Genomic DNA, 111866 nt, shown 5'->3' with positions numbered 1-111866 from the left:
TTATCGGGGTGTAGTGCTGTGCCTATAGTCCCAGCTATTCAGGAAGGTGAGGCAGTAGAATCACCTGAGCCCAGAAGTCTGAGGTTGCTGTGAGCTATGACACCATGACACTGTAGCCTGGGTGATCAAGCAAGACTCTGTCTCCAAAAAAAAAAAAATAAAGTGTTCTTACCACAATAAAATGAATGTTTTTCTAAAAAAAAAAAAATGAATGATGGCCCGGCGTGGTAGCTCACACCTGTAATCCTAGCACTCTGGGAGGCAGAGGCCAAGGCTGGTGGATTGAGCTCAGGAGTTTGAGATCAACCTGAGCAACAGCGAGACCCTGTCTCTACTAAAAAAAAAAAAATAGAAATTAACTGGATAACTAAATATATATATAGTAAAAATTAGCCAGGCATAGTGGCGCATTCCTAAGGTCCCAGCTACTTGGGAGGCTGAGGCAGTAGGAATGCTTGAGCCCAGGAGTTTGAGGTTGCTGTGAGCTAGGCTGATGCCACAGCACTCTACTCCAGGCAACAGAGTGAGACTGTCTCAAAAAAAAAAAAAAAATGAATGAATGAGCAAAGACAAAGTTACATTTCCCTGGAACTGTGTGCTTTTAAATCTCTGCATTTCCTGCTAACTCAGGAGGTACTTCAGTTTCTAGGAGCCATGTGAAAGCCCAAGTTGTTTACCTTTAAACTTGCAAATTATCACATAGTTCTCACATTTTGGGTAATCCAAATCTGGTTTTTTTAAGACAAATACCAGGTGCTACCTGTAAAAGAGTAATGGGGTAAAAGGAGTGGAGTCAGCAAGGAAAAGCCTGTGCAAAGAAAGAGAGCAGGAGCAAACAGATATTGCTACACCCATATAACTTATTCACAATAGCCAAAAGCTGGAAACAACCCAAATGTCCATTGATGGCTGAATTAGTTTTTTAAATGTGGTATATACACACAATGGCATGAAAAGGTAAAGGAATGAAATTCTGATACATACTGCAACATGAATGAACATTGAAAACATGCCAAGTGAAAAACAAAATAAATGGACAAATTAGTATGATTCCTCTTGTATGAAGTACCTAGAATAGGCAAATACATAGAGACAGAAACTGGCGTAGTGGTTAATACAGGCTTGTGGGTAGAATGAAATGGAGAATGATCGTTGACAAAATTTCAATTTAAAATGAAAAAAGGCCGGGCCTGGTGGCTCACACCTGTAATCCTAGCACTCTGGGAGGCCAAGGTGGGTGGATAGTTTGAGCTCAGGAGTTCAAGACCAGCCTGAGCAAGAGTGAGACCCCATCTGTACTAAAAAAATTGAAAGAAATTAGCTGGACAGGCTGGGCGCGGTGGCTCACGCCTGTAATCCTAGCTCTTGGGAGGCCGAGGCGGGCGGATTGCTCAAGGTCAGGAGTTCGAAACCAGCCTGAGCAAGAGCAAGACCCCGTCTCTACTATAAATAGAAAGAAATTAATTGGCCAACTGATATATATATATACATAAAAAATTAGCCGGGCATGGTGGTGCATGCCTGTAGTCCCAGCTACTTGGGAGGCTGAGGCAGGAGGATCGCTCGAGCCCAGGAGTTTGAGGTTGCTGTGAGCTAGGCTGACGCCACGGCATTCACTCTAGCCTGGACAAAAAAGCGAGACTCTGTCTCAAAAAAAAAAAAAAAAAAAAAAAAAAAAAAAAAAGAAATTAGCTGGACAACTGAAAATATATAGAAAAAATTAGCCGGGCTTGGTGGAGCATGCATGTAGTCCCAGCTACTTGGGAGGCTGAGAAAGGAGGATTGCTTAAGCCCAGGAGTTTGAGGTTGCTGTGAGCTAGGCTGATGTCATGGCACTCTAGCCAGGCAACAGAGTGAGACTCTGTCTTAAAAAACTAATAATAATAAAATGATGAAAAAGATTTGGAGATGAATAATGGTGATGATTGCACAAAATGTGAATGTACTCAATAACTGATTTGGGCACTTAAAAATGATTAAACTGGTAACTTTTATGTATATTTTGCCACAATTTTTACAAGTTTAAAAGAAGTTAGGTTGAACTTGAAAATTCTTCCTCTGACTTCTACTTTTCTCCTACCTAGTGAGGATATCAATAACACCAAGGACAGTATTGATCTTAACTATGACATAGGGTCCTATATCCATCTGTTTGTCTGAGTTATTAAGCACTGGGCAGGCAGCCCAGGATGCCTAGGTCGAAGTGTCCAATCAACCTGAAAGATCACTTTGTCTAGGTTACTGTCTCTGCCTTCCTTCTTTTGGGAGGCCTCCCCAGCCTTTAGAAAAATTGGCAAAAAAGTACATCTATATCTTTTTTTCCTTCCTCTAAGTCCTACATCCATCTTGTATTTCCCCCAAGAATCCTGTATTGAGATCATACCTTACTATCTTCCAACTTCATACCTCAGCTGCCTTGTTTGCTTTGGTACTGCTTTCAGTTTAAAATACCACCAGCCCTATAACCTTTTTAACAATTTGTCCTTCTCAAAATAAAACATAACTAACATTAGTCACAGAGAGTACTCATCCTGCTATAAATAGTTTCCTGGATCATCAAACTTATAGCTCAAGAGGCTATTCTGGGATATTTAAATAAATGAAGTCAGAAAAAGTTATTTGAGAATTCCGAAGAATTTAAAGTGGCAAATTTCCAAGAATCACAATAGTAAACCAAGGAAGTTTCCAGAATTTTTAATGTTAGAGGCATTGTGTTTGGATCACAAGTTCTTTTCATTTAAGCAGAGCATCTTGAGTATTTTAGAATCTGGAAGTTGTTAAATGTCTTTCTGTGGTAAAATGATAAAATTTAGTTCCAAGTGATCACAAGGGGATATTTTTTTTAATCTGTCAAATCCATTTATTGTAGCTCAGAAATTGAAGGCTGGAGAAGATCAAATTGTAGGCAGTGAGCTCAGACACTGCTTGCTTTGGATAAGTCCATTGTGCATCGTGAAAGTCCTTTCTGTGGCTCAAGGGCACAGCTACTCAGGGACGGCAAACATCATTTGTGGATTGGGATTTATACCCTCTGAAGACTGGAGCACTATGTTTTATAGAGGGCATCTCAGGCAGTCTACTCTTGAGAAACTCAAAGGGCTGCCTTCAGGGGGCAGTCGGATAAGGATGAAGGCTGAAGTCAGAGATGAGAAGGAATGATGCCAGGAAGAAAGGACCCGTAACAGGCGGCTAGATGTTGGGCCCAGGGGAGAAAACATAAGCGTCAGGGTCAGACACTAAACACACGCTCTGATGTCAAGGACTATGATGGGCGATGACATCAGGAACAGACGGGGCTAAAACGTCAGACTCTTAAGGGATATGAGGCTAAAGGACTGCAGGGTGAAGGAGGTTGACATCAAAGGATGGCATTTATGTTGACAGGGACCTAGAGGAAGACAACTGCAGTGGTGAGGAAGGCATCAGATCCAATGGGGAAAGGAGGTTAACGAGGAGAGAGTGACGTCAGAGACTGAAAAGAGCACAACAGGGAGAAGGTCCCTATGCGGAAGGGATGAAGACGGCTCAGCCAGTGGAGGGGTGCTTGATATTAGAGTGCACAAGTCACCTCCATTCCACACCCTGTGTTAAAATATACAACATTTCAAAGGCTGCCCAGCAAGAAACAAAAGGTCCTCAGTTGGGGACACATCATTCTCCCTGCCAAATGTCTAATGGAATCCTGTGCTACAGGCAGGAGCAGCTTCTGCAACTTTTTGCTTCACAGGCAAGCTATGTGCTCAGATAGTGGTGCTTTTCTGGTCTCCCTGCCCCCACAGTGAGTGCACCAGTGCCTTTACCCGGCTAATTTTTTTTTTAGTTGTCCAGCTAATTTCTGTCAATTGTTTTAGTAGAGACGGGGGTCTCACTCTTGTTCAGGCTGGTTTCGAACTCCTGACCTCTAGCGATCCACCCACCTCGCCTCCCAGGGTGCTAGGATTACAGGCATGAGCCACCGCGGCCAGCCCCCACACAGCTTTTAAAATTCCAAGTTTGTCTGGTCTGAAGGTAGTGAGTTATCTCATTTGATTGTTCACAGTCAGATAAAGATCAATTGAAAAAAATAAAAAATATATAAAACTCCGACTTCAACACTAGTGTGCTACAATTACACCACTGCTTCTTTTAAGCTCATGTTCCTTGTACAGATTTATTAAAGTAAATATGAAAAAAAAATAAATATGGCAGGCTGGGCACAGCAGTGGCTTTCACATGTAATCCTAGCACTCTGGGAAGCTGAGGGGGGAGGATGGCTTGAGGCCAGGAGTTCAATACCAGCGTGAGCAAGAGTGAGACCCCATCTCTACAAAAAATAGAAACATTCCTTGTACGTGATGGTGAGTGCCTATAGTCCCAGCTATTCAGGAGGCTGAGGCAGGAGGAGCCCTTGGTACCAGGAGTTTGAGGGTGTACAGACACACAAAAAAAGTCAACTAGAGTCATTTACTGCTGACATTCTAGAATTTTTTTTTCAGTGCTTTCGTTATAAAAGTGTTGAATTTGCTTGAGCCTTTTAAAATAGTAGGTTAAACCACACTTTCTCAAACTGTTCCACAGGACAGTGTTCTAGGAGATATTAATAGGTTAAAATTACCATTTTAAAGACTCTGAGAAGTAGAAAACTTGTTTAACTTTGTGTAATCATAAATACAAATATAAAGGTAAGAAATACTGGGTTAAGATGTAGTAGAGCACAGTTTCATTTCCTACGTTTTCCACTCACAAACATCTTTCTTATTTATTTATCTTTCTTTCTTTTTTTTTTTTTTTTTTGAAACAGAGTCTCACTCTGTTGCCCCGGGTAGAGTGCCATGGCATCAGCCTAGCTCACAGCAACCTCAAATTCATGGTCTCAAGCGATCCTCCTGCCTCAGCCTCCCAAGTAGCTGAGACTACAGGCATGTGCCACCACACCTGGCTAGTTTTTTAAAATATATTTTTAGTTGCCTGGCTAATTTCTTTCTATTTTTAGTAGAGACGGGGTCTCGCTCTTTTTTTGAGGGGGAGGCAGAGAAGGAGAGGAAAGGAGGAGAGAATCAGGGATCTCGCTTTTGCTCAGGCTGGTCTTGGACTCTTGGGCTCAAGCAATTCTCCCGCCTCAGCCTCCCACAGTGCTAGGCTTATAAGCGTGAGCCACCATGCCCGGCTTATTTATCTTTCTTAAAATACCGAGTGAGCATTGCACAGATTTCTCCATGCTACACGAGCTGATATGATCATGAGAATTTAACCCCTTAATCTGGGCCCATTGATCAGCAGTGACTTCCTGGCATAACTCACAGTCTCTTCACCCACCTGCTCCACTCTCTCCTCAGCGAGCCCCACACTCCCATCTCTCCTGGTTTTCTGCCACCTCTAGCAGCTGACATTCCAGCCGTATCCCCAAGTCCTGCCTCTTGGCCTGGTCTGCTAACTGTCCTGTTCCCGAGTAAAGGGCCCCCTTCCTAGGAAGCCAACAGCTGCCATCTCATTCCTACAACTTACCAACTTACAAAACTTTCTACTTTTTTTTTAGACAGAGTCTCAATCTGTTGCCCGGGCTAGAGTGCCATGGTATCAGCCTAGCTCACAGCAACCTCAAACTCCTGGGCTCAAGCGATCCTACTGCCTCAGCCTCCCGAGTAGCTGGGACTACAGGCATGCGCCACCATGCCCGGCTAATTTTTTCTATATATTTCAGTTGGCCAATTAATTTGCTTTCTATTTTTAGTAGAGAGGGGGTCTTGCTCTTGCTCAGGCTGGTTTCCAACTCCTGACCTTGAGCTATCCTCCCGCCTCGGCCTCCCAGAGTGCTAGGATTACAGGCGTTACAAAACTTTCTTGACCATTTTTCATTTGGACAATCATATTCATCAGGATCCAGTATCCGGTGCTGGTTTCCCTTCAGCCAACTTCCAGCCCATTTGTCTCTGACAGAACACGCTTTGCTTCTTGCTCTAAGACCCAGAGACAGTGATTTTAAAGGCCCTCCGGACCCTGGTAATAATTTATTTTTCAGGTTTTCTCATTCAAGAGAAATCTGAAGAGCAAATGTTTATAATTTGATAAAAGATCAGCGTTACTATGAACAGCCTCAAGTTCATGTGGCATTCTGCCCACATGTCACTTCACAACCAAAGGAAGGCCATTAATTTTCTTGTTGACATGTAGTCAATGTTCAAATGCAACGTGAGTTCAAAACCTAAATATATCACAGAGGATTAGAGCTTGCCACTGAAACACCAGCAGTGCAAGCCCTAACTCAGAGGAGAGTTTTTTCCTGGGAGTGGCACAGGAACCCAACCCTGTGGCCAAAGGCCGCAGCAACAGCGACAGAAATGAGGAGTTGACTTGAGCTCATTTTCAGGAGTGAGCTCTCTTCCAGACAAGACAAAGGCCAAGACTGGCAAAGGTGACCTGGCATCATCCAGAAGAAGCTTCTACCTCGCAGATGTTGTGAGCCAGAAGCAGCATTCACTGTGGCAACATTGTGAAACAAAAAACATAAGAACTTTCTGTGTTCTTGAAATGCTTTGCAAGAATGAGCTACTCAGCACAGAGTAGAAATGTGGTAAAGTCATTTTCTTCAAAACTGGATGACTAGCCCTTTAGGAATTCTATTTAGTCTATTAAATATGGATATATTTTATGCTATTTCCACCAAAGGCAAAAGTTTATTTTTGAGGAAAGAGTAATGACCCTAAAAATTCCAACTGGTTTCCCTCACTGGGTTCAGCAGTCCAAGCAGAGCTTGGGATGACATTTTTGTTCTAATAGCATTAGCACATATTGTGAGTAGTGAGAAAGGAGTGACATATTTATCTTTGGCACATCTATAACACTGAATGAGATGCGGTCCAGACGCCTGTAAAGTTCCCCACCTATGCTAACAGATCTCATCCACTGGTTTAGAATAGTACCTGAAATGCCTCCATCAGGGCATGGTCTCTCCTTATGTTACCTGTGCAATTGTAAATTCATGTCCTTTCGCAATTTGGCTCGCAGCTTCCTAGTCAAAGTCCCTTTGAAGCTATTCCATGGTCCCCCTAAACACTGAGCTAAGTCTTGACCAAAGCAGACCCAAAAAAATGGAGAGTAATGACACATTTAGAAGAAAGGATTCTTGGGCCAGGAATCCTGTTTTCTATAGTCATTCTATGGTACTCAGAGTCCTGTCCATTTTTTTGGTTTCATCTTATCTTCTCCTAGTGGTTTTGAATTAAAACAGAGAATCCTGCCTTAGCCCATAGTAGGAGTTCTAGAGGGATTCAATATACTAACACGTAACTTTTCATTGCCTTAAAAAAGTTTCTGTTATTGATGTTAAATTATTATCAGCATTCTCTGAAACACAAGCGGAGCCTAACTGTATTGTGTAGAGCACAGTTGGCCTCTCAGCAAAATTGGAAAGTGAATGAGGATTGATTTTGCCCTCTTCCCTTCTCACTGGAGTCAGCCTTCTTGTGCTTGTGACGCAGTTATACTTTCTCTTCCTTCACAGGGAGAAGGCAGATGGTCACTTTGTCTCTCCACTTTGGAAGAGATTTTACTTTGAGACAAGATCCCATTGCAATGAAGACCAGTGATACCCAGTTGGTTTTGGAAGACTGCCCTGTATGTTTCTACAAGGCAGGTAAAACACCATAAACTCAAGCCTTAAACTTCTAGGAGACCCTTCCCAGAGACAGGCCATTCTTGTCCTGGTGTGAGGAGCAGGCAGCCACCTGCAGCCAGCATGCCTGTTGCTGGGACCTCACTGTAGTAGCAGGAGGAAGAGGAGGCAGGACAGCTTTAGCTCCAGGGGAATGGCCTAAGAAGAGGAAGAGTGAAAAATGGCAAGATAAAAAGTAAAAGTAAAAGAGAGAGCCAGGGTTTTGTTCTTTTTTTTTTCTTTTTCTTTTTCTTTTTTTTTTTTTGAGACAGAGTCTCAGTCAGTTGCCCAGGCTAGAGTGCCGTGGCATCAGCCTAGCTCACAGCAACCTCAAACTCCTGGGCTCAAGCAATCCTCCTGCCTCAGCCTCCTGAGTAGCTGGGACTATAGGCACGCAACACCATGCCCGGCTAATTTTTTCTATATATTTTCAGTTTTCCAGCTAATTTCTTTCTATTTTTCTTTTAGTAGAGACGGCATCTTCTTCTTGCTCAGGCTGGCCTTGAACTCCTGAACCCAAACGATCCTCCTACCTCGGCCTCCCAGAATGCTAGGATTACAGGCGTGAGCCACCGCCAGACCCAGGGGTCCTTTATTGAGTAACCTGAAGTTAAGGATTTTATGGATTTGCCCTGTCTGAGTTACACAAATTTGCTAATACTCTCCCCCAGCCACACCCCACCCTGCACACATACACAGCTCTCAGCATTTGCTTTCGGGTTCCTCAGGTTAGTGTCTTTTTCTAGGATATTTCAATGGAACTTCTTAAAGCATGCACTATATTTTCACTGCAGTGTTTGAGAGTTGCTGCTACCTGTGGAGCAAGGCTGGCCACTCCTTCTCTGTGAGGATCAGCGCTTCTCACTGAAGGTGTGCCCTCCGGCAGCAGAGACGTCCTGCCAGAGCTGCAAGAGAGAACACAGCGTGGTAGAGCAGTGATAATTAGAACTGTGATGCTGGCACCAGAAAAGACAAAAGCGAATAGAGCAGAAGAGAAATAAAAAGTCCAAAACCGAACCTGAGTATCAGAATCTAGCATATGATACATGGCATTTCAAGTTAGTGGGTGGGGGGGTGGGGGGGCATTGAGGGGACATTTTGTAAGGGGACATTAGCTAACCCCTTCAAAAAAATGTTAGATCCCTATCTCAAGCCGTATACAAGAACATATTCCTAATAAATAAAATATCTAATGGTTTAGAAATTAAATTTAAAAAATTAAATTATATAATTACCAGAAAATAAAGAGTAAGTATATACATAAGCCATATACGCTTAACAAACAAAACTCACATATAGTGAACTTGAGTTAGCATAACACCAATAGGCAAAAACAATAAAAGAAAAGATACAGAAGTTTACAAAAAAAGACCATAAACAAAAGACAATAAAAACAAAGTTAAGGCCGGGCGCTGTGGCTCACGCCTGTAATCCTAGCTCTTGGGAGGCCGAGGCTGGCGGATTGCTCAAGGTCAGGAGTTCAAAACCAGCCTGAGCAAGAGCGAGACCCCGTCTCTACTATAAATAGAAAGAAATTAATTGGCCAACTGATATATATATAAAAAATTAGCCGGGCATGGTGGCGCATGCCTGTAGTCCCAGCTACCTGGGAGGCTGAGGCAGAAGGATCGCTCGAGCCCAGGAGTTTGAGGTTGCTGTGAGCTAGGCTGACGCCACAGCACTCACTCTAGCCTGGGCAACAAAGCGAGACTCTGTCTCAAAAAAAAAAAAAAACAAAGTTAAGAAAAATTACTCAAAATTTGAAAATAAGGCAAAAAGTTTACTGCTTGCCCTTTCAATATCATACTAAAGCATTGTCTAACAAGCCCTTCTAATGGCGATATGATTTTCTAGGAAAATGTAATTTTGACTTGTCATTTTCGTTTCTTTTTTTTTTTGAGACAGAGTCTCACTCTGTTGCCCAGGTAGAGTGCCGTGGTGTCGTGGTGTCATCCCAGCTCACAGCAACCTCAAACTCCTGGGCTCAAGCGATCCTCCTGCCTCAGACTCTCGAGTACCTGGGACCATAGGCATATATCACCATGCCCCGATAATTTTTTCTATATATTTTTAGTTGGCCAGTTAATTTCTTTTCTATTTTTGGTAGAGACGGGGTGGGGGGGGAGTGGGGGGGTGGGGGGGTCCGCTCTTGCTGATTTTGAGCTCTTGACCTTGAGCCATCCGCTCCCCTCAGCCTCCCAGAGTGTTAGGATTACATGAGCCACCGGGCAGGCCTGATTTGTCATTTTCTATTGATCAGGTCCCTGACTCTGTAAAATTAAATGTTAACTTACAGAAGATTGATAAATTGCAAATGGTTTCTGTTTGGTAGGGATGTAAATTATTTCTGTCTAGTAGAAAAGATATTCCCAAAGATTATGCTTTTATTGCCCTTGTAGAATAGCCAAGTTTTTAAAATCTAATTTAGGAATCTAATTATTTCAGCATTCTTTCTTTCACATCGGTCTCTTGAATTATCTATCTAATCAGCTTTACTATCCTGCTGGCTCCCTCATGAATAAGTTAAATAAGTCACTGAAATACCTGCACTACATATTTACATGTTTTTAATTTTTTAAAAATTACACTCTGGGCCGGGCACAGTGGCTCATGCCTGTAATCCTAGCACTCTGGGAGGTCGAGGAGGGAGGATTGTTTGAGCTCAGGAGTTCAAGACCAGCTTGAGCAAGAGTGAGACCCTGTCTCAACTAAAAATAGAAAGAAATTAGCTGGACAACTAAAAATGTATAGAATAAATTAGCCAGGCATGGTGGCGCATGCCTGTAGTCCCAGCTACTCGGGAGGCTGAGGCAGAAGGATCGCTTGAGCCCAGGAGTTTGAGGTTGCTATGAGCCAGGCTGATGCCATGGCACTCTAGCCTGGGCAACAAAGTGATGCTCTGCTACAAGAAAAAAAAAAAAGGAGCAAATAAGAACAAATGAGAAGAAAATTGTAGAGAGCGGCTATAGGAAGGGATCAAGGGAGGAAAGTAGTCTGCTATGACAAGGGAATGTCCCGTTGACAAAAACCTTGGTATAATGGAATTGATATTAGAACCCTCCATTGTCCTTTTTTTTCTTTTTTTAATTTTTTTTTCCTCTCTGGAGACAAGGTCTCCCACTCTGCCATCCAGGCTGGAGTGCAGTGGTGAGATAATAGCTAAGTGTAACCTTGAACTCCTAGGTTCAAGCGATCCTCTTGCCTCAGCCTCCCAAGTAGGTGGGACTACAGGTGCACACCAACGCCCAGCTAATTTTTTGTTTCTATTTTTAGTTGGCTGGCTGATTTTTTCAATTTTTTTTTTTTTTTTTTTTTTTTTGAGACAGAGTCTCACTCTGTTGCCCCGGCTAGAGTGCCCTGGGGTCAGCCTACCTCACAGCAACCTCAAACTCCTGGCCTCAAGTGATCCTCCTGCCTCAGCCTCCTGGGTAGCTGGGACTACAGGCATGTGCCACCATGCCCGGATAATTTTTTTTTTAGTTGTCCAGCTAATTTCTATTTTTTTTTTTTAAATAGAAACAGTCTTGCTCTTGCTCAGCCTGGTCTGGAACTCCTGGGTTCAAAAGATCCGCCTGCCTTGGCCTCCCAGAGTGCTAGGATTACAGGCGTGAGCCACCACGCCTGGTCTAAATGCTGTAATTATTAACTTAAAACAAATATTCAGACAGATGAACTGTCCAACAAAGAAAAAAATAACAAAAAATAAAAATGGAAGCAAAGAAAAAAATTTTAATTGAAAAATAAAAAATATGGATGATGCAGAAACACACACATGCATTTTCAGGAAGTTGTATGTATTTCAAACAATGTGGATTTAAGAGAACAAAATTCTCCATGAGCTGATACTAAATGAAGACACAGCTAAAAAATCCTAAAATGTTTGTATATTCCTTTTCCAGTTGACAAAGCAGCTTTACTTCAAGATTCTCATTTGGTCCTGACAACATCACTAAAATCTGTGGACTACATAAAAAATAGAAACAATTAACATATGTTTGCACTTTATGGTTTGCTCAAGTCATTCTTTCAATTAATGATCTCAATCCTGGTCAGCTGATTCCTATTTTATTCTCCAGACTCTTAATTTTCTGAACACTGCAGAGTTTCTGCATGGCTCATTCCAGAATGTTCTACCTCCCTATCCTTCAAACAAAACCCTACTGGAGCCCCACAACCCCACACCCGCCCTGGAGACAACACAGTCCCCACCGCCTCCACGACGCCACCCCAGAAGCCCTTGAGGCCCGTCTGGCCCCGCCCACATCTACGGCCGTCAGCGTTTCGAAGTCCCCGCCCCCTCCGAGGAGTTTCCCAAAAGCCCGCGCGGCAGGCCGCGGCCGCGCTAAGATGGCGACTCCCATGCATCGGCTCATAGCTCGGAGACAAGCGTAAGTGAGGAAGGTCCGACGGGGGCCCGGGGTGGGCTGGAGGCGGGGAGACGCGCATCACAGGGCGGGTGTCGGATTCCTTGTGGGGACCCGCGGGGGATGGCCGTTTCTCAAACACGCTGGCAGCCCCCGACGGGCTCGGGCCCAGGAGATAAGTTTGGTCACCATAGGTTGGCGTTTCCGCGGAGGACAGTTGCGTGAGGCCCGCGGGGTGGGACAGATCGGGTCTGAAGAGAACCGCTCGTTTGCCTTTCCCGAGGGGAAGGTCCAGGGGTTGGTCACTCAGCGGTCGATGCCCCTCCGCCAGCCCCACGCGTGGGGGTGGGTAGCCTGAAGCGGTGGTCCGACGCCGTCAGTCCCACCGACGTGAACCTTCAGCTCCCGTCAGCTTCCAACCCACCTGGCTTTTTCCGTTCCCTTCTGGCGGCTTCTTGAGCCTACTCTTCTCCCAAGCTGTCGTCTCACTTTTTGGCACTCATGCATTCCCTCAATAAGTATTAATTGATTTAGTGTCTACTACTACTCTTAGCTCGAATTCGGGTATAAAGAAAAACGGATGCTCAAGACAAAAATCCCTGTTTTAAGGGAGTTTACGTTCTAACGGTGGAAACGATTAATAAACGAGTTAAGGCAATGCAGCCGGTTATAAGAGCTTTGACGGAGATAAGCCGTTGTGATGGAAGGAGGGAAAGGCCAGCTTCAGGTTGGTGGGACTGGAAAGGCATCTCTGAAGAAGTGGCATTGGAACAGGGATTCAGAGAGGGAGAAAGGAGGCAGTCATGAGAGGATTTGGGGAAAGAGCATCCAGACGGTGGCATAAATGCTTTGAGTCTGGGAGGAACTTAGGTTTTAAGAACTGGAAGATGGTCATTGTGCCTAATGAGCAAGAGAGAATGGCACAAGAGATTTACAGTGGACAGGTAATGCAAGGGGTTATCGCAGATGCCCCTTTCTTGTAAAGCCTTTCTTCTACCCACTTGCACATCCGAACAACATCTGCCAATTTTTCATTCAGCATTTCATACCATCACCATTTGTATGTCTATAATATATAGCTCACAGTCTGCTAACATGTTGTTTTGTTTATATTTCTTTTCATTTATTTATTTTTATTCAAAGAGCCCCTTCTCTCCATCCATTCTACCTCTTGGGCCTGATGAAAAGAGTTCCTTGCTTGTAGGATAAAGACTTAGGGAATCAGAGTAGTAGGCTTGATGGAGGAAAAAGGCTTTGAAATCAGTCACTTCTGAGATCAAGAATGGTGTAGCCGGTGGGCACCTGTAATCCTAGCATTCTGGGAGGCCAAGGCAGAAGGATCTAAATGATGTCACCAGGGTCCCATTTCTCTTTCTCTCTCTCTCTCAGGCTTGCTCTTTTGGTTGTTGGCTCCATACTTGGATAAGGTCTCTCCTTTGGTCCCTAGATGGCTAAAGTATTTAGGGTCCTTTATATCCTTTCAGCTTCAATTTGATTGTACTCCTTTGTTCTAGATTGGATTACACTCCCCACCCTGAACCATGGCCATGGGATTGTTAACCTTTGATTGATTTAGTCATTTCATTCTCCTCCCAGTACAATTGAATGGGTGATCATAAACCAATGATGAGCTGGATAGGTAGGTCAGAGGAGGTAAATGAATGCTAGATTGGCAAAACCAACCAATATCTACTGTAAATAAGAAGTGACAATAAGACTTATCGCATCTAAATAATATGACTATTTCTTAGGCCAGGCACTGTGGCTCACGCCTGTAATCCTAGCATTCTGGGAGGCTGAGACGGGCGGATTGCTTGAGGTCAGGAGTTAGGAACCAGCCTGAGCAAGAGCGAGACCCCATCTCTACTATAAATAGAAAGAAATTAATTGGCCAACTAATATATATAGGAAAAATTAGCAGGGCATGGTGGCGCATGCCTGCAGTCCCAGCTACTCGGGAGGCTGAGGCAGCAGAATAGCTTGAGCCCAGGAGTTAGAGGTTGCTGTGAGCTAGGCTGACGCCACCGCACTCACTCCAGCCTGAGCAACAAAGCGAGACTCTGTCTCTAAATAAATAAATAAATAAAATTACTATTTCTTGTTTCAGAAGTATCAGAAAGCTAAATGTTTCATTTATTTCTACAGTGAGCCTTATTTGGTACATGAACTACACAGAAGTAAAAGACAAATCTTACCTTTAGGAGTTTCTGGTCTTACTGGAAAGAAAACATGTGGTATATAATAAAAACTGTTGTGTATATAGACTATAAGTCCCCAAAGGATTCAGAGAAGGAAGGGCCGTTAGAGGCTAGGGAGTCCAGGAGACTTTTGAGGATATATTTGGGAGGAAAGCAAGAGAGGAACCTTTACTTTTTTTGAGACACAGTCTCACTCTGTTGCCTGGGCTAGAGTGAGTGCCGTGGCATCAGCCTAGCTCACAGCAACTCAAACTCCTGGCCTCAAGCAATCCTACTGCCTCAGCCTCCCGAGTAGCTGGGACTACAGGCATGCACCACCATGCCCGGCTAATTTTTTCTATATATTTTTAGCTGTCCAATTAATTTTTTTCTATTTATAATAGAGACAGGGTCTTGCTGTTGCTCAGGCTGGTTTTGAACTCTTGACCTTGAGCGATCCTCCCACCTCGGCCTCCCAGAGTGCTAGGATTACAGGCATGAGCCACCGTGCCCCGCCTACTTTTAATTTTATATTCATCAAAAATGTTTAATTTTATTTATAAGGAGCATATATTACTTCTATAGTAACAAGTTTAAAACTTTTTTTTTTTTTTTTTTTTTTTTTTGGAGACAGAGTCTTGCTTTGTTGTCCAGGCTAGAGTGAGTGCCGTGGCGTCAGTCTAGCTCACAGCAACCTCACACTCCTGGGCTCAAGCAATCCTGCTGCCTCAGCCTCCCGAGTAGCTGGGACTACAGGCATGAGCCACCATGCCCGGCTGATTTTATATATATATATCAGTTGGCCAATTAATTTCTTTCTATTTATAGTAGAGACGGGGTCTCGCTCTTGCTCAGGCTGGTTTTGAACTCCTGACCTTGAGCAATCCGCCCGCCTCGGCCTCCCAAGAGCTAGGATTACAGGCGTGAGCCACAGCGCCCGGCCAAGTTTAAAACTTTTTAAGCTAATTTTGTAAAGGGAGAAAGTACTTATGTCATTCTTTAATTTTAAAAAAAGTCTTTGGACCAGGCATGGTGGCTCATACTTATATTCCTAGCACTTTGAGGGGCCAAGGCTGGAGGATCACTTGAGGCCAGGAGTTTGAGACCAGCCTGAGCAATGAGACCAGCCTGAGCAACATAGCCAGACTACCCCTACATCCCCTTCAAAATGAGCTGAGCGTGGTGGTGCACACCTGTAGTCCCAGCTATTGGAGAGGTGTAAGCAGGAGGGTCACTTGAGCCCAGGAGTTGCAGGTTGCAGTGAGTTATGAGGATGTAGCTGCTGCACTCCTGCCTGGGTGACAGGGAGACCCTAGTTAAAAAAAGAAGGCTTTGGACTAATAGAAGCAAGGGGAGAAATAAAAAGGAAAAATGAAAAGAACCTAAATATGAGCTCTGCATTTAGTAGATTTTTCAGGGACTTAACTAATCAATCTACTTTAAATCAACTGGAATGAAGTTATATGTACCTTGTAAATGTAATTTCATCTACCTGTATTTAAGTAGATTGTAGACTCTTGGCATTATTTGAGTTCATTTCTTCTACTAAACCTTATACTAGAATCAACTGCTCTCCAGCATCCAAGGAGGTCTTCTAACTTGGCTTAAAGACCTCCAGTAATGATATACTCACCTCTCATAGTTGCCTGTTAACATTTTTCATATCTATCAAAAAGTTTATGTTGGGGCTGGGCACGGTGACTCAGGCTTATAATGTTAGCACTCTGGACGGCTGAGGTGGGAGGATTGCTTGAGGTCAGGAGTCCAAGACCAGCCTGAACAAGAGCAAGACCCCATCTGTACTATAATAAATATAGAAAAAATTAGCTGGGAACATGCCTGTAGTCCCAGCTACTCAGGAGGTTGAGGCAGGAGGATCACTGGATCCTAGGAGTTGGAGGTCACAGTGATGACCTGTGATGACGCCACTGCACTCTAGGGGGGCCAACAGAGCAAGACCCTCTCAAAAAAATAAAAAAAGTTGAGCCGAAAGGAAATTCATATTTATACTGTTAGATGTTGCTTCCTTCTGACTCGCCTGCTTTTGACCCAAGCTACAATTTCAGTCAGTTAAAAACCTTGTTTTTCACTTGAATTGCCATCAAGTGAGGCCTCCCTGTCTTGTATTCATTTCTGGACTTAAGTGCTTAAGTGTCGGACTTACCTTTTATCCTTGTTAAATTTCATCTTGTTAGATCCGGCACAGAGTTCCAGCCTGTCAAGACCCTTTGGATCCTGATTCGGTCATCCATCGTATTAGCTATCCCTGTCAGCTTTGTGTCAACTGCAGGTTTGATAAGTATGCACATTTGTGTCCTCATGCAAGTCATTTATAAATATGTTGAACAAGACCAACTCAGGACCAAACCGTGCAGGCCGTCACTGGATCTCTCTCTGTACATCTATGTGCCACATAACGCCTTTTCAGTGAAGGACAGACCATGTATGCTATGGTGGTCCCATAAGATTATAATGGGACAGAAAAATTCCTATTGTATATTGATGTCTTGATGATCCTTTCTTTTTTTTTTTTTTTTAATTTTATTTTGGCATATTATGGGGGTACAGATTTTAAGGTTTCAATAAATGCCCATTCCCCCCCTCCCCCCAAAAGTCTGAGTCTCCATCATGACCATCCCCCAGATGGTGCACATCTCACTCACTATGTATGTATATACCCGCCCCCCTCCCCCCTCCCACCTGCCCAATACCCTATTACTGTAGCACCTATGTGTCTACTTAGGTGCTACTCAGTTAATACCAGTTTGCTGGAGAATATATCTGGTGCTTGTTTTTCCATTCTTGGGATACTTCACTTAGTAGTATGGGTTCCAGCTCTAACCAGGAAAATATAAGGTGTGCTATATCACCATTGTTTCTTAGAGCTGAATAGTACTCCATGGTGTACATATACCACATTTTATTAATCCATTCTTGGATGGATGGGCACTTGGGCTGTTTCCACAGCCTTGCAATTATGAATTGTGCTGCTATAAACATTCGAGTGCAGGTGTCTTTTTTGTAGAGTGTCACTGGATCATTTGGGTAGATGCCCAGCAATGGGATTGCTGGATCAAATGGTAGATTCACTTGTATCGCTTTAAGGTATCTCCATATTGCTTTCCACAGAGGTTGAACTAGTTTGCAGTCCCACCAGCAGTGTAGGAGTGTTCAAAAATATGGAACGCTTCACGAATTTGCGTGTCATCCTTGCGCAGGGGCCATGCTAATCTTCTCTGTATCGTTCCAATTTTAGTATATGTGCTGCCGAAGCGAGCACTGATGATCCTTTCTGTATGTAGACCTAGACTGATGTTTGTGTCTTTATTTTTAACAAAAAAGTTTAAAAAGTTAAAAAAAAAACTTTTAAAAATAGAAAAAAGGCCGGTCCAAAGGTAGTGAGTTATCTCAATTGACTGTTCATAGTCACAGATCAAACTCCTTGTTCTCTTCTTTTCCCCTTGTCAATACTGCACTTGACTAGTCTTAAAAAAGATTATAGAATAAGCATATAAAGAAAATATTTTGGTCCAGCTATATCGTGTGTTTTAAGCTTTTGTAATAAGAAGTTATGACAAGAGTCAGAAAGTTAAACAATTTTTAAGGTTTATAAAGCAAGAAGTTACAGTAACCAAAGTTTAATTTATTATTGAACAAAGTACATTTTAAAAATAAATTTAGTATAGCCTAAGTTTTCAGTGTTTATAAAGTCCACAGTAATGTTCTAGGCCTTCACATTCACTCACCTCTCTCTCATTACTCATTGACTCACCCAAAGCAACTTTTGCAAGCTCCATTCATGGTAAGTGCCCTATACTGGTGTGGTGTACCATTTTTTTTTTTGGAGACAGAGTCTCGCTCTGTTGCCCAGGCTAGAGTGCTGTGGCATCAGCCTAGCTCACAGCAACCTCAAACTCCTGGGCTCAAGCAATCCTTCTGCCTTTGCCTCCTGAGTAGCTGGGACTAAAGGCTAGTAGCTGGGACTACTAGCCACCATGCCTGGCTAATTTTTTCTATGTATTTTTAGTTGTCCAGCTAATTTCTTTCTATTTTTATATTAGAGATGGGGTCTTGCTCTTGCTCAGGCTGTTCTCGACCCCCTGACCTCGAATGATCCTCCCACCTCGGCCTCCCAGAGTGCTAAGATTACAGGTGTGAGCCACTGCGCCCGGCCAGGAAAGGCAATATGAGGAACACTTGTCCACTACTGGTAAGAACACAAACTGGTACAACCATTTTGGGAAGATAGTCTCTCTCTGATGCCCAGGCTAGAGTGCCATAGCATCAGCCTAGCTTACAGCAACCTCAAACTCCTGGGCTCAAGTGATCCTTCTGCCTCAGCCTCCCAAGTAGCTGGGATTACAGGCATGCACCACCATGCCTGGCTAATTTTTTCTATATATTTTAGTTGACCAATTAATTTCTTTCTATTTTTAGTAGAGACGAGGTCTCACTCTTGCTCAGGCTGGTTTCGAATTCCTGACCTTGAGAGTGATCCTCCCGCCTCCGTCTCCCAGAGTGCTGGGATTACAGGCGTGAGCCACCTCGCTGGGCCAGGAAAGGCAATATTCTTATACATATTTTCAGGTATAGTTTTGTGTGGATTTCCACTGCTTAAATATGTATAAGGTGAATTGCTGGGCCATAGAATATGCATCTTTTCAACTATGATAAATGTTTTTTCCCAAAATGGTTGTACCGGTTTGTGTTCTTACCAGTAGTGGACAAGTGTTTCTCATACTACATATTCTTGCTGTTGCCTTTTTTTTTTTTTTTTTTTGAGACAGAGTCTCACTCTGTTGCCTGGGCTAGAGTGCCATGGCATCAGCATAGCTCATAGTAACCTCCAACTCTTGGGTTCAAGTGATCCTACTGCCTCAGCCTCCTGAGTAGCTGGGACTACAGGCATGCACCACCATACCCAGCTAATTTTTTTAATATATTTTTAGTTGGCCAATTACTTTCTTTCTATTTTTAGTAGAGACGGGGTCTCGATCTTAGCTCAGGCTGGTTTTGAACTCCTGACCTTGAGCGATCCTCCCACCTTGGCCTCCCAGAGTGCTAGGATTACAGGCGTGAGCCACCGTGCCCAGCCTGTGGCCAGTTTTTAATTTCAGACTTTCTGGTGGAAGTATAGTGGTATTTTATTGGGGTTTTAATTTGCTTTTCTTTGATACTACTGAGCACTTTTTTATGTTTATTCATTTGTGTTTCCCAGTCCCATTTTGTATTTCTTTCCATTGTCTATCTTTCCATTGTTCATCTTATTTTTCTGTTATCATTTTCTTCTTGAGTTCTAAGAGTTCTTTGTATTCTCTGGAGTTGAGGCCATTTGATATATATGTTGCAAAATCTTTTCCCACTTTTTAGCTTTCCTTTTGTTCTCTTCATAGTATATTTTGACAAGCAGAAATTGTTAATTTTAATGTAATCTATTTTTTTCTTTATGATAAATGCTTTTTGTGGTAGTTTTTTTTTCTTTCAGTAACATTGGGGTACCAATGTATTGTGTTTCACTGGCTTATTTTTATACCCTTGCTCTCATATTCTTACTATAGCTTCATAAGTTGAATGCCTTTTAATTCAAATCTTCCCTACTTGTTATTTTACAAAAGTATTTTGGCTATTCTTGGCCTTTTGTTTTATTTATTTATTTTATTTATTTTATTTATTTATTTATTTATTTATTTATTATTTATTTATTTATTTATTTATTTATTTTTATTTATTTTGAGACAGAGTCTCACTTTGTTGCCCAGGCTAGAGTGAGTGCCGTGGCGTCAGCCTAGCTCACAGCAACCTCAAACTCCTGGGCTCGAGTGATCCTTCTGCCTCAGCCTCCCAGGTAGCTGGGACTACAGGCATGCGCCACCATGCCCGGCTAATTTTTTATATATATATCAGTTGGCCAATTAGTTTCTTTCTATTTATAGTAGAGACGGGGTCTCGCTCTTGCTCAGGCTGGTTTTGAACTCCTGACCTTGAGCAATCCGCCCGCCTCGGCCTCCCAAGAGCTAGGATTACAGGCGTGAGCCACAGCGCCCGGCCTATTCTTGGCCTTTTGAATTTCCATAAACATTTTAGAATGAACTTAAGTTCCACACTCCCCCCCCCCCCAAAACTGTTGGGATTTTAATTGGCATTGCTTTGAATGTATAGATCAGTTTCTGGAGAATTGACATTTTTACAATATCAAGTCTTCCCATCTATGAATATGGTATATCCCTCTGTTTAGCTACTTATTTAGGTGTTTAGCATCTCTCAGTAATGTTGAAGTCTTGCATGTTTTTTTCCTTGATTTATTTCTAGGTATTTGGCATTTTTTAGGATATTATAAATATTACTCTTTTAATTGTTCATTTAAACATTGTTTAAATGTTTAGTTTAAACAACATTTAATTGTTTTTGTTATATCAAAACTCAATTGAGGCCGGGCGAGGTGGCTCACGCCTGTAATCCTAGCACTCTGGGAGGCCGAGGCGGGCGGATTGCTCGAGGTCAGGAGTTCAAAACCAGCCTGAGCGAGACCCCGTCTCTACCATAAAAATAGAAAGAAATTAATTGGCCAACTAATGTATATAATATAAAAATCAGCCGGGCATGGTGGCGCATGCCTGTAGTCCCAGCTACTCGGGAGGCTGAGGCAGGAGGATCGCTTGAGCCCAGGAGTTTGAGGTTGCTGTGAGCGAGGCTGACACCACGGCACTCACTCTAGCCTAGGCAAAAAAGCGAGACTCTCTCAAAAAAAAAAAAAAAACTCAATTGATTTTTATATATTGACATTATATCTAATCAAAGGTTCCACAAATCATGGTCACTGAATCCTGTTTTTAGAGGCTCATAAGCTAACAGTGTTTTTACAAATGTGTATATGTGATCATTTTGATGATGAGGAACACTAACTTTGAACCCCAAAAGAGTGAAATGTTAGCCTTCAAAAAAGATTTTCATTCTCTCATTAGTAGACTTCTATTGTATAAAATTGTTTTCATAAAATAATTTATGAAAATTTGTTTTCTCTCCTACTATATAAGTACCTATATAATATCCACAATTTCACCTCTTGTTTTACAAAGCCTAAGATATTTACTATGCGACCCTTTACAGAAAACATTTGCCAACCCCAATGTAAAACCTTGCTAAACTCGCTGAGTTCAAAATATTTTATGTTGATTGTTTTGGATTTGTGATGTATGTAATACCTCATTGATAAGGAATAACACAGTTTTATTTCTTCCTTTCTAATTCTTTCACCTATTTTTCTTCCCTTGCTATATCTCAATCAAATTTTAGGGATTGAGATTTTTCTCAGTCTTCTAGATAACTAGAAAGAAGTTGGGCTGCAGTCTGTAAAATGTCTGGTGTATTATTAGGGTATAGCTCTTCAGATCTTAACGCTGGAAACAAAGTTTATCTCCTGGGCTTGGAATAAGTGATGCTTACCATCTTGGGATGGGCACACACCTTCAGCACAAGAGTTGACTTAACTCTGGATTTCCATCTTCTTCCATATCTTGATTTGATTCTCTGATTCCTCTAGCAGATTGCTGAAAATATTTTTTGACATCTTTTCTATTTCTGAGCTAGAGAATCATCTGAGTTACTTAGTTTATCATTACTGGAATGGAATTGAGGAGCCAAGATTTGTATGCAACTCTACCTTAACTCTAAGGTCCATGCTTTCAACTTTATTGTACTGAATCCTATATAAACACTATAAAGTATAAAGTGATATTTTCATGAATTGGCCCTCAAACATTATTTTATACTTTATGTTGTTTATGCTTTTCAAAACAAAAAATGTCACAAGGCAGAATTGTAAGGCTTGTGTTCTATTTTTTGCTCTTTAGTGAAGCAAATAAGCAACACGTAAGATGTCAGAAATGCTTGGAGTTTGGACATTGGACTTATGAATGCACAGGAAAAAGAAAATACCTACATAGGCCTTCAAGAACAGCAGAACTAAAGAAAGCTTTAAAAGAAAAAGAAAACAGATTGTTATTACAACAAAGGTAGGTTTACATGTACCTAAGTGAATATATATATATATATATTTATAGAATTTATTAAGGGACTAAATGTTTCATGGTGGTTCTCCAGATCTTAATTATAATACTATCTAATGTTTAAGGAATGCTGACTGTGAGGCAGGCACTGTACTAAGCTCTTTATAACTATTTAAGAATTATTTAAGCCTCACATATATACTGTGAAGGCAGTTACTATTAGTGTCCTCATTTTACATATGAAGAAACTGAAGCACAGAGAAGTTCATTAACTTGCTCATTTTGACACAGCTACTAAATTGGAAAGTTAAGTGTTAAACCAACCAGCCCATCTTCAAAGTTCATGCTTTTAATCATTTTGCCTTGTTACCTCAAGTACAACAGAATACTAAGAGGTAGATTATATGAGCTGATATGGAAAGCTATCCAAAGTACCTGAAGTATATAAACTAGGTAGAGAACAGTATGTATAATATGCTATGATTTATGTAACTTTTTTAAAGAAATGGACATGATTGATAATAGTGGTTACTTCGTAGAAGGAGAATTAGATAGGAAGGAGACTGGAAAATTATTAACTCTTGGCCGGGCACTGTGGTTCACGCCTATAATCCTAGCTCTCTGGGAGGCCGAGGCACGCGGATCCTTTGAGCTCAGGAGTTCGAAACCAGCCTGAGCAAGAGCGAGACCCCGTCTCTACTATAAATAGAAAGAAATTAATTGGCCAACTAATATATATATAGAAAAAACTAGCCGGGCATGGTGGTGCATGCCTGTAGTCCCAGCTACTCAGGAGGCTGAGGCAGCAGGATCGCTTGAGCCCAGGAGTTTGAGGTTGCTGTGAGCTAGGCTGACGCCACGGCACTCACTCTAGCCTGGGCAACAAAGTGAGACTCTGTCTCAAAAAAAAAAAAATTAACTCTTTTCTGTCCTTTGAATAATGCATTTTATGTCCTTTAAATAATGTCTATTTATTCCTATGAAATAAGTAAGCATACATATTTTAGAGAAGCTGAAATAGGAAGGTGTTGGCTATATTTAGTGCTACAGATTAAAAACAGCACCTTCATAAGAACTGTTGGCTATATAACATCTTAACATCTGGACTTCCAAGGCAGCAGTCTTCCAGCTTGTAGATGTGAAAGGTCTTCAAGGGTCACGCAGGAATAGATAAATAACCCATTTCTAGATCATCAACATTCATATATACTATTTACAAAAACAAATGTGGATGAGAACTTGCTACTGGTTCTCCTTTTTCACTTCTCCTTTCCAACAGTCCTCTAATTTCACAAAAGAAAGGGTACCTCTTACCCATTTCTAAATCATACCTTAGCTGCAGTGTAGGGTATTCATGTGTAAAAATCAAGAGGGTTTTTCAGAATACTAGTGTTTCTACTGAGAAAGTGAATGGCCATAATTACTGGGAGTAGATTATTTTCTAAGGTATTTTCCCCCAACAAAATTGAAGGAGGGCCTAATTGAATTGTCAACTTAAAATATATTTGAATGACGTATCATTAATGACTTGTGGAATATAACATGGAAGGAATTCAAAGAATTGAGTGACATTGCTGTAACAAAACTTTCTATTCTGATCTATCTATTTAGGTTAACAAGGTTTCTAGGGTTAAATCTATAAAAATTAAAAATAGGGATTGAATTGATGCTGAACCTTGTCACTTTCTAGCAATAAGAAGTATTTATTCACAGCTTTATAAACTAGAAAAATCCATGTCATTAAGAAATGCATTTCCAATAGAGTTATTTTTATGTTATTAAATATTTATTAAAATTTATAACATATTATATACTTTAATCAATTTTATATTAATAATAATAGTAACTCAATTCAGAATTTTAAAAATTTTTTTTTTTTTTTTTGAGACAGAGTCTCACTCTGTTACCCAGGCTAGAGTGCTGTGGTGTCAGCCTAGCTTACAGCAACCTCAAACTCCTAGGCTCAAGCGATCCTCCTGCCTTAGCCTCCCAAGTAGCTGGGACTACAGGCATGCGCCACTGTGCTCAGCTAATTTTTTCTATATATTTTTAGTTGTCCAGCTAATTTCCTTCTATTTTTAGTAGAGACGGGGTCTCACTCTTGCTCAGGCTGGTCTCGAATTCCTGAGCTCAAACAATCCATCTGCCTCGGCCTCCCAGAGTACTAGGATTACAGGCATGAGCCACCATGCCTGGCCAAAATTTTTAAACACTTTTAAAGCCTATGATCACAGGTAATTAAAAGATACAATTTCAAGTTATGTCTGTATTTTATTACAGAGAAATATCATAAGTGATCACTAAAATTTTTAGGCATAAAAGTATGTTAGGATACATTCTATGGGGAAAGGAGAATAAAAGCACAAGTTCAAGAAAGAAGAGGAGAATATAAAAGTACCAATTGTTAAAGATAAACCTGTCCATATATTTTTCCAAGGGAATGGTGATAGTTATCTAAATATTGTAGCATTTAGTTTCCATAGGATACAGTTACAAAAGTGGTATGACAATTTCTTTTAAAATATCTATCTATATATAATACACCCTTTACAAATTATAAAACTTGGAATTAAAGAGAATATGGGTTTTCCAAAATTATTTTATTAGGAATGTAAGCAAAAAATATTTGAAGGACCCCTGTCGTAAAGAATAAAATATGAGGCTGGGCATAGTGGCTCATGCCTGTAATCCCAGTGCCTGGGGATGGTGAGGGAGGAAAATCACTTGAGTACAGGGTTGCAGTGAGCTATGATTGCACCACTGCACTCCAGCCTGGGAAACAGAGCCAGACTCTGTCTCTTAAAAAAGAAAAAAAAAAGTGAAATAAAAGAGTGCCAACATTTACTTTTGTTTTTGTATATCATACAAGTACCTTGATCTTAAAAATATGGAGAATGTCACCATTCCATAAATCCAGCAAGAAAAACAAATATATATATGGAACTACATGAATATTAGATCTGGCTTTATTACATAAAGACTGCTAGGTTTTTTTTTTTTTGTTTGTTTGTTTTTTTTTTGAGACAGAGTCTCGCTTGTTGCCCAGGCTAGAGTGAGTGCCGTGGCGTCAGCCTAGCTCACAGCAACCTCAAACTCCTGGGCTCAAGCAATCCTGCTGCCTCAGCCTCCCGAGTAGCTGGGACTACAGGCATGCGCCACCATGCCCGGCTAATTTTCTATATATATTAGTTGGCCAATTAATTTCTTTCTATTTATAGTAGAGACGGGGTTTCGCTCTTGCTCAGGCTGGTTTCGAACTCCTGACCTCGAGCAATCCGCCCGCCTCAGCCTCCCAGAGTGCTAGGATTACAGGCGTGAGCCACCGCGCCCGGCTGATTGCTAGGTTTTGATTCAGTTAAAAAAAGTAGATGTATGTGAATTTCAGTGATCATGAATTCTTACATTGTGACTTAATAAATGTACTTTCCTCATTTGTTTTATTCCCCAAATGATAATTCAGTAAATAATTCCATTGTGTAAAAAACTTGACATAAATACATTTTTATGTTTGGAGACTCAAGAATAAGGATATAAAGACATTAGGAAATATAGAGAAGTCAGAACATAGAAATGTTAAATTTACAGGACAGTGCTATAGTTATAGAAGTAATCCTGTAATTTGAAAATCTGATTTAGTATGCATGATATTTGGCAGAAATACAGCAGCAAGCCATCTGTACATTTTATTCAAATTCACCAGACTTTGTTCTTTACAGATAATATGAGGAAACATAGTCTTGAAGTTTTAATTTGCTGGTCTTTAAAGAGTAAATAACAACATTTGAAGGACATGCAGAAAAAGAGTTATTTTAAATTAAAAGATTGCTTTTTTAAAAAATATGAAATGGCCATTTATAATATTCTGGGAACTTAAAAATTATAGTTATTATTGCTATTATTTGCTTTGTTTTGTTGTTCAGTAAGTAGCTGATATAGCTACTATATCAACCTAATTTCCAAACTAAAAAGGAGTCAAATTTGTGCATTTAATATTCTTAACTACTAACTTACCTGGCTTTTAAGGTCCAGGTGATAAAACATGTCTTGCTTAAGTGCTGGTTAAGGTGACTTCATGTACCATACACAGCCTACAATAGGAAACTTTCCACTTGGCTATAACAAGAAATACTGTACTCTGGATACATGTTACAAAAGACAAAGCGTTTCTCCAGTGTAAAACAGTTTGGGGGCAGCAGAAGGGTTTGTCTGAGCTGTGTGTAATCACTCTATTAACAGGAGCTTTTTTCCCCCTCGTGTTTGTCAGCATTGGAGAAACTAATGTAGAAAAAAAGACCAAGAAAAAAAGGTATGTGTGGCTTCAGGAGTACTACATAGATTATATGTGATGCTAGTTGGAGGGATTGGAAGGGTGATTTTAAAATAATAGCTATGAGATTTAGATCTGAATCTCTTGTTTGCAATTCAAAATTAAATATCATCTTATTTTCTGATAAGTGCCTCCTTTTCTTACCTGTCTGGAATTTATTGTTTCCATTTCTTCTTTTTCTTCAACTTCCTAGAGTCCTTAGACCTGGAAATAGTAAATAATTGTCTCTCAGCTTAGAATAGGAAATGTTATTAGACTGGTAAGAAATTGTTGGCCAGCCTTATCTGGTCTGAAGTAGTTCAATAAAGATTATGAAACACTTAACCAGTCTGCATGAGGCTCAGATAGACCCAGTTGTTACACTGCAACTTTATTCTAACATTATTTGCCCTGAAGCATAATGTAGTAGAAATCTTGAACTCCGTCCAAGAGTGTTAAATTCCTGAAGTAACAAGAATAAACTTGTAAAGGGAGGGGGCCTGGTTTACAACAGTTAGGCAATCCCCAAAGCATCAAACCTAGGGATCACATGGTGGCAAAGCTTCAGTATATACCTATGTATGTATACATTGTACTGTATCCTAAGAAATTGCCTGTAAGCATTCTATTAAAGGTCAGCTTCCCATGTGTATAACTGTTTATTGTCTGATAGGTCTAAAAGTGTAACCAGTTCCAGTAGCAATAGCAGTGACAGTTCAGCCAGTGATTCTTCATCAGACAGTGAAGAAACGTCTACCTCATCCTCCTCAGAAGACAGTGACACTGATGAAAGTTCCTCCAGCTCATCCTCTTCGGCCTCCTCCACCACCTGCTCCTCCTCCTCTGACTCGGACTCGGATTCCAGCTCTTCTGGTAGCAGCAGCACCAGCACAGACAGCAGCTCTGAGGATGAACCGCCAAAGAAAAAGAAAAAGAAATAGAATTCTCCGTACATACTGGACTGGTGGACTGAAAACATTAATCTGATTCTCAAAAGGGAATTTAGAATATGTTAAGGCCAAATAGGTTAACTGGTCAAAATTTCTAGAATTCGAAAGTTTCTAAATGTTTTACATTCTAAGAGCAGAAAGAGTATTAATAATAATGGATTATATATAAAGACTTTCTTATTTTAAGGGTGAATCTTGTTCTTTTTTTATCTCTAAACTGTATCTCTAGAACTGAATCAAAGCTGAAATCTGTAAATCTGTTTTTGTGATTAAACTTATTTTTTCTCCCTGTGAAATAAATGCCATACTGTGTTACAGGTTAATAGTATGTATCAGACATGTTTTCAGGCCAGTGCATCAGAATATCTGGCAATGAATTTCTAATGCTCTTGGCTGTGTGTTATGTAAGTAAGGTTTAATACGTTGTTACTATATGCTTGGGAGTTTTCCTACTGTTAGTAAATGTGCTCTATTTTTATGTGGGAGTCTTCCTACTGTTAGTAAATGTGCTCTATTTTTATGTTTATGTTCAGAAAGTTATTCTGATTTTTTTGTCCTAAATATTAAGTTCAAGGAACCTATTAATATATTTATACCTTTGGAATGCTACAAGTTTCAAGTTGCTGTGTTATATCATTCGTTTTCTTCGGGTTCCTTAAGTTATCCTTTTCTGAGGAAAATCATTCTAGACGAACCTTAAAAGGGACAAAAAATCTGAAACTACTTAGGAGTCTAATCTCAGTGCCTTCTGATAAATTCAGTGTATCAGAAAAGAAAGAAGCCATGTAAAAGGCTAACTTAAGTAAAAGTACTATGTGTATTAACATGTTATAACATGTATTAACATGTTATAAAAGGTACCATTCAAAGGGGGGGAAGGTGGAGGAAGAGAGGTAATTTTTATAGAAAATTAGGGCAACGTTTGGCCACCTTTTATTAAAAGCTTATTTTAAGCTTTCATAAAGATTGCCTTTTGCCATTTTTGCAATTATGATATTACAGTTTATATGGTAACTGGTCATATATGACAGTCTACTGCATAAATATGAATGACTGGGATTAATCTGATGTGTTTACATAGCATATACACAGTTGATATCCAGAATGAAAGGTTAAAAAGAAAATACTGCACAATACTTCTTAGAAGTAACTTACTCTTATTGTGGTGAGATTGTTTGGTTTAACATCACATTATTCCGTGATGTCTTTTAAACTTTTTGGAAAGAGGTATCATTTGTAGAAAAATCTTGATTTGGGTTAAATATAAGTTTGTAAAACTATAAATGTTGTCTTTTTTATATTTTTATGAGAAAGCAGTAGAAAATTACTTTTGAAGAAAATGAGCTTTATTTAAATGTTAAAATACATGTCTATTGTGAGTTTAAGGAGCCTGTAATTACTTGCAATTTTTTCAGAACCATCTGCTTTCAGTAATTACAAATAAACTCTCAATACATCATTTCAAGGCTCCATATAGAATGGATCACTTGACAGGTAGATTTAATAAATTAATTCAACACAGTTTACAATGTTTGTCATCTCTGTAAGGGTCATTTTAGCAGTACCTGGAAGAGAAAAAAATGTGGTACATAGGTTGCATCACTTGCAATTAAATAAAACTCACAATTTGTGTTCACTAAGTGTAAACTTCTGTCATCTCTTTGCTATTAAACACTAGTTCTTATTCCATTTGGATGAATGGGCATTCAAACAAATTCTAATTTCAAATTGTTAACTATTACAACTGTTAAAAGTGTGCATGGGGAAGTACAGAGGGCAAGAACTCAATTCTTTTCTAGTGACATGTTTCACTCAAAAAAGCAGAGTCTATGGCAAAGTAGAGACTTACTTCCAAAGAGTTTCTCTCCATCTTGCCTAAAAACAGGACTCTGGAAGTCCTGGAGTCCTGGCAAATGTAGTGAGTATATAATTTCTCAACCACAACCCTATCAAAAGGAATCATTAGATCATAGGTTTCCATTCCACAAACATTTTGCTAGTGTAACTGTACAATATAGTAATTTTGTCCTAGAATCGAAACAGCATTAGCCATAAGTTAGCAGTGGAATTGAAAAAAGTACACAGTGTGTTTCATATTCATAGTTGTATTTATTCTTTTATTTTTTCCTTTGGAACTGACTGTAGGTTTACAGAAAAGTTGCAAACAATACAATTTCCTTATATACTTCATCTAGCTTTCCCTCCCTAATGTTAACATCTTATATAACTATAGTATTATACAATGATCAGAAGCAAGAAATTAACACGTAATAAAATAGTATTAAAATGAAAACTTTGTTCACATTTTACCAGTTTTCCCACCAAAGGCCTTTTCTGTTCCACTGTATTACCCAGAAAATGCATTTAGTTACTTCTGTCTCTCTCTTAAGTTTTCAGTCTTACCTTGTCTTTCATACTTTTGTCACTGTTGAAGAGTATTGATCAGTTATTTTGTCTAATGTCCCTCAATTTGGGTTTGGAGTTTCCTCATGGTTGAACTGAGGTTAAGCAATGAGACTCAGTCTCTAGACTCTAGAAAAAAAACCAAAAAAACTCCTGGCTTTAAGTGATCTTCCCATCTTGGCCTCATAAAGTGCTAGGATTACAGGCATGAGCCACAGTGCCCAGCCTCTTCTACATTTATTTATTTAAGACAGAGTCTCACTCTGTTGCCCAGGCTAGAGTGCTGTGGCATCAGCCTAGCTCACAGCAACCTCAGATTCCTGGGCTCAAGTAATGCTACTGCCTCAGCCTCCCAATTAGCTGGGACTACAGGCATGCGCCACCATGTCCTGCTAATTTTTTCTATATATATTTTCTATATTTTTAGTTGTCCAGCTAATTTCTATTTTTTTTTTTAGTAGAGATGGAGGTCTCGCTTTTGCTCAGGCTGGTCTCGAATTCCTGAGCTCAAACAATCTACCCGACTCAGCCTCCCAGAGTGCTAGGATTAACAGGCATGAGCCACTGTGCTTGGCCTGTTACACATTTTCAATTTGCATTTTAATACTTCTCTTTAATTGAAATTAGTATTGGGTAAAATGACAAATACTCTTTCCTTTGCCACTCTCCATGCCCCATGCCCCCATACAGCCTTATAAATCTTTCTAGGCAAAATGTGAAAGAAAGCAAATGAAATCAACACAATGTGTATGTAGGATAATTTGGCAATATCTATTAAAATTAAAAATACCTTTTGATCTGAAGATTCCAGTCTAACGATTTTTCATTCAGGTATAACTGCCATTGTACAAGGTTATTACTTACATCCTAGGGTGTAACAGCAATGGCTTGGCAACAACCTAAATAGCCAGCCACCTGTAGGGGACTGGTTAAATAAATTATGATATTTGCACACAATGGAAAATTATACTGCCCCAGAAAGAGGCAATTCTTTATGTACTGATATGGAAGGATGCACCATATATTTTAAGTGAGAAAAGGAAGGACTGAATATTGTAGATAGTGTGTTCTCTTTTGTGTAAAAAAGAAGTATCTAGCTGAGGAGGGTGGCTGGTGCCTGTTGTCTTAGTTACTGGGAGGCTGAAACGAGGATCCCTTGAGCCCAGGAGTTGGAGGCTGCAGTGAGCTATGACTGCACCACTGCACTCCAGCCTGGGGAACAGAGCAAGACGAAATGCAGTCTCTTAAAAAAAAAAGTATCCTTATATTTTAACATATAACTTATAACATATGTTATAAGTTATAACTTATAAGTAAGTGATTACTTATAACATATGTAGGGAAGGATACATTAGAAAATACTAAGTGGTTGCCTACAGGACTGGGTAGGTTAAGGGCAGAGATGTGATTGTCAGTTATTTTTTTATTCTGTCATAATACGTTTTGAGTTTTGCATTAATACATTTTCTAATTTACATAGCCATATAGAGAAAATGTATATAGATAAAAAGAGTGATATAGATTTTAAAAGCTTAAAAGAAATAGTAGGTAATCAGGTATTTTCAAAACGAAAAAATGTTGTATTTCTATTGATGCTGGTGAATTACCAGCTTTGGGGGCTGCTAAAAGCATTTTCATATGTACGTTGCTTTTAAGAGTTTATTACAAAGTTCCTCAAAACCTTTTTGTCTTATTGAAAACAATCTTTAAAATGACTGCTTCAAAATTAGAAGGTAAAAAACAAAACATAACAAAACCTTCATGAGGCTCCCTCACTGAAAGGAAACAGGTGATAGATACGAGATTATAACGTGTTTCTCAAAGATGAACAAGAGGTAGTCTTTGGACAGTTAACTGTACTGGGTTGGACGAGACCCTCTGAGAATTCTGTCTAGTCGATAACCATTATTTTACACTCAGTGAAATGATGGCTTGTCCTGACTGGCAAGGTGTTAAGAGGTGAAAGGAATGTTCAGCATGATATTCTGAAGAAGGGTGTTAGTGGCAGAGAATGTTTGGATGAGAAAGGCCGCTTTAGCCTCTCAGTACAAGTTCAAGGGCAATCCTAAATCGCCTCCTGCACAAAATCCCCTCTCACCCTTTTCCTTTCTGTGGGACTTGTTGAGGACGCAACACTCGAAGCTTCCACGCTGGGAAGCAAGTTTAGGTGGGTTAAGGAGATCGCCATAAGGGCAGAGGGCCTGAGCCCCTTCGCCAGAGCCCCAGAACCGGTGGATCCGGCCCGGCCCGGCGACGCCCTTCGGAACCTCACTAGCGGGCTCGTCGCAGCAGGGTGTGCGCGGCAGACGCAGTCCCGATCCCGCCCGCCGCGGCCGCTGGGCCCAGGGGGCTCAGGCCTAGACTCCTCCGGCTAGCCCTCGCCCTGCCCCGGGACGCCGGGCCCCACTGCCGCGCACGTCACCACCCGCGGGCGGCGCCTCGCGGCCCGGCAGGCCCACGGCCCCCGCGTTCCGGCGGGGCGGGGCGCGCGGCGTCACGTGACGGCCCGCAGCCGCCCGGCCCCGGTCACGTGGGTGGCGCGGCCGCTGCGTCAGTCGCAGTCCTGGCTGCGGGAGCCGAGCCGCCGTCGCCGCCCGCGGACGGGGCGGGGATCTCGGTGCCAGGTCTTCGTCAGCCCGCCCCCGCCGCCTCAGTCAGCCGCCCCGGCCCGGGCCCGGCCGTCATGGAGCGGGGCGGGCGCTCCGCCTGGGCCGTGTGAGGCGCGTCGCCGCCACTGCCGCCGTTCCAGGCCTGCGGAACCCCCGCCGCCGCCGCCGCCGCCGGAGCCCCTCGCCCCGGGCAGCCTGTCGCCGCCCCCGGTTAGGCTCGAAGGCGCGTCCGGTGAAGGTGCAGGCCGGGCGCCGCCGCTGCGCAGCCGGGAAATGGTTCGGGCCTAGCGGAGCCGGGACTGGAGGTGAGAAGCGCCGCCGGGCTGACGCGGGCCGGGCCGGGCCGCAGACACGGAGGGGGGCCGAGGGCCGCCGGCAGGCTCGGGGAGACCCTCCGGGCTAGGCCTGCGGAATTCGGCTTCTCCCCTCCTCTCGTCGTCGCTTTCCGCCTCCCATCCGCCCGCAAAAATAAGAAAAGCTAACCCAACCCTAACCAGCATTCCCAGAAATCCATCTTTTTACCATTTCGCCATCCCTCTTTCCTCGTTCCTTAATCCATTCCTTTCCTCGGACATTCCATCGGCTGGTTCGTTACTTTTTAATACCCTCCATTTCAAGTTATTTCTAGTTAAAGAGAAAATGCAGGCCCAGGTTCTGGCTAACATTACCCAACTAGTTCTCGCTTTCCTTCTCGCGATCCTGCGCACCTCCCCCACCTCCTCTGCAAAAAAAAAAAAAAAAAAAAAAGGAAAAATTTCCGCCTTCGACTAGGGAAGGGGGTTGACTAAAAATGGGAAGGCAGGGGTGTAATGCTCGAATATTCCCCCCAACCAGTGAGTCGGCCTGCCACCTGGTTATCCCGATGGCTCGTATTTGGATGCTGATGTGTAGGCCTTTCCACCAGCTGCCTGTGTTGGAGGTTAATCTCGTAATTGACGTCAGTGCTTTGTTCCTTCCACTTTGCTGTTCCTTCCACTCTTTGAGGATGGATCTGAGGTGTAGGACTTTGCGTTGTCTCGTTATTGCCTTTTCTTTCACAAATGACGTTGTAGGAAGTTGGAAGTACAAATCCGAAGTGCTTGTGTATGGAGTTCGAGAGGAGGAGTTCGATTTGGCGTTGTCGTAGTTGAGTCAGTTGCAATTGAGAATGGTGCTATCTCTTCCTTGCTGGCCATATGGAGATTTTCAACTAAGGCCAGGCCCTTTTCCAGTGGCCAGTGTTTTTCTTGATGGAATCTGAGCTCTAGGTGCCTCTGAATAGGCTGTTCGCAATTGTGACATATAAAATGCATGCTGTTTTTTAGGCCTTAGATGTGAAAAGCTCAAAGCTTTGTTTCAATATTGGATTTTGCAAAGCTTTACAAAGTGCTTTTTAAAATTTAACTGTCCTTTAACTTATCCAAATTGAAATATTTATGAGAATTTTCTTAATTTGGGATTTGATAAAGAGCCTTTGTGGCCTGTGAGTCTGCCTAGAATCATCTTTGGTCATATGTGCGTAAAGAAGTACTGGCAAGTGGCCACTTGGTTTTCAACAAAGCTGGCGTCTTTAAATTTCTCAGGGTCATTTTCCTTATTCATCACTGCATCTTTCAGCCTCTCAACATAAAAATGAGTCCCAAGGTGTTATTTTTAATTATCTTTCAGAGTTAACTTACTAAAAACCTGGAAGCAATTTTTTAAAATATATACCAGCAGTTTCATTCAGTTTGTGGTAGTTAGCAGGCTGATGATTTTGATTTTTGTTAGCTCTATAGGAACAGAAGGCAAATTTTACTTTAAATAAAATTTTGCTTCAAATGGGGAGCAGATAGGATGTCTGAATGACCAAGCCTTTACTGTTTGGTTGAAAAAAAAAACTTAGCTGTGTTAATTGGAACATGGCCTACAATTTGGGAGTGTAAAGGTGAAGCTGTGTAATAAGAATTCTTAAAGATAACCTATTTTTGTTCCAGTTCACTTTCTACTTGAAAAAGATTCTCACATTCAGATTCATACGTTCTCCTCTCTGTGCTCTTGAGTTATTATACCCCCTTTGTAACAGTTAACATATTCCACTTTGTATTGTAATTTTCTTATAGGTCTATCATAGTGTCTTAGAGCAAGTACCTTATTTATTCCTCTTTTTATCATTTCCAATGTTCTGTACAGTTACTAGATTGAATTTGAATGTGATACTTTTGAATTTGAAATTAATTGTTCTATCAAGTTATCTAATCTATATTTCACAAAAAGATTATCTAAAGAAAACTGTGGGCAAGTAATCAGTATTTCAAGGGTAAAACAGTATCAGCTTCAGAAGATGAGACAGAAGATGAAGCCTTCTAAAAGTTACATTTCTTACCTTTTTTGAAGAGGTAAGGTATATGTCATGATTTTATGTGTACCTGACAGGAACAAAGAAAACAGGTATTTCTTCTTTTGTGGCCATCTACTGGTTTAGAATGGAGTCCAAAATCTATGAGGATTTCTTTATTTTTTTCTTTTGGTAGTATTTTTCATAAAATCAAAGGGATGTTCTTAAATACTGAGGGCATACCTGGACAATGACCCCAAAATAGTGTGTATTATAAATATTGATAACTTAGATTTTATTTTTTACATTGCCTTTATTCTACTGATATTTTACTGTAAAAACTTTCCTATCTTTCCTATAATGTAAAGGTTCCCTGCCTTTTCCTCTATCTTCATTATATTTTACCCATTCTTTTTTTCATTTCCTTTGATAAGTTGGAAGAATTGTATTCGATTTCTGGGAGGGTGTTTGCAGGTCTCAGTTATTGTGAAATAAGGTGTAGTGAGTAAAGACTGCTTAAAGCTAACCTAACCTGTTACCTTGGTGCTTTTTTCCTTGGTTTAAGAAAAGCACCCCCACTTCTTGTAACTCCCTGTCCCCACCCCTCTTGGTTATTTGAAGTGATACTCCAGTAGATAGATGGAAGAGGACAGCAACACATTCTATTTACTGAGTTTTGGCTGATCATCTGCATTCCTATTTGTCTTGATGTTCATTTTTCCTGATGTCGGATTCTGAGAATTTTCATGGTACCGGACACAAAATATCAGGACCGCTGAATTCAGTTCCACAGTATTCTAAAATATTTTAGTATTGGGACTACTTATTCTATTTTTTGAAGAAAAAGAATCTTTTTTTTTTTTTTTTTTTTGAAACAGAGTCTCGCTTTGTTGCCCAGGCTAGAGTGAGTGCCATGGCGTCAGCCTAGCTTACAGCAACCTCAAACTCCTGGGCTTAAGCAATCCTCCTGCCTCAGCCTCCCGAGTAGCTAGGACTACAGGCATGCGCCACCATGCCTGGCTAATTTTTTCTCTATATATTAGTTAGCCAATTAATTTATTTCTATTTATAGTAGAGACGGGGTCTCGCTCTTGCTCAGGCTGGTTTCAAACTCCTGACCTCAAGCAATCCGCCCGCCTCAACCTCCCAGAGTGCTAGGATTACAGGGGTGAGCCACCGCGCCCGGCCAAGAAAAAGAATCTTATTTAAAATCTACCTGCTTACCTGCTGATTTTCTTCAGGAAAAAGAAAAAAATAAAAAAAAAATAAAATAAAATAAAATCTACCTGCTTCATCAGCTATACTTTAAAAAAATCTGTAACCTAAGGAATGTTTTGAGGGAAGGCATTTCATGTAACTTTATCTCTCTTGGAATGCCTAATGAACTGTGGTGTTGGCTTTTAGTCATGGAGATGTAGCTTATTAGCGGATGCTGTTTTAAACTAATTATTTTGAGAATCATTTCCTAGGAGAGGTAAAAGAACCTCATGTATTCTTTTCCAAAGGTGGTGTGGGGGTAAAATCAGGGACTGACATGAATAGATTGCCCTGGAAAGCCAGTATAGTTTGATTATCCATCCAGATGAGATAAAGTCCTGGGACTGCGCTCGCTGGGGTTGCTTCTATAGCTCTCCCAGGATTTTGTCAATTTGGAGTTGCCTAGTGAGTTATGACTTTTCCTTTTCATGTTATCATTAGGGAAGGGACAGTTTTATGGAGGGGTGACTATAGGTCAGCACTTTGCAGAGACTCGCCTTCTCACCTTTTTGCAGTTGCTTCCAAAATTTCTTCCAGGTGGAATATCATTTTCTTCTTGTTTCCTACCTGTTAAAATTTCCCCCTTTTTCTTTTTTTCTTTTGAGACAGAATCTCACTCTGTTGCCCAGGCTAGAGTGCCATGGCGTCAGCATAGCTCATAGCAACCTCAAACTCCTGGGCTCAGGCAATCCTCCTGCCTCAGCCTCCCTAGTAGCTGGGATTACAGGCATACGCCACCATGCCCGGCTAATTTTTTCTATATATTTTTAGTTGGCTGATTAATTTCCTTCTATTTTTAGTAGAGACGGGGTCTCACTGTTGCTCAGGCTGGTTTTGAACTCCTGACCTTGAGCAATCCGCCCGCCCCGGCCTCCCAGAGTGCTAGGATTACAGGTGTGAGCCACCGCGCCTAGCCCACAGCAGTGAAAATAAATGAACTATAGCAACATGGGTTAACCTCATAATGCTGAGAATTAAAAAGACTCAGTCTTAGAGTATCCTTTTTTAATAAAGTTGAAAAATACGCAAAACAATTCAGTGTCTTATTTAGGGATACACACAAAAATAGTAAAAGTGTAAAGAAATTCCTGAGAATGGTTAACACCAAAATCAAAATAGTGGGTACTTATAGAAAGACAGAGTACTGGAGATGTGATCCAGGAAGAGTATAAGTAGCCTTCAACTGTGTTGGGTAATGCCTTATTTCCCATGGTGGTTAGTTGGTGGGTAACACATGTGTTCACTGTATTGATCCTTACACCTTTTGGGGTCACTTTTTATAAAGTGAATGATTGCTGAGGAAGTGGGGAATCAAGAGTCCTTTTTGAGAAGCTTGGCCATGAAGAATAGAGAGAACAGATAAGGTGGTATTGTGGAGAGTTATGGGGTCAGTGAAGACTTTTTTTAAAAGTCTTTTTAAAAAATATGTTTGAATGCTTATGGAAAAGATTTGAAGGATTTGTTAGGGAGAAGTTGGGTGGGGGAACCTGTGACCTCAAGGCCACATGTGACCCTCCAGATCCCCAAGTGCAGCCCCCTCAACCACATCCAAACTTCATGGAACAAATCCCTTTATTAAAAGGATTTGTTCTGTAAAATTTGGATTAAGTCAAAAGGTTGCACTCAAGGATCCAGAACACCACATGTGGCCCCAAGGCCGCAGGTTCCCTACCCCTTCATCCTGGACATAGTTTGGTGTAATTCTGTTGGGACAGATCTTCCCTTTGAACATGCTCTTCTACTGACCGCCCAGTGGAGTCTGTTTGTCTTGCAGCAGTTTTTAAAACACTTTGCTGATCCCCATGTTGTAAGCAGGCAGGAGCCATCTTCAAATCCACAGATTCCAAGGAGAGAGTAACATTTCTCAGAAGAAAAACATCTTATATCTCAGAAGAGTGCATAAACATTTCGTGGAGTCAGCACAGTTTAGGTTAAGTAGGCACTTACTCTTCGAAGTGTAAAAAAAGGTGAAGGAAAAAATGTAGAATAAGATATTCAAATGTTATGTGAACATTTAAAGCAGCTGATGCCCAAAATAGGCAAGTCAAGGAGGATGGTCTGGGTTTGGAGTTGAATTTGCAACTAGAAGGAATTCTCTTTTTGCAACCTCAGTGACAAAGCACTGTTGAACATGACTTCTTCCTCAAGGCCAGTGATGCTTTAGGTACTAGATGGTTTCGTTTTTCAACTGGGGTCGAAAAAGAAAATTCAGATGGGTCAAAATTACAATCAGCCAAAAAAGTAACAGCAAACTAACTGAGTAGGTCAACAACTACTCAGTAATGATAACTCCCTTGTTGGGATTGTTAGGGATGAACCAGGTTACAAAGAAGCCAGCAAAACCCCACACACGCTCCTCACCATGAGAGGCACCGTGAGCCATGATGTGCTGGAGTTGCCTCTTTCTGATTTTTAATATTCTATTTTTTAATCTTGTCCCCTAAGATGAGGTCATTTGTGGAATTAAAGTTAGGATTAGGGGAAAGTCATAGGATTCTATGAAATACTTGTGAGGAATAGAAAAGAACACTCACCAGAGAAAGATAGTACAATTTCTGGGAATCTTTGAGGACCTAGTTGAGAGTGATTTATCGAACGAGATAATGGGAAATTCAGATAACACATAAAGATGGGATGTAGAAAGCAAAAATGTCCTAGCACTCTGGGCGGCCGGGGGCGGGTGGATTGCTCGAGGTCAGGAGTTCGAAACCAGCCTGAGCAAGAGCGAGACCCCGTCTCTACTATAAATAGAAAGAAATTAATTGACCAACTAATATATATAGAAAAAAACAAAATTAGCCGGGCATGGTGGCGCATGCCTGTAGTCCCAGCTACTCGGGAGGCAGAGGCAGCAGGATTGCTTGAGCCCAGGAGTTTGAGGTTGTTGTTAGCTAGGCTGATGCCAGGGCACTCTAGCCTGGGCAACAAAGTGAGACTGTCTCAAAAAAAAAAAAAAAAGGAAAGCAAAAATAGTATGAAGTTGTTATCTTTGCTTTCATGTTTTTTACTACAGTATTTTAAACCCGAATGCTACAAAAGCTGCTGACTAACTTTGGGACATGGGTCCTTCTGTGCTAATATTGTCTTGGGACCTGATGTTTTGTTAGTATTGGTTTTGATCTCCAAGTATACAACTGTTGTTTCCCTGCCTCGTAGGAAGTGACCTCTTCAGACTCTTTCATAGGTAGAGAAATACTACCAAATGAGGCCAAGAGGGATTTCTTTACTCATGAGGCTTTGTGCTTTAACATAGTAGATTATGGTGAAATTACAGTTTAATAGCAATTGTAATATACTGGGTTTGAAAGTAATTGAAATCTTAGCTCAAGTCTCACATTTTGACTTTTGGAGTTTAAATCACTCAATAGTCTGGTAGTTAGATGGCCCTGTTTTTCAGAAGGATAGTTGTTCTAAGATACTAACTAAAAAAGAAATCGTAACAGATATTGAGCTCTGCGTGAAAGGGGCAGGTTAAAGTACATATTTTACTCTTTAAAGTGTTTTAAAATTAAAAATTTAAAAAGTTATAGCCAGACACTGTGGTTTGTGCCAGTAATCCTAGCTACTTGGGAGGCTGAGATGGAAGGATTGCTTGAGCCCAGGAGTTGGAGGCTGCAGTGAAATACGATCATGCCACTGTGCTCCTACCTGGGTGACAGAACAAGAACAGCCTCTGAAAATAAAAAGAATAAATACATTACCTATACAACCTTGATAAAAATTTAAAATATAACTAATATGTATAAAATACCTGTGTTTATAAAAAATTATAGGGGATGAAATTCCGATTGATTGGAATGCACATTTAAATTTTTATATTTACTGTGTGCTCAATGTAATTTCTTTTTCTTTTCTTTTCTTTTTTTTTTTTTTTTTTTGAGTGCGGGTCTTACTCTGTCACCCAGGTTGGAATACAGTGGTGCCATCATAGCTCACTACAGACTCTAACTCCTGGGCCTAAGCAATTTCCACCTCAGCCTCCCAAGTAGCTGGGACTACAGGCGTGTGCCACCATGGTTGGCCAATTTTAAAATTTTTTTGTAGAGAAGAAGTCTTGTTATGTTGTCCAGGCTGGTCTGGAACTCCTGGCCTGAAGTGATCCTCCCACCTCTGCCTTTCAAAGCAGCACTGAGCCTGGTCATTTATTTCTACTTTGTCTATTTGAATTTGCCTATTCCAAGTGCCCCATATTAAGTAGAATCATACAATATGTCCTTTTGTGTCTGGCTTATTTCACATAGCATAATGTTTTCAAGGTTCATCCATGTTGTAGCATGTATCAGCATTTCATTCCTTCTTACAGCTAAGTAGTATTCCATTGTATATATACACTACATTTTTACCCAACATTTCATCTGTTACTGGACACTTGGGTTGTTTCCATCTTTTGGTTACTGTGAACAATTCTGCTATGGGCAGGTGTACAGGATATGCTTGAGTCTCTGCTTTTAGTTCTTTTGGCTATATACCTAGGAGTAAAATTGCTGGATCGTATAGTAATTCTGTGTTAAAGTATTTGAAGAACTGTCAAACTTGTTTTTCACAGTGGCTGCACCATTATACATTCCCACTAGCAGTGCAGGAGGGTTTCAGTTTTTCTAAATCCATATCCATTAATTTCTGTTCTTTTTTTTTTTTTCCTGTTTTTTTTTTTTTTTTTTTTTTGGTAATAGCTCTCCTAATGGATGGGGGGGAGTGTTAGCTCATTGTGATTTTGATTTGCATTTCTCTCATAACTAGTATTTGCTGTTTGTATGTCTTCTTTGGAGAAACGTTTATTCAGGTCCTTTGCTTTTTTTGAAATTGAGTTGTTTATCTTGGCACTCTTGTTGATAATCAATTGTAATGTGAGGTGTATTTCTGAACTCTCCATTCTATTTTATTAACCTATGTGTTTGTAGTGAGTTTTGAAACTGAGAAATGTATGGCTTCCAACTTTGTTCTTTTTTTTTTTGCAAGGTTGTTTTAGCTATCCTGAGTCTCTTGAATCTTCCTATGTATTTTAGGATTAGCTTGCCAATTTTGGCAAAGAAGTCAGTTTGCATTTTGATAGGGCTTATGTTGAATCTGTAGGTCAATATGAGGGAGTAGTGCTGTCTTAACAATATTAAATCTTCTGACCCATGAACATGAGATGTCTTTCTGTTTATTCAGGTCGTCTTTAATGTCTCTCAGTAATGTTTTGTAGTTTTCATAGTATAAATTTTGTACTTCTTTTGATACATTTATTTTATTCCTTTTGATGATACAGGTTGAGTATCTCTTATCCAAAGTGCTTGGCGCCAGATTCTGGATACAACCCAATTACCTATCAGAAGTTTCTAGTTAAATATTTAATAAATACTGTACAGTCAAAATAATGAGGTAGAATTCATATGTATTGGTGTGGGATTATATTCATTTATATATTCCATTTATTAAATGGAATTAAGATTATAGATATAATTATTTATATAGTGTCTGAAATACATGTGTATCATTATATGTTTCTCCTTAGAATGTTGATGTTAATTGTTTCTTTTGGGGAAATCAAATTATCGGTGACTTTTTTTTTTTTTTTTTTTTTTTGGTGGAGGATGCGGGCAACGATCCCGCTACCTCTCGCACTTTTTTTTTTTTTTGAGACAGAGTCTCGCTCAGTCACCCAGGCTAGACTGCCGTGGTGTCATCGTAGCTCACTGCAACCTCAAACTCCTGGGCCCAAGTGATCCTCCTGCCTCCCTCCCTAGTTCCTATGACTAAAAGCGCACAACCACCACACCTGGCTAATTTCTTCTATTTTTAGTAGAGAGGAGGATCTCTGTTTTGCTCAGCTTGCTCTTGGACTGCAGACCTCAAGCCATCTTCCCTCCTCGGCTTCCAGGAGTGTTAGGGTTACAGGCTCCCAGGACCGTTTTTTGTTTTTTTTTTCTGATCTCATGATATTGACATTTGTGAAGAGTCCAAGCCATTTTTGCAGACTCCTCCTCAATTTAGGTTTATATGTTTACTCATGATTCAGTTACGTATTTTTAGTAGGAAGACGACTTACGTGGTTACGTGTCAGGTGTCTTCATCGCATCACACCTGGAAACACGTGGTGGTGTCAGTTTGTTCCATTATTGACGTTAGGTTTGATCAACTGATTAAAGGTAGTGCTTACTGTATTTCTCTATTTTAAAGTTTTTTTTCCCTCTTTGTAATTAATAGTCTGTGGGGAGATACTGAACATGCATTCTCCTAAAATTTTTCACCCAATGGTTCTAGCATTCATTGATGATTCTTGCCCCAGTTATTACTTTAGTGGCTGCAAAAAGGTGACTTTCTAATTATTTTATTTCTTCTGCATTTATTAGTTGGCATTCTTCTGTTCTTTCCTCCCTGCTTCATTTCTCCTTATCTTATTTCTATTATAATTAGGGACTCAGATTCTTTTTTTATTGGTAATAGTACATTCTTGTCATTGTTCATTTTAATGCTCAGATGTTTTAAAATCTGACCAGTGAACCCCTTAAGGCTGGTTCCGGTACCCTTTTGATATGTATTGTTGATACATATTAATATTAATATGTTAATAAAGAAAAATTAATAAAGGTAGAGTTTATTTGGGCCAAGTTTGAGCATACATTGAAGTTGCCCTGAATATATGCTCCAATTAATAGCAGTTACAAATGGGTTTTTAAAGGAAAAGAAGTTCCTAACTTGTTTACCATTAATTTACATTAAAATAATATAATCTGTTGATTTGTTGTACATTGTTTTTTGTATGACAAGTTCTAGGAGCTTGAAGATAATGGGTAAGGCAGCTAGTCTAGGAAAAACGTGTTTGAAATAATTGCTGTGAGGCAAGGGTGCAAGGTAGGGGGACCATGATTGCAGTCCTTTACTTTTGTCTGTCTGGGTCTGGTATAACTTACATAAAATCTGAGTGCCAGGGGTGCTCCTTTCTTTTGGGGTACCACTACTCCTAGATTCTCTCAGAAGACAAACCTAGGGACCTTTTTTTTTTTTTTTTTTTTTTGAGGCAGAGTCTGGCTCTGATGCCCAAGGTACAGTGCTGTTGCTTCAGCCTAGCTCACAGCAACCTCAAACTCCTGGGCTCAAGTGATCCTGCTGCCTCAGCCTCCCAAGTAGCTGGGACTACAGGCATGCACCACCATGCCCGGCTAATTTTTTCTCTATAAATATTAGTTGGCCAATTAATTTATTTCTATTTATAGTAGAGATGGGGTCTCGCTCGTGCTCAGGCTGGTTTCGAACTCCTGACCTCAAGCAATCCACCTGCCTAGGCCTCCCAGAGTGCTAGGATTACAGGCGTGAGCCACCGTGCCCGGCCTAGGGACCTTATATATACACAGTATATACATATACACACACACCATATATATAATACATATACACACATATATATTTTTTAAACATGAGTTCATAGTACTACTTTTAATTTCTAACCTCCTATGTTGTTTTTCTCTTTAATCCATTCTATTAATATATTTGTATCTCTCATCTCCCATAGTAAGATGAATGATTACCCAAAAATCTCAATAAATTTGCTCAACTTGTTCAATTCATAGCAATGAAATTGCTACACCATTATCATTACTAGCACCAAACCTACCAAGTTGAAGATTTCTTTGCATTTCTTTTTGTCCATAGAATATTATTTATCGTTGATGTACCTAGGAATACATAGCCATTGAAAAATCAATTAAAAAACAAGTAATAAGACTAAAATAAAATAAAACATTTAAAAAATATAATTAACTCAATACAACTTACCTTAATTAAAATCTTTAGATCTTTAGAGAGCCCTCCTTTCTACTTGCTAATTTTCTTTTAGAAATTATTTAATCTAGTAGTCCACAGATTTTGTTGTGATGTAACAATTTGCTAGTTTTAACTGAATCCTATTTCAGTACAACAGTTGCAAATGTTCAGAGGGCTATGCTGTTGTGATATTATGATGTGTGTGTGTGTGTGTGTGTGTGTGTGTGTGTGTGTGTGTGTGTTTGGTTTTTGTCCATGGTTCCTGACTCACAGCTCCTATAACCTTTGTAATTTCCTAAGTGACTAGAGCAGTCAGAATATCTTTTGTTAACCTATTTGGCCTTTTATTCTTATTTTCTGAAACAGCTCTGGAACAGCTCCAGAGCAATAAAGGTGAAAGACGGTCTCTTGTTATTTGTAACAAACTACTCTCAACTACACCTGAGCTTATGTTAATGAAGTGGTTTTGGAAATTCCCAAGATAACCACGTAGTGGGGGGAATGGTTGCCAGGGAAACCAACCTAGTGCTCAGAGGATTGGAACTCATGGCCCCACCCCCCACCTTAGGGGGGGGATGGGCTGAAGGGTGAGCTGGCCACCAATGGCCAATGATTCAATCAGTCATTCTTATGTAGTGAAGTCTCCTTAAAAACCCTGAAAGGACTGTGCTCAGGTGGCTTCTGGGAGGGCAGCACACTCTAACTCCTTACAGAATGAAGCTGCTGCACTCAGGATCCTTCTACACCTCGTCCTCTATAACTCTCACTGTTTATTTATATCCTTTAAAATATCCTTTATAATAACCAGGTAAATGTGTTTCCCTGAGTCCTGTAAGCTGCTTTAGCGAACTGATCAAACCGAAGGAAGGGGTCATGGGAACCCCAATTTTTAGCCATCAGTCAGAAGCACAGGTAAAACAACCTGGGGCTTGCGATTGGCATTGGAAGTGGGGGGCAGTCTTGGGGACTGAGCCCTCAACCTGTGGGATCTGACTCTATCTCCATGTAGAGTTGGAATGGAATTGAATTGAATTGAATTAGAGGACACCCAGCTGGTGTTCATTGAAGAATTGCTAGATGTGGGGTGGGGAAGAACCCCACACATCTGCCACGAAGTCTGTTGCCTGAGAGAAACTGAGTTTATTTATTCCTGTATTCTCAGAGCTATGAAATAGTTTTTCACCTGTATGGCAAAGGTACACTTCAAATTGACTCATTTAATTTCATGTTAATTTTAGTGGAGCTGAGATTACTGGAATTACTGCTTTGGGGGCAAACTTTATTTCAGGTAGAGATATTGATGTTAAGAAACACAGGAGATAGCTGGGCATGGTGGCGCATGCCTGTAGTCCCAGCTACTCGGGAGGCTGAGGCAGGAGGATTGCTTGAGCCCAGGAGTTTGAGGTTGCTGTGAGCTAGGCTGACGCCACGGCACTCACTCTAGCCTGGGCAACAAAGCGAGACTCTGTCTCAAAACAAAACAAAACAAAAAACACAGGAGGAAAGAAATGGAACCCATAAATTAAATTTAAAAAAAAAAATAGGTCAGGAAAAAGAGAATAAGAGCTGTAACTGGGATATTAATTCTTACAAGCAGTGAGTTAATTTGGTAATGAGCTTCCTGGCAGCCTTTTTAAAAGGAAATATTCAGCTGGATCACTTTTATTAGAAAAAGTTTCTTTGCCATTGAATTATAGAAAAAATTTATTATAAGAATCATATCTGTTCTTACAACAAATGTTTCTTGGCTTTTAGTGCTATTGAATATATAAAATTAAATCTATATTTTGAAGAAGTTTTTGGTGGTTTTCTGATATTTCAGGACTTGCATTTAGGAAATTTAGACTCATATAAATAATTTTATATGTTGGCAATATCATAGCTTAGGAGGCCTATTTGAAACTTGTTAGTGATATAAAATTATTAGTTGGTTCAAATATCCTGGAGGATAATATGTTCTTTGGTTGTATTTTTTTTTCTTTACACAGTCTATAAATTCTATTTCTTTGGATATGTTCTTTGGTTTTATTCACTGAATACTTAAGTATAGATGTTTTGTGGTGTACATTAAAGAAAGATTAAAATATTTTGTGTGGTATAAGGTGCTAAGTGCTAGGGAAACCATAGAAATTGCACTGTTTCTGTACCTGGCAATAGCTTATATTGTTTAAGCTTATGAGAACATAGTACAAGTAAAAAACAACTTGAATACACATTCAAACACAACATTCTTTTGTTCCTAACATTAAATTGATTTATTTGTGAAATACTAAATTGTGTGAATCAGGAAGTTTTATTTTTGGATGTTTGCTTTCACTGTTCTAATAACTGATAAAAGGTCCTCAAGAATATAGTATTATAATTACAGTTTCCCCCAAAACTAATTAACTTTAATGTTCTGCCTTGATTTGTGAGTTACAGAATATATGTTTCACACGTATAATCTGATTTTTCCCTTTGAGCTCCAATAGGACTTTTAAAACTTTTGTTTCTTTAAACAAAATCATTGAAGGTTGTTACAGAGTCCCTGGTAATCAATCCCTTGTCCCAGGGTTTAACAACCTTTATCATCACTAACTATTTAACCAAGATCGTTTCTGCTAAAAATAAGCTATTTCCCTTGGTTTATTCCAGTGAAAATGTGAGATACCATCATGATTGTAGAGATGCCACTCTCGTTTTCCCTTCAAAGGCTTTTTCTTTTTCAATGTAATTTTAATTACTATTACTAATCCCAGTTAATTTTAGATTCTATTACTGAAAGCCTCAGTTTTGCCATTTATTGAGGTGTTAATTGAAATATTAATATATTTAGAGCAGAAATGTCGTTTTTTAGGGAATCTAGAGCAACAACAAAGCTGAGGTCAAACTGCCATAAGGATGGACACCAAGGAAGCTGTGTTTGGGACAAAAAGAAATCAAGATAAGGTAGATGCAAAGTAGAGAAAAGAACTGGACCCTGGGGGGGAAGGGGTGGTAGGTGGGAGTGGGTTATATGCTTTTGAAGGCCAAGAGTAGTTAGATATCTGAAGAGTAAGCCATGAAAGGCTTATAGGAAATATTGAGGATTTGGGTTTAAATACCACCTTCCCTCTGAATGTATAAGTTTTAGCTTTTCGCTAGCAGAGTATTTTAAAAATTGGTAACGTAAAGTCTTTGGATGGGGTGGGTTCTTATATTCTGGGCTAGTATCTCTTCTGTGGATAGTTGTGGAAAAACCATTGCCAAAACCCACCTTCAGCACTAATGCCTGTTATTACTTGATAATCAAAAGGGAATCTCCGATTGAAGTGTTAACCTGACAAAATCAGTACAGAAAATTTAATTTTTCCTTTTATTTTTGTGATGTAAAAATTTTATTTCTTTCTATAGCAACATGAACCGTGAAGACCGGAATGTGCTGCGTATGAAAGAACGGGAAAGGCGGAATCAGGAAATTCAGCAGGGTGAAGACGCCTTCCCACCTAGCTCTCCTCTCTTTGCTGAGCCGTACAAAGTGGTAAGTTGTCTTTTGAACTTTTTTTTTCCCATTAGCATGACATTTTTGCTTTTAAAATGTTTTAAATTCGAACTTTTATATTAGAATAGAATTATTATGAATACCACAGTTTTTTCCCGTCCTCTAAGTAGAACATACTTTTTTAGGGCAAACTTTCCATGGAATATGTGTGCACAGAAAAATACACAAAATAAGTATTATGAATTAAATAATTTTCACAATGTGAGCAACTTTATATAATCAGTACTCAGGTCAAGAAATTGAGCATTACCAGTGCCCTACACGTCCTCATCCAGCCCCCCTCCCATTGCTGTCCTGTACTCTGAAATGTGGTCAGAATTGGCCCAAATATTCATCTCTGTACTCCTAGCTGACCATGGGCAGGCATTTCATCTTTCTGAGTCTCGAATTAAATTAAAATTTTGTGACTCAGTTTGCATTGTCTGTTGTTTTCCAGGTGTTCTTTGAGTATAATGTCAATAAAAGATGGATATTTCATAGATACTTTTGTTTCTCCTTGTTTCTTGCCATGTGCTTGCTTAGTTTACTTAGTTTCAGAGACTATTGAGACTATTAATATGTTTGAATAAATGTGTCTTCAGTATCAAATTCTTTTTCTGTTATACTAGACAGTTGGTTATAACTTATTTCACTAAATTTTTGTTGTTGCTTCTAATTAACTATAACATTGAATTATAAGGAATATAATGTTTTCTTAGACTGACAAATTATTTGGCTGGCTATTCTGCTGGCCAGGGACTTAATTACATACAGACAGATTACTGGCTGGGCGCAGTGGCCCACGCCTGTAATCCTAGCACTCTGGGAGGCCAAGGCGGGTGGATCACTCAAGGTCAAGTGTTTGAAACCAGCCTGAGCAAGAGCAAGACCCCATCTCTACTAAAAATAGAAAGAAATTAATTGGACAACTAATATATATATATATATATATATATATATATATATATACATAAAGACAGATTACCCTTTTGTTCTTTAAAAGATTTTTACTGCTGTTTCAGTATGTTTGTTGGTGAAATTTGGTTTTTTCCCCCTCCTGGAAGCTATTGTATATATGTCCTATTGAATGTTTATATTTTAGCATGGCTATTTTTAGACACTTTTATTTTTTTAAATTTTTTTCAGACAGACTCTCACTTTGTTGCGCAGGCTAGAGTGAGTGCCGTGGCATCAGCCTAGCTCACATCAACCTCAAACTCCTAGCCTCAAGCAATCCTTCTGCCTCAGCCTCCCGAGTAGCTGGGACTACAGGCATGTACCACCATGTCCGGCTAATTTTTTTTATATATATTGGCTAATTAATTTCTTTCTGTTTATAGTAGAGACGGCATCTCGCCCTTGCTCAGGCTGGTCTCAAACTCCTGACCTTGGGCGATCCACTCGCCTTGGCCTCCCAGAGAGCTAGGATTACAGGCGTGAGCCACCGTACCTAGCCTTTTAGACACTTTTAAATGAATTTTTTCCACTATATATATATTTGGAGTTTGCTTCTAGGTGTTAACTTTAAAATATGAGGTGATGTTCTGCCTTTGAAAAGTCCCTTTCCATTTGAAATTTGGAAAATTCATGTAGAAGCATATTTTCTTTCTGATTATACTAATTGTATAATTTTATTTCACTTTTTTTTGTAGACTAGCAAAGAAGATAAGTTATCAAGTCGTATTCAGAGTATGCTTGGAAACTACGATGAAATGAAGGATTTCATAGGAGACAGAGCTATACCAAAGCTTGTTGCAATTCCCAAGCCTACAGTACCACCGACAGCAGATGAAAAATCTAACCCAAATTTCTTTGAACAGAGACATGGAGGCTCTCATCAGAGTAGCAAATGGACTCCAGTAGGACCTGCACCCAGTACTTCTCAGTCTCAGAAACGGTCCTCAGGCTTACAGAGTGGACATAGTAGCCAACGGACCAGTGCAGGTGGCAGTAGTGGCACTAACAGTAGTAGCCAGAGGCATGACCGCGACTCATATAGCAGTAGTGGGAGTAGTAGCCGTAAAAAAGGCCAGCATGGATCAGAATACTCCAAAGCACGCTCTTCCAGCCCTGGAAAACCCCAGGCTGTTTCTTCACTAAGTTCCAGTCATTCCAGGTCTCATGGGAATGATCACCATAGCAAGGAACACCAGCGTTCCAAGTCACCTCGGGACCCTGATGCAAACTGGGATTCTCCTTCCCGTGTACCCTTTTCCAGTGGGCAGCACTCAAGCCAGTCTTTCCCACCTTCGCTGATGTCGAAGTCCAGTTCGATGTTGCAGAAGCCCACTGCCTACGTGCGGCCCATGGATGGACAGGAGTCCATGGAACCAAAGCTGTCCTCTGAGCACTACAGTAGCCAATCCCATGGCAACAGCATGACTGAGCTGAAGCCCAGCACCAAGGCACATCTCACCAAGCTGAAAATACCTTCACAGCCACTGGATGTAAGTCACACTTAGCATTGTGATTGTGTGAAGCAGTAGACTGTGAAATTAGGATTGAACTCGAACCGCCCTTTGCCTTACTAGTAAAGAGTATAAAAGTTTAAAGATGAAAAAAAAGTTTAAAGACTTGTGAGTGACTCTCAAGTGGATCCATTGAGCTTTTAGCTTCCCCTCTTGGGAAATATGGCATTCATGATTTTAAATATTAAAATGACAAGTCAGTTATAGAATAAAAGCATAATCCAGCAGTACCTTACGTTTCCTCCTGTTGATTTTGTGAAATAACATATCTTTCTTTCGTTTAAAAAGCAAATCAACACCTCTGTTCTCATAGAGATTCTCGTGAATGAGATGTGGGCCATGGTTTATGGTGGTAAATGTTGGGACTTTCAGGTTCATGGAGGTAGTAATGTTTGATCATTTCCTCAGTCATATTTAAAGGATTGAAACAGCTGCTGCAGATTCATACTGATGGTTAGAAATTTACAGAGTTTATAATGCTGTTTTGAGAACATATAAAAGATTTTTCCTGTGGCCTTGGGAAACTCATTGTTACTGGCATTTGTCATCTGATTACTCCTCTCAAGAGAACAGTAAATTGGTAATTTGTTCATTCTTTAAACAACATGATCTTTAGAGTTAGACTTAAGTTCAGATCTCTAATTCATGTTTGTGCCTTAGAACTGTGGTCCCCAACCCCTTCCTTCCAAGTGTTTCCTGACCGAGCAAGCCGGCAGCGCACCTCTCCTGGTCGCAGGCATGGAGAGCAGCCTGGGCAGGACTGCCTCCTCGCCTCGGCCCTGCGCGTGTGGAGTCGGGGTTCACTTTGCAGGGGCCTCAACTCCACGGCTGGCATTGATGGGCAGGGACAGGTGCACTCAGAGGTTGAGTCCTTCCCCGACCAGGAACCATTCTGTCCCGCAGAAGCGTGAAAGCTGAGTGCTGCCTGGCCCTGGTCAAGTGCACCCAGGTCATTTGCCGGGTGAGAAAATGGGGCTCCACCCCAAGGCTGTGGAGACAGTCCTGCCCATCCCCTGGCGAGAGAAAATATGCAGACAGGTTACCCACAAGGCAGGTGGTGAGGACAAGGACAGATGAGTGAACGTGCTACATGCTGAGGACTAAAGTTACAGGCTCTTGATTTACGTTTGAGTAATAACAGTTTCTGTGTGCCAGTACCAAGAATATCCTTCCACTCAACTTTTGTCTCAGTGGTAATGAATTCAGCCTAATCACATGGATCTGATCATAAGGCCCGTCACTGAAACAAAACCTGAATGATCTTAACTTTGAAAAAGCTTTCTGAGGCCATGCGTGGTGGCTCATGCCTGTAATCCTAGCACTCTGGGAGATGGGAGGATTGCTCAAGGTCAGGAGTTCGAAACCAGCCTGAGCAAGAGTGAGACCTCGTCTGTACTAAAAATAGAAAGAAATTAGCTGGACAACTAAAAATGTATAGAAAATATTAGCCAGGCATGGTGGTGCATGCCTGTAGTCCCAGCTACTTGGGAGGCTGAGACAGAAGGATTGCTTAAGCCCAGGAGTTTGAGGTTGCCGTGAGCTATGCTGACGCCATGGCACTCTAGCCTGGGCAATAAAGTGAGACGAGACTCTGTCTTCAAAAAAAAAAAAAAAAAATTAAAGTAAATAAATTAAATAAAAAGCCATTTGACTTTTACAGGAGATCCAAGGTCCTACTTTTTAAATGTGGGGTTCCCCCCTCTGTCCCACCTGAGTGTGACATTGAGTCTTCATTGCTTTTAGAAAATCCTGCTGTTTTCATGAGCCAGAAAATTAGATTCGCTTCTACTCACATTCCATTGGCAAGGACTAGTCTCATGGTCTCCACCTGGTTGTCAGGTGGCTGGGAAACATAGCCTGGATGTGTTCACAGGAGGAGAACAGAGAGATGGCTGAGCACTAGCAACCTCTTACACAATCCGTTAATGCAGTGAATGACTTTACCATGAGATAGTTTTAATACACTTTTGGATTTGATTAGATAACATTTTATTTAGGAGTTTAGCATCCATGTTGATAAGAGAAACTGGCCTGTTTTTTCTTTATCTGTACATACAGTGCATATTCCACATTTCAAAATTAAGTAACCTTAAGTCAAGCAGTGTTTTCTCTTTTTTTCTATTTTCTGAAGCAGCTCATTTAAGGTAGAGATTGCTCCATGGAAGTTGGTAGAATACATTTGTAAAATTTGGGTCTGAGACTTTACGGGAAGAGATTCTAAAATCATTTCAGTTTCTTAATGGGTTTTCACATTTTCAGTCATTTTTGTGCCAATTTTGGCAATTTTTATTTTCTAGAAATGTATTCATTTCATCGGTATTTTCACATGTATTATCATATCATTATTTATATTACTCCTTTTTAAGTTCTTAAGTGTCTGTTCAGCCTCCCTAGAGCCCTGGGCTGAGGACCAGTACTGGTCCATGGCCTGTTAGGAACAAGGCCACTCAGCAAGAGGAGGTGAGCAGTGGTGAATGAACTTCACCTGTATTTACAGCCGCTCCCCATCGCCTGTATCACCACATAAGCTCCACCTCCTGTCAGATCAGCAGTAGATTCTCATAGAAGCAGGAACCCTACTGTAAACTGCACGTGGGAGGGATCTAGGTTACATGCTCCCAGTGAAAATCTAATGCCTGATGATCTGAGGCGGTGATGCTAGTGCTGGGAAGTGGCTGAAAATACAGATTATCATTAGCAGAGAGGTTCGACTGCACAATAAATGTAATGCGCTTGAATCATCCTGAAACCATCCCCCAGCCCCCACCCCCATCTGTGAAAAAACTGTCTTTAATGAAACAACCTGTCCCTGGTGCCAAAAAGGTTGAGGACTGCTGCCATAGAACAAGCGACTTAACCCTGTTAAGTGATTTAAGAAAGACTATGTAAAGTGTCCATGTTCTAGACAAGTAATCTTTCAATAATACTCTGTTAGTTTATGTGAATTGATGTATCTCAGTATCATGGTACATTTTGTATATAAATAAACTGCTCACCTGAAAAATTACATTTTAAAAATTATTCCCAATCTCTAAAGTATAAGAAAGATAAAAATTTTAAAACCTTTGAAAAATATAAAGTTCCTCAAGCTGTGTATAGTTCGGTAATTAAAATTTTTTGGTGCTTGAAATATTTGTATTTAGGGAAATTAGTCCAAAGATTCTAACTACTCTTTAGAGTAGTGGGATCATAAACACTTATTATGATATTTTTTTTTCCTGAGACAGAGTCTCACTTTGTTGCCCAGGCTAGAGTGAGTGCTGTGGCGTCAGCCTAGCTTGCAGCAACCTCAAACTCCTCCTGGGCTCAAGCAATCCTCCTGCCTCAGCCTCCCGAGTAGCTGGGACTACAGGCATGCGCCACCATGCCTGGCTAATTTTTTCTATATATATTAGTCGGCCAATTAATTTCTTTGTATTTATAGGAGAGACAGGGTCTCGCTCTTGCTCAGGCTGGTTTTGAACTCCTGACCTCAAGCAATCCGCCCGCCTCGGCCTCCCAGAGAGCTAGGATTACAGGTGTGAGCCACCACACCCAGCCTACAATATTTTTAAATCTGTGAAGCAAATACTAAAAATCTAGTATAAATTCCTCCAGATCTAATTAATGTGTGCTTCTTTTTGTCTTTCTTAAGGCATCAGCTTCTGGTGATGTGAGCTGTGTGGATGAAATTCTAAAAGTAAGTTTTTTTTTAATCATTTCAATTCTTTAAAAATTATGATCGTCTGCCATTCTCATACCCACCCTTCCATCTGTATTTCACAAAGGATCTGAAGCAACATATTGTGTATAACTTGATTGTGTCCGTCATAAATAATTGACTCTGTTCTGTTTATGCTTAGATTCTGAATCACGTGGTTTGTTTACTTTACTATTTGCCTTCAAAGAGTTGGAGGGTTTTTGATTTTAAGTGACACAAATCCCAGTCTTAAGAGTTTGTCTTGAAAAGAGGTAGAAACTAAATATAGCTGCACTTTCTCAGGCTTATCAGTTAATAATTAGAAGTGCTAAAAAAAATTTCAGTATTTAGAATGAAAACACCTTGCTTTGTAATTTGTGTGTACATACTACTCAAATACTACTACAGTAATAGACCTCCTATGGAGTGCTACATATTTTGGATGTTTAATGGAATATGTTTAAAATTAACACATAACCAAAAAGTACATTCCTCTATTGGAAAAAGTCCAGTAAATTATTGAGTACTGAGGACTGCTTTCTGTTTAGTAGAGAAAACTGTTAGTTACATATTCCTTGTACTACTTTGAATTTTTTGTGAGCCTCCTGAATTTGGTCTATACTCGGATTTCCTTGCATATTCTCTTGAAAGACTACCTGCCTTGGCTGCTCCAACTGTGTTCTCACCCATTCCTTCCTTTAGCCCACTCTAATCTCCCTTTTGCCTCCACCATTTTGCTGAATCTGTTCTCTAAGGTCATTGTCTTCCCCTCACTCAGGGACTTCATTTGGCTTCTTATTTTCTTGACTCCGCTGTTAATAGTCTTGTATTTTTTTCCTTCTAGAAAAATTCTTTTTTCCTTGGCTGTTATGCTTCATTGTTTTTATTTCCTATCCACCTTTCTTGGCTTTCTTTCTCTGCCTTTTTGGAGCCTTTGTGTCTTCTTTCTTAAGTATGGGCACATTCTTCTAGCATCCTCTTTTCTTTCTGCTCTGACTTGCCTTTCCACCCTTCTTGGCTTAAAAAGATACCTGTTCAGTCTCCTCTCCTGCTTTGGCCTCCTTTGTGTTTTGGTTTAAGTCTCTTAATTGTTTGTTTTTGTTTTTTTTTAAGCTGAATTTCCATTTAGATTTCTCTTTGCTTCAAATTCAGTAGGTCTGAAGTCATACTTCTCAGACTTCCTTCCATCAGTAATGCCACCATTCTCCCATGCTTGTAAGTGTGGAATCCTAATTATCTCTGACTTCTTTCTCCCATATTCTATTTAATCACAGAGCTGGATGTAGACTTTGAAATTTTGGGGGGAAGATATGTATTTCATTCTTTTCATTTCTGCCACCTGGAGCTTGAATCATTAGAACACAGTATCCTCACTGTGCCTCTCTGCCTCCAAAATCTCCCTGCTTATTTGTCTTCTGCATTGCTGCCAGATTCTTTACTTCAGTCCTTGGTCTTCATAAATTTTTTTCTTCGAGATTTTCAGTGGCTCCCTAAAGACTCATAGACAGAATACTGTCCAAAGTTGACATTCTTGACCTTCCACAGACCAGTCCTAACATTTTCCATTACTGATGGACTGCTTTTGTCAAATTTATTCCCCTAAGCCATATACTTCACCTCCTTAAAGTAAACTTTATTGGAATGGGTTTCCCCTTCTCTTTCAGTTATATATACATTCTATTTTTTCTTATTTATTTATGAATGATACTTACATCTGTTGCCCAGGCTGCAGTGCAGTGGTGCAGTTATAGCTCACTGCAACCTCAAATTCCTGTAGTGCCTCAGCCTCTGGAATAGCTAAGAGTGCAGGTGCATGCTACCATGTGTGGCTAATTTTTTGATTTTTTTTGTGGAGATAGGGTCTCACCTTTTGCCCAGGTTGGTCTCCAACTCCTGGCCTCAAATCCTCTTGCCCCGCCTTCCAATGCGTTGGGATTATAGGAATGAGCCGCTGTACCCCACCTCTGTTTTTTCTTAGAATCCCAATGAAATCCTTTTTTTCCCTGTATCAGAGTATCAGGCCACAGGGATGACTAGTTCCTTTGAATCTCACATAGCGTTCATTTTTGTAGTTGCCGTGTATATAAAAGGTTTAAGGGAACATATATCTTTTCCCCTGAATCTTAAACAGTGTATGAAATTTTAGTACCTGGAAGATTTTCTTACATTTAATTATCTCTTTGATGTTACTGACATCTACATTTTGTATATACAGGGGCTTGGCACATGGCCTTGAGTTAGTAGGTGCTTAGTCATTTAATGATAGTTGGAAAATTAAATAGATTTTCAATTGAGAGTATTTTGATATTTGAGATAGAAAATACCAGTGCTAAAAACCTGAGGTATATGAGTTTTTGTTTCACTTTCCACAGTATGTAGAGAACTTCCGGTCTGCATTCCCCTCATGTTTTCTTCATGTTTGTTAGTCGTACTGTTTGTTAGTCATCATGAACTTAAATTTTTAACCTAAAAGTACATTTATTGAAAGAAGTCATTTGCGAGTTGAAGGTGTGCTAATTGAGCACCTCTATGTGTCAAGTACTGTGGATACAGTGATAATAATGTTGTGCTTTTAAGCTGACATTCTAGAACAGGGTATAAGAAATAGTCACCTATATAGTATTAGGAGGCTAAATGCTATTAAAATTAAAGCATTGTAAGAGGTAAAGACCAATTTTGTGCAGATGACTGTTTTAAGAGGCTCAACTAGTAGAGACTGTATTAAATGTCCTTGTTTCTTTCTCCTTCTGTCTATTGCCCAAAGATAGTTATAAACATTTACTAGGACATAGACTATAATTTGTATGAACTTAACAAAATACTATGGACATCATTTCATATCAGTAGTTAAATTTCTCATTTTAATGTCTGCTGCTTGTTCCATTATATAGGTGTCTGATAATTTATTTAATCAGTACTGTGTTGTTGGTGTCAACCGAAGTAACTTCGACCATTCCTTCTAGAAGGATTGTTCTTTCCTTGACTGTTATGCTTCATTGTTTTTATCTCCCATCTACCTTTCTTGCTTCTCTTTCTCTGCCCCTTTGGAAACTTTGTGTCTTCTCTTCTATCTTAAGTATAGTTAAGTTCTTCAAGCTATGTATGGGAACTTAACTCAAGCTACACATAGCTTGAGGAACTTCACTATACTTATGAATCAAAAAAAAAAGATATTTATTTGGGAATAGAGTACTGCAATGGGAATATCTGTGCCATAGTAAACTATGTGCATATTCAGGAGTTAAATGAAGAGAAAGGTTTTTAAAGGAAAAATGAGGAGGACTACATAAATGTTATTGAAATAATTATCCTTGGCTGCAAAGATTAGTAATTAGGGTGATGCCAGTCCAAGGTTGGACAGTTGCTGGGCAGATGTCCTTGCAGAAGTATGTTTTTGTGTAATGTTTCAGTGGCCTTTGTACAAGGTTGTAGATTTTGTAGAGTCTTTTTTGTTTATCAGACTTACGAGCATGAGAACCTTCTCTACATGGCCTTTCCCAGCTCTATATGTCGGGGTTTTTTTTTTTCTTTAAACATTAGTGACTCTATTCTGATTCTGACAACTTTCCCATTGAATACCTAGGTCATTTCCATTTTTAAAGTGTGAGCCCCTTAAATGTGTATCATTACAAAGCTGTGTGGGTGTAGCTATAGGATAAATTCCTGGGCATTATACCACCTTTAATTTATGTATTTTCTCAATCCTACCTGGTGGCTTACTTTTGTTTCTTTTTTTTCCGCTGCCTGGAATCATCTGTATGATGGCTTACTTTGAACTAAATGCCAGAAATAAAATTCTCCCTCCTTATTCTGATACTGCTCTCTCTAGCTCCTCTAACATACACATTGTAATCTTACCTAAACCTCACTTGGACATATTTGACATATGATTAGACAGAAGGCATTGAATGAAATCAGACTTAGGGCCTTGCCTGTCTGTCTTCCTTTGCATGTGCTCTTGAAATATCTCTTCTGACTTTTTCACCTGACGAAATTTTCCTATTAGTGCATGGCCAGACTTCATAGGATGGAATTTTGTGTCCATTATTTACTAAGTATGTGACCTTGAATAAATAACTTAACCTTTGCTTCATTTTTATCCTAAACAGAGTTAGAATAATGATGGCATGTACCTCATAATGTCATTGTGAGTACTAAGTGAATAACAAACATGTAAAACACTTGGCAGTGTCTGGCCCAAAGAAGGTATACAGCACATGCCAGCCGTGTTCCTCGTCATTGTTCCCTGCTCTCACTCCCACAGCAGAGCTCCTCCTTAGTAGTGTCTTGTTATGTGCCTTATATTTGATTACAGGCTGATTTCTGTAATTATTCACAGGTCTCATCCTAACTATAAACTCCTTAAAGCCAGGAGTGTTTATTTATTTTCCTATTACCTACCCCATAGTGCCTGGCACACAGTTGTGCTTAATTAATATTTAATAACTAAATATGTAGAATTTTGGAGGAGCGATCATGAAACCAGTATTTATAAATACACATCTGGTTTTAGCTGTGTAATTTTTATCCTTGACCTGGTTGAAAACAAACTGTAATAATTACATTTCAGGAGATGACGCATTCATGGCCTCCCCCTCTAACGGCTATTCATACACCATGCAAAACAGAACCTTCCAAATTTCCTTTTCCAACTAAGGTAAGTAAATAAAATGTGTCTTTGATACTATAAGAAAATTCTAATAACATTCTAAATGGCTTGACTAAAATCTTATGAATTTAAAATTGTCTTGCCATTCCCAGTGTAGTGGGAGAGAGACAATAAATGAATAAGTAGATAAGTTCTGTAATGACATTTGCTATGAAGATAATTAAATAGGGTAAGGGAATTGAGAACATCTTGGATGGAGAGGTACTCAAGAAAGCTTTGAAGGCATTATGGGGGAGAGACTTACAAGACATGGATGTTTATTACCAACTATTACGGTATTCTGGGCTAGAGGTGGTGAGGGCCTCTCACACCACTGCTTGAAGAACCCCTTTCCACTAGCACATAGCAATCATACTGTGTCCTGTGGAAAGAAGTTCCTCAGACAACAGTTCCAAGCTCATCTAAAATCAGCCTTGATTTTTTAAAAAACATTAATTATTACTTATACAAATAATATAAAAATACATTCTGCTTGTGAAAGTTTGATCAGACCCCTAATAATAGCCTTTCCCCAGTTCTGCCTGCTCCATCTCACCAGAGCTCCATTCATATGTACTTTACAAGTCTCTCTATATGCATTTGTGTACTGATGTATGTGATCATCACATATAAGCATTTTCTCATTTATTTCTCCACACATGTCTGTTCTGTATCTCTAATCAGTCAGCCATAGGTCTTGGAGACCTTTACATGTTATCACATAGAAGTATTTCATTTCTTTTAAACTGCATCCATAGTATAAATGTACCCTATATATTTAGCCATTTCTCTTTGATATGGAAGTTGTTACCAAGTTATTTCTATAAACTTTTCTTTAGTGAGTGTCTTTGTTCATGCCTTCTTGTGTGCATATGATTTTCTTTAGGGTAAAAAGCAAAAAATAGAATTGCTGAGTATTGAGAGTATATATTTAATATATATTCTGACTACTGGAACAGTTAGATTATGAGATTTGCGCCAGCTAGTACTCCTGCTGGCATTACGTATTATTTCTGCATGCACACCACCATTTGATATCATTAAACAGCAACCTTTCGAGTGAAGAATGGCATTCCATTTCCTGGATTACTAGTGAAGTTCACTATCATTACACATTCGTCACCTGTATAATTTTTGTATGGATGAATTTGGCTATTCATGCTGCCCTACCCTACCCCATAGTTGGGGTTGCATCTTTTACCTAATGAGTTTTTGAGGGCTTTTTTTGTTTTGCTTTGTGTTGTTTTGTTTGCAGTCTAGATTCTAATAATTTCTTATACATGCTTGTTTTTTAAGTTTAATGGTTTAGAAGATTTTAATTTTGTCCTTCTCTTTCTTTGTATTTCTTGCTTTTTAATGTCTTGTTAAAGAAGACTTTTCTTTCTCCAGAATCATAGACGTACCCTCTTATTTTTCTTTTTCTTATTTTTGAGACAAAGGCCTGCTCTGTCACCCTGATTAGAGTACAATGGTGTCATCTTAGCTCACTGCAACCTCAGACTCCTGGGCTCAAGCGATCCTCCTGCCTCAGCCTCCCAAGTAACTGTGACTACAGGCACACACTATCAGGCCTGGCTAATTTTTCTAATTTTTGTAGAGATGGGGTCTTGCTCTTACAGAGGTGAACTCTTGGCCTCAAATGATCCTCTTCCCTCAGCCTCCCAGAGTGCTAGGAATACAGGCATGAGCCACCACACCTGGGCTTGTTTTTCTTTTAATGTGGTTTTAGTTTTTTTTTTTTTAATGTTAATTTTTTTTTAATGATATGAGGTAGAGATTTAACTTTTGTCTGTATGTGTGCCATATCACTGTTACTATTTAAATCAACTTTGTTTACATACACAAATACACCTGTATTTAATGTACAGTTAATAGTTTTGATAGATTTATATACTTGTGTAACCACCACCCTAAACAATTATTAAAGCACTTTCATGACCCCCAGATTCCTTCTCTGTTTTTTTTAGTCCTCTTGGCTTCCATTACTGTCCCCGTGCAGTTACTGACCTATTTTATGTTACTATAAATAAGTTTTACTTTTACTAGAATTTCAAGTAGATGAAATCCATTCATTGTGTACTTCTTTTGTATGTTTGCCTTCTTTTGCTCAGCATATGCTTTTGGAATTCTTCCATATTCTTGAATGTATCAGTAGTTCTTTTTTATTCCCAATTAGTATTCTATCATATGGAAATACCAAAATTTGTGTATCCATTCACTTAAAGATGAACATTTGGGTTGTTTCTAGATATGGCTGTTAACAAAAAAAAGCCTCTATAAAAGTTCATTTATGTCTTTGTATGGACTTAGGTTTTCTTTTATCTTGGGTAAATACTGGGTCATATGGTAAAAAGTAGAGTTGCTAGGTCATACAATAAGTGCATGTTAAATTTGTAATAAACTGAAAACTGTTTTCCAAAGTGGTTGTACCACATGCTCCTTCCTCCCCTCAACCTCATTCCCCCAGCAGTGTGTAATAGTTCCGGTTGTTCTGCATCCTTGCCTACATTTGGTGGTGTTAGTTCCATCTTACTGAGTATGTAGAGGTATAAGTTGAGCATCCCTAATCCAAAAGTCTGAAACCTGAACTATTCTAAAATTTGAAATGCTGACATGATGCCACAAATGGAAAATTCCTGACCCCTCATGTAATGGGTTGCAGTTAAAACTTTGTTTCATACACAAAATTATTAAAAATATTATGTAAAATTAATTACCTTCAGGCTATATGTTTAGACTTGAGTACCTTTCCCAAGATACCTCATTTAAAAAAATATATGTATATATTCATATATATGTATATGTATGTATGCAGATATTTCAAAATCCAAAATTTGAAACACTTCTGGTCCCAAGCATTTTAGATAAGGGATATTCAACCCATATTTTGTTTTGGTTTTAATTGGTATTTTCCTGAATATGACTGATGATGTTGAACTTCTTTTCCTGTGCTTATTGGCCATCCATGTGTCTTCTTTTTAAAGTGTCAGTTCAGAGTTTGCCTTTTTTTTTTTTTTTTTTTGGTCGAGGTGGGAGGAGCTTGTTTGACAGGTTTTTCTTCTCTTATGATGTATTTACTTGGTTTTGGTATCAGGCTGGTGCAGTCTCTTAAAAGGAGCAGGGAAGTATTTCCTTCATCTCTATTTTCTGAAATAGGTTGCTGAATAGTTGTATTAATTCTTCCTTGAATGTCTGTTAGAATTCACTAGTGAAGCTGTCTGGGCCTGTAGTGTTCTTTATTGGTAGATTCTCCCCACCCCCAGCCAATATTAAGGGGGTACAAATGTTTTTGGTACATGGATTGCTTTTGTAATGCTTAGTATTCGCCATACCCATTAGGTAGGTTTCTGCCCCTCCCCCATGGAAGTTTTTTGATTATAAAATTAAATTCAGGCCGGGCGTGGTGGCTCACGCCTGTAATCCTAGCACTTTGGGAGGCCGAGATGGGCGGATTGCTCAAGGTCAGGAGTTCGAAACCAGCCTGACCGAGACCCCGTCTCTACCAAAAGTTGAAAGAAATTAATTGACCAACTTAAAATATATATACAAAAAATTAGCCGGGCATGGTGGCGCATGCCTGTAGTCCCAGCTACTCGGGAGGCTGAGGCAGGAGGATTGCTTGAGCCCAGGAGTTTGAGGTTGCTGTGAGCCAGGCTGACGCCACGGCACTCACTCTAGCCTGGGCAACAAAGTGAGACTCTGTCTCAAAAAAAATAAATAAATAAAAAATAAAATTAAATTCAATTTCATTAATAGCTAGAGAGCTATTCAGATTTTTTATTTCTTCTTGTGGTAATTTGTTTATTTCATATTAGTAGTCAAATTTATGAGCATAGAGTTATTTATAATATATACTTAATATTTTAATGCCTGTAGGATCTCTAGTAAAGTCTTTTTTCCCCTGATATTGATGATTTGTGTTTTCTCTTTTTTTTCTTCCTTATTCAGTCTCACTAGAGGTTTATCAGTTGTATTGATCATTCCCAAGAACCATCTTTTGTTTTTCTTTTCCTGTTTTCTATTTCTTTGATTTTTGCTTTTATTATGATTATTTTCTTCTTTCTACTTATTTTGAGTTTCATTTGCTATTCTAATTACTGCTTCCTTTTTTTCTCGCTTGGTCACCCAGGCTGGAATACAGTGGTACAATCATAGCTCAAAATAACCTTGAACTCCTGGGCTCAAGCTAGCCTCCTGCCCAGCCTCCCAAATAACTAGGACTATAGGCCCATGCCACTACACCCAGCTAACTTTTAAATTTTTTGTAGAGATAGGGTCTCCCTAACTTGCAGAGGCTCTTCTTAAACTCCAGGCCTCATGTGTTCCTCCCACCTCGGCCTCCCAAAGTTCTAGGATTACAGGCATGTGCTAACGTGCCTAGCTCTTCTAACCTTTTAAGATGGAAGCTTAGATCTTTGATTATAAATGTTTCATGTGTTCCAATATAAATATTTAAGGCTATCATTTTCACTCCAAGCCCTCCTTTAGATATATCCCACAAATTTTGATATGTTCTGTTTTTATTATATTCAGTACAAAGGATTTTCTAATTTCCTATGTGACTTCTTTGATTCATGGGTTATTTAGAACCGCAGGCCCCGGTCCCTGGGCCGTGGTGTTGTGCCAGTCTGAGGCCTGTTAGGGACTGGGCTGTAAGGCAGGAGGGGAGTGGTGGGGGTGGAGGAGCAAAGCTTTATCTGTATTTATAGACACTCCCAATCATTTGCATCACCACCTGAGCTTCCCTCCCCCTCACCCCCGTTGGTGGAAAAATTGTGTTCTGTGAAACTGGTCCCTTGTGCCAAAAAGCTTGGAGAGCACTGATTTAGAAATATGTGGTTTCATTTTCAAATATTTGAGAATTTTCCAGATACTATTTTCTTATTGAATTCTAATGTATTTATATTCGTTTTTTTTTCTTTCTCTTTTTTTTCCTTTTTTAATTTTTTCCAGCATATTATGGGGGTACAAATGTTAAGGTTACATATATTTCCCTTGCCCCCCTCCCCCCTGTATTTGTATTCTTGCCAGAGAATATATACTGTATAATTTCAGTCTTTTTAAATTTGTTGAAATTTGTTTTACAGCTTTGTATATGATGTCTCTTGGTAACTATTTCGTGTTCACTAGACACAGTATGTTCTATATATCTCATATCAACTGGGTTGAGAGTGGTTAAGTCATCTCACTTTGTCATCCTAAGTGCAGTGGCATCATCATAGCTCACTGCAACCTCCCACTCCTGGGCTCAAGCAATCCTCTTGCCTCAGCCTTACTAGTAGTTGGGACTACAGGTACATGCCACCATGCCCAGCTAATTTTTCTATTTTTAGTAGAGACAGGGTCTTGCTCTTGCTCAGGCTGGTCTAGAACTGCTGACCTCAAGCAATCTTCCTCCTTTGCCTCCCAGAGTGCTAGGGTTACAGGCATGAGCCATGTACCCAGCCATGTCATCTATTACGTATTTTTACTGACTTTCTGTCTACTTATTCCATCAGTTACTGAGAGGAGTTTTGATATCTGCTTATGTATTAATGGATTTGTCTTATTTCTTCTTTCAGAAAGTTTTGTCAGTTTTTAGTTCATATACTTTGAAGCTGTGTCAGTAGGTAAATACACATTTAATATTCCTGTGTCTTTCTGATGAATTGATCCTTTTTTCGTTATGAGATATTCATCTTTATCTCTGCTGTTAATGCTTGTTCTGCTGCTGTTAAGTCTACTTTGTCTGATATTCATACTACTCCAGCCTTCTTTTAACTTATTAGTAGCCTCATTTATCATTTTCTTTTGTTTTACTTTTTGTCCATCTGTGCCTTTATATTTCAAGGGATCTTATAGGCAGCTTATAATTGGGTCTTGGTTTATTATTTAGTCTGCCAGTCTCTGGTATTAATCTTAGAGTGTTCAATTCTTTTTTTTTTTTAGTGTGGTTCTTGATATTAATATTATTTAGTTTAATGTACCATTTAAATGCACCATTTGTTTTAAAACTTTTTTGTAGAGACAGGGTGTCACTCTTGCCCAGGCTGGTCTGGAACTCCTGGGCTCAAGCGATCCTCCTGTCATAGCTTCTTGAGTAGCTGGGAATACAGGTGCTTGGCTTTCCCAGACTTTTTATGGTTTTAAGTTTTACATTTAGACCTACGATCTATTTTAAGGTAACTTTTGTATATTGTGATAAGATGTCAGTGAAGTTCATCTTTTTGTATGTGTGTATCTAATGATTACAGCATATTTATTTAAAAAGCTTTTCTCTCTGCATTGAGTTGCCTTTGAAATTGCAGCTGACTATTTATGTGTAGTGTATTTTTGACTTTGTTCTTTTTCATTAACATATTTGTCATGGTACCAATATGACCCTGTCTTAATTATCTGACTTTAGGACTTATTACTGCAACGTCAATCCTCCAATTACATTAATATTGTTCAGTGTTGCTTTGGTTTTTGTAGGCCCTTTGCATTTCCGTAAGAATCTTAATATGAATTTTATGATGAGCTTATCAATTTCAACCAAAGAAGTCTGGGATTTTGATGGGGATTGCACTGGGTCTACAGATCAATTTGGGAAAAATTGATATCGTAACAATATTGAGTCTTCTGATCTGTGAACCCCTATTTCTTTCTATTTAGGTCTAACTTAATTTCTTTCAGTAATGTTTTGTAGTTTTCAATATATAAATCTTACACATCTTTTGTCAGTTATATCTAAGTATGTGATTTTTCACTATTATAAATGAAATTTTATAAAAATTTTCAGATTCCTATTTTTACTTGCTATCTTATAGAAATACATTTGATGTATAATTTTATGTTTTATCTTGTAATCTTGCTATATTTACTTAATTTTAATAGCATTTTTGTAGATACCATAGAATTTAAATTTAGGTGGTTGTATCATCTATGAATAAAATGTTTAAAAACTGGATGCCTTATTTTATATTCTTGCTTTATTGCACTGGCTAGAACCTCTAGTAGAGTGTTGAACGGCAGTGGTGAAATAAGACATTCTTGCCTTATTTTTGATCATAGACGGGACAACATTCAGTTTTTTACCATTAAGCGTGATGTTCACTATGGGCTTTTTGTAGGTGTCATTTATTAAGTTGAAGAAATTTCCCTTCTATTCCTGTTTGCCAAAGAGTCATTACTGGGAATGAATTTTGGATTTTATTGAATATTTTCTTAAAAATCTACTGATACGATCAGGAGTGATCCTGAATATCTTTTACACTAACATAGAAGTTCACTGGTTATTTGTTTCATGATGTCAGAGTTACCTCGCTTAAAAATGAGTTAGATACCTCTCTCTCTCTCTCACTCTCTCTCACATACACACGTTGAAAATATGCCATATCTGTTCATTGCTTGCTTATTTATTTATTTTTGAGACAGAGTCTCACTCTGTTGCCCGGGCTAGAGTGCCATGGCATCAGCCTAGCTCACAGCAACCTCAAATTCCTGGGCTCAAGTGATCCTCCTGTCTCAGCCTCCCGGGTAGCTGGAACTACAGAAACGCACCACTGTGCCCAGTGAATTTTTTCTATTTTTAGTTGTTTGGCTAATTTCTTCCTATTTATAGTAGAGACAGGGTCTCGGTCTTGCTCAGACTGGTCTCGAACTCCTGAGCTCAAGCAATCCTCCCGCCTCGGCCTCTCAGAGTGCTAGGATTACAGGCGTGAGCTATTGCGCCCGGCCTTCATTGCATGTTTAAAAAAAATAATTAACTGCTCTTATTCCCTCAGAATAAAGGTGATTGTTTTATCAGTGAATGAAAAAGTAACTGCTTTCCTAAAAAATAAACTCATACTAGGAAACCAGCATTTAAAAAATAATAGTTTCTTCATTGTGTCATACATAAACTTTAAAGAGTTGGAAAAAGAATTTTCTATTCAGTTCGTTTGAACCTATTTGCTAAAAATACTAAAACACAGCTTTTTAATATCCTCTAGGTTCAACTTCAGTAGAAACTTTTGTGTAATTAAGGTACAGGATTGGAAGTTTGGTATGGTTTAGTAAGTGTAGGACCTCTTCCATTTGTGTAACTGTGTCTTTGTGACATCCAGTGAAACAAAACATCAAAATAAGCCAATCTTAGTGTCAGATATTTGAAGCACTATATTTTTGTGTGATAAGGAAAGCTTTTGTTGTTATTAATAAGTAAAATTTAAAAATTACTCTAAAATATTTAATTTTTATCTTATACAACACATATATTACTTAAGTAATAATATACATGTTTTGGAGATACAGATGGAAAAATTTCTTAGTAGTGGAGTCACATGATCAAAAAAACTTGGAGACCAACTCATTTCTCCTACTTGTACTACTGCAATAACTTCCTAATAGGTACTTTTACTTCTTTTCTCAAAACTGTTCTCCACTTAATAGCCAAAATGGTCTTCACAGCACGCAGGTGTGGTTGTATGACTCTTCTGTGTAGTAAGCTGCACACACGCATCTAATAGAGTCTATAAGGTGTATACGCTGTATGACCCAGCTTCTTAGGTGTCAGTCTCATTTCTCACCACTTTTCTCCCTGTGCTTTTTCTTTTACGCGGACTTCATTAAAGTCCCTTATACTATCTGTGCTCTTCCCTCCTGGCCTTTATCCACGTTTTTTCCCTCGCCTGAATTCTTACTACCTCCTCCTTTCCCAGTTCACTTCCTGCATACCTTCAAATCTTAATCTGAATGGTGCTTCCTCAGGGAAGCCTCTGCCCATCTTCCTCGCTAGCTCTCACGTACACAGTTATCAACTCTTACATAAAATTCTGCGTATGGATTTACCCTTCATTGTACTTACCACAGTTGCCATTTTGCCTTTATTTGTGTGTGTAGTTTCAAAGGTAGTCATTGATATTATTCAAATAAGTGTAAAGGTCCTAAGGGGCTGTTTTTGCTTATCATTTTGTTTTTTCTGTACTTGGACACATGAGTGAATGTTATGCCAAAGAGTTTGGGTTTCATCCCTAGGGAAAACAGAAGAGCCATTCTCCAATGAGAATGAAAAAAATAAGAGAGCGATGGTGACACATACTAAGACTTGAGCTTTGGAAGGGTAATCGGGAGGCTGTAGTTGAGGAGGAAAAAGACTAGAGCCAGGCCATTATAGATGAAAAAAATGAGAACCCAAAGTCTTCACAGTGTAGGTGGAGAATGAGAACCATGCTGTTGAAAAGAAATGAATGAGAAAGAAAGAAAGACCATTTAGGTAGCTTAATGCTTTTTGTATTAAGCTCTGGGAAAGTCCACAATGGACCATAAAATTGCTGAAGGTGATCCTGTGGGATCATTACATTTTCTTTCAAGTACTTGAAGCATTTTTACGTAGTTTGAAATATTTTTCACTAATGAACCTTTCTCTTTTCGTGTCACTTTGTATAACTTTATTTTTCTTTTTCTTAGGAATCCCAGCAATCCAATTTTGGCCCTGGAGAACAAAGTAAGTATTTCTTTTCCTCTTGGTTTTTAAGTTAAGCTATTTATTAAATATTTTATTCTCATGGTCACATCATATACATTGCTTCAATAATTCTTTTGTGTGTCTTCTAATTTTTGTGATCTGAAGAGTAGTGATGAGTTGAGCTGAATTTTGGTATGCTTAAAAATAATCAACTGTAGGCCATTGGAGATTAAAAAAAACCCACTTTTTATTGAATATTTAACTAATAGTTGAAAGTTCATGAGTTCAGTTTGATAGGTACCTCATAAGCTCAGTAGCCATTCTTCTGTCTTTTCACTTCCTTCATGAAGATACTTGTTTTTATGATGGTAAAACTCCAGGGAAGAAGAGCTCATTTTAACTGACCATTCCTCTTCTCTTCCTTATCTACACAACCCTTATTTATTGTTCCTTAGTCTTCTGGTCTGGATAGAAAGTCTGCTTCACTCCCCATCTCTTGACTTTTCAGAAGAACTTTTGAAGGGAAGATAGCCTTAGGGAATTCAAATATAGTCCCCCAAATTGGTGGCTGTGTAGATTGATGGTAGTCAGGAACCATTGCAAATGTCTGGGCTTCACCATATAGCGCTGTAACAAAAGAGATTCTCTTTTTGCCAAGAACAGTAACTTCCTAAATGAGATAGGTTTGTCCTGTTCATAAGGTTATTTTGGAAGATGAAAATGTGGAACTTTTTAATCCTTAGCTTGTTATCTTTAGTGACCTTAATGCAAAGAGCTTAAACTAGAAGAACATCTCTTTTAATGTTAAACTTTCTTTATTTGGATATCCATTTCTTAGTTCTTAAAGCTGTTGTTACAGGAAAAAGGGACCTGACATTGTTAATATGCAGAAAATGGCTAGCTATATAGGCTAGAAAGTTTACATTTTCTCTCTTCTTTTAAGGATGGTTCATCCTTACTTCTCCCTCTCCACCATTCTCTCCCCAAACCTGTTGGTGAATGGGATTATAAGTGGCATCTGCTCTGTTACCTTGCATTTTTTACATAGTTTATTTTAGAACTATTTATATCTGAATAAAGCCCCAGCTCATTCCTTTTAACATTAAAATTGTGTTATGTTGTATGAAAGTATCCTAACTTATTCAACTAGTCTCCTATTGATGGACATTTAATTGTTTAAAGTTTTTGCTGTTATAAACCATGCTAAAATAAACATTTGTGTGTGTGTGTGTGTTCCTCAAGATAAACCTGTAAAGAAAGTTTCTTTCATTGGAATTGCTAGGTCAGTAGCAGTACAGTTACAGTATTGATATTACCAGATTGCTCTCCAAACAGATTACATGAGTTTATAGTCCTTCCAGCAACGTGTGAGCATGCCTGTTTACTTTCCCTCTACTTACCAGTGTCTCTTATTGTTGTACTTGAAAATGTTGCTAATTTGATGGATGAAGAATCATATCTCATTGTTTTGATTTATATTTCTTTGAGGATAGATGTTTTACATAGATATTTTACAGTCTAACTAGCCATGTTAGTTGCTCATTTCTACATTCTTTTCATTCTAGAAAGATATAATCCTTCTAAAACTTCAAATGGGCACCAGTCTAAATCGTAAGTTTATTGCTTAATAAATTTAATTTTTTTTTTTTGCTAAAAGTTATGTGTAATATCTGGATATATTTTGAACAATACTTAAGATATACTTAATAGTAATAACACTTAAAAATACTTAATCTTTTAAGGCAGGAGTAAGTAAACTTTTATGTAAAGCACCAGATAGTGAAATATTTTAGGCTTTTGGAGCCACATGGTCTGTGTCCTGACTATTCAGCTCTGCCATTGTAGTATGAAATCAGCCATAGACCATAGTGTGGCTGTGTTCTAATAAAACTTTCTTTATAAAAGAAGAAGTGGGCTAGATTTGGCTTGTGGGCTATAGTTTGCCTATCCATGCTCTGAGATCTCAGTTTTTTCCTATCTCAGAGGTATGTATGTATATGTATGTATGTGTTTGTGTGTTCATTGATAATTTGAATTTAATTAAGAAGTCATAAGAAAAGACAGGATTCCCTTGGATAACATGGGTTTGAAGAAAAGATTAAAAAAATTTTTTTAAAGACAGGATTCTTAGTAAGCCCTTCATTTAACCACTAGATATAGTATATTAGAGGAACATAGTTTGTACTGTCCTTAGGTTTTCTTGTTTTTATTTTGTAGGCAGAACCAGAAATATATGTCAGTGTAATAGGGTCGTGTATTGGATAATAAATTCTACCTTAAAGGATGACGGCCTGAATTTCTAAGACTACAAATTAACTCAGTGATTAAAACACAATTCTAAAGAAACTGACCACAGTACCAGTTCTCTATACCATAGCTGTCGTTGTAACCTCAGCCTGGTAGCCACTTCAGCTGAACACAGGAAGAGCTAAGTGAGAATGAAAATACATGAATACGAGATGTCTCCCCTCACTGCTAAAGAACTCAAATTATAGTCCTGTTTATCATATTTATTTATATGCATAGAACTGATGTATGCCTACCATATATGTGCATATCATGTTGGTTGCTGAGGGAACAAAAGCATGCAGGGCCATGAGCAGTCTGGTAAAAGCTTTGACATACTCACATGTGTAAACAGGTTCATTGAACTGCCATTATTAAATCATAAGGGCTGAGAGAATTCAGAGTAAGTACATTTCCTTAGAGGAAATCAGTCATAGAGATGCACCAAGCCCTTGTCCAAAAGAAAACTTTTTCCCCATCCTGCTTAATAGGGCCAGTCTTAAAATACTTTTCATAATTCCATAGTCGTGTGGTTACTTTATTTTGAGGTGATCTTTTGTGTAATGCTTTGAACTTAGGATCAGATTTAGAAATGTAAGTTAGATTTTGAGAGGAAAGTAAAAGTAGTTATTGGAGTGAAAGAAGATTTCCTTCCCACTGATTGGAAACTGTCATGAAATTTTAAGAAGAAAGGTAACGAAACTGTTATTGGTAATTAGAAATTGAATATTTTTCTAGTTGCTGTTCTCCCTAAGCTTCATATTAATTTTACCTCTCCTGTAAAAAGACAATGTTTTATGGGTTGTTAAGTAGATTTTAAGTTCAATGGTTTTGATTTTATGGCATTAAGGAAAATTTAAATCTTTAATTTTATTTTCAAAACAAATTCCAGAAACTATGAGCTTAAAGTACTTGTCTGTGTTTTTTAATTGATTTGAATTTTGATCAAAGATTTGCAACCTGGAGTTTTAAAAATACATGCATGATCATTTCTGCTATATATCCAAGGCTCTTACCCAAATTTTTACTTCTACAGAGCACACTTATCTTTCGTAGCAAGGCATTTGTGAATTAGGCCTTTGGCTTAGGAAATTGTGTTCTGGTTTTCACAGTTAGCCAGTTGTCATTAGTTGTACAAAACTCTCTTTATGGAACATTCGGAACAAAAAAAGAGAATTGCTTGATGCTTTCATTTTATCTCTCTTTTTTGAATTTAATATCATTCTAGTGGATTATTGTCTATGACTATGTTAATTGTTTTGATGATAATGAATATGTGTGCATGCAATTAGAAAAAAGTTGGAGATACAGAGAAAGTGGCTTTCCTTTATTTAGAAAAGGTAAGTATTTTACTTGGGGAAAAGTTAGAGCTTATGAAATGGTTTCCTTTTTCAATTTTTGCTCTTATTATGAACCAAACCAGACAGAATAAGACTTAATGGGGTTTTTTTTGTTTTTCAATTAAATTTTTGGCTACGAAAGTGATTATTTCTAGAATTATTGGTAGATAATTAATAATTTGGCATACCATGAAAAAAATGTTCCAAAAATACTAATCCTTTGCCTTTTCCCTCTAGTATGTTAAAAGATGACTTAAAACTAAGCAGCAGTGAAGACAGTGATGGGGAACAGGTATGTCTACTGCTATATGATTTTGACAGTTTTGTAGTATGTGTTTTCATTATATTTTATAAAAATTATAATTGAATAATACATTTGTAATCTGGTTATTTAAAATAAGTTTCTTCCTATAAGCTTTCTGACACTGGAATGTTGTAGTTTTCTCCTGTCTTTAAATCTCCATTTTTTCTTATTTAAGAAATTGGCTTACCTTTAACATTTATCTTGGAGACTCATGAACATACTCATGAAGATGGAGATTATTGATAAAAAGAACTATTATCAATTTTTGACCTTTTCCCAGTAATTCAGTTATTCTTTAGGTAAAAACAGTATATGTGTTAAGTAAACATTGATGCATAGATTAGAGAAGCCAGTTTTTCTATTAAGAGTTCAGATATTATTCAGATTAAGCAAATAGAATGCTATTCATTCACAGATTTTCTTCTTATGCTTTAATTTTAGGATTGTGATAAGACAATGCCAAGGAGTACACCAGGAAGGTAGGGACCCTTTTATTTTTGTTTTATTTAGGGGGTGGGGTCAGCCTGATAACATTATAGGGGTATAATAAGTGGCCTTATAAAGTAAATACTGGCCAGGTATGGTGGCTCATTGCCTGTAATCCGAGCGTTCTAGGAGGCCAAGGCAGGAGGATTGCTTGAGCTCAGGAATTCAAGACCACCCTGAGCAAGAGCGAGACACCGTCTCTATAAAAAATAGAAAAATTAGTTGGGCATGGTGGCGCACACTGGTAGTCCCAGCTACTCGAGAGGCTAAGGCAGGAATATCACTTGAGCCCAGGAGTTTGAGGTTGCAGTGAGCTATGATATCACCACTGCACTCTATCTGGGGCACCAAAGTGAGAGTCTGTCTCAAAAAATAAAATAAAGTAAATATTATCAATTATGGTGGTGGTTGTACAACTCCATAGATTGACTGAAAGTCATCGAATTATACACTAAAAATGGGTGAATTTTATGGTATGTAAATTATACCTCAAACTATTTTTAAAAGGTGAGTATTGATAGCTGAGCAGCACATCAGAAACTTTTTAAAGGAAGTATTTACAATGAAGTCTGTATTCATAGAATTGTATCAGCTTAGCAAACTAAACATTTTAAATAAAATTGGATACCAGATTTTGATGTTTTCCAGTTGTCAGTTAAAAAAAAAAAACTTTGGTCATTTATATGTTTTATCTTTTCTAGTAACTCTGAACCTTCACACCATAATAGTGAAGGAGCAGATAACTCCAGGGATGACTCTAGTAGCCACAGTGGATCTGAAAGCAGCTCTGGATCTGACTCAGAGAGTGAAAGCAGCTCCAGCGACAGTGAGGCCAATGAGCCGTCCCAGAGTGCGTCCCCTGAGGTGAGGGAGCAGGGCTGCCGTCCCGGCCCTCACGGCCCTTGGTGATGTCCACTTAAGACTTGATTCAGATATGAAAGGAGAAATTTACGTATTCTGACAAAAAGAAATGACTGTATCTTAGAGGAAACCTAGATAATTTAGTTTCCTTGTTATTTGAACAAATTTGTCTAGATTAGGAATTGCTTGGGATCATGTTGCAGGTCACTAAAATACTGTATTTCTTTAGTTTGGTCTTTATTTTTGTGTCTCAACATGGTAATTGATATTATGTAGTGTTGTTGATAAAAAGTCTTGTATAATTTTATTGTAGCTTGATTAAATGCAGGTACAAGTGTCTCTTGGTACCTACATCATTTGTTTACTTTCTGGAATTAAATGTACCGTATGGTCATTTGTAATAATGCCTTTAAAGCTGGATTCCTAAGGGGAATATTTGCTACTTAAAAGCCATATGTAGCATTAAGCTCATCTTCTCATTCAAGTGGTTAGAGCCAATCAATAGTCGATACTCAGCCCTTTGCTTTTGTTGAGACAGAACCTTGCAAAGTAAATGCTTTGGGTGCATTAGGCATTGCATTTTTTCTTTTTCCTTGTGACCATGAAGGAAGGAGACGGAATTGATATAGAAAAAAGCAGACACATCTCTCTGTTTTTCAGCCTGAACCACCTCCAACAAACAAATGGCAACTTGATAACTGGTTGAATAAAGTGAACCCACATAAAGTGTCACCAGCTTCTTCAGTGGACAGTAACATCCCGTCATCTCAAGGCTACAAAAAGGAAGGCCGAGAGCAGGGTACTGGGAATAGTTACGTTGATCCAGGTGGACCTAAAGAAACGAGTTCTACTACTCCCGGACGAGACTCCAAAACCATCCAAAAGGGATCAGAAAGTGGGCGCGGGAGGCAGAAATCCCCTGCACAGAGTGACAGCACAACACAGAGGAGAACTGTAGGCAAAAAGCAACCCAAAAAGGCTGAGAAGGCAGCTGCCGATGAGCCTCGCGGAGGCCTGAAGATAGAGAGCGAAACTCCTGTAGACATAGCGACCAGCATGCCCTCCAGCAGACACAAAGCAGCCACCAAAGGCTCAAGGAAACCCAATATAAAGAAGGAGTCTAAGTCTTCACCTCGACCTACAGCAGAGAAAAAGAAATACAAGTCAACAAGTAAATCGTCCCAGAAATCAAGGGAAATCATAGAAACAGATACCTCATCCTCGGATTCGGATGAAAGCGAGAGCCTTCCTCCTTCCTCACAAACTCCTAAGTACCCTGAGAGCAATAGGACTCCTGTTAAACCCTCCTCCGTGGAGGAAGAAGATAGCTTTTTCCGGCAGCGAATGTTCTCTCCTATGGAAGAGAAGGAACTTCTTTCCCCCCTCAGCGAGCCTGATGATAGGTACCCACTTATCGTGAAGATTGACCTGAATCTCTTGACTCGAATACCAGGAAAGCCTTACAAAGAAGCAGAGCCACCCAAGGGGGAAAAGAAAAATGTGCCGGAAAAACACACAAGAGAAGCTCAGAAACCAGCCTCAGAAAAAGTTTCCAACAAAGGCAAGAGGAAGCATAAGGTTTGTAAAGGGTTTTTGTTATTATTGTCTCAAAACACCAGCATTTGAAATGCTGTGGAAATCTAAGCAAGCTGTAAAATAACAAGGTGGGTCATGCACCATGAGGGAAAATAGTGGGTAAACCCAAGGCCCCATAGGACCTCTGTCTGTCTCCTTCAGTAAAACAGGAGAGTTTCTAATGACATGAGAAATGGACCAGTGCTTCTGTTCAGAGCGTGTGCTGGCCGCGTAGAGGTGAGAGTGGAGCAGAGGCTGCAAACTGGCCTTTGCAACATTCTTGACATTTTGGTTGCAGGTATCTTTTGTTTGATATGTACTTCCCAAGGTCGTCCCGCCATACTCTTCTGTCTTTACACCTACTTTCAGTGTTAACTGATTTCCAGCTAAAAAAATTAACTCACCTATTTCGACGCATCCTTAAGAATTTCACCGATCTGATATATCCTGTTTCCTAGCTTCTTTCCCTTAATAAACCTCAAAACTAAAAACATTACTGGCACATAGCCAACTCTCAGCCGCTAAATACTTCCAGGGCAATTCAGATCTGGAGACAAAAGCTTCGTATACATTCAATGTCAGCATTTTTTAGATCCAGGAAACATAAAAACTCAAGGATGTCTGTGATCAGAGTATAATGGTCATATAATAAAAAGAGCTAAATAACTTATGTATATAGATGGAGACTGGGGCGAACAGCTTGATCTTTTTAGTTCTAGTGAGTAATTTTTAGAGGAAAGTAAATTTTTAAATAATCTGTATTGAAGAATACTGTAGTTTCTCCTAATAGGCATGTGTGAGTACGATTGAAAATATTGAAAGTGAAGCTTGAACTGGTGAACACAAATAGGCACCAGAATGACCTTATCAGGTGAACGTAGAACACAGACCGCAGTTTCAGTTGACCTGAGAGTCACACATAGGATAGGGAGGGTAGAGCATTTTCTTAAAATTAAGTGAGCCAGAGATATTTTCCTCTCTCCTTTTCTTAAAACCACAGTGCTATGTGCAGATGATATATATTCAGACTTATTAGAATAATACCTAACATTTTTTTTTTATCTTCAAAAATTGAAATGGTTCACATTATTTGAATTTCTAGAAAACTAAAGCTTACTACTTTCCATACTATATAGCTGGTAAGTTTCCATTATTGTAGTATAAGGATGCTTTACTTAACTCTAGTAAGCTGTTTAGGGCTGCCGGTACCTATAGCCCACAGCCTCAGATTGCTGGACTCAATTATGGGATTTAAGTCAGAGAATTATATGGATTAAGAGCTTGTATATGATAGACCCTGCTTTTTAGGAGACAAATGTTTCTTATGGAATAAAAAAAATCGTCCTTTCGTGTTTAAAAGAACTAAATTTTAAAAATAAGATATTTATGGGGTCCTTTAGTAGCTCAGTTGGTGGAGCAGAGGCCTGTAGGGGCATTTGAGGAAAAATAAGGTACTAAAACATTTAAAATATGGTAGAAAGTGAAAGTCCTTTTAAACAAAAGTCCTACTCTTTTGTTTAACATTTTTACTATATATATAATAACAAAAAATCCCCTTCATCCAAAAGAAGTACCCCGTATCTCATTGGCATATACTCCTCCAGAATTTTTAATATCAATACCTATAAGCTATCTACGGCCATACCACCCTGAACGCGCCCAATCTCGTCTGATCTCGGAAGCTAAGCAGGATCGGGCCTGGTTAGTACTTGGATGGGAGACCACCTGGGAATACCGGGTGCCGTAGGCTTAAAAAAAAAAAAAAAACCTATAAGCTAAGTTTTGATTTTATAAAATGTATTAACACTGGGAAACTTCATTATGATTTTTCAGTTTCATGTCTTCAGTAAAAAAAAGTGTCAGGGGCAGTACTTGGAGATAAAGCAGGTGGTACTGAGAGAAGACCTGGTCAAGGGTAACGAAGGATGTACCTTCCTTTTTCTCATGTTTTAATTTGTTTGTCTTTAATCATTTGTGTAAGGGAGCAGACTCTTTTGTTATGGTAGATTATTTGCATTCTTGTGCCCTGATAATTGAAGCAAGGAACAGGCAAACTTAGATTCACCTAGGAAAGTAGCATTGGCAATAGATGGGCCTACCACTTATGTTTCAGTCAAAGAGGTTTTCAGAAGTCATTAGGTTTGGCTGTAATCAAAAGGATAGACTAACAAGTTGGCAAAAGATGTGGAACCATTAGAACTTTCATACAGTACTAGTAGGAATCTAAAGTGATACAGCTGCTTTGGAACATTGTTTGGTAGTTCCTTAAAAACATAAACCTTATGACCCAGCCATTATCCTCATAGAGATATACCCAAGAGAAATGAAAATACATGTTTACACAAAAACTTTCACTTTACTCAAGCATTCATAGTTGCAATTTTCATAATAGCCAAAAAGTGAAAATAACCCAAATGGCCATCAAATGAATGGATAAATTAAATACAGAATAAGTAAAATGCAGTATGTCCATACATTGGAATACTATTTGACCATAAACGGGAATGAAGTACTGATCATGCTGCAGCGTGGGTGAGCCTGTAAAACATTACACTGAATGAAAGGAGGTAGTCACAGAATGCCACACGTATTTTATGATGCTGTTTATATGGAATATCTAGATCAGGCAAATTTATAAAGACAAATGTTATTGCCAGGGTCTGGAGGGAAGAGGGAATGGGGAATGACTGCTAATGGGTATGTGGTATCTTTGGGGATGATAAAAATATTTTTAAATTAATTGTGATAGTTGTACAACTCTCTGAATTTACTAAATGCCATGGAAATGTGTGCTTTTAAAGAGTGAATTTTGGTGTGTGAATTATATCTTAATTTTAATTTCATAAATATCCCCCCATACACACACCCAGATCATCACATTGACAATATGCCATTTGAAAGACTGTAGGAAACCTGTTTCAGTGTTTTGGTTCTATATGTCTGACATAGAAGACCTCTTCTCAGCCGTGAGACCTAGTTGTGTTTTTTTTAACATTGTTTTAAATGAATTCTTCCACTTTTCTGTTTTCTTCTTTCTGAAGTTTTATCAGTGTTAAACTGTTTGTGGATGACTAGAGCTGGAAGTTGAAGTTAGATGAATAAAAATCAGACCTAGTGTAGCTACTCTTTTCTGTTTTTCGTCCAGAACGAAGATGACAGCCGCGCCAGTGAGAGCAAGAAGCCCAAAACGGAGGACAAGGGTTCAGGAGGCCACAAGCCGTCCAGCAGTAGAGAGTACGTCCCCAGAGCATGTGTGCCAGTGTTGGCAACATATGTGTATCGTTTGGTATTGGGTACTTTCTAGTGTGTTGTCAGAATGTTCCTTTTAGTAAGTATGTGTCATATACATGCACACACATGCATATACCAAAGAGTGGGAGCTTTTGCTTTTAGCTAAGAGGGATGGAAAACATTTAAGATTTAGTTATGTCTTCCTTTCTTCTTTTTTTGGTGGGGTTAGAGCGAGTATGGGGTAAGAATTAAAGTAAAGCTTACCGCTTTCTGATTAGACAACAAGCTTATCTGTAATTTCCAAGAGACTAGTTACTACCTTACAAGCATTAATCTCTTCTTTCACCATTCATCTATTTGTTCATCCAGTCCACCAATATTTATTGAGCACTTATTGTGTGACAGGCCATGTTTTTGGCACTGGATATTTAACCAGATAAAAACCAGATAAAATGCCTATCCTTGTGGAATTTACAGTTTTATTTTACTTTGCAGAAATCTTGTGTCCTAGCAATCAATTGTGAAAAACAAATTTTTGTCTTGAAAGCAGGCAAAGAGAAATGGAAAAATTCATCACCCTGTATTACAATATGGAGAAATGAGGGCATTTGTTTGGTTTGGCAGGTCATCTAAGCAGAGTACTACAAAAGAAAAGGATTTGTTACCTTCTCCCGCTGGGCCTGTTCCTTCAAAAGATCCAAAAACAGAGCATGGCTCTAGGAAGAGGACTATTAGTCAGTCTTCTTCCTTAAAGTCAAGTAGTAACAGCAACAAGGAGAATAGTGGCAGCAGCAAAAACAGTTCCTCTACATCCAAGCAGAAGAAGACTGAAGGGAAGACTTCCAGTAGTTCCAAGGAGGTTAAGGTAAGGTTTTGGGGCTTACGGCTTTTGGAAGTCACTCATTGCCATGTTATTTCTCCAAGATAACACTGTGCTTTGAAATTTTTGTGACATCTCATTAAATTTATATGTCTGTACATTTTACTCTCTAGATGTCATAATCCTGATAACAAATTTATACAGTGACGTGAGACGATGAAAGCAGTAAGTCAGCTGGCACAAGCTTACTGAGATAGAAACTGAAGGCCTGGTGTGGAATATGTTTATTGTCTCTGCTACTGGGGGAAGGAAGGCTGAGATGGGAAGATTTTTTTGAGCCCAGGAGTTCAAGTCTAGCACAGGCAATATTTTGAGACCCCATCATTATAAAAATAAGATAAAAAGATAGAAGCCAATAATTAGAAAAGTTGCTTATGAAAGTCTTTATAATAAGAACTAAATGGCTCTAGATTGACTTTTTGTATATTGTTTCAAAACGGCTTTGGGGCCAGGCACAGTGGCTCACGCCTATAATCCTAGCACTCTGGGAGGCTGTGGTGGGAGGATCTCTCAAGGTCAGGAGTTCGAGACCAGCCTGAGCAAGAGTGAGACCCCATGTCTACTAATTAGAGATTATCTGGACAACTAAAAATATATATAGAAAAACTTAGCCAGGCATGGTGGCTCATGCCTGTAGTCCCAGTTACCTGGGAGGCTGAGGCAAAAGGATTGCTGGAGCCCAGGAGTTTGAGGTTGCTGTGAGCTAGGCTGATGCCACTGCACTCTAGCCCTGGGAAGAGAACAAAACTCTGTCTAAAGAAAAAGAAAACTGGTTAAAATATCTGAAAACTTTTTTATTTTCAGAAAGCTTCATTTTCCTCAAGTAAATCTGAACGTAGGCCCTTGTAGGTCTGTTCATAAAACATAGAAGATAAAGCTGTTTTAGTAATGTTAATGCTACAACTTGCTATTCAAGAAGCCATTTCATAAACATGCAAGCTGTATGATAAAAAACTTAGCATTTTCTCAAGTCTCAGGACTTTTATTTTTATTCCTTGAAGTAAACTATAATGGATGGAACTGAAAAGCCTTTATCATACAAGAAAAGAAAAAGTTATTACATGGTTTTTTAAAATAGATTTTTAGTATATGTAGTACAGTTATATATTATTGGGTTTTCTAATGTTGAAACATCCATTATTTTGTGGGATATATTCTACTTGTTTATTGCGTTTTATTGAAAAATGTGTATTCATTTTCTTAAAGATACAGCTGGATGGCAGACAGCTGGAAAGAGAGAGGACCGTAGCGCTTGCATGGAGGCAGAATAGATATATTGATGGGAGGCAAAATGAAGTTTAGGAAAATGGTAAAATCCAAATTCCAGGAACGCCAGTTAAAAACTGTTTGAACTTGGGCAAGTTACTCAACCTCTTTGAGATTGCTTATTTACATGATCTAATAACAGTATGCATTTCATAGGGTTGTTAGGGATTAATGACAATGCTAGGTAGTTAGTTGAATTAGTTCCTGGTAAGTAGTGAGTACATAGTAAACATTAAGTATTATTGTTGCTGTTTTCACTGACTAGTGATTACTAATAAATTTTGCCCTAGGTAGTATTGCCATTTTTTGATACTAAGGTTTTTGTTTTCCTTATGTTCTAACAAGTGCCTCAGCCAGTGCCTGGCACATAGTAGACCCTTTGTAAGTGTTAGAATGAATACTTTGGTTGTATGAAATGGGCTCCTTTTTTTAATTATTATTTTTTCATGACCACTAGACCACCAAAGATAAAATGGACTCATAAAAGTTTCATAACAAGGAAGTTAGTTACTGAAGGCAATGAAATTTTATTTCCTTTTAACCAGTGACTGAAGGAATGCTATTAGTTTAATTTTTAATCTCCTCACAATTTTCAATGCATTTATATATTTTTTTGGTCAGGAAAAGGCTCCAAATAGCTCCTCAAACTGTCCTCCGTCTGCACCGAGTCTCGATTCTTCTAAGCCTCGGAGAACAAAACTTGCCTTTGATGACAGGTGAGAAAAATGAGATTTTTTAAAAGCACTTAAGAAATCTTTACAGTCAGCATATAAGAAACTTGTTTTAATTTCTGTCATTGACCAGAAGATTAATACTTGTATGTGATCCACAGAATATCCACGTTGTAATCTGAAAACTACCCGCTGGCCCTAGTACTGCTCTTTAACTTAACACCATGACCTTCGGGAGGGATGTGAATGATGGTAGAACCTTCCAGTAGAACCTTTAATGCTGCTGACCTCATTGTTAAAACAGGGGTTTTCTTAGATGAGGAAGAGCAGTGCTTTTTCCTCTGTATCTCCTCCAATGAAAGGTTATTTCTCTTTCCCGTATTTTATTTACACTTAATCTTTCAAACAACTTGGGTAAGTTAGTATTTAATGCTGGGGAGCTTGGTTTCTATTTTCCTAAGTAGATTTGCCATGAGTTGGCTCAACCGCAACTTACACTATCAAATTGATATAAACATGTCAGAAAAAAACTGAAATGAATGTTTAGTAATTTCCTTTCCTTGAGGACATGAAAACTGAAGGATACTAGAGACTAACGTGAACAAGTATTATCTTATGAAAATACTTGCCATTTTATTTATAATGAAAATTTATATTGCAGAAGTTATTCAGCTGACCATTATTTACAAGAAGCAAAAAAACTAAAGCACAATGCAGATGCATTGGTATGTAAATATTCCATTTACATTTATGTATTTAATCAAATTAACTTAAATCTTCATTGTTGTCTATAGCAGTAATAGGTCACTACTTATTGCTTTTATTCTCCTTTCTTCAGTCTGATAGGTTTGAGAAAGCTGTGTACTACCTTGACGCTGTGGTGTCTTTCATTGAATGTGGGAATGCGTTAGAGAAAAGTGCTCAGGAATCCAAATCCCCATTCCTTATGTATTCAGAGACGGTGGACCTCATCAAGTGAGTGAGAACGTACCACGCCATTGGCAATGACATTATTTCTTGACCCTTACGTAGTTCATGAGTATAATGATTGGGTTGTCATGCTCACATGTGATGTGTGCCTCCCTCAAACCTTGTTTGATGCAAGCATGTTATCCATTTGAAAATAATTTTCTTGGGAGGAAACAACATTATTTCTCTGGTCCATCTAGGAAGGGGCTGGTAAAACTGTATACATTAAACCAAAGGAGATGTGTAATCTTTTATTGTTCTTGGGGAAGGAGAACTAGGTACTTCAATAGGAAATTTTGCCTTTATTTAGGTTTGAGATTTTAATGTTTTTGGGGATGAAAGAAGTTATAATTTCAAGGTGAAGTATTACATTCTGTTTATCATTTGTTTGTTATTTGAACCCACAGATACACTATGAAGCTAAAGAATTACTTGGCACCAGATGCTACAGCTGCAGATAAGAGACTCACAGTGCTCTGGTGAGTTTTCTGTTTCCTCTTCTCTGATACATGACAGGCAGTTGTGCTGTGGGTGCTCTTCTGAATGTTTTCTTTGAGTCAGCCTCTCATAACCCTGTCATAATTCTGTGCTTCATGAATCAAGCATAAAGTAACGTAAAGTTATTTGATGACATGTGAGAACTAGTCCTAGGTTTCTTGGTCATCTTCCTCTCCCTAGGGTATGTGCCACAGTAAGAACACATCTTTTGGTTTTGCCTAAGGGTTAGTGCTGTGGCCTCATGCCACAGTCCACTCCCACAAGCCTGTCCTGTCCTTTTGTGCGGTGCAAGTGTGGGCTGTGCAGACGTGGCCGAGTGTGGTCTCCTGGTAAATAAGCTGCCCTTTTCTGTTGGCTAGCCTGCGCTGCCAGTCTTTGCTGTACCTGAGGCTGTTCAAACTGAAGAAGGAAAATGCTCTGAAGTACTCAAAGACGCTGACGGAGCACCTGAAGGTATGTGTAGAAGAGGAGGGGCTCTTTCCTAATTGGTAAGATTTGTCAAGTCTCCTGTCCCCAGCCCAGCAGTACTCTCGTGTTTAGGTAAAACACAGCAGGGGTGGAGCTACTGTGTGGGACCTTTCAAATAAGTTTGAGATTTCTTGGAAAAATTTTAATGCACATTGTCTGATTATAGAACTTATATAGCCATGTGCAGTAGCCATATGTATCCTTTCTAAGTGATCTTTGGTTTTCACTACCATCCTTCTTTTCAGACTGTTACCTTCCTTTGCTAAAATGCCTTCCTGTGTTTTTTTAGGCCAATACCACATAAATCCTCCTAAAATGCTCCTCAGATTATGACGTGGAACCTTTCAGCAACTTACCATTACCTTCAGGGTCAAGGCCAGACTCCTTAGCCTGGCCCACAGGTCTCTGTCTTAGTCCTCTTCTAAACCTCTGCTTTAGGCAAACTCTGTGGGCCACATATGGTCTCTTTTCTGTAGCGTCTGTGTACTTAGTGTGACCTCCCTGGTGTGCCCTTTCTCCTTTCCTGTATCCATGTGAGCATCTCTCATTCCTTCCTTGCCTCTTCTGTGAAGTCTTCCAGAGCACCCCAGTTCTCTCCTCATAATTTCTTTTTGCTGTATGTTTACACACACACATACACACATATTTTGGTATCTTACATTTATAAAGCTGCTTAAGATCAGCTCTGGCCAAATGTTTTTATTTAGTACTTTATTGGTATTTTTTTGTTTTGTTTGTTAAGTACATTTTTTTCCCCCACAGAATTCTTACAATAATTCTCAAGCACCATCACCTGGCTTGGGAAGGTAGGTAAAATTTTATTCTATAAAATATTATTTGTGACAAATTTGTAATATAAAATGGAATGGGTAGGGTCCGACTTCCAAAAATGGAAAGGTGACCACTTTTAAAAAATGAAAATTATCTCTAATAAAGTATTTTTAAAAGTTATATTTTCTCTTTTTTTTATGAATTAAAAATATAAAAATATAATCATAAAGATTAGAGATGGGACATTGCACCTATAGAAATCTAAGTTTTTAATACTACTCAACCCACCTCACAGTTTGATTTCCGTAATTACTTGGATTTATCACAGTGGATGTATCCCAACTCAAATCTTGGCGCTGCCAGAATTTAATAACAGTGGTACAACTGTGATTTCTACTCCGTCCCCATGTCACTCTCATCCCACCCACCTCCAAAAGAAGGAATAATGCTGGGAAACCTTTTTTTTAATCTGTTCAGTTATTATGTTTATGTGAACTGACATTTTATCTTTGGCCTGTATGTATTTTCTTAAACAAATTTATAATGTTGAAAGTGCAGATAAAAATGTGAATAACTAGTCCCCCCATACGCCAGTTTTGTTTGATTTTTTTTTTTTTTCAGTGTGAAAAAACCTTGGGCATTTCCACAAGTTTTAATACTCCCGAAATAAACCTGTCAGATTTCAACAAATGTGTTTTCTAAAAAATATTTAATTGGCAGGAAGTTTGAGATGATTGTAGTTGATTGAGTGAGAGGGTGATACCTCTTTGTCGGCTCTGAGTGTTTAGTTAAACTAGGAAAGTTTCAGAAATTACGGAATTGAAATAAAGATGTTCCTGGCGGGGCGTGGTGGCTCACATCTGTAATCCTTAGCTTTTTGGGCCACTGAGGTGAGAGGATTGCTTGAGGCCAGGATTTGAGACCAGCATGGGCAATAGTGAGACCCTGTCTGTATTTAAATTAAAAAAATAAACAAAAAAAGTTCCCATATACTGTCCCATTTACTGTCTCACTTTTTTGAGTTAAATGTGAATTCCACCCAACCTCCTACAAAACAGTTTGAAAAATCTGCAATTATGTACCTGGATTGATGGAAAGTGTGCTGAGGAGACTGCCTCAGCCTGGACAGGCATGGGTTCTGGATCAGTTTCTCATACCTCAGGTTTTGTTTGCAATAAATAAATATTCTATAGAATTAAAAAAAAGAAAGAAAAAGAAGGAAGTGTGCTGAGCTGAGGGGATCTGACTTCTAAGTCTTTGATCTGATAAGGTATATGACTAAGGTATACAACTAATGTTATATGACTTTTTTAGTAATCTCCCATCTCTTGTTCTGTTGTCATTCGTTAAAGCAAAGGTTATAGATAAGATCATAATTCACAATGGCTCTTAGTACTTATTTAAAAGAAATTGTACTTCCCTGGGAACCCATCTAATTTTAAAGAATCTTTAAGTTTTAAAAGTCTTCATGTGGGAAGAGTCGGTAGTGTGTGATTTCATAATATTCCCATGCCCACATGAACAAACTTCTCTTTCCCTGTGTTTAGCAAAGCTGTCGGGATGCCTTCCCCTGTCTCTCCAAAGCTGTCGCCAGGCAATTCAGGAAATCATTCTTCTGGGGCCAGCAGCGCTTCAGCAAGTGGCTCCTCAGTGACCATTCCACAGCGGATCCACCAGATGGCAGCCCACTACGTCCAGGTCACCTCCAACTTCCTCTATGCCACCGAAATCTGGGACCAAGCTGAGCAGCTTTCCAAAGAGCAAAAAGGTAGGTAGGTAGGTCTCTGGATAAACCTCGAAGGACGGAACCATTAAAAGGAACTTTTATTTTATTTTATTTTATTTTATTTTTTGAGACAGAGTCTCACTTTGTTGCCCAGGCTAGAGTGAGTGCCATGGCATCAGCCTAGCTGACAGCAACCTCAAACTCCTGGGCTCAGGCGATCCTCCTGTCTCAGCCTCCCAAGTAGCTGGGACTACAGGCATGTGCCACCATGCCCGGCTAATTTTTTGTATATATATTTTTAGTTGTCCAATTAATTTCTTTCTATTTTTAGTAGAGACAGGGTCTTGCTCAGGCTGGTTTTGAATTCCTGACCTCGAGCAATCCGCCTGCCTCAGCCTCCCAGAGTGCTAGGATTACAGGCGTGAGCCACCGCGCCCGGCCAGGAACTTTTATAATTTAATTAACTTTTTGGTCTGTATTTAATGTTATTACCTAGTTAAGATTGAACGATAATCAGTTTGTTAATACTCTCCCCTGCTGACCGGTCATGGTGACTCACACCTGTAATCCTAGCACTGTGGGAGGCCGAGGCGGGCGGACTGGTCAAGGTCAGGAGTTCGAAACCAGCCTGAGCAAGAGTGAGACCCCATCTCTACCATAAATAGAAAGAAATTAATTGGCCAACTAATATATGTAGAAAAAATTAGCCGGGCATGGTGGTGCATGCCTGTAGTCCCAGCTACTCGGGAGGCTGAGGCAGCAGGATTGCTTGAGCCAGGAGTTTGAGGTTGCTGTGAGCTAGGCTGATGCCACGGCACTCACTCTAGCCTGGGCAACAAAGCGAGACTCTGTCTCAAAAAGAAAAAATACTCTCCCCTGCTTAACAATCATATTAAATGTAACTGAATTTGGTCAAAAAATGCCTCTCATGATACTGGTGACAACAGTTGTCACTGTTGCCCTGAGTAGAGTGCTGTGGTGTCAGCCCAGCTGATGGCAACCTCACTCTTCTGAGACAGTTAATAGTAAATTTGGCCATAGGCTTAGGATCACATCTACACTTTGTGTACATCTGAGGTGTTTAATATGTAAGAAAACACATTTATACAGGAATTGTAGGTATATTAGAAGAAACTTATGAGATAATGGAGGCTATGAAAGGAATGGATTTCTTAGCATTTTAAAAAATTCAGTTGTTTGGGGCTTTGTACCTTAAAAGTTTGTTTTCTCAAACTAAGGACATTGAGAATTAGAAAGTATTTGAAGATCTTAGGGGAAAATACTGCATAAACACCATCTTATTTTAGTAGGCATTACTAGCAAATATGTGTGTATAGCATCTATTCAGGTAGATCTTTTGCAGAAAAACACCAAAGTAGCCAATCAAGTGTCCTTTTGTCACAGAGTGCATTCAGATGCTTACAGTATGAACAGGTAATCAGATGCAAATGAAAGATTTCTATCTCTAAAAGAGGGGTCATGGTAAAAGGAAGGTAGAAGGGGAACCCCAACATTTAACATAAAGTCATGTTTAAAGAAACATAATTTGTTCCCAAAATTTTAAATATTGCCAGTGTTTCCCAGGAAATGTTAGAGAGCTGGAATTCCTCCAAGTCACCCCTACTTTCTTTCTTTCTTTCTTTCTTTTTTTTTGAGACAGAGTCTCACTTTGTTGCCCAGGCTAGAGTGCCATGGTGTCAGCCTAGCTCACAGCAACCTTAAACTCCTGGGCTCAAACGATCCTACTGCCTCAGCCTCCTGAGTAGCTGGGACTACAGGCATGCACCACCATGACCAGCTAGTTTTTTCTGTATATATTGGCCAATTAATTTATTTCTATTTATAGTGGAGATGGGATCTTGCTCTTGCTCAGGCTGGTTTCAAACTCCTGACCTCGAGTAATCAGCCCACCTCAGCCTCCCAGAGAGCTAGGATTATAGGCGTGAGCCACCGCACCCAGCCCACCCCTACTTTCTATTTGTCTCCTTGATGCCAGTGTTTGAGCCTCTTTTTTCCTTTTCTTTTTTTGTATGGAAATTTTTGAACATGGACTAAAGGAAAGAGAATGATATAATGAACCCCACGTACCTTTCATTCAACTTTGGCTTCTGCAGCACATTTTGCCAGTCTTGTTCCATCTGTGTGTGTGCCTGTCTCCCTCCCTCCCTCCCTCCCTCTCTCTCTCTCACTTTTCTGCCCCCCCCAGAAAGTATTATAAAGCAAATGCCAGATATCATGACATTTCACCTGACAATACTTTTTACTGTGCATCCTTAAGTGATAAGAACTTTTCAAAAACATGTCCACCATGCCTTTATCACAGCTACCAAAGTTTTTTTTTTTTTTGAGACAGAGTCTCACTTTGTTGCCCAGGCTACAGTGAGTGCCCTGGCTTCAGCCTAGCTCACAACAACCTCAATCTCCCGGGCTCAAGCAATCCTACTGCCTCAGCCTCCCAAGCAGCTGGGACTACAGGCATGCACCACCATGCCTGGCTCACTTTTTCTATATCAGTTGGCCAATTAATTTCTTTCTATTTATGGTAGAGATGGGGCCTCGCTCTTGCTCAGGCTGGTCTCGAACTCCTGACCTCAAGCAATCCACCCGCCTCGGTCTCCCAGAGTGCTAAGATTACAGGCGTGAGCACCCCAGCTACCAAAGTTAATAACTCCTTTATATTATCTATATTCTACCATGACATTTCTCCTATTGTGTAAAATATCTTTTGTTTTAAATAGTTGGATTTATTTCCAAGCAGGATCCAAGCAAGGTCTACACATTCAATTTCATTAATAAGTTTCTTAAGTGTCACCCTCCCCTCCTCCCATCTTTTTTTTTTTTTTTGGCCATGCCATTGATTTTTGAGGAGAACCCGGGCGATAGAATGTCATGTTCTGGATTTGACTAATCCCTTCCTCATGGTGTCAGTTATTCTTCTGTCCCCCTTATTTTCTTATGTTGGTAGTTACATCTTGAGACTCAATTCAAGTTCAGTATTTTAGATAAGACTATCTCCTAGGGGGTGCTAGGAGATAGTCACATGACATCCTGTTAGGAGGCAGGTAATGACTGTCCCTGTTTGGTGATAGTAAGTTTGGTCAGTAGATTCAGTCGGTAGTATCAGCCTGATTGGTTTGATGTAAGATTCCCTATTATATTTTAACTTAAGCATCCATTGATGATCATTGCCTGGATCCATTATTATATTAGGAAATAGAAAATTTGTCAGGAATTTTCGATTCTGACATTCCTTCTGCATTTAATAGCTGGAATTTTGTAAAAGAGAGCCTTCTCTCAAGTGTTTGGTTGTCTCCTCCTTTGCATAGCATGAAATCTTCATCATGAGAATGACCCTTTTTTCTCTGCACATCTAAAAACCCTCTTCGGCCGGATGCGGTGGCTCACGCCTGTAATCCTAGCACTCTGGGAGGCCGAGGCGGAAGGATTGCTCGAGGTCAGGAGTTCGAAACCAGCCTGAGCAAGAGCGAGACCCCGTCTCTACTATAAATAGAAAGAAATTAATTGGCCAACTAATATATATACAAAAAATTAGCCGGGCATGGTGGCGAATGCCTGTAGTCCCAGCTACTTGGGAGGCTGAGGCAGGAGGATTGCTTGAGCCAGGAGTTTGAGGTTGCTGTGAGCTAGGCTGACGCCACGGCACTCACTCTAGCCTGGGCAACAAAGCGAGACCCTGTCTCAAAAAAAAAATAAAAACCCTCTTCTTAGTCCTTCATCCCTCTGCTCCCCAAATTACACTGGGATCAAATCTTAAGATATTGTTTTCTCCTCCTCTACTCAGGGGTGTAGCCTTTCACATGTACACGAGCCTACATTTGTTCATGTAGGAGGAATCCTTTTATTTCTGTCTCTTAAATTTTCAAACCACTGTCATGGGGTTTAGTGCATGATGTATGGTTATGGCTGAAAGGTTGGCTGCTGGCTGCTGTCATAAATACCTACCCTCACAGGGGCTATCACGAGAAACATGCAAAGAACATCTTCCCTCTTGTATCCCTTGCTTCTTATACAAAAACAATACACAAAATTTTTTGAGAATCAAATAGTACATTGTGGCACTAGGTCTTCATTTTAAATGATGTTAATGGCATAATAAGAATTTATAATTTCCATCAGTGGAATTCTTGATCATACATTCTGTTTAAATGTTGAATGACTTAGGGAATAAATATAACTTGAGAGACTATGGGTAATTTGTTCTAAAACATGGACCGTAATCCTTTTAGTGTGGGAGGGGGTGTTTTTTACTTCATATGAATGTTATTTTACAGTCTGTACTCAAAATTTTAGAGCAGTGATTCAAAAGCATATGCATCATTTAACAAATATTTTTGGTTTTCTAGAATTCTTTGCTGAACTGGATAAAGTAATGGGCCCTCTCATCTTTAATGCGAGCATTATGACAGATCTAGTTCGTTACACCCGACAAGGACTGCACTGGCTTCGCCAGGATGCCAAGTTGATATCTTGAACTGAACACATTCTCGTTGCCTCTGATTTTCTCCACAACACTGTGTCACACCACGAAGGAAAACTGCCATACCACACCACCTAGTCGACACTAAGAATGAGGAATGGTTTTCTCCTCCTTGGTCAATGTCTCATGTCAATTGGCCCCTTTAATATTCCCAATGTGAAAAATTATTTAAATGCTTTTAAATCTGCAGCACATTGATAAGATGGTTTCAGTGATCTATAATAAGATTGAAATACCAGTTGCAATTCATAACTAATCAATTGAAATACTATTTATTTTAATTTTTTTAAGTTCCCAGATTGGGGCTAGTTTAAAACTTAGTTATTTCTGCCTATACATTTACTCTGTTGAATATTTAGCATAAATTTAAAGTAGGCATTTTTATTTATATACTTTGGGAGCTTTGTTACCTAATAATGTCTTTGTGGTAGCTCTTATAAGAGTAAGAATTGGTTCACCTAAAATAAGGACATATTCTTTCTATACCTACTACCTGATATTATTTGAAATCTTAACTACAATTTTATTATTGTAGTCTTTATGGTTAGTATTAGGATATTCTTCTACACATATGAGAAGATGGCATTCTACATGGATGTAAAATGAAATGTGTCTGATTTGGTATGCATTATTTCAAAAACTGTGAATGTGAATAACACTACAACAATCACAAGGTGACTATAACTTGCATCTGATGCATTACAGAAGAGGGCAGGCAAACTCCGTAGAAGACACATATCATGTTGAACGGTTTCATAAAAGGACAATCTTGAACTGTATGGATTTTATTAAAAACATATATTGTTTTTTAAGAAATGGGATGTCGCTGTGTTGCCCAGGCTGATCTTGAACTCCTGGGCTCAAGCGACCCTCCCGCCTCAGCCTCCCCAGTAGCTGGGACTGCAGGTGCACCCACTGTGCTCAGCTCACGTGTCCCCTTTTGTTGCTAATCATTTGACACTTAATTCAAACAGAATAAGTTACTGGAGGAAAAAGGCAGTTCCTGAGGGTTGCTGCCTACGTCTCTTTAATTGACAATGTTTGAAAGTTAAAACCTTTTTTAGACTTTTGTTTTGCTCATAGTAGATTGCGATGCTCTGATGAGAGCACACAGTGACTGACGTAGCAGTGGGCCTGGGCTTTGGTGTGTGTGCTTTTGGCACACGACTCCCAGTTCAGATGCCTGCTATAGAGATGATGGGTTTCCCCTTTTTAAGCCTGTCTTGTATTTATTCTTTTTGTATTGAGAAGGCCCTCATCAATGATGTATGCTTCTGATGGGATCAGAAAATTCACACTAGAAGAATACCTAACTTGGTTTAATGTGAGCTCTCTTGGGAAGGGGAGGGGAAAAGAGGGTAGAGCTTAAGAAGCCAGCTCTGTAAGAGTTGTGTGTCAAAGTACCTTTCCCTGCAAGGTGCATATAGGAGTCAAAGGTAAGACGTTTACCCTCTACACTTTGTTTTTAATGCCCCTATCATGTTTGGTGTGCCTTAAATCTTACCTTTAAATGAAGACTCTATGGATTGTTTACAGATGAAGTTTTATACTAGGACCAGATTGTCCATAACTGGTTGGTCTTCTACAGTAATAATGTTCAATTCTCTTCCTTCTAAATCTTCCTTCAGGATTACGTAAAGATTAATACTTCCAGAAAAGCTCATGCTTTGGTACATGACTTAGTCTAACCAATTGGGCAATGCTGCTTCAAAAAACAGTCTGCCCTTCTCCCCATTCCAAAAATAAACCCATACAATCAGAAAACAAAGAGATTGCCCTACTGTTTGTAGTTGATTGCTCAGGCTTGAAATGGGAAAGGGGGAAGAAGGGTAGAAAAGCTCCAAGTCCAGTGGTGCAGTGAATCCTTTGTGTCTGAGTCTTTTTATACTTACTTCTGAAGCTGGCGTACTGTCATTGTCCTGTGGCCTCCTGTGTATGGAGCTTCTTAACTGCTTGTGTACCTCAAGTTGTCTTTACATATCGCTGAAGATTGAGACCTACAAATTATGTTGAATTTATTGACCTTTTTCCCTTGGATAAATTGCCTCTGATATCTTTTTAATTTAATCTTAGTGTGTTCTAGAAACAGTTTTCCTTAAGAGGCAACTTCTCAGTGATCATGGTAGTTATTTAGTAAGAAATAACTGTTATTAAGCAAGTGCGTGTATGTCTTGTCCTCTGATTTCTCTGACTCTGATTCCTTAATTTGCAGTGATGTCTTAGAAATGGGAAAAGTATCCCCTGGACTTGTAGACTCAGCACCAGCCAGTGGGGCACGTCTAAGTTCTGGTATATTCTGGTCTCTCGTGTGTCCTGAAAGGCAGCAGGAGCACTTCTTGGGTCACACTGATACTTAGTTAAAGCGGAGTTTCCTGCGTGTTTTATGGTGCTGCTCTATAAGATGTTTCTCTTCAAAACGGTGTTAATTCTTGGAGAATGAATTTTTTTAAGCTTTTCATTGTGGAGGGTTTTTCCCATAGCCCAGCACTGGGCGGTGGATCAAAGTCCTGTTCTAGATGATTGAATTCTCAATGTCACAGCTGTGGAAATGCTGCTCCCTCCCTGTGCCTGTGTCCTCAGATGCCCTGTCCATGCCGTCGTCTGCTCTAGCACATGCTCTGGACACCTGTGCAGGTGACGTGCCTCCCTCCACAGTCGTGTCCTCAGTGTTTTCTAGCCATTTAAAACTGAATTTGACAAGTGGCTAAAATCTTACCTTAGTCTGAGACTTGTACTTACTATATAGTTAATTCTAGAAATAGCAACTATTTTAACAATTACTCTGTTGACTGCTCTCTAAGACCACACTTGTATGCCAGGAGGCAACATCCTGCACCACTGGACTCTTGACAGGCAACCGCCCAGCCGGCCGTGGTGGGGGAGGTTGTCGCAGTCCTACCTGGGCGGGCTGCGGGGAGCCCTCCCGCCAGGTGATGCAGGCTCCAGTCTGGCTGGAGAGCATCCAGCCCGTTCCTTGCCTCAGTGCCACCTTTTTCTGGGCAAGTAGCCAAAAGTGACTCTATAAGCAGTGAGTACTTCAGATAAATTTACAGCTGTAGCTGCCGAAGAGTGGAGAAGGTTGGCCACCACTGATGTACTTCTCCGACTCAAGGACGCTGTAGAGCACTGTGTGCACGCGCCCACGCGCCTGTGTGTCCGAGCGCTTTGGCACTGGCGGATCCCTGGGCATCTGGGCTGCACTTTGAGTGTCACGCTTGTGGCTTTATTAGATTCACTGTTTTTTTGAAATTGTTGTTCGTTTCTTTTCATTCAAGGTTTAATCGGCTAGATCAGACAGCATCATTTTGTATTTAATGACAGAGGAAGTTTGGTACATTAACTGTTAATGAACGAGCTTGCGTCATTGAAGCAAGAGCCTACGAAAGGCACCTGTTAGAAATGAGCATGCTGGCTCTGCAGGCCAGGGCTCAGTGGAGGGTCAGGGCAGCCAGTGGCGTTCCAGTCAGGGTGCCTGGGCGTGCAGAGGAGGGAGGGCACTCGTGCACTCTTCTGGGTGTGAGGGTCTGCAGCGCTGGATCTTAAAATTATGTACACATACACACTTTATATATATGTATGTATGTATGAAAACATGAAATTAGTTTGTCAAAAATGTGTGTGTTTAGTATTTTAGCTTAGTGCAACTATTTCCACATTATTTATTAAATTGATCTAAGACACTTTCTTGTTGACACCTTGAACGTCAGTGTTCAAGGGTGCAATGTGTATTCCCTTAGATTGTTAAACCTTAATTACTATGATTTGTAGTGAAATAACTTTAAAATATATTTGAGCCCGTCTGTAGTGTAATAGGGCTCATACAGGGTGGGAAGGATTTTAATTTTCCAGTTGCTAATTGAACAAAATGGGCTCATTGTGTATTTTGGTTTATAGGAGTTTGTGTCTGGATTCCAGGAACATCTACTGGGGATGGCTGTTTCAGGCATTGTGATGATGTTTTTTAAAAACCTAAGCTGGGGAGCCAGAGCATTTCAAATCTGTATAGACTCCTATAACTCATGTTCCCTAATACGTGGAACACAGATTTCATTTCAGCTTTATGTATCAGTGTGTTGGAGAGGCAGACTTTTTTCCAGTAATAACATTGTATATCTAAGGTTGCTATTCCGTAAAATCAATTAAAGAGCTAATTATTGAATGGCTTGGAATATGTAGTGACAAAAGACCAAATTCTTTGTGTTTGTGAGCATATCTTTCACATATTTACTAATGGAGAAATTCATTTTGGACTTCTGTACCCTAAAAGCAAGCTAGCAAGTGACAGGAAATGAATTGCCAGGAGTTGGTAAGGTGAATGCTAATCTTACTAAACCCCTGTTCACATGAAACCCTGTGGTTAATTAAAAAGAACTTGCTGTCTCCAGAAAAGGGAGAAAGAGTAACCATCTCTTAATGGAATTTGGTATTACAGTTAAGTCTTAGAGACTGAGAGATCCTTAGGCTTAGAGATCTTTGGGTGTCGTAGGACGGCAGCCTTGGCGTCGCCACGTAACGCAGCTGGCTTTCAGGAACGTCGGCACTGACCTCTCCGTGCCGCCGTTGCTCGGCTAAGCGTGACTTTTGCCATTCTTAAAACAGAAACAGAAAACAAAGCTTTCTAAGTGAATGTGGAAAAACTCCTGCACAGAAATTCTAGTAGTAGTTAGTTTTGTGACCTCTTCCTGCTTCCACGCGGAGGTTTCTTTTCAGCTTTTAACCGTTGGAATTTTCTACCTGCTGTGTTCCTCTCTGGAAAATACCTATTTGGAAATGCTGCCTTTCAAACCAATGCCGTGATCATCCATACTCGTTGGGTTTGTTGTTGCTGTTCAAGAAGTGTCCCCATTTTACACCTGTGCGCACACACCTGGCAGATCATCGACGTTTGCATTCAGCAGGACTGGGGTGGGGTGGGGCTCACCAACAGAGCTGGCCCAGCGGACAGTGCCCAGACAGGCCCCGCCTAGGCAGGCCGGCGTGCAGTTGGTAAGCACAGCTACGAAAGTTTCTGTCTAGCCTCCATTTCGAATGGTTTTAGGGAATTTTGTATATGGAGGATGGAAATACTTATATATTTATTAAATCCTTTTATCTTATTTGACATTAAAATTATTTGGTAAATAATGGTTTGATATTTGGGGAGGGTTTTGGAGGGGTTGTAAAGCCGCTGATAAACTAAAAGCCTGTTGATTCTGCAGAAAGGTACTGTTCGTGACGGATAGGATGCCTTTGTTTTGTACATGATCCAGATCTTTGTTTTACATTTCTTTTACCCAAAATATTTAGGCATCTGACATTTTTCAACCAAAATTTCAATTATATACTGTGATTTTTTTATTTGTTGCAATACATTACAATTTCAGAGGTACTTTGGGGCTCAAAAGCTAGGATTTCTAAGTCAGTATGTGCATTTCACATAATGAAGCTGTTAATGGTGAGCAAAGTATTATATACTAACTAGATTTTTCCACATCTGTATAGTATATTATATGTATTTTGTGGTATTGAAATTATAGAAAGTTTAGAGTGTCAAACATGCGTTTAATGTGTATTTTTAAACAAATTTATGGCAATTAAAATATTTGGAGACAAGGGTATCACATTTCAATTTGTAAAGATCTTTTTAACTCTACTGTGTCATTAAGATGCTTTGTATAATGCCAAACCATAGCTGGAGAAACTAAGTTTAATAAATATCAAATAGATTTTCTGTATTAAAGTTTATAAACACTGTGCTCTTTACACTTCAACTCTTACTTTGCCCTTTTTCATGCAACTCCTGTTTTGCATTTTAGGGTCCAGTAGTACGTACACTTCTCTAAAAGTCTGGTCCCACCAGCCCAGGTCTCATTTTCTGACACAGAAATTCTGAACTCGCTGGCGAGGGGCCTTGTGCACAGGTCAGAATGTGCTCTGCCCCACAGAGACCTCAGATCCTCCTTGGTGTTCGTGGTGGCTTGAGCTTTCATTGTTTTATTAAACTAGGTTTTTCCAGTTCTGCCTTACGTTGAGACAGTTACAGACGAACGTGGGCACATCATTAGGGGGCAAGTGCCAACCTCGCCCACCTTAGGAACTTGCCAAGGCGCATTGCGTAGCCGGTGCGGAGCTCGCTCTCACCACGCTCTCCAGACTGAGACGCTATCACGTCGTTCCTGGGCAACGCTGGTTGGTTCTGATTACAGAGTGGACCCTTCCCCTCAGAGCTTGATCCCAGACAGCTGAAATTTCCATTTGAGACATTTAATAATATCCATAGAAAAATAAACTCTAAATTGACAAGTTAACACTCATCCACATACTGACATTCTAAGAAGAAATGGAGACTTATTTAAAGCATACGTCTGTCTTTAAATATTAAAAACACAAGGCTGCTTCACTTAGGGTCTCCGGGCGCGGCGCCGCCCGCAGCGTTCCATAGAACGGAGCGTTGTCGCAGGTGCTGCCGTCGCTTCTCCAGGGCGAGCGCGTCACTCCTGGGCCACGCTCAGGGAACAGCGTCTCTTTCTAGGGGAAAAGAAGGGGGTTTTTTAATGGAGCCTAGGAGTGACCAGGCCACCTCTGCTGCACTCCCTCCTCTGCTTGATCTGTCCCGTCTCAGGGAAAACCAAAGAAAGGAAAGTACACCCATTCTCTCACGGCCCGCGTAGGGCCGCCCTTGGCTCTTAACTCCTAAGGATTCTCCGTGGCGCTCCCAGCCTTAGCCCAGGCACTGCTCAGTCCAGCTTCACCCTGACGTCTAAGAGTCTCCCGATCACTCCTGCCCGGTGTCCCAGGGCTCTGGGGCCCAGCCCTGCTCGCGTGCTTGTGGAATTACCTGCAAAGCCTCGTGATGCACTCAGAATCGTCCCGGCAGGAGGCTCCTATGGGCCTGAGGGAAACGCCTCTCCAAAACGGGGTCATTCTCCGCAGCCTTCTTTTGACTGAGCTCAGTTCTGGTACTGGGTTGCCTTCCACCTGCAGGGCAAAGACAGTCACCTCGATGAATGGTCGTTCCCAGGATGCTGTGGACTCGGCAGAGGAACAGTCCTCAGAACCGAGCCGGGCTCTCGGGTCCCCCCCTCAGTCCCACCACTGCCAGCCCCGCACCCCGCACCCCGCATGTCCTTCCGTACCTGGCCCAGCAGCAGCAGGCAGATCATGAGCACCGCACAGAGCTTCAGGTGCCACATCTCGGCGGAGGGGACGTGGGAGCCTTAGAGCCAGGGACAGTCCCCACGGTGGTTTATAAACTGGCACCACCTCTTCTGTGGTTGCCAGGTGAGATGGGGGCAAAGTTCGTATTTGTCACCGGGGTGGATTTAATAAGTTAATGTCTACCAGAGGAATGTGCTCAGCGGCTGCCCTTCAGGCACTCGTGTTTACTGATAACCCATCTGGACTTTGAGTGACTGTGCTGCTGGCCTGGACCTTCCCAGCCACTTTACCATAAGTCAGCACTGCCCTCCTTCCCTCTGAAAGCCACGTGAAACCACTGAGGGAGGCCAGGCACCTGGCCACATTTCTATTCCAAAATAGCTCAGTGAGATCACGCTAATAAAAATAGAATTCTAATGAGGAAGTCTTCAGAAACGATGTTGACCTCTTTCAGCCCCGTGTGGGAAAGGAGCCCTGGTCAACTGTGTATGGGCAGTTGGTCAAGGCCCTTGTCTTCCTTTCGTGGGAAGATGCTTCAACACACACAGTCTAGAGTTCCCCAGGTCCTGCACCTGCAGAGATGGGCCGTCACCCCAATGGTCTGCATCCGTCCATCGCCCCAGTAGAATGAACACCAGCTGTGGGAAATTCAGAGTCTGCCCTCTCCCAGGGCAAGGGCAGGCGGGACTGATGCGGAACTCACCTGCGTCCAATGATCATAGACTGGATTTTGCTGCTTGTGTGAGTGAGGAGGTGGCAGGATATCCTAAATTAATGGGGGAGCTTAGGACTTTGGGAGTCCTAAATAGTGACAATATTATAAATAATAAGCTGGGCCATCGTCCCAGTATTTGACTGGGACCTAATCAGAGCCTTTCCTTCCCAGCAACCTCAGGGGAGCAAGCGTAGGGCTGAGATGTCTTCAAAGCGGCAAACATTCGTGAGTTTGGATGGGAATCACTGCGGATTTCTAGACCAAGGGAGGACATCTGTCCACACCATGAGTTGTCGTGGGCGCTCATGCAATGACATGGGCATTTTAAGTTTTGGGGCAAGGTATGAATTTCGAGTAAGGAGATTCATGGGACTTTATCTTCCTGCCACCTGGAAGGGTAATAAGCCGAGACAGATGCCTGTCTGCCTGGTGTCTCCCTACAAACTCGGCTGATACCGCTTCCCAAGGCCCTTCTCGCCGTCACAGGCTGGACGCTGGGGAAGAGCCTCTTGTTCCTTTTCCACAGGGGAAAGTGGATGAGCTGAAGGTGGAACAGGACGGTCGCCAGTCCGCTGCCAGGCAGACGGGGCAGCTCCTTGCTGAGGGCGGGGAGGACGGCACGACGCACCTCAGGGCTGGGGCTGTGCGGATGTGACTCCACAGAGCGGACTGTGCTGTTCTAGTCCTCTCAGGACACTGGGGTCAGGCCTAGAGGGGGACACCACTGATGTCACTTGGGGAACATGGAGGAGAGACGAGTCACACATACCAAACCCAACGAACCAACGCTGCGAATTCCAGACTGGTTGGCTGCTCTGTCCCTTCACCCCTGAGCTTGGATCCCGGATGATCCCAGGTAGGGGCCTAACCAGGAACTTTCGCAGGGTGGGGGAAGGGCCGTGCAGTGACCCAGTGAACATCGGGTAAGAACACAAAAGCGATTAGATAAGCAAAAGGCTTAACAACGTGATGTCCTAGAGCCAGCTGGGTCTGTGGACTCGGTGCCAGCCGTCCCTTAACCAGCCTGCAAAGATATGGCAGATGGGTCTGGAAACTGCTCCTCCAAAACGTGGGCACTTCTCACCCTCCGTGTCTGCCGTCTGGTCCTCCAAGCAAAACCCAACTAGTCTTTTTTATTAATTTGTAAAGCCAGTACCACAGTCAAGGGAAGAGCCTGACCTGAAGCCCTGGGCCCCCAGGAGTAGGGGGAAGAACAGCACTGCAGAGCCCTTTTGGGTCAGGCTTCTATCTTGTATGCCACCCCCTTTCCCCAAAAGAAAAACCATTAGTTATTTTCTGTGGAAGGAACCACTATTAGGGAAACTATTTCAGCATAGGTCTACATGAACTTTGTAGTTATTTAAATTAAATATGGAGCAAGAATCAAACTTATAGAAGCGAACACATTTAGGCAGCAGTTGTCCACAGCCATCCCATGTTTATTTACATTTATTCTTGAGACAGTCTCTGTCACCTGGGCTAGAGTGCCGTGGTGTCAGCCTAGCTCACAGCAACCTCAAACTTCTGGGCTCAAGCGATCCTGCTGCCTCAGCTTCCCCAGTACCTGTAGTAGTACAGGTATGTGCCACCATGCCCGGCTAATTTTTTCTATTTTTGGTAGAGACGAGGTCTCACTCTTGCTCAGGCTGGTCTGAGCGATCCTCCAGCGTTGGCCTCCTGGAGTGCTAAGATTACAGGTGTGAGCCACCGAGCCGGGCCATCCATACTTCTTGATAGACTATGAAGGTCTATTCCTGAAATTAAAAAAGTAAAAGTTCTCTGCAATCAAGCATTTTGCTGAATGAATAAACACATAACTACATGCTCCTTCTTCCATAGAAAGACTTAAACAGCCCTTAACATTCAGCCGTAGGAGAAAGAACACTCGGCTGGGAGGCAGGCGCTTAGGTGTATGCCATGTGACTGCCCACAGGCCAGCCCTACCCATCCTTGGGCTTAGTCTCCTATTCCATCACTGACATGGGAGTAGCTCTCAGGCCTCTCAGGCACTGACATTTGGGGGTTCAAATGATTAATTTACAAGAAGAAAATGAGACTGAAGCAGGTTTGATAGCTGAGAGCTTGGCAACTCTGGATACCACTCCCAGGGATTTTCTGGGTCCGAGTTAAGTGCCTTGGATGAAATGGGAGAAAGGCCGTAGATACGTGAGCAGCTGTTGGAAACACATTCCACGTAGAGAGATCATGAGCACTTGGCAGTAACTAGAAACTTTTTTGTTGTCCCTGAGCAGGAGGTGGCTAATAAAAGATGAAAGACTCTGAAATGGAGAAACTTTTCCTGGTAAAATTTCAACAAAGGGTCAAAGTGTATTTACTTTTTTGGTAGCTGGAACTGGCACAGACTTTGGGACTAGGCCTGCAATTTGGGGAACTATGTTGGCAGGCTGAAGCGAGAGCTCCTTTCACCAGGCTCTGCAGCCCATAAATAAAAGTCCCTGTGTGGGCAGGAGCATCAGAGAACAAAGGGTTAAAAGGAGCACGTGGTTGAGCCACAGCCAGGGCTGGAGGCTCCAGGTGGACGGGTTTGAGGCGCTGAGGCCCACATTAGCTGCACTTCCTTAAAGGCTTTACTCGGTTCTCCTTCATAGATTTCTGCAACTAGAATGGTCCCTAAAATGGTCCCAGGTCCCGTATCATGTACAAGAGCTCTGAGCCAGGACAACTCATGTTCCGCACTCGCTGCCTCAGCACCCCTGCTGCACAGGTGAGCTCTGTGCCCCCAAGCTTAAAGAAGGAAACCCCTGGATGAGAGACAGGCTTAAAGCAGCCTTTAATTTCAGCCAAAGAAGCTCAGCACATCCAAGGGCTTAGAGGGGACAGCGGTCTTCTCAACAGAGCACTCCTGGAGTGAAAAGGATTCGGAGCAACAGGCTCGATGCCTCCTCTGGGCTGAGAAAGGGTGTTGGAGTCTTCTGAGCTGGCGTCTTCAAAGGAATAGAACCAGGGAGAAACAGTCTGAGGGTAAAACATGGCCAGGAAGCTTGGAGCAAAGATCAGAAAGACCCTGAGAAAGACCAGGGCCTGTCAAAGCGGTGGTCTTCCCCTGGCCTGTGAACCTTCTGAAGCTCTGCAAGGTAAGCATGTGTCCACAGTTTTCATCAGATTTTCAAAGGAGTCTATGACCCAAATATGTTATGAGACCTGGGAACAAATCTGGACAAAGAGCCAAACTGTCTACAGGGGCAGGTGGGGAGTTTTCCTCAGACACTGTCCCCTGTCAAGCCTGTAGCACTATGCTAGACACATGGCACTCACTCTAACATTTCTATTTCATGGATGAAAAACTTATGGCTCAAGAATGCAGGTTTCCAGGCTGGGCGAGGTGGCTCACACCTGTAATCCTAGCACTCTGGGAGGCCGAGGCGGGTGGATTACTCAAGGTCAGGAGTTTGAAACCATCCTGAGCAAGAGCGAGACCCCGTCTGTACTATAAATAGAAAGAAATTAATTGGCCAACTAATATAGAGAGAAAAAACTAGCTGGGCATGGTGGCGCATGCCTGTAGTCCCAGCTACTTGGGAGGCTGAGACAGAAGGATCACTTGAGCCCAAGAGTTTGCGGTTGCTGTGAGCTAGGCAGACGCCACGGCACTCTAGCCTGGGCAACAAAATGAGACTCTCTCTCAACAACAAAAAATACAGGTTTCCTGCCTGTATCACAGCACGTGACAGTTTAAGGGAATGGGCCCACGATTATCAAACTCAGCACCTCCCCTCCCCAACCTTCAGCCTCAAAATTAATGCCATTGGCCGGGTGAGGTGGCTGATGCCTGTAATCCTAACACTCTGGGAGGCCAAGGCAGGCGGATTGCTCGAGGTCAGGAGTTCGAAACCAGACTGAGCAGGAGCAAGACCCCACCTCTACTATAAATAGAAAAAAATTAATTGGCGGCCGGGCGCGGTGGCTCACGCCTGTAATCCTAGCACTCTGGGAGGCCGAGGCGGGCGGATTGCTCAAGGTCGGGAGTTAGAAACCAGCCTGAGCGAGACCCCGTCTCTACTAAAAATAGAAAGAAATTAATTGGCCAACTAAAAGTATATATACAAAAAATTAGCCGGGCATGGTGGTGCATGCCTGTAGTCCCAGCTACTCGGGAGGCTGAGGCAGAAGGATCGCTTGAGCCCAGGAGTTTGAGGTTGCTGTGAGCTAGGCTGACGCCACGGCACTCACTCTAGCCTGGGCAACAAAAGTGAGACTCTGTCTCAAAAAAAAAACACAAAAAAAGAAATTAATTGGCCAACTAATATAGAGAGAAAAAACTAGCCAGGCATGGTGGCGCATGCCTGTAGTCCCAGCTACTAGGGAGGCTGAGGCAGGAGGATTGCTTGAGGCCAGGAGATTAAGGTTGCTGTGAGCTAGGCTGATGCCACGCCACGGCACTCACTCTAGCTTGGGCAACAAAGCAAGACTCTGTCTCAAACAACAAAAATTAATGCGATTTATCTTATGGATTTTTTGTTTTGAAGTATTTTACTTTGGGGTGTTAAAAGGCCACAGCAACCATTAGCAGTACAGACACCATGTGAGCCAAACTGAAAGCTGCTGCTAGCAGGAAGTATCCTTTAAAGAGAGAAAGTTTCTGAAACTGGATCCCAGATTCCATCTCATTTCCTGCACAGGAGCACTGAGCTGTGACAACTCCCATGTCCCACAAGCCCCCTGCCTCGGCATCCCCGCCACAGGCAAGATCCACGCCCCGAGCTTAGAGAAGGAAGCTCTATAAGGGACTAGAGTAAAATTGCCAACCACATTATCTCAGTGAAGGGGGGAACTTTTCTACTAAAAAGATAATTCAAAGGCTCTAGAGCAGAAGCGAACTTTCTTGAAGGGCCAAAGGAAATATATTAGGCTCTATGGACCACATATGGCTAAAAACCATTGCTGGCTCCCTGGTATGAAAATAGGAAACTGCTGTAGAGGCGCGGGGATCACCTCATCCCCTCTACAGCTGACTGGGCCCCAGGCGAGGCGGTCCTGCCCTAAGAGGCAAGGCAGTGCAGCACAGCTACGGGAGTGCACACTTTAGCGCAGGACTCCACCACCCACTGCTGTGTGATTTCCGGCAAATGACTTAACCTCTGTGCCTGTTTCCTCATCTGAAAAATGAGTATAACCACACTTCAAAGGTTGCTGTGGGGTTTAAAAGAGTTCATATGTATGGCTAAGTAGAGTACCTGACACACAGTAATTGCAATACAGTTACTAGACTTTATTGCTGTTACGGGAGCAGCGGGCCACAAACCAATCCCCCCACAGCCCAGGCCACCCACAGATGGCGAGCTGCAGTTGCCCCGGCTGCGTATTGTAGATTATTGAACAAAGGGAAAGCTCTGCTCCTTCACCAAAACCGCAGACCAGGGAAGACTGCTGAGGACCCATGCTGAGGAGGGGAGTTTCGTGAACTTAAATAACAGCAGTCACACCAAGGATTCTGCTCACAAAAAGGTAAGATCACAACAGTGCTGCCCATACAAGTTTATTGTGTCTTCAAGACACTACAGCGCAGACTCCTCTCCCAGAGAAGAACCTTCCAGATTTCAGGGACAGGGAGCCATCATCCAGATGAGGGGCTCATTTGTCATTTTCATAGACAGCTGGATTCTTCCTCTTGGATTTCTCGAACTCCTCCATCCCCCATGTGTAGACAAGATAAAACACTACGAATGCTTTAAAAATAAAAAATGAGAATAAGCAGTGAGTGTGTATTATGAATAAGACATATGAATAAAGAGGCCTCAGTCCTCTTTTCTGGCTTAACAACAGATTCTGCCCTCTAACTGCTCTCTGGTTTTCAAGAAACCACTTTTGAACCACAGGATCAAGAAGGGTTACATTATACACCCTGGGATCAAAGGAAAGGGGTCCACCCGGAAAAGTGTGTCACCGACTCTTCCCTATCCCTCCCCTGCTGCACATTAATTTAAGTCAAATAATTGAGATAGCATTCGCAGGACATAAAGTTCACCATTTCAAAGTGTCTATTCGGTGGTTCTTAGCACGGTCATGAGGCAAGTACCATCACTGTCAGCTCACGCTAAAACCATTTCACCACCGACACGAAGATAAAGATGACCTCAGAAAAGTAGCTGGGGTCACCCAAGCGATCTGAGGCCAGTCATTTCGGTTCTGTGACTCAGTTTCCCCCTAGGCTGGGGAGGATGTTGTGACCAGCACAAGGGCCGTCGGGAATATTTGGCGAGAAAGGCGCGCACGGCCCGCGGCAGGGTCGCCGCCGCCGGGGAAGGGAGCCCCGCCGCCCCTGCCCAGGCCCGGGCACTCACGCGGCGCCACGCGGAGGGCGGACGCCTGGATGCGGCGCAGCACGTTGGGGACCCCCTTGGAGAAGTAGTTGGGGAAGGCGCGCTGCTCGAAGGGGGACAGGCTGTAGGTGATGACATGCCGCATCCGAGTCAGGTTCCCGAACTCGCGGCCCATCGCGGCGGCGTCCCTGCGGGACCGAGGGGCGGAGACGCGTTTGGCTCGGTTCGGGGACGCGCGGGGACCGCCACCCCAGGTACCCGCCCTCCCAACCGCCGCCAACACCGCGCCCCAGAACCGGCTCCCGCACCTGGGTCACCTCGCCCTCTAGAGTCGCGCGGGCACCGGCCTCCGGACGTCACTTCCGGTACGACCGGAAGCCGCTCGTGGAGGCCGTGAGGTCGCTTCCGGGGGATACCATTGTCCTGTCGTCTCCGGGGGAGGCGGCAGGCCGGTCGCGCGGTGGGCGGCGCCCTGGAAGCCCCGCCTGGTCTGGGCGCGGCCGGGCGGGGACGGCGCGGGCTGTGGGAAGGGCCTGGCCGCCCGGGCGCTGACACTCTTCCTCAGCCCCTCGTTTTTCTGGGGAGCCCCGGGACGGCCGCGTGCGGGCGACAAAGGGGCCGAGCTGACCGGGCGGAGCGTACGGCCCAAACGCGCGGCTTCGTTGGGTCTTGACCGGCAGCCGAAGGGAGTCGGCTGTTTCCAGGCCGTCGACGACGCCAGCGCCAAATCAGGGACGCAGACCTAAGGCTTCCCTTGGTGACCCCGAGTTAGAGTCCCCTGGGGCGCCGTGAGCTCCCCGAGATAGGGCACACGCGCTCCCTCAGATTCAGCCACCGAAGCTATCGCATAGTCGTCAGGCAGTTGATTAACACTGTGAGTGGCCGGCGCGGTGGCCCACGCCTGTAATCCCAGCACTCTGGGAGGCCGGGCGGCGGGGTCGCTCAAGGTCGGGAGTTCGAAACCAGCCTGAGCAAGAGCGAGACCCCGTCTCTACTGAGAGTAGAAAGAAACTATCTGGACAACTGAAACTATATAGAAAAAGTTAGCCGGGCATGGTGGCGCGTGCCTGTAGTCCCACCTACTCGGGAGGCTGAGGCAGGAGGATCGCTTGAGCCCAGGAGTCTGAGGTTGCTGTGAGCCAGGCTGATGCCACAGCACTCACTCTAGCCCAGGCAACAGAGTGAGACTCTGTCTCAAAAAAAGAAAAAAGAAATACTCAGTGGCAGCCGGATTCCCGCCCCTGCGGTTGTCCCTGTCCCCAGTTCTTTCCTCCGCGGCGGGGGACCGCGCGTGGGAGGCGCCGTCGTTTTCCCTAACGCGCAGTTCTGCGTGGGGACGCTGTCGCGCCGCGGCTGGCTGTTCCGCGCCCCATGCCGCGCCTGCACGGTTCCGTGGCGTTGGCGGCCGTGTGATCCGGGACTCGGCTGTCGTTCGGGGCCTGTGTGCTCGGCAATACTGCTGACTGGCCACGGACCAGGGCGCTTGGGCAGGCGGTGAACGCAGTATTTTGCAAACAGACCTCAGTTTTGCCAGTCTAGGTTCTGCATAAACTGGTTTTGTGTCGTGTGCTACTATGGGTGTGGGTTGACTTTGTTCCAGCAAGTAGTCTCCTTCCGGGTGGCATTCCTTTCAACGATAGCCCTCGTTTCAGTGTTTCCTGCTGTACCTTTGCCTCATTTTTCTGAACTGTAGGGTAGGTCCCAGTGCAGTGGCGTTTATGACTAATTGATCACAACCAGTTACAGATTCCTTTGTTCTTTCTCCACTCCCACTGCCTCAGTTGACCAGCCTTAAAAAATTATATATATATATATATGTATATATATATATATATGTAATATCTAGCCTGGCCTCTGCTCCAAGGCAAGAACGTAAATACTTGTAACAGGTAAGGACAAAATACCATAGTGAGTTCTACCACCATTTGGGTGATCAATAAAAAATAAAGCATTCATTTATTTTATAGCACTAGGAAACGTCTCAAAACCTTTCAGCCAAGTTCTATCTAGGTAGGTGTACAGACCAAAGTAAGGAAATCATGGTATTATATTTTTAGCCGAGGTTTAAGGCGATGTCCTTTTCTTTCAAGCAGATTACAAATACAGTTGCAATATTCCAAGAACATAGTCTGTATTAAGCCACCTTGGAGGACTTAGCAACCTAACAGTTCTCTGCTCTCTGGGATTTCTATGCCAGTTGTGACTTTAATCTCACCTTTCAAGTGAACATGGAGTGAGTAATTATTCTAAGCACCTGGAACTGGGATAGGTGGTGAGGATGAATCAAGAAGACGAGAGTAAACCTAATACCAAAAATTGCATACCAACATCTGAGTGTCATCACGAATAATTAGTTAGCTTTTCCACATGTCTTAGAAGTTCCAGCAAGCACCAAGAAACATTTTAGGAATCCTAATTTCTCTCTCTCTCAAAAAACTAAGAGGTTTTATTTTACGATCATTCCTTAATTTCCCTTAGACTTTCAGCTACATAACTAGTCTATTAGTATAATGATAATGTAACAGGTCTTAAATAAATGCCTGGGGTGGGGAAAAGGTAGAGGAAAGCTAAATAACGAAATAAATCTGTATCTAATGAGGGCAAATTGGCTAAATAGGGTGTTATCAGCTGTTTGATATAGAGCCGATAAAAATTATGTTCAGCTAGGCACCCTTGAGGCCTGATTACAGAAGCCCCGCTAGTCCACCCACACACCTAAAATTTATTTAAGAGACGAAGCTAGGGCCTTCCTGGCCTTTAGGAAGAAGACTGGCATGGGGAAATGTGTTCCTCCCTAGCTCCTACAAGCCATGGCGCTTTCCAGCAAATTCCTCCTTTGGTTTTGCTGTTTTGCCTGGCTCTGTGTTCCTAGTAGCCTTAGTTCCCAGGCTTCTCGGGGAGAAGCTCAGATTGCAGCTGGTGCAGAGTTGGAATCTGAGGCTGAGCCTTGGTCCTTGCTGCAGCCTGTCGATGGGAGAGACAGATCTGGCTTCCTTCCCCCTCTTTTCAAAGTCCTATCTGATGGGCCAGGCGGGGCACCCAGGCTGCAGCCGGACTCCAGAGCCTTGCACTACATGAAGAAGCTCTATAAGGCATATGCTACTAAGGACGGGATTCCCAAATCCAATAGAAGTCACCTCTACAATACCGTGCGGCTCTTCACCCCCTGTGCCCAGCACAAGCAGGCTCCTGGAGACCAGGTGGCAGGTGTGTAAGAGAGTGGTTAACTGAGGGGGGGGCGATGATAGAAGATGCTGCACTTCAGTTACAGAAAGGAGCTGGGCCTTGCTCCTTAAACTGCGTTTCATTTTGCTCGGTACTCAGTATCCAATTGAAACAAATCTGGTACTCAGTCTTACTGTTTTCTTCCTGATGCCGTCATTGGTTAAGGAGGGCTAATATGATAGAACCTTAAAGCTATGAGACTTAATGGCTTGGGAAGGCTGAGGCTGAAGGTTTTCCATTCCGTGAAGCTGTTGGCCCAGAAATGTGCCTAAAATCTCTCTTAAAGCTATTGGTGTGCTTTGTTAATCAGTTTATTTTCTCCTTGTTTGTTGCTTTCTGTGAGGGGAGAGCTTAAGTCCCTATTTGGAACGTGGGTCCTTACAAGAACAAAGTATTAGTCAACACTTTGACTCAGCCTGGTGTCTTGTATGTGTGAGAGAGGGTCCCTGCCTTAAAAGTCCTACACTCACTAGCTTATGACTTAAAAAAAAATCATTATAACCCAACAGGGCAGCTGTGGCTGTTTAAAAACTCTTCCTTCTTCCTTAATATCCTGTTTTATTATAGTGGGTTTGGAGCATCTGTTTTCAATCTCAAATGTTCTAAATTAACTTGGAAAATTAAGGTTTTTTTTAAATTCATTCACCAGGGGTTAGACGTCACCAGGGGTGACTTCATTCACCAGGGGTTAGAACGTCATCTTAACAAGACTGATAAATATTTTATATGGTTTTCCCTCTAGAGTCTCTCAAAGATAAAAATACGTTCCTTATTAATTTCCTCTGTGTTTGGAGCAAATTAAGAATGAAACTTCAGGCTGGGGGCAGTGGCTCACACCTGTAATCCTAGCACTGTGGGAGACTGACCAGGGAAGATCGCTTGAGCTCAGGAGTTCAAGACCAGCCTGAGCCCAAGCACAAGACCCCATCTCTACTAAATATAGAAAAGTTAGCCAGGTGTGGTGGGCACCTGTAGTCCCAGCTACTCGGGAGGCTGAAGCAGGAGGATCGCTTGAGCCCAGGAGTTTGACATCGCAGTGAGCTACGATGATGCCGCTGCACTCTAGCCCAGGGTGACAGAGCGAAACTCTATCTGAAGAAAGAAAGAAAGAAACTTCAGAATATAATGATTGCCTGTTGCTTTAGTTCACCGCCAAATCTGCCTGACTTTCTGGAGATAAAACGTCCAGTGTGGTGCTGGGAATTATGTTCTTTTCGCATGAACCCCCCTCCTCCTCTTGAGGACTGAGGAAGTAGGGGTGGGTGGAGAGAAGGGAGAAATAATACGAAATGCTAATTCCTTGACTTCCCCGTGATGTTTGATCCATACTCAAGCACGACTGGTGGATTGTTTTTCTTCCCAGGGATCCTTCCACCGGTGGACCTGCTGTTTGACCTGGACCGTGTCACCGCTGTCGAACGCCTGCTCAAGTCAGTCTTGCTGTACACTGTCAACCACTCGGTTTCTCTTCCCTCTGCTGTCAAGTGTGCGTGCAACCTGGTGATAAAGGAGCCAGCGCCTTCTGGCCAGAGTCTCCCTGGAGCTCCACACTCCTTTACCTTGAACTCGCAGTTTGAATTTGGCAAGAAACACAGATGGATTGAGGTCGATGTGACCACCCTCCTTCAGCCTCTGGTGGGCTCCAACAAGAAGATTCACATGTCTGTAAATTTTACGTGCACGAGAGAGCAGCCTCGGCGTCCTTCGGCACGGGACGGCCCATCTGACGTGACTCTCCTGGTGTCGCCCTCGCTGATCTTGTATCTGAATGACACCAGTGCTCGGGCTCATCACAGCCGGTTGTCCCTTCACGACGCAAGGAGGCCTTCGCCGGGTCCCGACCAGAGGAGCAACGTGTCCGCCTACCCCGTGGGGGAAGAGGCCGCTGAGGATGGGAGGTCGTCCCGTCACCGGAGAGGGCAGGACACTGTCGTCTCTGAATTGAAGAAGCCCCTGGTTCCGGCTTCCCTCAACCTGAGTGACTACTTCAAACAGTTCCTTTTCCCCCAAAACGAGTGTGAGCTCCACGACTTCAGACTGAGCTTCAGCCAGCTGAAGTGGGACAACTGGATCGTGGCCCCGGGCAGGTACAACCCTCGCTACTGCAAAGGGGACTGTCCCAGGGCCGCCGGGCACCGGTACGGCTCCGTGGCTCACACCATGGTGCAGAACATCATCCACGAGACGCTCGACCCCTCGGTGCCGAGGTCCTCGTGCGTGCCTGCCAGGTACAGCCCCCTGAGCGTCCTGACCGTGGAGCCCGACGGCTCCATCGCTTACAAAGAGTACGAGGACATGATAGCTACTAAGTGCACCTGCCGCTAGCAAACGGAGCTCCGAACTGAAACCTGGAGCCTGTCGTGGGAGAAAGTAAATGTCGTGTGCCTGTCTGTGCCTTTGGGAGAAAGCTCCGTGTGTCAGATCTCTCCATGAATCGCAGCGCAGGTTGTATAAGGACGGGCCTGTGTGGGTGAGCACCTTCTCTGACATGGGTGTATGGAGGGACAACGTCAGTTGTTGCTGCTGAGCCTCGGTTTCCATTCCTTGGGACAGCTTTGGATTTTTTTCCCTGGCCTGTTTTTCAGAGGAGTCTTATTCTTGATGGAAAAAAAAAAAAAATTCTTAGCCTAGATCTTAGAATTGTAGCTTATATAAATAGACAATTCAGAGCACTATAGTCTTATTTAAGGGAAGAATAAATTCTTATCAATGGCATGAGTTTTGCGTGTGTGTTTTATTAAAGATTGCTTTAAATGATGATTTGGGGAACGATGTGTATACAAGGTGGCCTTAGATCAACTTTTGAATTTTGATAGTAAATTCTTTGATTAGAGTAAAAGGGAAGGCTGACGTCGCCAAATCCTAATGAAGTGAGATTTCCTGGCACTAGAGCGTATGGAGCACAACTCATTGCTCTTGTTTGTGCAACTGTTACACAATATAGTAATTCTGCTTATTAACTGGCACTTAAAAGCAATTCACACAGAACAATGTAACACTTGTCTCATCAGTTTAAAGGAAACTGCCTTGAAGATTTTTCTAAGAAAAGCTATGTTTAAGACTATTTAAATGTATTTTTTTCCTTAATATATTTAAAACCTATGACCTTATGGAAGGAAGCCAGGGAGGTATTTTTTGTTTGGGTTTAGGTGTTTTGGGTTTGTGTTTTGTTGACTTGCCTCCTCTCCCTCTATTTTACCCCCACAGGTCGTTTTCCAGGTGATCTCGAACTGCTTCTGCTTAGCTGGTGGCAGTGACTGGGTTATGTTACTGGCCTTGTGTGGCTAGTAGGGCTTTTATGTGGGTTTTCAATATATCTCCTATTTATTCTGAGAGAGCCCTGGGGCACAGAGATGGGGCTTACAGGATGTTGTGTTTCAGAGTTTCTGAAACCCTAATATACAAACCAAAAGTAATTCCTAGATGCAAGAGGTACTTTTCATTCTTGTAAATGATCTTTTCTTAGTGCTATTTTTAACTTTATTAAATATTCACGTGCTATACAATTAAAGTGTACAATTTAATGGTTTGTAGTATATGCATAAACATGAGACACTATTGTCAATTTTAGAACATTTTCATCCCCTCAAAATGAAACCCTGTACCTTTTAGTGATCATCCCCCTGTTCCCTGCCCGACTGGGCCCTAAGTAGCCACTAACCTGTCTCTGTGGATTTCCTTATTCTGGACTTTCACATGGATGGAATCCTACACTATGTGGTCTTTTGTGAATGGTTCCTTTCACTTAGCATGCTTTCAAGGTTCATCTATGTCAGAACACAGATCAGCATTCCTTTCTCATGGCTGCATTCTGTTGTGTAGCTATGCCACATTTTGTTTATCTGTTTCTTGACGGGTGTGTGGGTTGTTTCCATTTTTTGGCTGTTATGAATGATGCTGGTAAAATTTGCATACAAGTTCGTGTTTCACTTCTCTTGGGCATACACTTAGAAGTGAAATTGCTGGGTCATACAGTACTGCGTTTAGTCATTTGATTAACTGCTGGACTGTTTTCCAAAACAGCTGTGCGGTTTTTACATTCCCACCAGCGGTGCATGTGGGTTCTGATTTCTCTGCGTTCTCTTCAACACTTACCTTTTTGAAAAAATTTTTTCACCTTTTAATTTTTATGGGTACATATTAGTTATACTCATTTATGGGGTACATGTGATTTTTGTTTTGTCACTCAGTCACCTAGACTGGAGTGCAATGGTATGACCATAGCTCACCACAGCCTTGAACTCCTGGGCTCAAGTGATCCTCCTGCCTCAGTCTCCCATGTAGCTGGGACTACAGTTGCATGCCCCACCCTTGGCTAATTTTTATTTGGTTTTTACAGATGGGGTCTCACTATTTTACCCAGGCTGATCTCAAAGTCCTGCCCTCAAGTGATCTGCCCAACTCAGCTTGCTGAATTGCTGGGTTACAGGCACAAGCCACTTTGGCTCCTTGTGTGATATTTTGATAAAAGCAAACAATGGGTGATGATTTTTCTTTATTCAGTCACCCAAGTGGGTGTGGAATGGTATCTCATTGTGGTTTTGATTTGCATTTCCCTGATGATTAGTATTGAGCATCTTTTCATATGCTTTGTATGTCTTTGAAAAATGTCTATTAAGATCCCTTGCCTGCCATTAGTGGTGGCTCACGCCTGTAATCCTAGCACTTTGGGAAGCTGAGGTGGCGGATCGCTCAAGGTCAGGAGTTCGAAACCAGCCTGAGCAAGAGCGACACTCCGTCTCTACTGAAAAATAGAAAGAAATTAATAGGTCAACTAAAAATACATAGAAAAAATTAGCTGGGCGTGGTGGCACATGCCTGTAGTCCCAGCTACTTGGGAGGCTGAGCCAGGAGGATCGCCTGAGCCCAGGAGTTTGAAGTTACTGTGAGCTAGGTTGACATCACGGCACTCTAACTGGGCAACAGAATGAGACACTGTTTCCAAAAAAAAAAAAAAAAAAGGCCGGGCCCGGTGGCTCACACCTGTAATCCTAGCACTCTGGGAGGCCGAGGCGGGCGGATTGCTTGAGGTCAGGAGTTCGAAACCAGCCTGAGTAAGGGTGAGAACCTGTCTCTACTATAAATAGAAATTAATTGGCTAACTAATATATATAGAAAAAAATTAGCCGGGCATGGTGGTGCATGCCTGTAGTCCCAGCTACTCGGGAGGGAGGCTGAGGCGGATTGCTTGAGCCCAGGAGATTGAGGTTGCTGTGAGCTAGGCTGACGCCATG

General features: G+C 40.9%; 5 protein-coding genes, 3 non-coding genes and 1 pseudogene across 11 annotated transcripts; 5 read left to right on the top strand and 4 right to left on the bottom strand.

Annotated features, from left to right (window-relative positions):
- The first annotated feature begins 11875 nt into the window (after positions 1 to 11875).
- ZCCHC10 (zinc finger CCHC-type containing 10) lies at positions 11876 to 29195 on the top strand. The gene is given in 6 exon segments (XM_075996039.1): positions 11876 to 12018; positions 16367 to 16428; positions 16431 to 16461; positions 22022 to 22183; positions 26442 to 26483; positions 27157 to 29195. Coding segments are annotated over 6 exon segments (606 nt in total). The 5' UTR covers positions 11876 to 11977; the 3' UTR covers positions 27425 to 29195.
- Positions 17345 to 17451, bottom strand: LOC142863402 (U6 spliceosomal RNA). The gene has a single exon (XR_012914170.1). It is a non-coding gene; the product is annotated as a U6 spliceosomal RNA (small nuclear RNA).
- Positions 29196 to 32338: 3143 nt separating the features above from the next.
- On the top strand, positions 32339 to 94868 carry AFF4 (ALF transcription elongation factor 4). 3 transcript variants are annotated; one of them, XM_012762140.3, is made up of 22 exons: positions 32339 to 32750; positions 46581 to 46672; positions 47117 to 47243; positions 48896 to 49690; positions 53346 to 53390; positions 57961 to 58047; positions 67447 to 67483; positions 69010 to 69055; positions 71308 to 71362; positions 71816 to 71853; positions 72562 to 72724; positions 73382 to 74299; positions 77442 to 77530; positions 78152 to 78392; positions 80295 to 80389; positions 81006 to 81069; positions 81183 to 81319; positions 81721 to 81792; positions 82171 to 82264; positions 83042 to 83085; positions 84598 to 84818; positions 89141 to 94868. In XM_012762140.3, the coding sequence occupies exons 3-22, from the start codon at positions 47121 to 47123 to the stop codon at positions 89266 to 89268; spliced, it is 3492 nt and encodes a 1163-aa protein (XP_012617594.2). In that variant the 5' UTR covers positions 32339 to 32750; positions 46581 to 46672; positions 47117 to 47120; the 3' UTR covers positions 89269 to 94868. The 3 variants fall into 3 exon arrangements, with proteins under 3 accessions (XP_012617594.2, XP_012617597.2, XP_075852148.1); XM_012762143.3 differs by lacking the exon at positions 46581 to 46672; XM_075996033.1 differs by lacking the exons at positions 46581 to 46672; positions 57961 to 58047.
- Positions 38142 to 39059, bottom strand: LOC109729762 (V-type proton ATPase subunit e 1 pseudogene; annotated as a pseudogene).
- LOC142863380 (5S ribosomal RNA) lies at positions 75928 to 76046 on the top strand. Its single transcript, XR_012914155.1, has one exon. It is a non-coding gene; the product is annotated as a 5S ribosomal RNA (ribosomal RNA).
- LOC142863128 (small nucleolar RNA U13) lies at positions 81365 to 81467 on the top strand. The gene has a single exon (XR_012914022.1). It is a non-coding gene; the product is annotated as a small nucleolar RNA U13 (small nucleolar RNA).
- Positions 94869 to 94946: 78 nt separating the features above from the next.
- LEAP2 (liver enriched antimicrobial peptide 2) lies at positions 94947 to 96521 on the bottom strand. Its single transcript, XM_012762159.3, has 3 exons — positions 96390 to 96521; positions 96092 to 96231; positions 94947 to 95781 (listed from the first exon to the last, which is right to left on the bottom strand). Exons 1-3 carry the CDS (start codon positions 96444 to 96446, stop codon positions 95745 to 95747), a joined length of 234 nt encoding a protein of 77 aa, XP_012617613.1. The 5' UTR covers positions 96447 to 96521; the 3' UTR covers positions 94947 to 95744.
- Positions 96522 to 102607: 6086 nt separating this feature from the next.
- UQCRQ (ubiquinol-cytochrome c reductase complex III subunit VII) lies at positions 102608 to 103839 on the bottom strand. The gene is made up of 3 exons (XM_012762158.3): positions 103716 to 103839; positions 103429 to 103595; positions 102608 to 102813 (listed from the first exon to the last, which is right to left on the bottom strand). Exons 2-3 carry the CDS (start codon positions 103580 to 103582, stop codon positions 102719 to 102721), a joined length of 249 nt encoding a protein of 82 aa, XP_012617612.1. The 5' UTR covers positions 103583 to 103595; positions 103716 to 103839; the 3' UTR covers positions 102608 to 102718.
- Positions 103840 to 104023: 184 nt separating this feature from the next.
- Positions 104024 to 109340, top strand: GDF9 (growth differentiation factor 9). 2 transcript variants are annotated; one of them, XR_012913947.1, is made up of 2 exons: positions 104024 to 104281; positions 107996 to 108083. XR_012913947.1 is itself a non-coding variant. In XM_012762151.2 (2 exons), the coding sequence occupies exons 1-2, from the start codon at positions 106218 to 106220 to the stop codon at positions 108955 to 108957; spliced, it is 1359 nt and encodes a 452-aa protein (XP_012617605.1). In that variant the 3' UTR covers positions 108958 to 109340. The 2 variants fall into 2 exon arrangements, 1 of the variants encoding a protein (XP_012617605.1); XM_012762151.2 differs by lacking the exon at positions 104024 to 104281 and adding an exon at positions 106218 to 106614 and having other exon boundaries at positions 107996 to 109340.
- The last annotated feature ends 2526 nt before the right edge of the window (positions 109341 to 111866 follow it).

The sequence above is a fragment of the Microcebus murinus genome, chromosome 21 (genome assembly GCF_040939455.1).
Source record: "Microcebus murinus isolate Inina chromosome 21, M.murinus_Inina_mat1.0, whole genome shotgun sequence".
In the NCBI taxonomy this organism is placed as follows: domain Eukaryota; kingdom Metazoa; phylum Chordata; class Mammalia; order Primates; family Cheirogaleidae; genus Microcebus; species Microcebus murinus.
The sequence above is the reverse complement of the archived record's forward strand: the minus strand, read 5'-3'. Positions and strand labels throughout refer to the sequence as shown.

Excerpts from the sequence above, each read along its gene's own strand:
- GDF9 (XM_012762151.2), top strand. The coding sequence starts at position 106,218 with ATGGCGCTTTCCAGCAAATTCCTCCTTTGGTTTTGCTGTTTTGCCTGG. Across the intron at positions 106,615-107,995 it reads TCCTGGAGACCAGGTGGCAG|GGATCCTTCCACCGGTGGAC; the intron begins GTGTGTAAGAGA and ends TTTTCTTCCCAG.
- LEAP2 (XM_012762159.3), bottom strand. The coding sequence starts at position 96,446 with ATGTGGCACCTGAAGCTCTGTGCGGTGCTCATGATCTGCCTGCTGCTG. Across the intron at positions 96,232-96,389 it reads GCCTGCTGCTGCTGGGCCAG|GTGGAAGGCAACCCAGTACC; the intron begins GTACGGAAGGAC and ends TTTGCCCTGCAG. Across the intron at positions 95,782-96,091 it reads TGCATCACGAGGCTTTGCAG|AAAGAGACGCTGTTCCCTGA; the intron begins GTAATTCCACAA and ends CTTTTCCCCTAG.
- AFF4 (XM_012762143.3), top strand. The coding sequence starts at position 47,121 with ATGAACCGTGAAGACCGGAATGTGCTGCGTATGAAAGAACGGGAAAGG. Across the intron at positions 71,363-71,815 it reads AAGACAGTGATGGGGAACAG|GATTGTGATAAGACAATGCC; the intron begins GTATGTCTACTG and ends CTTTAATTTTAG. Across the intron at positions 77,531-78,151 it reads AAGCCGTCCAGCAGTAGAGA|GTCATCTAAGCAGAGTACTA; the intron begins GTACGTCCCCAG and ends TTGGTTTGGCAG.
- UQCRQ (XM_012762158.3), bottom strand. The coding sequence starts at position 103,582 with ATGGGCCGCGAGTTCGGGAACCTGACTCGGATGCGGCATGTCATCACC. Across the intron at positions 102,814-103,428 it reads CGCCCTCCGCGTGGCGCCGC|CATTCGTAGTGTTTTATCTT; the intron begins GTGAGTGCCCGG and ends TTATTTTTAAAG.